Source organism: Epinephelus lanceolatus, chromosome 9 (assembly GCF_041903045.1).
Source record: "Epinephelus lanceolatus isolate andai-2023 chromosome 9, ASM4190304v1, whole genome shotgun sequence".
Classification (NCBI taxonomy): domain Eukaryota; kingdom Metazoa; phylum Chordata; class Actinopteri; order Perciformes; family Serranidae; genus Epinephelus; species Epinephelus lanceolatus.
This window is the reverse complement of record NC_135742.1, coordinates 33,979,043-34,101,023: the sequence shown is the minus strand read 5'-3', so window position 1 is coordinate 34,101,023 and position 121,981 is coordinate 33,979,043. Positions and strand designations below refer to the sequence as shown.

General features: G+C 40.6%; 5 protein-coding genes across 9 annotated transcripts; 2 read left to right on the top strand and 3 right to left on the bottom strand.

Moving 5' to 3' along the window:
- Window positions 1-1,639: 1,639 nt before the first annotated feature.
- Window positions 1,640-7,817, bottom strand: asphd2 (aspartate beta-hydroxylase domain containing 2). Of its 2 annotated transcripts, none has more exons than XM_033620417.2 (4): window positions 7,493-7,817; window positions 5,192-6,390; window positions 4,627-4,740; window positions 1,640-4,390 (listed from the first exon to the last, which is right to left on the bottom strand). In XM_033620417.2, exons 2-4 carry the CDS (start codon window positions 6,054-6,056, stop codon window positions 4,260-4,262), a joined length of 1,110 nt encoding a protein of 369 aa, XP_033476308.1. In that variant the 5' UTR covers window positions 6,057-6,390; window positions 7,493-7,817; the 3' UTR covers window positions 1,640-4,259. The 2 variants fall into 2 exon arrangements, with proteins under 2 accessions (XP_033476308.1, XP_033476309.1); XM_033620418.2 differs by having other exon boundaries at window positions 7,497-7,817.
- A 3,939-nt stretch (window positions 7,818-11,756) lies between these two features.
- Window positions 11,757-21,736, top strand: ggt5a (gamma-glutamyltransferase 5a). Of its 2 annotated transcripts, XM_033618959.2 has the most exons (12): window positions 11,757-12,046; window positions 12,427-12,554; window positions 12,650-12,745; window positions 15,807-15,993; window positions 16,100-16,260; window positions 16,502-16,648; window positions 16,903-17,033; window positions 18,978-19,162; window positions 19,446-19,537; window positions 20,364-20,470; window positions 20,653-20,763; window positions 20,848-21,736. In XM_033618959.2, exons 1-12 carry the CDS (start codon window positions 11,880-11,882, stop codon window positions 20,992-20,994), a joined length of 1,659 nt encoding a protein of 552 aa, XP_033474850.1. In that variant the 5' UTR covers window positions 11,757-11,879; the 3' UTR covers window positions 20,995-21,736. The 2 variants fall into 2 exon arrangements, with proteins under 2 accessions (XP_033474850.1, XP_033474852.1); XM_033618961.2 differs by lacking the exons at window positions 15,807-15,993; window positions 16,100-16,260 and having other exon boundaries at window positions 11,758-12,046.
- Window positions 21,737-23,104: 1,368 nt separating this feature from the next.
- lrrc75ba (leucine rich repeat containing 75Ba) lies at window positions 23,105-49,463 on the bottom strand. Of its 3 annotated transcripts, XM_078170890.1 has the most exons (6): window positions 49,360-49,463; window positions 49,135-49,247; window positions 40,134-40,863; window positions 36,363-36,491; window positions 34,391-34,503; window positions 23,105-25,451 (listed from the first exon to the last, which is right to left on the bottom strand). In XM_078170890.1, exons 3-6 carry the CDS (start codon window positions 40,413-40,415, stop codon window positions 24,845-24,847), a joined length of 1,131 nt encoding a protein of 376 aa, XP_078027016.1. In that variant the 5' UTR covers window positions 40,416-40,863; window positions 49,135-49,247; window positions 49,360-49,463; the 3' UTR covers window positions 23,105-24,844. The 3 variants fall into 3 exon arrangements, with proteins under 3 accessions (XP_078027016.1, XP_033475350.1, XP_033475351.1); XM_033619459.2 differs by having other exon boundaries at window positions 49,135-49,434; XM_033619460.2 differs by lacking the exons at window positions 49,135-49,247; window positions 49,360-49,463 and adding an exon at window positions 40,988-42,940.
- ggt1a (gamma-glutamyltransferase 1a) lies at window positions 45,818-53,454 on the top strand. Its single transcript, XM_033619458.2, has 12 exons — window positions 45,818-46,386; window positions 46,495-46,625; window positions 46,713-46,802; window positions 47,211-47,403; window positions 49,056-49,216; window positions 49,408-49,557; window positions 50,010-50,146; window positions 50,406-50,593; window positions 50,723-50,850; window positions 51,318-51,430; window positions 51,531-51,644; window positions 53,308-53,454. Exons 1-12 carry the CDS (start codon window positions 46,190-46,192, stop codon window positions 53,452-53,454), a joined length of 1,749 nt encoding a protein of 582 aa, XP_033475349.2. The 5' UTR covers window positions 45,818-46,189.
- A 3,159-nt stretch (window positions 53,455-56,613) lies between these two features.
- On the bottom strand, window positions 56,614-68,655 carry anapc5 (anaphase promoting complex subunit 5). Its single transcript, XM_033619457.2, has 17 exons — window positions 68,114-68,655; window positions 67,950-68,029; window positions 67,575-67,684; window positions 67,219-67,462; window positions 66,904-66,970; window positions 66,653-66,754; window positions 66,368-66,558; window positions 66,179-66,260; window positions 65,955-66,047; window positions 62,201-62,382; window positions 61,790-61,925; window positions 61,539-61,613; window positions 59,406-59,527; window positions 59,206-59,313; window positions 58,817-58,964; window positions 57,684-57,846; window positions 56,614-57,580 (listed from the first exon to the last, which is right to left on the bottom strand). Exons 1-17 carry the CDS (start codon window positions 68,309-68,311, stop codon window positions 57,360-57,362), a joined length of 2,322 nt encoding a protein of 773 aa, XP_033475348.1. The 5' UTR covers window positions 68,312-68,655; the 3' UTR covers window positions 56,614-57,359.
- Between the last annotated feature and the right edge of the window lie 53,326 nt (window positions 68,656-121,981).

Sequence of the window (121,981 nt, the reverse complement as noted above, 5' to 3'; positions counted from 1 at the left end):
ACGCACAACATCGGTACAACACCACAAATTGACATATTTTTTCCCTTCAACAACAAACACATGGTTGGGTTTAGGCAACAAAAGCACGTACTTAGGTTTAGGAAAAAGGAAAAAGATTTGCCTTCAGAAACTTACGGGACGTGAACACTGCTCTCTCGGGCGAAAGTCTGTGTTTGTTGGACCCATCCACCACCCCTCCTGCCCGCCCCAGTCAGACTTTCGCTGCTTTAACTTTGGTCCTTGTCCCGTTGTGTTCCCCCCTGATGCCACCGGGCACCGTTAAACTGTAACAGCAATCAGCCGGGTATCATGCCGACGTTAATGTATGCCTTTTTTCACTGGTTTCTAACGCTGCAAGTCAATGCCCAAGTGCCGGATTTCGATGACTTCAGAGTGAAACCCAGCTCTACACGCACAATCAATTCTGTAATTGATCAAATTACCATTAAATAATTGCCACACTAATCTTTTTAAGCTTCATCATTTGTTGTATGGCTGTTTTGTTTCATAACACTTCCCATGTGTTGTATGTACATTCACTAGTTGTACTGTGTGTCTGCATTTGCATGAAATTAAAGTCAAATGAAATTATTCACTTTGTCAGGGGCACTTAGGGCCCCATCAGCTACACCTAGAGGTCCCTGGACTCCACTACAGCTAATCATCCCACTGGCTTATAAAAGACACATTATTACATTCCTGCAGCCATGTGCATGTCTTATTATTAAATTCTAAATTGCTCAAAGGATAATCCCTGTGCATACACATGCTACATTATCCTGCTCTCTCTCTAAAACACACACTGAGCATTACACTGGTGTAATTAGCACACTGAGCAGTATTGCAGCAGTAACTACTATAGCCTACTTTAAAAATTCAAGAACTTTGAGACTGAAACAAAACAAGTCTGTATAAAACATGCTACTTATAAATACAAGCACTAAGGGCTTTCTAAATTAATTACATTGTAACTGGCATCAGCCTCACATTAGCATTTTCGCCGTCCACCAAAGCTACAGCAACACCTGTCCACCTTTGGAGAAACTCAAATGTGATCAGAAGAGGTGGCACCGATTTGTGTTGGCAATCTTTTTCCTCGACTGTAGAAGCAGATGTACGGCCAGATATCAACCCCTATATATATATTCTTTTTGAACCCATAAACATGACACTTAAGAGTAATGGAGACCCTACTGCTTTTATTTAAAATGATGTTATTATTGCCTCAGCATTTCAGTGCTTCTGGCTTCATATCCTCCATAGGCAGTGCAGGTCTGACGAGAAAGAACTGCTGAGGAAACAGAGCAACAGGCACATCATTGCATGCCTACGCCTCCCTGTGCCACGATTATAAAACTGCATCTGGCTGAAAAGAGGCAACACTGTCTATTTTGTCCCTTTGCTTTATGTTGCAGAGTGTACCCTCAATACCAGGGTGGCATTTCTGCAGAGGATTTCATCCCTCTCTACCACTGAGCTTCTGCAGTATGTTTTAATCAGTGTTTGAGATGTAGTGTAACAGTAGTAGTTCAACTGATGAAATGGCTGATTCAGCAGAATGGACTAAAGAGCATGCATACAGTGTGAGGTCTACCTTTTATGACAACTGTGCAAAAGTGACACCTCTGACAACAGCTGGTTAAATAAGATACTCGACCATTTATTAAATGTACAGAAATACTGTTCAAAATCCACACAAGAATGTGTTAAAGGACAAATCCTTAATCCTAATGTAAACAAAATGGTTGCCCCATCATATACTGTATATGTAAAGCAAATGCTTCGGGAATGATAGTTTTCATAAGTGGATTAACAGCACTCTTGATTTTAAACCTAATCATGGACAGCTCAATGTGAGTGTCGGTGTTGTCAGATGTTGTAAACAGCTTGTAAATCATTCTGTAAACATTACAATAGAATAGATGGGTATCTTGAATTGCGATGGACCTGTAAAGCTGCTGAAGATTAATTGTCACTACCTTTTGTGCACATATATCCATGAAGTGCTGTCGAAGAGTTAGGGATTGTGGCTTTCGTAATGGAAGCCATATGGTACGGCAAAAGTTACAGTGATTCAAAATAAATACGTCACAGAACAACAAAGATAGTACTTCATAAACATTTTACAGAATCTACAAATTGAATCTATCAAAATGATTTCATGGTTGGCCTTGTTGAGAAAGGAAAACGAGATGCAATCGCTGTAGCTGCAAATCAAGACAACACAATAGTTAAAGCGTTGAAGACACTCATCTCAAATCATCCCAGACCATTCACTTTTGTTTTGCTTTTTTTTAACCTCAACCCTATTTACAGAAATACAAACCTGATATCAAATACAACCAAATTACAAGAGTTTAGTAAATTTACCAAAAACGCTTCATCTTCAGTGTTACAGCACAGGCCGACTCACACGATTTGACCTAAAAATGTGCTTATCTAACCATGTCTTGTGAAAGCAGGATCGTTTTTTTTTTTTTTTCAAAGGGGAGCACAATAAACTACCACACCGGCAGGAGTCAGGACAGAGACATTAGCTGCGTCTGTAAACATTCATGTCATGATCAACATTGGACCTCAGTTATCATACATCTATCAAAACACATGTAGATAACAATCAGTCATTTCTCTAGTTAATGTTATCACGCTGAAAAAGCACTTTCTGCAGTTCATTCAGTTTAGATATCTATTAACGATTGCCTGTCTAGTCATAAAGCCCTATTTGTGCATCCTGTAAATAACTTAGCTAAAAGTGACATTTACAGAATGACACTGCATTTATTTATTTATCTATCGTTATTTGGTATTTATAAAGCCACAACTAGACAACTAGGCATTTTCATTATCTGGTTTGATGTGTTTATGACAAAGGTTTGACCAGCCTAAAATCATCCAGCACTGTAGCAATGATCCCGTAGCTCAGTAGCTCTCAACCAGGGGCCCGGGGACCCCGAGTGATGCTTGAGGGAGTTCCAGGGGGTCCCCAACAAAAATAGGGGAACAGTTTCTTTTTCGACTTAATTCAATATAGAAATGAGCCCAGTATGTGTAAGAATCACAAGAATGGTTTCACTTCCACCACAGTTATCACCTCAACTGTAGCTGACAACTGAAGAAATCGCCAGGAGAAGCTTGCCGAGGGTGCCTAATGTGCTAGGTCAGGCACTGCTTGACATGAAAAAGGTTGAGAACCACCGCCCTGGCTTTAGCCTCACTATAGCTGTGATTTCATATAAGTAAGCACTACAATCACTGGAAAATGTGTCACCGTTCTGCAAGCAAGAGATTTTCCACTCATTCATGAAAATTCAAACAGTCAAAAGTGTGTCCCACATTCGAAAGTGGGTGTTTTTGAAATGAGAAAAAAAAAGGTGCAAACTCACTGACAATCGTGTTTCATTTGGAATCAAAATTCATCTCAAGTGTGACTGGATGTGTTGAGTAATATAAAAAAAGTTGAATAATCACATTTCTTAGCCCTTGCTGACATGTATGTAGGTGTCACGGTAAATTTATGTGTCACAGTTAGCGTAAAGTGATACCAGCTGTACTTTACACAAAAGGTTTTGGGAAAAGTTTAGGGCCTAGCAAACTCAGTGACTCCAGGTCATGTATAGATAATAGAACAGGTTGACCTATGGACAACAAGAAGGTGACACATTGTTGATTGGCTCGCTAAGAGCCGTTCATCATATCTGTAATGTACTTTTCTTTCCACCGTTGAACTGTTTCAAGCACCCACCAAAATAAAGCTAATATGATGCTGTACAAAGAATCTTAGATAGATCATGTTGCTCCAAAACCGGCACAAATTTAGAGGGAAATGGAAATGTCAAAAGATACATTTGACGGGAACTTCTTGCTGGGCATATTTTGTCACTGTTCAGGAACATCATTCATCAATATGCAAATGCATTGACATTCAATGATTTAAAATAACAAATAATCTAAAATGTCCCTGTCATGGCGTTACTAAACGGCTGAATGAACAATCGTGCTCCTACTCAAAAACCAAGTAGGTACTTTCAAGTGTGTTAATACAACTACGCAGGCAGAAACATGAACATGATTGATAAAAGAGGCCCAATGTTTGGTCATCTGCTAAGAGGGGTTATGAGAGATACTGTATGAGACAGAGAATATGTACACAGTGAATGTGAGAGCTGGTCTGGAGGCAGAAAAAGAGTCGCTCCCCAATCCTACAGACACTTCCCTAAACGCCATCTGTCTCTTGGTCAGACATGGTTTCTCACTCACACCTATTTCCCCTCCTTGTCCTCTAAGCGGCCTGGAGTAAAAATGTAGTCCAAGGCTTGTCTCTCAGCAGCGGCCACGTTGGGATGCCAGAGGTCCACCATGAAGACCACCCTGGGGCCGTCCTCTGCGCCGCCTGCACACACACACACACACACACACACACACACACACACACAGACATATGGCAACAACAAAAAACCAAAAGCCCAATTTTGTCATGATCTTGCCGTGAAACTGTATTATATTAAAAAAGGCTCTCTGACTTTAGTGATATTGGATTATACCACTTTTAGGTCAATCCTCCGTCTTAAAGGAATGAATAAAAAAGGACAGGGTGCAATAAAAGATTCTGTTTTAATCCCGTCTTACCCTCGTGGAAGGCCCTGTGGAGGAAGGAGTCATCAAAAAGCAGACAGCTGCCCTCAGACCAGCACTGTGGCTCTCCACCAACAACAAGCTCACAGGAGGGGGGCACTCTGAGACCTGCCAGAGAAAAATAGCAAATCCATTCATGTGTCATTATGGGAAAGCAAAGCATTTTGTGTTGCCAACCAATCTCCTAGGTAACAGCTCCCGGACAAAATGCCCTCTTCCCAGAGTGTCCTGCATTATTACAATATTCTGTTTTAAAGCATCTTATGAAAGACCCTGTCTACACAACAATAAACATCACTATTTATAGCCATCTCTCGGGGTACAGTTGGAAATAGAATCAAAGCTCAGGTGCAGAGAAAACAATAAAATCATCACATATGCCACTAAATTTCAGCCATGTGCCATCCTGACCCAGGAGGATCCAGAACACCACAGCAGCTGATTCAAACATGCTTATTTTTTTAAATCATCTGCTGTCGTGTTGAGGCGAAAACACTCTGAGCCTCAGACATCACATGGCTGAATCAGTTTCAGCTCACTTAGCAGTTCGTTCTCTTACCCAGGTGGCAGCGCAGCCTGACATTTGTTGGACCATAATGCTCAGTGATCAGAGCTCCGGGCGTCAACACAGAGAAGCAGGCGTTTCCGAACACATTGTTGGCGATGAAGGTGCGCAGCTGACCCAGCACCCTCCAGGCCCGTGGACACCTCCTGACATTAAGAACCAATGGGGTGCCTTGGTTAACCAGGTAGTAGGTCCACCACTGCCCCCGAGGAGTGTTGTTGGCTTTCCACCCTGGTGGCAGTGAGGAGCCGCTGCGGGCCGGAGGTTGGTGGTAGATGCTCTCAAACTCAGCCAGAAGGGCGGGGAAGCTCTGCTCCAGCAGCTCCACGTCGTGTCTCTGTACTTCTCTGGAGAAGAAAGGGGCTGACGGTAGGTCTGGGAGGAAGAAGACCTCTGGCCTTTGGATGGTCGGTCGGCTGTTGAGGTATCGGCCTTGATCGCGGACTCCTTTATGCACCCTGCCCATACCTGACCAGGTGTAGCGCTTGGCGTAATCCTGCAGGCTGTGATAGAGCCTCTGGTTCAAACTCTCTCCGGCGCTGGTGCATCGGAAGCATTCTGATGACTGGCAGAAAGCGAAGCCGTTCTGCTCTTCTAGCATTGAACCATGCTTCCCTTTCCCCCTGCCACGGCAGTCTGAACTCATAAAGCCTCCCACCACCCCTCCAATCCGGCTGGGCCCAGCCAGATACCTCCCACGCAGAGGGCTGGAGCCATGCTCCCTGCCCACCCTGTAACAATACCACATAAACAGCAGCAGCACACACATGGCTATGGCAAAAGCACAGATCTCGCATTCCCTTATAGACTGCATCCCTCCAGCCACCATCTCCCTCACATTCTCTAACGACCACTCCATCTCGGCTCGCTTCTGGATTGCTGAATCTGACGGTGGGGGGAAAAGTGCTGATAAAAGATCAGTTAGCACGTCTTCTCTTGATTGAAAGGGGCCTTAAACCACACACAGGGCGTTAGTGAGTCTAGTGTCAAGCAGCTCTTATCGCCCCCCCTATGGTAAACAGTCTGCTGATTCGATCTGACACACTCGCTCTTCAGTCCTAACATTTCAGCACTGTGCAACGAGGGAAGGTTTCTCCTTGCATGGTGTCTGGCTGTGCGGTATTTGTGCTGCTCCCTCTCTGGTTCTCTCAGACAAATGCAGACAGACACCGCGCCTTAGGTAAATCTGTTCTCTGAAAAACAAAGACAGAAGGAGAGAAAGAGGGGTGAGGAGAGAGGAGGATACTGTCACTGACATCAGAGGGGGAAGCTGCGATTGACATGAATGCCCCAAACTCTATTTACTGTTCATGTGTTGGCATGCAGGATGAGTTAATGTGATGCAGGTTTCACAACAAATTGCTTTGTGTCTTCCTCCTCAAGAGTTTAAGCAAATTCCTATCCTGTATGCACCACAAAACACACCTGCTGAAACTCACCCACACGCTGTGGACTTCAAAATGACTGCACCCCATACACACACACACACACACACACACACACACACACAAACACTTTGACCACATTTTGGGATTCACACACTCCTGTACTGCACTGTATAAAACCATGAGTCATTGGCACATTGCTGCATTTAACACAGATCTCTCTCTTTTTATATTTTTTGCGCACCACGCACACACATGCGCGCGCACCAAACAGTGAATTATGTAAACTTAAACAGTGTTGATACCCACCCACATGTATAATTGGCATTCATAGGTTGCTCAGCAGGAGCTGCATAAATGGATCCTCGGGGGGAGGGAGGGGGCGAGATGTAGTCTGTGTAACCGTATAGGCCTTAGTATAAAAAAAAGGAGTGGATTACATGAGTATGATTATATAATGATAATGGACCAGCAGCCAAAACGCGAGGAGTGCAATGCGTCAACTGTGATCAGAACTCCACGATGCTCCCTCACCAAAAATGGTCGGGTAATCCTGCTCCAATAGATCCTCCCCTACATCCTGTCTGACAGCATCAAGACGCCCCCACATCCCCCACACACACACTCCCGCTGCTTTTAGGACAGACTGACCATCAAACCCAACCATAAAGCCACGTAAAGCACACACACTACACACACCCTGCCTTATCCCTCCACTGTTCCCATGTAATCTTAGAGCCACCAGTGCCAAGCTGCCACACAAACTGATGACCAACATACTGATGAGCAGTAACGTCCAACAAGCCGCGGAAAAAAAACAAGCAGATCGCAGTAACCCAGCTCATGTTCCCTCGCCTATGTCTACGTGGATGTTTGGTGCGTGGATTCGTGCACAGGTTTGCATCCATACCTACTCAACATTCATGACTGTGGCCAGTGGAGAGGAGAGGCGCACAGGTGTTTCTCCGGGCGAAGCTGCGCACCACTGCAGTGCACAAGGTAGACGGATATCAGTCGCCAACATTATAGGAAATATCTCCAAAATGCACAAAAGATGTCCTAACAGGAAGCGACAGCCATCGTACAGCGGAGAGAGACGAGAAAGCTATCCCACCGACGGTTTGAGTCCCTGTCTGTCTGTGATGGACAGCAGCGTCGGGGTAGGCTTCAGACAATATTGTTGTAAATACTGAAGCTCCACCAGGGAAGCCACCCAGCGGCAAGTGACCAGAGGAATGCGCGACAGCATTTCCGGTCGGACCTTTCAAAATAAACGCTTCAATTAGACGCGTGTTAAAAGCAGTCAGCAATAAGACCTGGCACTCCAACCCAGGGGTCAGAAGGGCCATTTTTAGCTTCTTCTTTTTTTTTTAAATCAGTCTGCAATACATATTTGTGCTTTATAATTACAGCCTATTAGGTCTAACTTAGCCTATCAATATTACTAATAGTTATAAATTAGCATTCATTAATATGTTTTGGCACAAGGTGGCTACTCTACAGGAGACTATTTGTGATTATTTTGTACCTAAACAGTGCAGCACATTTACTCAAGTACTGCAGTGAGGGAGACTCCACCACTACCTAGCCATGGCTATTTAGGTTCACTAGAATTAAGGAGAAGGGACCAGGTCATAGACGTATGATGCACACTTTAATTGATGGAATGTTGAAACTTTTTTTGTGTGTTTTTTGATGTCATAGGTTATATATTTTTACAATTGGAAAATGTAAGAATCACTTTAGGCCTACAGCAATGAAAAATTAAAATGTTAAAAAATAACTGTTATTCATATCCACATTTTTCTAAAAGCCACGTAGACCCACTGGAGAGGGGTTAAAGAGCTGCATGCGGCCCCACAGCCTCAGGTTGCCTATAGCACAACAACCTAGTCTCAGCAGCTATGCCTTCTGTTTCTTCTAAAGGACTGCTTCAGCAATTTAGCCGCCTTTAAGAGACAGATTAACAAAGAAAGTCAAGCTTGAAATATGCCACATCCTGCAATTCCCATCATGTAACATGGTAACATCTTTCATTTGACCTTCCCTGCAGCGATAAAGGTCCAGTGGGTAACAGTACTTTTATTGGTATATAATTACCTGAACCTGAGAATTGCTGTGTTTTCATTTCCTTCGAATGTTTATATTTACATACGATCAGGTTCTCTTCCACAGAGGCGAATGTTTTCACAGTAGCCCAGAAAGAACAAATAAAACACTGGCCATTCAAGTTTTCACACTTCAGCCTTTGCACAAGGAAGATGTTTCAGCTGGTTGCAATCTTCACTGCTAGATGCCACAAAATCCTACACTAGACCTTAAAATGTTCTCCATCTTTAAACCCAGTGCTCTCAGTTTATGACGCAGGTTTTCTTTCAAATACAGAGTGATTTTGTCAGACTTGATAAAGCTCCACCCAAGGCCACAGAGGACATTATAAGACTGTTGTCACATACTGAGTAATACTCCTCATGGCAAGTAAACTGACCTTTGAATGTGAGATTGGTAGTGTTCCAGTTTAGACTGATTGTGTCAACAGGACAATTTCTATGACACATAATTATGCTTATAGGTAATGGTGGAAGAAGAACTCAGATGTTTCACTTAGCCTAGGTAAAAATAGCAATACTGCAGTATTAAAAATATTCTGTTACAAGTGAAAATCCTGCATTCAAAATATTACTTAAGTAAAAGTGCAAAAGCATTCAAATCAAAATATTCTTAAAGTACCAAGTAAAAGTACTCATAATACAGAATGGTCCTTTTTGACATAATAATGGCCTATATTATATCACTTTACTATGATTATTGATGCATTAATGTGTAAATTACTTTTATGTTGCATCCAGTAAAGGTGGGGGTAATTTTATTTGCTTCATGTAGCCTACTGCTGTTGGGTGTTTTAATCCATAATAATACATTATAATTTATCAGTTGATTTATATTTTGTATTAATAATCTGAATCTGCAAAAACGACAGCTATCATATAAATTCAGAGCCGTAAAATGTACAATATTGCTTAACAAAATGCAGTTAAATAGAAGTATAAAGTAACATCACTTTGAAATATGTATGTAAAGTACAAGTACCTAAAATTTGTACTTACATGCAGTACTTGAGTAAATGTAGGCCTACTTAGTTACATTCCACTACTGTGCAAAGGCTTGCTGGAAACCTTTGCATCATCGCTTCCAGCTTCATCTGGACCAGCTCCAGAAAGCCTGAGTTCCAGGTTCATGTTCAGGGTTTGTTAAACCTGCTCTCTGGAGCTGGCTGCTGCTCTGTCTGCTTTGATTTGAAATATCCTGAGAAATTTTAAAACATTTTTTCTCCAATAGCTGCATATTAGAGTTTAAATGCTTGGTTGAGCCACTGATTCATAGGTTAATCAGTTGACATGAAAGATAATCAGAAACTATTTTGCTGAGTAATTTCCAAGCACTGCTTTAAAGGAAGAAAGCCTCTATAGCTTAAATATTTTCTTTGTCATGTAAGGTATTAAACTGACTGGACTGTAGGATAAAACAAGCAATTTGAATACAACCTGGACTCGGGGGATTTTTACCATTCTCTGCCAATTTCTAGAAAAAATAATTAATGGATTCATAAGAAAATTACTGGCAGATTTATTGACAATGAAAATAATCATTAGCACGGCAAAGCCTAGAGATTGTTTTCCCACTTCAGTCATCAATTATTTTACTTGAAGGCCACATTGGCCTATATCCGGTATTGCTCTGGTAATCTCAGGCTGACTTGACTCAATTGACAGCCTCCCTCTTCCGTATGCCTCATGGCTCGCCCATCGACTACAGTTTGATATAACTGCAGACAGCATTTCCCAAGATGCATTGCCACTTGGCTGGAATGCGCTCACAGCAGTGATAGCGCAGTAGTTTGATGGTGATAGTTTATGACAAAATACGACAACTTTTTCCAGAAGGATCTAACTGCAGACCTCACTCCCTACAGTCAGGGACCCTGCACTCCTCCCCTCGGCCCTCATACCTCTGGCCCCGGCATTAAAGGCTGCAGCTGAACCCTGTTTATCCAGAGCGTCAACACTCATAGAACAATAGCTTATCTGATGATAACCGTAGTGATGGTTTTATGCTGGCTATCAGTCTGACAGGCCCGGACAGGTCTGTGTAGCTTCTACTGAATGGCTTCTGGCAAATAATTACAAAGTTATGACACAGGGGATTTTGTTTGAACTGGTTGCATGAATGACTGACATTGTACTTAAAGTATGTACACCCCTTAGAGGACAGGAAAATTCAAAATAGGATATTTTCTTTGTGCAGCCCATTTCTCCAAGACATAACTGAACTCAATATAACATTTTCTCATACTTCTTCATAATTCAGCTCCTGAGAAATAGCCTTCGTCTTGTCTCAGCCCGATCTGAATTCAGCTTGAGATAATAGTCAGATCAAAGAGAAAAAGAAACAAAACCCTTGATACTCTGTAGCTGAGAACCCTTCCAGAAGCCTAGCACAGCAAAAGAACTCCCGCTGAGTTATTCTTTTGCTCCTTATCTCTTCTAAGGGGGAGAAAAACAGATCAGAACTGAGTTATTTACTTCCCATGAGATGAGGAAAAGCAAAACTTTAAGTCCAATCAAGTCATCACTGGTAGAGTTTAAAGGTTATCAGCACATTGTTCCACTGACCATGAGAGTTTATAGCTGCTGCCGCCGCTGCTGCAGGGCCCCTGTTCCAATAGCTTGTTTCACTGAGTTATCTGCAGCTTTGCTGATTAAATCACAGGCTCCTGTCAAATCTGGCACATGGAAACTATGTAAAAACATCACTTTTCTCAGCGAGGCAACTCAATTTCGAAACACTCTTTGCATAGAGACGAAGACCACCAGATTCATGGTGAAAAGGTGGGGGCTAATTTTCTGTTTTCATTTGGATCATTGTGCTTTAGAGGTTCCCAATTAGTAGAGCATATCTACATCTTAAACTTGCTATCTGTTATCCCGCTGTGTGAGTGGCACAGGGGCTGGTCTTTAAACACCAAATATGGATGCTTATAGCAGACAGGTTGTTTTGAGGTGAAACCAACTCAGACATGAGTCAAAAGTTCCAAGTTGGGCCGGAACTTTCTTCCCCTCCTCTCGCGCTCCAGGCGGGAGGTGGAGCCAGGCTGAGCCGAGCACGCCCCTTCTGATGGAGCGACCGGGCTCCCAGTCATCAAGTCAGTCAGTGAAGTTTATGTTCCAGAGGAGATAACCTGTAAAGGTCAGATGAAACTTTGATGATCCCCGCGGAAGCATTGGATAATACCAACCATGGCGAGGTCAAAGGCGAGAGTGTACACTTGTTGCGCACTGATGCTGCTCTGCGTGGTTGCCGTCATTGTGTGTATAGCTGTGCTCGTGAGGCGCAAGTGTCCAGGTGACACTTTCTCAAGCGCTGCAGTGGCCGCAGACTCTGGGAGGTGTTCGCAGATTGCACGGTGAGTGGCACTTTACACTTCTGTTATGATGGCAACACAAACATTTCCATTTGTCCTGGTCAGTTAGGCGCCTATGAGGAGCGGCATTACGCACAGCGCGCACTGGCTATCTTGATGAGGAGTAACTAAAACTATCTGCTAACTATATTCTATTCATACTATATTAAAGGCTTAAAGACCTCAGTAGCAATGTGACAACTTCAATTCTCAGAAATATGCCTGGCTGAACCAAATGTAAGACCATATATAGACTAACATGCTTTCCATAACACCAGTCTATGCAAAACACAGACACGCCATTTGCTTACCTGGCAGGTTGGCTATATGAGGCATAACGGAAATAGCATAGCATTGTGAGTGATGACTGTAAAATCTTTCAGAGACATACTTCAGAAAGGAGGCTCAGCGGTAGATGGCGCCATTGCTGCGCTGCTGTGCACCTCCGTCATCAACCCGCAGAGTATGGGCCTCGGAGGGGGGTCCATATTCACAGTGATGGACAGCTCTGGTAACAGCCACATTCATTCAGCCCTATAATAAATACAGCAGAAGTAACCAGTGTTACTCAGTGGAGACAAATGGTATTATCTCCTCTTTTTAAAGGCAAAGTGAAAATCATCAACTCCAGAGAGACTGTACCAGGGAAGTTTAAATCTGACCTGCTCAAGTCATGTCCCAAGACCTTCCAGTTTATGTCAGGTACTGCTCTGACATTTCACACCATCACAGACCTGCAAGTTTATTTTCCTGATTCTTTTGTTGGGAGCATTTCTTGTTTTTCTTGCTCAGACTGTTGTTGTGACAGGTATTAGGTTACTAGGTCTCTGCATTGTAATGCAAGAGGGAGCAGGGGGAAGCCCAGATATTCTGCTCCTTTTGAGAAATTCAGTGTGGTTCACATCTGGGGAACTTTTAGTTACCACATAAGGGCACACAGTTAAAATATTTATGGCAGGTCTAGGGCTGAATGTGCTGTCAGTCCTTTCTTGGACATGCAAATGTCTTTGTTTTTTGCTTCCTATGCAGTTGAGTGTGGTTGTATACATATTTGGGGCCCAACAGACCTGACATAGGAACTGGCCACCAGCTGAGCTCTCAGCCAAGACCCCACACACAGTGGAACAGGAGGCCTTCACTAGCCATTAATCATGATGCGACATGTTCTTGTAAGCCTGTATAAGAAGATAGGAAAGAACGATAAAGAACTGATACTATGAGAACATTATTAGGCAGCAGCAACCTTTGTTTACTGTGTAGCATTAAGCTATAAAACAATATTGTTTTACAAATGGATAACATTTGTATGGAGGAGCGTCCACAAATACATTTCTGTTAGACATTTAAAAGATGTGAATCACTATCATTCCAATATTTCGGATTTTCCCTACCTCAGGGGTGTCAGAAGTTCCCTGATTCTTAACTCAAGTATCTTAAGTAAATGTTCTGCATTCAAATCCTACTTAAGTAAACGTACAGAAGTATTATTAGTAAAAACTGCTTAAAGTGTGACAGCAACAATGCTAAAATTGTCTCTGTTAGTCGTAAGTGCTATATTGTAGGCAACTGGACTTGCTTGCATTTCTTGATCCCTCCCCAGACGACTTCACACCCATTCACCCCTGGTCCCACCTGATCCTAACGACTCACATGGTGGCCAGGTGGGTCAACGACTCACATTGTGACCTTAACGACTCTGAAACTAAGAGCTCACGCGACCCCTACGACTCTGCAAGGGTTCCCACCCACACAGCGTTTATAGCCTCCAACTTGTACCAGTCATTTAGAACTGAGGAAGCTTCTTGGATGAGAGGCGAAACGTCTTCAAGAAATGCAAGCAAGTCCAGTTGCCTACGATACAGCACTTACGATTAACATGACCTGGATGACTGAGAATCTTCACTGACAAGTCTCTGTTGGTGTATTTCTTGTTATATTACATTATTATGTTAAAAAGACAGTTCACCCCTAAATTAAAAACACATATATTACCTCTACCTGTGATGCTTTGTCAGTCTAGATTGTTTTGGTGTGAGTCACCGAGCGTTGAAAATATTGGCTGTAGAGATGTCTGCCTTAAATATATAATGGAACTAGTTGGTACTCGGTTTGTGGTGCTCAAAGTGCCTAAAGATACATAGAAAAAACAAAACAAAAAAACTCAACAGCAATGTCTCTCTCCAGAAATCATGATCTGGTTACACAGAATAACCCACAGACCTTGTTGGACAAACTTTTTTGTTTCTATCGAACTTTCTCTGCCAATCGTATCACCACGCAGAAAGAAGAGAACATCTACTCATGGACAAGAGGCTCATGTTTGTGACAACACAGGATGTAAACATTAATGGAGTCCTCTTTGGCTTAGCTGCAACGTTAGCTAGCTCAGTGGTGCGCAGTGAGCCAGCAGAAGATGCACGCTTCCTCCTGCACTGTGGTACGGTTGGTTGGTGTAGTTTGGTAGAAAGAAAATAGTTCCCAAATGAAACTGCTCACAACAAAGTCTGTGGATTATCTTGAGTAACTTGGTCATGATTGATGGAAAGAGACATTGCTGTCTAGTTAAGAAAAAAAAAAGTAGGGGTGGTATATACAGTCACTTTATTAGGTACACCTTGCTGGTATCAAATTGGACCCCCTTTTGCCTTCAGAACTGACTTAATTCTTCATAGCACAGATTCAACAAGGTGCTGGAAACATTCCTCAGAGATTTTCATCCATGTTGACATGATAGAATCACACAGTTGCTGGAGATTTGTCGGCTGCACGTCCGTGATACGAATCTCTCGTTCTACCGCATCCCAAAGGTGCTCTGTTAGATTGAGATCTGGTGATTGTGGAGGCCATTGGAGTACAGTGAACTCATTTTCATGTTCAAGAAACCAGTTTGAGATGATTTGAGCTTTGTGACATGGTGTTACATCACCCGGTGAGGTCTTCTGCTGCTGTAGCCCATCTGCTTCAAGGTTCAACATGTTGTTGGTTCAGAGATGGTCTTCTGTATACCTTTTATGTAATGAGTGGTTATTTGAGTTACTGTTGCCTTTCTATCATCTTGAACCAGTCTGGCCATTCTCCTCTGACCTCTGGCATCAACAAGACATTTTCACCCAGAGAACTGCTGCTCACTGGATATTTTCTCTTTCGCGCACCATCCTCTATAAACCCTAGAGATGGTTGTTTGTGAAAATCCCAGTAGATCCGCAGTTTCTGAAACACTCAGACCAGCCCGTCTGGCACCAACAACCATGCCATGTTCAAAGTCACATAAATCATCTTTCCTTGAGTTGCTGCTATGTGATTGGCTTAGCTATTTGCGTTAACGAGCAGTTGCACAGACAACTATGTTTTCATTAGTTATTAATCACCTGAAACTAAGAATCATTGTGTTTTCATTACCTTAGATTGAGCTGTTTATATGTACATATGGAGCAGGTCCTCTTTCACAGAGTCCGCCATGTTGTTCTAGTTGCCCAGAATGGACAAACCAAACACTGGCTTTGGGTAGGGCGGTTTTCATTTTCTTGTCGACCATTGTAATTCTCCCACTCCTTTGCACACGTGAAGTTTCAGTTAGTTGCAATTTGCAACCTCACCACTAGATGCCAATAAATCCTACATGAGACCTTTAGATGGATATAGTAAATTAGTATTACATCAGTTAATGACAAGCACCTCAAAATGGTACTTAAGCACAGAACTTGAGTAAATGTACATATTTATTTTCCTATCCATCCATCCATCCATCCATCCATCCATCCAGGTAGCCAGTGGATCGGGGTCCCAGGGGAAGTTCAGGGTTATGAAGTGGCACACAAGCTTTATGGGAAGTTAAAGTGGGCCACCCTCTTCGAGCCGACCATCAAACTGGCCAGAGGAGGATTTCCTGTTCCACAGGTCCAGGGTCGATACATCCCGTTCACTGATTCAAACATGACTCAGCCACTACGGTATGAAAGCCACCCAAACGGGACTCAAAAATGTGATAAACACACAATGAATATCTCACCTTTCTACATTTAAGTGATATTCTCTTTCTTTGTATTTGTCCTTCAGAAAGTTGTTTTCAGATAAGAATGGCAACTTGCTGAAGGCTGGTGATATTATTAAGTTTGAGAAACTGGCTGACACTTTGGAGACGATTGCAAAACATGGGCCGGGTGCTTTTTACACTGGAAGAATAGCAGAGGATTTAATCCGTGACATACAGGAGGCAGGTATTGTCAGACGGGTTTCATCATGCTCTCCTTTTTCAGCCATTTTCCATCTCTGCCACGATGGCACAATGATTTAATTACAAAAGAACAAATCAATTGGGTTTGTAAAGCACTGCAGTGATCACTCACAGACTCCAGTGTGAGCTGCCTGGATCCATTAAATGTCTTGATTATGTGGAGCTAACATGTACTTTGTTCAGTTCTGCTTAGCAGAGCCACTTGTTTCAATGTTTTTGTTCAGGAGGAACACTTACGGCACAGGACTTGGCATCGTATAATGTTACAGTGACTGATGCGTGGGCTTTTCCTTTGGGAGAGTACCAGATGTACATACCCCCACCCCCTGCAGGAGGCATCATCCTCAGCTTCATCCTTAACGTCATGAAAGGTTCCTGCCGCACACAGACTGCAGAGCTGCGGTTCACCCACACTTTGAAACCATATAATGAAGCTTGTTAGCTGTGTTCATGTGTTGAAAAGAAAAATGCCAAATGAATACTTTCCTTGGTTGTTGCTTACGAGTTATTTACCTAAATGAGGAGACTGAATGATGGTGTGAATATGAGTGTTTCATGTGAGGGAGAATCAAAGATACTGCAGTGGAATCCACTGGGAAAAGTAAACACTTGCTTTTATTTACAGGATATAACTTGAATCCAGCATCTCTGGTAGGACAACAAAAGACACTGGCCTATCACCGCCTTGTTGAAGCTTTTAAGTTTGCCAATGGATTAAAGAAACACATTCGAGATCCACGCTTCAGCTCAGAGGAAGTAAGTTATTTTTAAATAGTTAGGTCTATTTATGGCTTATAACCAGTGGTGCAAGAAGTATTTAGATTCTTCACTTAAGTAAAAGTAGCAATGCCTCAGTTTAGCAATTAAGTATTACTGTTTTGGAAAAAAGAAAGTTGCACTCTAACAGTGTGATTCCCAGAGTGCCGAACAGATAGGCATAGATTTCAGGGGGGACACAGGAAACACGCCCCCCTCAACAATTAGAACATGTGCCTTTGTCCGCCCAAATAAAAACATAAAAGTAGCTTTGACAAAATTAAGGACATTTACACCATACATTGATATGGAAAAGACACAATTTGCTGTATAAGAAAAATCACCAGAATGCAGGATATTAAGTGTTACATGTGCAAAATTTTCTGGCAGAGAACCCCCAAACCCAGTGTTTCAGAAGCATTATCAGGTAAATCTATGTAAAATATAAAAAGTAAATTTGATTGTTTTGCAGAATAGCTGCAGCTAGTCAATATAAAGCTGACTTTAACTACTTTATTTACTGTGAGAAGGTTTAATTTACAACAAAAGCACAATATTTTATTTGTTGACCGCATGTTTTTTGGAGTAAAAACCAAAATCTGCAAAGTAACAAGTAACTCAAGCTGTCAGATTATGAAGTACAATATTTCCCTCTGAAAAGTGGTGTAGTAGAAGTATAAAGTCACATAAAATGAGAAAAGGAAAGTATGAACACATTAAATTGTACTTAAATATCTTACTGGAGTTAATGTACTTAGCAACTGTCCATCATTTCTCATAATGGTCTCAGAACTGCTCAGTGTTTAATCCGCAGGCCTCCCACCCACTTTTAGGCCTATGTTTAAATCAACTGGTCGCGCTGTCAATCAGCTTATCAATGTTCCCCATGAGTACTCCAGTCTTGGGTTATTATGGTGATCTATTAAACACATGCATGAGGTTTGGTTGCATGCCACTGTCCAAAAGTGACGGAGGGTACAGGCTCTCTGTTAGGTCAGTGACAGCGTTTGACTTGAGCATAAGAAACTTTAAGCAAAGATTAGTTGTTGCATTTGATTAGATTTTTGACTGTGTTATTAGTTATGATGCTGTTAGCTAAGTACATGTCATTTAGCAGTTTAACTACCATTTGCAGCAGACCTAGTTGGGTGGCAGTTAAACTACATTCAAATCTAAATAGCATTTTTTTTGTCATACAATATGGCACAATGCCACAGCTCATTGGCAATGGTTGTCATTTAATGACAGTCACCTGCAATTTGACTAAAATAACCTCTGGTTTGCAACCAAAATGTCTGCGATCAAATACTGTGTGTTTCTGTAGAATTTAAGCATTTTCCTGATTCCACTCGAACAATTGCTCCCTATCCTCTCATCCTCGGGCTGCCTAGGCCAGGATTGGCCTGCCCTGGTTTCTAAATCAAACACACCTACACTTCACTTAGTGTCAGTTCAGTTGTGGCTCTGTGAAGTACCTTGTAGTTTGGTGAACTATAGTTTTAATGTAGTTTCCCCAAGAACCTCAAAAATGACTCTGTTTAGTTGGACTCCTGTTCTGTAAAGTGTTGTCATGTTTAACACATTTAGATGTCTAATAAATGCATTTTGTAACAGGATGTTTGTAGGCATAAATCTTGACTCCAGCTATTTATATCAGATATTTTTTTGTTTTCATATGAGCGTAGTTATTCTGAAAAGTAGAAGGTGCAATGTTTGATACAGGTAAAATATTTAAAAGGCAGATAAATAGATGTTAGGCAAAAACAGGGACTGGAAGGGTTAAAAATGGACTGCAGCTCCCTTTCAAATGTAGTTCTGACAGGTTTTTTTTCTTGTTCACTCTGCAAAACAACCAGAAGCCTGAAATATGATCATAACTTCACCTTTGAAGCAAGTGTTTTTTGTTATGTGTCTGTGTGTCTGACTGCTCTGTATCTCTCACAGATGGCCAGGAAATTCACAGAGGATAGCTTTGCCAAGCACATACAGAGCTTGATCAGCAGCGACAAGACTCACGATCCCCAGTATTACAACATCACCCCGTATCTGGACAGCATGGGCACCACGCATGTGTCTGTGCTGGCTGAGGATGGCTCTGCTGTGTCTGTCACCAGCACCATCAACCACATGTCAGTATTTGAAGGAGTTCTGTTTCACAGAGAGAAATCTGCCATCGAGCATTACTGTTGGTTTGAATGTGGAGGAGTAAGAAGATTTAAGAGATTAAGGAATGAGTGTTTTTGTAAAAGGAATTTGAAAATAAATCTCTCTTTTGTAAGACTCCAGTCATCACAGTCCAAAGGCTTTCTGGAACAGCACAGTTAGAGAAAGCTCAGTTTTTTTTGTAGTGCATCTGTGTTGCAATTTCCCTTCATGTCAACATCCAGCTCATTTAATTTGTTTTCTTCACAGATTTGGCTCTAAGGTCGTCTCTCCTAGGACTGGAGTCATCCTCAACAACCAGCTGTACGATTTCTGTGGAAGAGTCGATAACATCTTTCCTGGTAATCACATCAGCATGATGTATTTTGCACTGTCATTTAAATACAAGTCATACAGGTTTGTTTCTGTTTTCAGAAACAAGTAGCTCACTGTCATATGCTTGCATACAACCATAGATGTAGATTTCCTTTTGTTTTTGGGAGGTAGAGATCTGTGTGGATAATTCAGCTCCTGGTAAAAGCATCCCGAACAATGAGCACTGAAGGAGGAGGAGGAGGAGTTTCAGCTGGTTGCAATCCTTGACACTAGATGTCACTAAATCCCCCTAAATCTCACACACTGCTCCTTTAAGTTATAACCTGCCTCTCTGTTCAATAACATTTTTAAGTAAATAATATTCATTTCCATCAGCCTCAGCTGGTCTTTTGTACTTTACTGTGATAATAAGCAAATGTAAGCATGCTGACATGCTCAACTCAGATAATGAATAGATAACAATGTACCTGCTAAACATTAGCATATTAGCATCATTGTGAGTGTATTAGCTTGCTGATGTTAGGGTTCAGCTCAAAACACGCTTTACCAAAGTACAGGCACACAGAGCTGCTAGCATGCGGACTCTTGGCCCTTTAATATGAACCTAGAACTGCAGAAAAATAGACCCTTTGTTTAACAAAGAGAGTTTCTCCTTTGTCAGATGCCAGCTGCTGAACAAAGGTAAAGGGCTGAATAAATGCCCTCCGTCCTCTATGCACGCCTGTGATTCACATCATTCAAACACACTCCACTGATTGCATTTATAATAATTTCCTTCTTGTTCCTCTCACATTGATGAGTCTGTATTGAAGCCGTCTGTCCTGTCAGTCAAGGCTTTTGTTGTGTTGTCAGGGGAGCAGCCTCCATCCTCCATGGCCCCCGCTGTGCTCAAGTCTCAGTCGAAGACGCTGGTGATTGGATCGACTGGTGGGAGCATGATCACGACTGGGATCATCTCGGTATGTGTCTGGGGCAATCACACTAAGTGCCATTAAGATAAATTGCTGCGGACTAATGCCCCTCACTGTTGTCACAGCAAGCACTGTCCTCATGAGCGTCTTCACCATGTCCATAATCCATTCTGCACTCATCACTTTCCCATTTGGCAGATTGCAATGTATTGTTCTGTTTTCTCTCCCAGGCACTCATGAATCACCTTTGGTTTGGAAAAAGCCTCAAGGAGGCGATTGCTGCTCCGGTTGTTTTTGTCGACTCTCAAAATGCAGTGAAGTTTGAGCCCGGCTTTGATAAGGTGATACACACTAAATACACTAATTTACTAAAATAACTCATAATATTTGCTCCATCTGAGTCTCCCCTCCTCTTTGCCCTTCAGAATGTAATCGAGGCTCTGAAGGCTCTGGGGCACAAACATGAAAGTGCAAAATATTTCTTCAACGTGGTCAATGCTGTGGAGAAGAAGGACGGCTGCATCTGTGCTGTGTCTGATGCCAGGAAACTGGGCGAAGCAGCTGGTTACTGAGACTGCGAGCTGCTGATATTGGTTATTCAGGAGGGCCTGAAGGTTACAGAGACCTTTCACAGCCACAAAACCACAAAGGCTTCAACAGATGGTGTTAAATCATTGAACAAGTCACTGAACAACAGGCCTCTTCAGCTGAACACACAGTCTAACATGTAGCAGTTAAACACGTGGCATCTGAACAGAACGGACTGTAATGGTGACACTATGGATTTTACTGTGAAAGAAGAAACAACTGTGACTGTATCTGACCCCAGTGACTCCTCTGTTCGGCTTGTTTGGACAAATCTGTAGCAATTTATTGTTACTTTTTGAATCTTTCTCTTGTAAGACCATTTTTTACATCATACAAATGACTTGATAGTGCATTCATGTTATTATCTGAGACATAAAATATATAACAGGCTTTTTTTTATTAAGTTATTACTTGTTCATAGCTGGTATTTCTATTATTCACACTCTTAGTACCAAAGTTATTCTGTCACCTCCATTATATGCTGTATGCTGTAGCAATGTTTATGGAATATGCAGTGAATTAAATATGGATATTATGTATAATATTCAAATAAATATATTTTTTTTAACATGTTTCATGCTACAGTGCAAGGGCGTAGGGTTAGTTTCAACACTGATACACTTTATGCATTCTGGTGAATTTTTTATGCACCGATTTATGCCTTTTTGGCTTCAATTTTTGGTGAAAATGTATTTAAATTTGTCAAAAATAAAAGTTCTTGGCTACTTTTGTGTCTTTATATGGTTCTATCTATGAAATCAGTGATCACTGTGTTTAAACATCCAAAAACACCCGACAAATCTGTTTGTCAGGCTGCAGATTCCCTGTAAGAAATGTGTTAACTGCCCTTACGATGCATGCCCTTGAACGTAAGGGCAGTTAACACATTTCCCTGCAAGAAATGTGTTAACTGCCCTTACGTTGAAGGGCATGCATCACAAATTTGCTTAAGCCATTTTGTTTTTTGAAATATTACTTGAAAACATTTTGTAGAAATGCATAAATGTCATAATCGGTGCCATTTTTAAACGGCATTTACTGAGATCAACTCAATAGTACCTAGAAAATTGCACAAAATGGAGTTTTTACAATAAAGGTCACAGACAGGTGCAAAAATAAAATCGCACAAGAGTTAAATACACAAATAGCTCAAACAAAGTATAAAAGGACAGAAATCAATAAACCCTGGTGGCAATCTATGACAACAACAAATAACAGCAGGTGCTTTCTTTGGATGTGGCAAAGTGGCCCTCAGCCGCCTGTTCAAAATGGGGTCACTGCTACTGAAATCTGTAAATCCATCCCTTTGTGCCATAACACATTCTGAACAAGCTGCGTGACTTGTCTGTGCCGTTTTTCATAAATTATTTTTCAAATTTGTGCCGGAGCATGCAGCAGCTGGAGCACGATTATCAGATCAAATAGTGAGTCATACAAACAGGAGGGCAGTTTCCTGGGAGAAAGTTTGTGAAGAAATATGATGCACTTGAAGTCTCTGCTCAGAGACCTACATTGAATATGGTTTCATTTCACACAGTAAAGTCATATATATTTTGCTCTTTTACTCTAAATGGAGGGGAGGGGGAGATGAACCTTGAGGGTAAAAGGTAAGATAATGAGATCCTGGTGATTTTTAGGGGGTGGGCTCTGTTGCCCTGTCACATGGTATTTGGACCTCAGGGGGTGTGACAGTCACACTGTGCCCTGACCTTATAGGAGCCACCTGTTGCAAATGCCACATTACCATGTCTGGCAGCAGAAACAAAAGGTTGCCAGGAGAGGATCATGGGTAGGGCCTCATGCGATGACCACCCTGCCTTTCCCTGGCAAGCAGCGGCAGCTCAGGCGTTTCCCTGACAGCACACAGCAACACAGATGATCCGCTGGCTCAGAAACAAGCACAGTGTTTCCAGCGACCAATCCCAAACAGCACAGTCCGAGCCGATTTCTTTTATTGCCCTATTTGCGGACTAATCTGCATAAATAAATCCTGTTTATTTCTGTCAGCAGCTGCACGTTCTGCCTGTGGCCCAGACGTTGCAACAGTTCCTTTTATTGTGGAGATCTTCAAAATAAAACACATGCAGACACACCTTTAATTGAGATTGGTTCTTTTATTGGCAGTCAGTGTTTGGCATGAGACAAGTACACACAAGGCTACAAGGAAGAGTTTGACGTTGAGACAATAAACATAAACTACGAACCGAGTGGACATTGCTCTCCATCATTCAAATAACACATTCGACATGAAAGGGGTCCGCTCTGACTGTAATTTACATTTGCTGAACTGTTCCCTGTTTTACTGTGTCATCCAGTCAGCCGCGTCCCTTTTTTGTTTATTGTTCAGGCTTACAGCAGGAGGTCACTGCGCTCAGTTTCATAATTAGAGTCATTGTTATAATTACAGAGTCGGACAAAAGACGGAACACCAACACAAATAATTACAGCAGTAATCAGACATTTTACTGTTACAAACACATAGAACACACACTTAAACATTTATTATATATCTGGTGGTGCAGGTATGTTTTTCAGTGATCCCTCTAACAATCGTGAGCCATTTGGTCATCGTTTTACCGTAAAGAGGTATGCGTTCAGCTTTGTATATATCCCCTGTTATAAACAATGTACACAGATTATATGCTATGGAGAAACAGAAATATAAAAAAAACAGTAGTCCCCTTTAAAGTGCTTTCAGTCAGTCTTACTTAATCATTATGTGCTACTGTAGACAGACTCTAACCAATAGGTAACAGTCATGGCTGTGTCTCATAACAAACACAGGGCCACTGAAGGACTGTATCAATAAATGGAAAAGACAACATATTTGTAGAGACAAACGGCAGTAGGACGGGCAGTTTGGGCACTGCTCAGACTCGGTGGCCCACATTAACACTTGGCTGCGGTGTCATATATGCACTGAAACACTGTGGTGATGACTACAGCAGCTCAATAATCACAAAGAGGTGAATATCAGCATTTAGGCAAGTACAAAAAAACAATCAGTAACAGCTACCCATTGTTGAGTCCTACCTGTTGTCTTCTAAGATTGCTTTGTTCACCAAAAGTGCACAAAAATAGCCCATGGAAACACAAGAGAACCATGTTTTGTGTCCTCATTTACATCTACACAAGGGCTGCGTGGGTATTCACAAGTGGACATTTGGAAAGGGGGGGAAAACGCAAAAAGTCTTGACCTAGCAGTTTTGCCGGCGTCACGTGACGGGTCGTCGGCTGTATAGTCTGTTGAACTTGTGTCATAGCTTTTGTTGAGAGATTAACAGAGAACACACAATGTGGAGCTAGGCCCTGCCTGCCAGAGATAGTCCCAGTCCTGGTGGAGAACCCAGAGGGACCCTCTGTTTCCAAACTAACTCGACTTCAGCTACCGCCGGGATGCTGCTCCTCCATCCAACCAACTGATCTAAATCTCCTTGGGATTGGCTCCTCAGCTGCCACTATCAGAGAGAGAGAGAGATAGAGTGATAGAGGGAGAGAGAGAAAGACAGAGAGAGAGAGCACCGGTTCATTAACTCTTCCAGCCCCCCTCCAATGAAACCGCACCTCGTTCCCAAGAGCGCCATCCACCAACACAGTAAGTCCGCCGTCATGACCGTCGCTTCACTGTCATCTTGTGTGGGTTAACTCAGAGATGGTTAGGAATAGCTTGGTAGCCGTGTCGGGAAGAGAGGTTCACAATGTGGGCACTGGTCTCCCCCGTGCCTCAGAGGGTGACTAGGCTCGTGGTGTGAGGGCGAGAGGGCGAAGGAGGTAACAGAGTGCTGTGGGACGTTTCAACCACAGTTGAAAGAGCCTCAGAGGGGAAAGACCCCATCACCTCTCACAGTAGTGAAGGGTGAAGTCTTTGGAAAGCTGCTTCTCGCCCAAACTCCACGGCTCCAGCTCGAATTTGTTCCCCATGTCGTCCTCATCGTCCTCCCCCTCTTCCTCATCCTCCTCTTCCTCCTCGTAGTGGCTGGGCTCCTCGATGGAAGTCTCCAGGTGATAGCAGTAGGGCTGACCCTCCGTGTACTCGTAGATAGTTGGTAAGCTGCTCTTCAGGCTGCAGCGCCGACGCAACGCGACCAGCAGCGGCTGAGGCATGGTAAATATATCCACGTTGTTGCCCAGGTCAATCCAGGCCAGGTTGGAGAACATCTTGGGGTCTTTGAGCATCTCAGTGAGGTCTTTGAGTATTGCCAGGGTGAGGCGGTTACCGTTGAGAGCCAGGGTGCTGAGTTTGGGCAGCGAGGCAAGAAGAGGCAGGAGAATCTTCAGGTTCTCGTCATGGAGTTCGGTGAAGCTGATGTCCACAGCCACCACGCTGTCTCTGTTGTTCTGGAGGTAGAAGGCGACTTGACGGACATCACGGGTGGACAGGGGGATGCCGGACAGGTCGACAGAGTCACTGGACAGCTTTTTCTGTAGAGTTGTCTTGAGACTGTTGAAGACAATAAAGACAAAGTGGATTTACTTAGATGTCTCATGAAACACACACACACACACACACACACCAGTTTAGGTTTCAGCTGGAAGGTGAAAGGATGGTACTTGGGAACAAGGCCCTGGTTTTATGTTGTGTTTCCTGTGTTGTATAAAGGAGGGGGTGACTGGGCCGGCATGGAGCGGAAGGCTGACACAGAGACTCCAGCATGGGGATTTAGTAGTGTAAACAGAGGAGCCAAAACATCCGAGCGAGCCAGCAGCTTGAGCTTAAAGCTCTGACGGCCAGGAGCTCCTTACAGCACAGGGCCAGAACAGATTACTACTTAAAAGATAAACTATGGTGTGTTTTAGGAAAAGATAAAACTTTGAATAGAAGATATCTGGCCACTATATTTATAAGACAGGAAGAAGATTAATATTTTGAGTATGATTTGTTACAATGATGTTATTATCTCCTCCAAAGACGTCACATTTTCTCTCATGCTTCTTTTTTAGTAAGCGAGATGTCTCCAAAACCTGTGGACAGATCTTCTTGACATTTGGTAAAAAGTTAAGAGAAAGTTGTTAGGCTTGAGTGGATCTCAAGTGCAAATCCAAGAATTATTACTTAGTTGGGGCATTTTTGAACAGTTTCACTATTTTTTCATGAACTACTTGAGTGAAATAATTTGTCCATGACTGCTGGTAACACTTTAATATCAGGCTACAAAACATATGCTTACATAATCCATGATAATCATCATTAGTAAATGACCTAATCACTATGACTTTATGTGATTAGTGAGCTGGAATCCAGTTACATGATTAGCCTCTCTGAAAGCAAAAGGGATGGAACGTTCATTTTTAAAAGATTTACTGCTTTAATTGAAAGAAGTGGAGTGTAGTAAGGTAGACAGTGGTGCACTAAAACCAAAAACATTCAGCAGGTGCCAGATAATTGGACAGACATATTTAAGTCAAATGTTTAATGAAGTGAAAAAGAAAAACTGGAATCAGATTAGGGCTTGTCGGCATTACTTATGATAGTTTCTGTTAGTGAGTGGGTCATGCAGCACCATGCAGATGTTTGCATCTGTCTACCAGTTTGATATTTTTATAAGAATAAGTCCTGCTTTCAGAGAGTCTTATCAACTGCATGGGTCTGAGATGAGCTTTTCTATGCGACTGTATTCCAGCTAATTCTGAGGCATATGAATGAATGAATGATTTAAAGGTATATGATGCAGAATTGTAGGTTAGTGTTTGTGAACATGCTTGCCAGCAAAAGTGAATGCCAAACCAAGATTCACTCTTGTTTTGAAACAAGCTTTGTCCGCTTAGTATTTCGCCACTATAAGTTTTTACAAAAGTCCTGACCTCACCTGCGATGTTTGACCAGGAACGTCCCAAACACAGCAAAATAAGAGGAAAACAAGAAAAGCCAGGCAGAGGGGAGAATCTCTGCAGAAAAACACACTGCCACACACCTCTAGTGGGTCATAAGTGATGATTCAGAGGGCTTACTTTTGTATGAGCCTATACTTTGTTGTTTTGTTTGTTTTGTTTTTGTTTTGTTTACTTTTAAAAGTCAATAACTGATGATCCAGTCACTCATTGTGACGTCTTCTTTTGTTAACGTCATCATCATGACTCATGCATTGGTGAAATATTAGTTAAGCGTATGTTTTGTTATTAAAAGGTGTTACCTTGTAGTTTATCAGTGTGAATATTAATTAATAAAATAACACAATTAGTGGATTGTGTAACTGTGGCTGAGGTGTGCGCTCTCTGGCAGCTTTCTAGTTTGTATACATAGTCTGCATACATAAGACTACACAGAGGAGTCACAAGTTAATCTAGTGATTTTTAGGTGTTTGACACAGTATATTGAGGTGATTTATAAAGTGGATGACACTTACTTAAGGAGACATTATTAAATTTGTGAGTCGGGAGTAATATGTGCAGGATATCTGTGTGTTTCGGTGCATGAACTCACAGCACAAGCCTCTGAAAATCTTAAAGCCCTTTCAGGATATTGTTTAGTACAAGCAGGATTTGAGGCCAGATGTTAAAACAAAGGATACTTTTCTGCAGCATTGCTTTACACTGCAGCTGAAAATATTTGTGCATTATTGCCCTTTTGTTTCCAGTCAGTCTCATTCACCAGTGCCCCCCCTCCCCCGAGGATGCGGTGTGTTTTACTTGAGCCGTTACTGAAGTGGCCTGTAACGCTGATTCGGTGTCAGAGCGAATTACAACATCCTCCAGCGCCCGGTGACTTACTGTGACACCCACTGCAGTACCTGTCACTTGTCATGCTTTAAAGTGTTTTTTAGTCCCCGCTGAAAATGGATGTGCCCTGAGTGGCATTTACTGCTTTATTTCATAAGCAGGTGATGGGTTGATGAGCACTGGAGTGTTTGTATTATCTGCAAAACATACACACACACACACACACACACACACACACACACACACACACACACACAAAAAAAGTATGAAACCCACTCATAAAGCAAGGCTAGAGGGAGTTTAATCAGCTGTTGGGCACAAAATCTATGAGATAAAGACATTTATCAAGGCTGTTGTATCTTTATCAAAGTCTTGTCCTCCCTTCCTCTATTGTCTGGCCTTTTATACGACAGAACCCTCATCTTCACCAGAGGCACAAAAGTCCTAATGGCCGTGGCCTGGCGGAGACTGCCCTGCAGGTGTGAAAAGGTTTTTGATCACACAACTCCTTCCTTGTCAGACAGATTCATCCCTTTTGAGCTCCACCAGAAAACAAGGGTGTCACGGATAACCTCCAGCAGACGTCTTTTTGGCGTCTTTACATTCACAGGAACACTAACAGCAGGGTTCAATTTAAATGGCTGAACTAGGTAAGCGATTAAAAGAGAGTAAGTTATTCAAAGGTGTGGTGGTCTCAACTGTAAATCGAATCACACTCAATATAATTGTTAGAAGATGTCCTAAGCAAAAAGTATAGACAAAATAATCCCTCAGTGCATCACATGAACTGTTGAACTGAAGCCAGCAATAAAACTAACGGCAACATTTAGTAACAGTGGATGATACCAATATACATGCACAATCAAGTAATCTAATAAATATCCATCCATTATTCAGTAACTCGTCAATTAAATTAACATGGTATAATGACCTATTAAGTATTCTCCCTTCAACAGTGAGGAAGCACAGTGTGTCTTTTGCCTCCATGTGTGGCTCATCAGTCTCTGTGTGTTATTGATTTAGTATAATGAGGCAGCATTTGAATTCAGTCAGTGTAAATGGCATTGCTCTTGTTTGACCAACACATCAAACAAGTCACTACAACAGCCTTCTTTCACCTTAAAAACATTTCTCGCCTCCGCCCCTCACTCTCTCGCAATGCTGCTGAAGCCCTGATCCACGCCTTCATTACATCCCGCCTTGACTACTGCAATAGCATCCTTTATGGCACAACCTCCAAACTCCTCAATAAACTCCAATATATCCAAAACTCTGCCGCCCGCCTCCTCACTCACACCCGCTCCCGCGACCACATCACCCCTGTCCTTCAGAACCTCCACTGGCTCCCTGTTCCACAACGCATCTACTTCAAACTCCTCCTACTCACCCATAAAGCTCTCCACAACCAGGCCCCCTCTTACCTCACAGACTTGCTCCACCCTTACACCCCTTCCTGCAGCCTCCGCTCTTCCAGTGCCAACCTTCTCACCGTCCCCAAGACCAAACACAGAACCTGGGGGGACAGAGCCTTCTCCGTTGCTGCCCTCACCCTCTGGAACTCCCTCCCAAAACACATCCGTGACTGCACTGACCTCCTATCATTCAAATCACTACTCAAAACTCACCTGTTCCGTTCTGCTTTTAATGTTTAGCTACTTTTATTCATTTACTTATTTACTTGTTTTTTCACTCCCATTACTATTCCTCTTTGTCTTCGATGTCTTTGCTGAAAATTTATTTGATGTGTTTGAACTGTCTCTGTAAAGTGACACTGAGAACTTTGAAAAGCGCTTTTTAAATAAAATGTATTATTATTATTATTATTCATCAACGTAAATCTTCGGGTTATCTGACGCTAATTGAGATGACTTGAAATGTTATTCAGAAAAATAAGAAAATAATGCTTTTTTAAACAGTTAAATTGCACATGCTAACAAGTGGGTGGGTAATCACAGCTGTCATAAAAATCCCATTTTATTTCAACTTTAAATAAGTATTTTCCAGGAGTTTATTGGCTCCTCGCCCCCCCCCCCCCCCCCCCCCGGGCTGTTATCCCACTGCTCATATCGTTTTGTTTTCTGCAGAGTCATTTACGTTAAAGCTTTGCTCTATTATTCATATCAGCCCCTCTGATGGCGGAAGCTCAACTGCACAAGAGAGAGACACGAGATGAGCAGTCTAATCACATCTGCTCGCTGACATTTCATTTATATTTTCAATTCATTTTCAGATGGATTATATACGTTAGACTTTACAGAGGAGCTTGCGAGAGTCACGCACGCATGCACGCACGCGCGCGCGCGCACACACACACACACACACAGACACACACACACACACACACACACACCACTGCATTGTCCTTCATGGTGCAGGAAATCCAACCTCACAGCTCACAGTCCATATCAATAAAGGCAGTTCCTGCACATAAATTTCACCTCCATATCTTTTTGTTTGATGGATGTTTCAGTCAAAATCCAAACCTGAGGAGCTGCTCTAACCGCTTTGTCCTTTCTGCATTGTATTCCATAGCTGTAGCTTTCAGGGGGGATACAGAGGACACATTCCCCCTCAATATTTAGAATGTGCATTTGTTCCCCTCAATAAAAATGTTAAAGTAGCAGAGGGCTTTTATTTTGACAATATCTAAGAAATTTACATCATAAATTGATGCAGAAAAAACAAAAAAATGCTCTCACTCAAAATTTTCAGGTGGAGGACCCCCAAAACCCCATTTCAATGCTGAAACAAGGCCTACACCCTTATCTTATCCTGTATTTTCCTGAAGCTGAGGCACTTAGTAAAAAATGACAGGCCCTCAAGGAAGCTTTAACATGCATAGTATGCTACAATGCACAACATGTTCATTAGTGAATATGACAACAGGTGAATAATTCAATTTAATGATGAAGATATGCGGCCACTGAATGGCAGTTTTGGTTGTTTAGTTTCTGAGGTAACAAAAAGTAATTACGAGGTCAAGAAAGTCTGATGGAGCAGGAAGATAGTAGTGTGAAAATTGAGGAGAAAGAGAGTCACAAAGTGTCGGCAATTTTTACGCTCACGTCAAATTACCCGTAGGTGAGAGCGCCTCGGCAGCTTTTTTGGGTCACCGCTTCCATCAAGCTTATTATCGAGCTCTTTCATTAAATTTGGCAAAAAAAGAAAACATTTCGAGTAAAATTCAAATAAACTAGTTAGATAGATTAACAGGATTAGTGAGATTCAGACATTAATTCAGTGTGGCATTTCAGTCAGAAAAGTGTGTACAGTATTTAGAACGACCGGCGTGCACTGCTAATGCTGGATAATGAAGGGATGAACGATCCGGTGGCATTAAAACGGACTGAGCTGTTACTGTTTCCTCTGAGTACAGAGAAACCTCTCAAGAGGTTAGATGGTTGCATTTTTGCACAGATGAGGGCAGTTTGCCTGCAGCTGAGCAAAGATGGAAGTTCGAGGGAAGTAAAAATCCACCCTAAAACAATTTCACTGACATGCATCTCTTCTAAATGTTTAATCTACACTAGATAAAGGAATAGTTCAACATTTTATGAAATACTCTTAATTTTTTTTTTTTTTTTTTTACAGAGTTAGATGAGAACATTGATACCACTCTCCACACATCTGTGTGATAAGTCTGAAGCTACTTCCAGGGGACTGTTAGCTTAGCTTAGCATAAAGACTGGACAGGCTACAGTGGGACATGGCTAGCCTAGCTCTGTCCAAAAGTAGAAAAACATTTGTACAGCTTAAAACAAGATGTAATGTGTTGTTTAGTTGACTTTAGATGTGCTGGTAGGCAGATTTGTTCTCCTTAAACAGAGCTAAGCTAGCTGTTCCCCCTTGTTTCCAGTATTTATGATAAGTTAAGCTAACTGGCTGCTGGCTGTAGCTTCATACAGTGCAGACATGAGAGCAGCATTGATCTCCTCTAACTGTCAAAAAGAAAATGAGTAAGTATTTTATAAAATGTCAAACTGTTTCTTTAAAGGGACAGTTCACCCAAAAATCAATAATACATATTTTGCCTCTTGCCTGTAGTGCTAGTTGTCAAGACAGTTTTGGTGTAAGTTGCAGAGTGTTGAAGATATTGGCCGTAGAAATGTCTGTTTTCTAGGTGGCACTTAGTCTCGCCACCAGACAATCAGAGATCTCTGCCTTCTGATAGTCTGGGGACACTCCTTTCTAAAGTGTGTTTAACACACCGGAGAAAACGGCCGGCAACAAGGCAATGCCTCTTGCATTTTTTAAAAGGACACACCCTGCCGGAAATGTGCGCTCCCCCTTTTCTCGTCCGCAAGGAAACAAACACACAGAGAGCTTGAAAATGGATGCCAAAAGATTTAACTCCGTTTTATCAAATCTGTGCTCAGTCCACAAGATTGTGGAAATGAAGGACTTACAGCGACTTTGTTTAAAACTTTTAATACAGTTGGACTATGTTTACGAGCACAAGAGTTCAGCGAGCCACCGAAGGACCGCCCTGCGGATTTACTATTGGTTCTGCAACGTAGGGAGTTTTTTTAAACTGAAATCGTATCCGCCCATCTAAACACAAAATCAAGGAGAAAGTCAACAGTCTTTAGTTAAGCAAACAACTAAAGGCTGACTTGTGAGTCTAGATGGCACTCAGCTTGTGGAGCTCAAAGCACCATAAACAATACATTTGAAAAATTCAACAACAATGTCTCTTTTCAGAAATCATGACCTGGTTACTCAGAATAATCCACAGATTTGTTGTGAGCAGTTTCATGTAGGAACTGTTTTTTCTCTGCTGATCCAAACCTGCCAACTATATCACCGCGTAGAAGGAAGTGTGCATCTACTCATGGGTGAGAGGCTCTTGCTTGTGACGTGCATGTATGTATGTAACATTAATGGCGTCCTCCTCTGCTGAGATGTAAAATTAGCTAGCTCAGTGGTACTAGGTGAGCTAGCAGTAGATGCACTCCTCCTTCTGTGCGGTGATAGGTTGGTGGGTGTAGTTCAGTAAAAAGAAAATTAGCTCCTATGTGAAACTGCTCACAGCAGGTCTGTGGATTATCTTGAGTAACCAGGTCATGATTTCTGGAAAGAGACATTGCTGTTGAGTTTTTCAAATATATTCTTTTGGCGTTTTGAGTAACACAAGCTGAGTGCCATCTAGTTCCATTGTTTTCTTTTTTTTTAAGACTATTTTTTTTTGGCTTTTTGCCTTTATTTGACAGGACAGATTATAAGAGTGAAAGTGGGGAGAGAGAGAGAGAGAGAGAGGGTGAATTGGACCCGCGGCCACTATGGCCAGGACACTGCCTTTGTAAATAGGATGCACGTTCGACCTGCTGAGCTACAGGGCACCCCTAGTTCCAATATTTTCAAGAGAAGGCAGACATCACTACAGCTGATATCTCTAATACTCAGCAACTCACACCAAAACAATTTAGACTGATACATAGCGCTACAGGTAAGAGGGAAAATATGTATTTTTGACTTTGGGGTGAACTGTCCCTTTAACACAAACAACCTCTGAACCCTCCTAACCCCACAGGACCACACTAGGCTACAGTACAACACGCCACGAACTGAGCTGCTCTCTTTAATAACAATAAAAGGAAAACTAACTGTGCACCCAGGGAATATTTGTGTTAGACTTTATACACGGGAAAAAGTATCTTCTTAAAATTGAGTTTCATACAGCCTGGCCCTGTCTCGTCTCTTTCTAGCTGTGACAGGTGTTTGTTCGTGAACACAACAGCAGGCAAAGCTGTCAGAGCTCACAGCATCTCCTGTATTAATATTCTGTTTTAGGGTGGATTTTTGTTTTAATGATTCATGTTGCTCCTGCTGTCTCAGCCAGTGTCAGACCATCTTCCTCTCTGCAGGTTTACTGAGCCAACAACATGACTAAGTAAAAAAAAAAAAAAAGCCTCTTCAGCTAGGAATTTAGCAATCGTATGTATCTGCAAAATTTCAGAGATGCTGTCAGTGTCAGTTAAATCCTGTGTCTTTCCTCTTCTGGGCTGAATTAAAACGTCCACAAGCACAACAGAGCCCTGCTTGTGCAGCTCCAAAGGGAAGTATCTGATCCTGCCAGACCCCTGTGAATATATCTTCGCTTTCCTCTGATTCTGCGTGTTGATACCGCTGACTGACTTATAATGAACCTGTCTCATCCCACTGTGCTCCCATTGTCTGCCTCTCAATCCTGAGATTATTTTCACCCACGAAAAATGAATGCATTATTTGTGGCGTCTCGCCGGCTGTAGAATAAGCAATTACGTGAGAAAGAATTATGATATTGTTCATGAATAGGATTATTAAGCCAAACACCTGGGCACACAAAAAACTATTTGTATACAAGATAATTCCCTATTCATCATTTGCACATCAAAGGAAATTCACTCCTTCATACAGACAAGTATAATTACATTACAACACAACCCTCGCAGCTTTTATTCAGCAAAGGATAGATAGATTTGTTGCTGTGCCACTTCTGAAGAGAAAAAGGCCAGTGGCGATGCACATCCACTGCACGGACCCTAGCACTTAAAAAGAAAGATGATTGACAGCTGTGGTTACCATGGCATTCCCATCAGGTCAGCCCGTGGCCAGGTCCGTCCTAGCTCAATGTCAGCTACAAAGATGGAAATCTCTCCAGCTCGAAACGGAGTCGAGCCCTGCTCTCTGTTGTGTGGGACTGCAGATTTATTACAGACTGGATGTCTGGACAGAAGGGCTTACCAGGCCTGGGATTTCCGTCTGGACATGCTCTGCCTCAGCCACTTTGAGTGCGGGGTCAGGTGGTAGATCAGCTGTCTGCAAATCTTATCAGAAGACTTTATGGTGTCTGCATCCTGTAGAAAAGAGCAGAGAGAGTCATAATGGCACGCAGAACAAAGAGTAACAGTGGTGACACAGCAGCTTTCAATGTGAGATTTTCTGCTCACACTATCTGCACTTTAAGTTTCTTCTATTTCCTAAAACGTACCAACTTGTAACAGTAGGATCTTTCACATGAACAGAAAAAATAATGTTTTGTTATTATTCGTGATGCCTTGAGCTACTCCTGAACAAAACACAATTTAGCTGCCTTGCTGGAGCAAGAAAATCTAATCACATGCAGGGTGCATCAGTGGGGAAAACACAGGAAGTGCACAGGAGAGGTGAAATTCAACACAGCCACTGGTAAACACTGGTCCTTTCAGTTCATTAGCCATGTTGTGGCTGATGGTGGCCATTGGCTACATCAAAGTAATGAAATTTTCACAGTTGGAGTTTGAGACACACTGAGTTATGAATCTCTTCATGTGCAGAAAAACAGACAATTTTTTTACTGAAAGGTTCTGTATGCGTCATTCAGAGCATTAATATAGCAGCAAACCACTATTTGCTCTGTAAAGTTACAGTGATATAATGGTGTCCTGAGCAGAGGATGCTATCTGATGCTATCTGTGTGTGTTGCGATCCAAGTGTCTTCAGTCTTTGTTGTGGTAGATGGGCCGGCTGCGCATGCATGTGAGTCCCTAGCCCTTTTAACACAGAGATCTCACAGCAGGGCCACAAAGAAGACCCTGCATTGCACCGGCTTTGCTTTTTTGTACAGAACCAAACAATGCTGTTACAATGCCGCCCCAGTATGTGATTTTCAGCTTCTACTGTGACATGTAACATTTGCTTTGGGCAGTGATTTTTAAATAATAACAATGGCATAACTTGGCAATAACAATCATTTACCATCCCTGTTATATGGTGGCTGATCTCATCCTCCCGGACCTCACTGTCTTCCCAGTATACGGACATTTTTGGTTGCTGTTCTTTTTTGAGTTAGCTGCTAAATGGTACTACCTGCTTTTTAAATCTCTCAGTGGTGGGTCACACACAACAAAAAATGTCAAAACGTCACACCCATTCTTGCCTGCTTTCCCTGTTACACAGATATTGATTTGACACTGTTACTACCTCCACTGTCGAGTGGGGGTAGTAACAACGAGACAAACTATGTCCCCCCATTCTATACACAGGCCGTGTAAGAGGGGCTCCTATTAGTATGTTAGTTAGTATGACAATGCACTTTGCACTGTGCTCATACAGCGGCTACCACTGATATGACAATGTCGTCAAAGAAGCTTAACGCCCACTCTCCTGTTTACTCTCAGGTTAACAATGATAGCTCCGTCAGTACTGTTGCCATTATTAGTGCTGTTTATGGGGTTAGCACCGTTAGCTGCTAGCTGCAGGCTCAGCCACCTCCACGTTAAGTGCAGTATGCAGACAATCCCTCTGCAGACTCTGAATCATAGATATGCTTTTAATGTTGCATACAGCTCCTTTAATGCGCTAGTTCAACTGAGTCCTTGACGTTTTTCAATTTTGCAGATATTAATAACAAACTGCATTGAACAAAATAGCAGAAATAAAATTAAACAACCATAAATATCTAGGATTCATACTAAACAGCTGTTCCTATTTCTAGCTGCTAATAGGTAACACGTGTCTGCAGGAAATCTTTCAAGCATCCGTCTGTAGAAATCTAAGTCGATAATATCCTCAGATTGGATTTTTATTGATCTTGAGAACTCATTACTTTTCAAAAGGGAAACCATCGGAGGAGTATTTTTAGGAGAATGCTTTGTTTCGCAGAATCCCAACATCGAGCTGGATCTTTGTGGATACTCTGTGAGTGTTACAGAAAGGAAGAACAGAGTAAACTGACCTTCTTAGGACACTGCATCTCTCGAGCCAGGCTGAGCAGCAGCTCGTGTGAGATCGGGTCTACCAGGTTGAGGAAGGCAGCGTTTTTGTACAAGATGTCGTTGAGCGAGGTGCCTTCCAGACCAAGGTCCTACCGAAGCAGAGCAACATGAGAGGCATCACAATCACAGCAAGATGAAATTATGAAAAAAGAAAAACATCCTGCAATAATTATAATCAGATGTCTAAAAGTGTGACTTTGGACCTGAGGAAAAAAATGCATTAGTGATGGAAACAGGACCCCACTGTGTCAAGGGCAATGTGACTCGAGATGGAAAGATAAAAGAAGTGTTTTGTTTTAAATATTCATTAAAGGAGACAGGAGCTTTTTCATCTACAATAGGAAAGTGAGATCAAGAGGGAGTCACAGGGAATGCAGCGTTTTGGCATATATAATAACACCATGGCATCCAGCCACACATATCCCAACATGTCATAGCACATACTGTTTGCACAAATATGACAACTCCTGACTCTGATCAGATGTGAAAACCTTGCACATGTTGCTTAACCTTGCAGATGTTGCTTATTTGTAATGCATTTTATCCAAGCTTTAAGAAATATGCATACTCCGCTGTGAGAGGAGAGTATTCTGCTATCCTTGAGCTTTCAATACCCTCTTTAAAAATCTCAAAAATGCCTTTAATCCCCTGGTTGTGTGTTATTTAAACACATATGTGTCTTTCTAACGACATTTAAGGTATTTTTCTTGGTTTATAATTTCTTACATCTCATAAAAATATGTCTGCTGCGCTTTTAAATGTGAGATTTTGAGCAAACGTGATTTAAAAGTTTGCGCAGCACATAAATACATTTGCAGAGAGGTCAGAACTGACAGCTGTCATGGCAGCTTACTCATGAATATGACAAATCCAGAAGGATGTGCAGTAGAAACAAATCAAACCAACTGAAAGAAGGAGATTTCAGATGACCTTTTGAGTGTGGCGAGACAAGCAACAGTCAGCAGTGCAGCTGTGTGTACTGAACTGTACAATCTGCCTTCATCAACACGTCCATCCTCAAGGTCCTAACGAGGCAAGCCATGACAGTCTTGTACAGCCTATGCAACTTTAATGAGAGAAGCAAGCCTTTGAGAGACGCTACAGTGGGCACACACCTGCACACATTTCTTTTTTCTCCAACACGAATCAGCATTGATTGTAATAGACAGTTTGAGTGGGAGGCTGGCAGCTTCACATTACTGGCTCCCCTTTTAACAAGGGCAACGGTAAACACAGACTGAACCCAAGGCGGGGGGGAGAAGCTGCTTCTGCCCTTCTGAGAAACAAGGTATAAAAATATCTCCCTTCTGAGTTTAGACACGATCAATTGTCATGTGCGAGCGCGGCGTGAAGCCACAAATCTTTCCCATATCTGCGACAGAGCTCAGATCTCTCTCATATCTGGAGCAGAGCTCGCTGTTACACACCAATTAAATCTGCCACGAACTTCTTTTGAATTCAGAGAACAGAATCTCTCAGATATCTGCCTGCAATGCTGCAAGGAAAGATAAAGTACGGCTTATTTAATAAAAGTGGAGTTCATTTAGAAGGAGCGAGCCCACGTCCCCTGTGACGTGGCTGTCATGGAGCCTAGGCTGGCCAGTTTATCTCCTCGGCTTGATTAAGGAGGTTCCACTCTCTCCTGTGTCAAGGCTTCAGAGTAATTAATGCTGGATTGGCCGACAGCTAAAAGACAGAGGGGGGCCTGAGGGCTAGCAAACAAATGAGAATGCCAAGGCTGATGTCACATCTTCCATGCACCTACACATTCTTTTGCACACCTTTTCATAGGTGTAGAATTTGGGAGGGATGCCGGAGACACAATCCCCTCATTTGTCTCCCCCAATAAAAGACAATAAAGACAATTACACCATAAATTGATGCAAAAAAAAAAAAAAGCACCAGAATACAGGAAATGAAGTGTTTGATACTCAAAAGTTTCTGGCAGAGGAACCCCAAGCCCAGAATCATATGTGGCCCCCCAGTGTTGCAATGAAACCTACGTCCTTGCCTGTCTTAATGCTACATATCTCACAGCGGGTGAGAAAAGGCTTTGAAAACAAAGTCTGATTAAAATCCAACATCTTGGGGCGTCAGTGGCTTAGTGGTAGAGCAGGCGCCCCATGTACAAGGTTGTTGCCGCAGCAGCCTGGGTTCGACTCCAGCCTGTGGCCCTTTGCTGCATGTCACTCCCTCTCTCTCTCCCCCTTTCACATTTGTCTGTCTTATCCATTAAAGGCTAAAAATGCCCCCCCAAAAAATCTTAAAAAAAACAAAACAAAACAAAAAAAAACAAACAAAACAATCCAACATCTTGACTCAGTTTAATCAAGCTGGACATTGTGTAACATAATTTAGGTCACGACAACAACTACTTGAAACAGTACTGTCACTCTCAACTATTTATTGCAAATACACTGCAACAAAAGCTTTAAACAAACAATAAAACAGCTGTGTTTTCAGCTTTGGGATTTAGAGATTTTCATCAGCCAAAACGGGAATAAAACATTAGTAATCCTATGAAAATCACAAAAAATGTCAAGGTTTTAACGTGACTACACCAACATCAACAACAAAGACTACAAAAGCAATGTCAGTGGCCTAGATTTTCATTTCTGTGACCTTTTTTTATTAGAGTTAATAAAACCTTTTGGAGAAGAATAATATTTTGTATTATGGAACACAGGACTCCAGGGCCTACGATGGTGCTGCTGGAGCACAGGCCATTATAGACAGAGAGAGAGAGAGAGAGAGGGAGAGACATTAGGAGTGGAGAGGGATGGAGAGGGCAGGTCACCCTAATGGGAGCGTTAGAACAGCCTCAGGAGAGGTGAGACTCTGGCCATGGCGGAGGAAACAATGACAGATGCAGGGAGGATGGTGGAGGAGGGGATAATGAGGCTGTATTTGTGTTTGTGGAAACTGTATCCACACAAGCGCGTAGGTTTTGTTTTTGCATATGAAACAGGGGTTTGGATTTCACAAGACAAATTGTGAGTATCACACACTTAATTTCCTGCATTCTGATGATTTTTTATGCACAAACAACAAAATGTCCTAAAATTTACTCAAGATGTACTCTGCTACTTTCATGGTTTTATTGCGGGGTACACATGCACATTCTAAATATTGAGGGGGATGTGTCCCCTGCACCCCACTTGAAATCTACACCCATGCATCCATATATATCCAGATGCCATGAAAAGAAAACACAATTTGGGAAAATGCAATGAAAATGTGACCATGTCCTCATTTACAGTATTAAATCAGATGTCAACACCGAGCACGTTTACCCACAGTGAGAGTGAACGCTGGGGTGAGTCACACACTGTCTGCCACTGAAATAATGTGTCACAGGTACAACGCTCTGCCAGTGGCCTACTTTCTATAAAAAAACAAATGCATCTGGAAGTGGCCGTGCATGAACCACAGAAGGAAAGAGAGAGGTGAGGAGAGTTGGGGTCAGAGGTCAGAGGCCAGGATTAGGGGTGCAGAGCAGAGCCTGCAGGAGGGGGATTAAAGCACCTGTGGCTCTACAAGATACAGGTGCAGTGCACATCAACCTGCAGCCAGACGGCTCCTGCTTGCTCTCCATCTGTTGCTCTGGGGATGTATGGCTGCATGAGCATCAAAGCAGGCTCACAGCAGCAGTGCACGTAATGTATGGAGACTGAGTAAACAAGTCTGACTTCCCTGCGCTCAGGCCGGGCTACGTGCAGTTTCTTTCTTACCTTCCTCAGTAATTTGAGCACGTCGGTCGCCTGCTCTATCCTGCGGTCACGGAGCAGCTTCTGTATCTCTTTGATCCACGCCACTCGCCTCATGTACGGGCTGTGGTTGGTCCTCCGCAGCATCCCAGGCAGTTTGTCCGATTTCAGCATCAGTGCAAACAGAAAGTCCCCGCCGCCTCGGCTGCTCCTGTCGCTCTCTCCGGTGCTATCCAGAAGCTTGCGTCGCTTTTTGGAGAAATTCTCATTGTCCAGGCTACTCTGCCGGCTCAGTCTGGAACCCATGGTGTTGTTGTGTGTGTTTTTTTTTTTCTACAAATGCGTTTGTTGCAGCTCAGACAATATTACCAAGAGGACGAACCCATGATCAGTCTTTCAGATGCTCCTCAGTGGATGGTAGAAAAATAGCGCCGTGTTGTCTGGCGCTGCGTAGCTGCCTGGCTGTCAGCAGGTTGAGGATCCGGTGCAGATCCCTCGACTGTCCAATTTATCACTACTCTCTGATTGCACCCGTCACACGTTGCTATTTTGATTTTCTTCCCCCTCCACCACCGTAGGCTACGTGCGCCTGGCTCGGATGATGAGGATGCTCCGGCTGCTTCATCCTCCGGCCGTCTCTGCTTTACGCTGCTGTTTAGGTTGGAGCAACGTGGAGCGTCCGACCAATCGCAGCATCTGGTGCCCGCTACGCGTCTCTTCTCCCAGGCTTGAAATTCCCCTCTGCTACAAGCAGCTGCAAGGGATAATAAAAGAAAGGATGTTGTTGTTGTTTTAGGCAATCATAAAACCAGTGCATAATCTGATAAATCATGTCTGAGTCCTCCACATAACTAGAAATGAAAACACTCAAGTTTCACCTTGTGTTTGAGCTCTTGAGGGGGAGCCTATAGTTTCGTATCCTTCACAAGAACTTTAAGTTTTTCAGTTTTCTCTCCTGTTGCCCAAGCATGTTCTCTGCCACTGGCCCTGTATAAATATGAATTTTTCTGTTGGCAACCCTGTTGTCAGTCAGCCATTGCACGAGCTGTCAAATCCCGTTTGCACCTGTCACAACTCTGTTAAGTCTTCGTCATTCTTTGAACAGCATCCATCTTCCAGAGTGTGTTTCTGTCATATGAATCACGATCTTGGTCCAGGGGACCTAAAGGGTCAATGATGGGGGACACAGGCCCAGGGGCCCAAAGTGGAAGGAGAGGGGCCCTGGCCTTCACCTGGAAAATGTCCCTGAAATGAACACGTACTGAACAGGGAGAGATTTACAATGACCAAAAAGAGACACATAACTACAAAACAGGGCAAGACAATCACAAAGAGAGACAAACCACAAAAACAGAGGCATGAAAACACAAAAAGATGCATAGCAGCTACAAAGAGATGCAAAAACTACACAAAAAGAACCTAAAAAACAAAACAGTGTGTGTGTCTTTGGGGCGTTTTGCACATCTGTGCCCAGGGGCCCACTGTCTGACAGTTCGCCCTTGCTCTTAGGTGTATGCTACTACACAAGAGACAGCTTTCACTTAAGATACTGCACAGCAACCTCCACACCTGCACCTTAGGGACACTACTGTGATTGTGATGTAGTGTGTTTCTATTTATAGGGTCCCATCATTGTGGCATTAAGGACTTTGATCCTGATTTGACCTTATTTTCAGATATGATTCAGGCGCACCCTTGTTTAGTGGAGCAAGACAGTTGATGCTCTCTAATAAATATTTCCTCTGGCTGCTCAATATCCTCCCTAGACTTGGCTGGCTGCATATTTTCCTAGAGGTTGTAATTATCTGGCGCCCTTAATTTAATGTATCAGTCCCCTGCTACTAATTTGTTTTGTCAGAGCTTTGACTCTCCAAGCAATGCTGATGGAATAACTCATTTTTACAACACATGCTAATAGGGCTGGGCAGTGTACCAATATTATATCGTGACAAGAGACAAGATGTCGTCTTAAATTTGGGATATTGTAACATTGTAAATGTTGTCTGTTCCTGCCTTTAAAGGCTGCATTACAGTGAAGTGATGCAATTTCCTGAACATACCAGACTGTTCTAGCTCTTCTTTTATTTGCCTTCACCCATTTAGTCATAATATCCACGTCACTGCTCTCATCTCATTGTGTTAATATTTTGTGACGGCTGCACCAACAGTCAACCCTACAATATCGTCGCAATTCAATAATAGTGTGTGACAGTATTTGATTTTCTCAATATCACCCAGCCCTATCAGTGCTAACAGTCTTTCCGGCTCTTGTATCATTGTTACATTTTGAAATGTGTACATCAGGACATTTCTTCATTTGTGACATTTTTCTTTCATATTGGTGATATGAAAATATGATATTTTATCCAAAGAATCTTACATTACCATCAATGCACAATTAAAGCACTGTGAGAATTAAATGTTAAACCCTGGATAATGTTATAATAGAGTACTACAATCACTGGATTTAGCAATGTTCCCAACCTAATGGGTCAGAGCGGTCTAAGTTCAGTTTTTCAAAATTCCTCTGGTCTAAGACAGTCCAAAAATACTAGTAAATATTAAAAACTCTCTCCTGAACCCAAAAAACTAGAGCTCTAAAACTCACATTTTATGTTTCAGAGCTGAAAACACTACAATAAAATAAAGCTCATTTAGGTATTAAAAAAAAGAAAACAAACATTCTGTGGGTCCACAAACACAGCCTCTTTTCTTTGTCTATGGAGCAGCTCCAGTCTTTATACCTGATGACATCACAATTTTGAGACTTACTTCTTTGTTTTCTGGCTTTGAGAGAGAGCAGCTCATGTTCACAAATAGTTATCACAAGGAGCATGACTCAGTTTGTAATAAAGTCTTAACACAGAAAAAAAACACCCTCCTCATGTCATCAGGGTTATCTTAGGCTTGAGACTCAAGCTTTTAAACAAAAAACCTGCATCACAAACTGGGGGTGTCAGGTTTGAAGAATGTGGACATTTGGGAGGCAGGGAGGGTTTTATGAAAGACATTACTGAGTTGCATTATGGGAATGTATGATCCAGCCTTTTGGAGCTTGACCCAAACCAGGGACTCAGGTCAGAATATCTGCACTTTCAGTTTTGACTTTTCTTTTCAAAATATGTCTCTCTAGAGTCCCCCAACTTTAGAATATTCATTTTACAGGACAGGAAAGAAAAAAACACTTTCATGCTTTACTTATATGTTCTTCTATACTTTGCTTTTTTACCCTTAACTACTGGATAATTTTACATATTTGTGCTTCTTACAATAAGTTGATGTATTTTATTTTATTTTTTATTTTTTGTGCCAAGGTTAGTCAGCTGGCTAATTTTCAAGCAGCAAAACATTCATTATATTGGAGTGCCCCCATACTGTGCTTTAGTTGTTAAATCCCTGACCATGAACTCAGTGGTGCAAAGGTAGTGGTATCTTGTGAAGCCAGAAAACTTAATGCATCCATTGGTAGCAACCATATCTGCATAGCTTGTTGGGAGGAGGCTTAAATAATGTTCAAAATTTTGGCAAGTGAACAACTGGCTCATCAGATAATTAGAAGACTAATATTAACTGTAAAATAAGAAACCAAAGTATAGTTATCGGTGAGTTATCGATTCCTTAACTCTCCATATTGACATACTTCAACAGCACAACTGAATTCCTGAAATTCAGTTACAGCTTTTAGTTTTGGTGTGCCACCGCAAGATTTTTAGCGGCTTCATCTGGTCATCGCTTTCCAAAATTTTTTTTGGGCACCCCTGCATGAACTGCAACATCATTGATTCGAGCCTAGTCAGGGAACTTTGTTGCATCCCTCTCCTTCGTTTGCTGTCAACTCTTGACTAGCACATAACAGAGCCCAAAAAATACCTTTAAAAAACATTTTTCCAAAAAATTATGATCTGATTATGAATGCATGTACAATGCTCACTGAAAGGGGTCACAAGCAAAACAAGTTTTGGGAACCTCTGGGATAGAAGACATGTACTGATCTGTTGTTTTTTTTTTCTCCTTCCAATTAGAGAGAGAAAAGAAGCTGCATTTCCAACTTATAGTTGCAGCAAACACAACAGAGTCCATCAATGACTCCCTATCATTAAAGGACTGCAGCCATCCATAAAAACACATGACATCACCTCCTCTCCCACTGTGGCCATCTCTGTGCTATAAGTGTTTCCACCTGTCACCAAGGAACAACAGTACTGCGTGATTTGATTTGCTGCTGCGTATATGGGCACAGACAAGCCTTCCCCTTTATTGCGTGAAAACAGCTGGAGGGAGACCTGGTGGATAGGACTGTATCCCTCTCAGCAGAGTCAAAATGAAACCTATATGCCTCCAGCTGAGGGATAAAAATATGAACAAGCTCCAGCTGATATTTCATAAAACAAAGCCCGTGCAGTGACAGTGACTTGTGCACAAAGGCTGAAGGAAGGCTTTCGAGATCTGCAACAAACAGATATGTAATTGTCGTCTTCCGCTATAAATCAGCTCTGTCCATTCAATAAACTCCCGTCCTTGGGGCGGCTCTGAACCTGGGAGATCCAGAACAGGATAGTAGTGATTCGATTTAGACACAATCACAGCTGCAGCAGCAGCCCACAGGCTCCTTTGACAGTGCTTTATCAGTGTGGCCCAGCAACAGGAGTGCACGCTGGATTAGCTGAGGTACCACAGAAGGGTATTTGCTGCTGAGAAGCTCCCGTCACCGACGCTGCCGGCTTGCACCTGCGCTCCTGGGCGAAAGTCTCAGGCATCTCAATCGCTCCGAGGATACCCGCAGAATAAGCCAAATAGACTGTGACACGGCTCCTGAGCATGGCAACGCTGCCAGCTGAGCCAATCACACAGGGCCCTGAGTCAGGGATGAATGCTGCCTGCATCTGTAAACAGATCACTCTCACATTCACTTTGGCAGGCCCGCCAGATTGGTATCAGGGTGAAATGGAAGGTTATAGAGGACTAGAAAGACAAACTCAAGAGTTTCACTCCAGAGTGAGGAAATGGAGGCATCCATCATTTGAAAAAGCGACGCCTCGTTTAAATATAAATAATAAAAATAGTCGATTAAATCACAAATTCAGATTTTTGTGAAGAACTGAATGTGCAAGAATTCCAAATCGTATTGCTTCTTTGATAATGTTCCCAAGTGCTAAAACATACAGTAGTTACAGAGGTAAGCTTTCATGATCTTTGCCCTCCCACCATGGGTGGATTATGAGACAGTAGGCCCCTGGGCATAGACATGCAAAGGGCCCCACCACCTCTCCTACATAGGAGCAAGACACACAGACTTCGCGGTAGTTTTGTGTCTCTTTGTAGTCATAACATGTCTCCTTGTATTAGTTTTGTGTCTCTTTGAGGTAATTTAAATCTTTTTGTTATCATTTTTTGTCTCCTTGTGGTAGTTTTTTGTCTTCTTGTAGTTGTTTAAGTCTCTTTGAGGTAATTTTGTGTCTTTTTTGGTTGTTTTATGTCTCTTTGCAGTTCCTTTGCATCTCTTATCAGTCTTTTTGTGTCTCTTTGGGGTCTTTTTGTGTCTCTTTGTGGTCCCTTTGAGTCTTTTTCTGGTCAATGTTAATTTTCAGCGACATTTTGCAAGTGAAGGAAAGAGGGCCCCCTGACACTAGTGCCCGGTAGGCCACTTCAGTAATTAATCCAGGCCTCCCACCTCCATCTTCCACTATGTACATTTCTCACTCCATGTGTCTATTTTTCTGTCTGTCACTTTCAAAAACACATACAAGCACATGCTTATTATCCAGTGTGACATCTCATAACCAATGATGACATGTCACGCTCCACCGACAATGACTGAATATGGTCACAGTAAACACCTTGTCATTACGGCTGACATGCTCTCAGAGCCAGCCGAGTTCCCTTCTTCTCTCTTTTTGTCCAACATTTGTCATTAGTCTGTGCACTACACTAAAGGTAAGTGAACCTCCTGCTCTATAACATGATATGCCTTTTTCCACATTGTTATTCATGGAAAGGTTTGGATACCACTCTGAAAATGACAGGTGATGTCTGGGGGAGAGGACACTTGTTTCTGAGCTGAAGGATTCTGACTATGAGGTATGTTGATTTTCCTGGGCAGGAAAATGGTTGGGAAGTCCCTGATTGCTGGTCTGGTGGTCCTTCTGGTGGCTGCAGTGAGCCTGTTCCTTGGGGTGTTCATGGGCTTGGGGAAGAAAAACCCTCCTCCCCCCTCGGATTACTTCTACTCAAAGGCTGCTGTGGCTGCTGATGCTGGAAAGTGTTCAGAAGTGGGGAGGTAAGAAAGCTCTGATACTGTCAGACTTTTGTTTTCAGAATGTGACATATGGCCCTGCTGTGCATAAGTGAGTGCCAGCTTCTACTAAGTGTATTCTTTTGTTTTCAGGGACATTCTGAAGAAAAATGGTTCGGCTGTGGACGCCTCTATCGCTGCCTTGCTGTGTGTCGGTCTTTTGAATGCTCACAGCATGGGCATCGGAGGAGGGCTCTTCTTTGTCATCTATGATGCCTCCACAGGTGAGTCTGCATCATTAGTTACACCCTCTCAGTAAAATTTAACTGAGCAAAAACACAATCAGCAATGTGTCCTCATTTGCTCGACAGGGAAGGTGGAAACCATCGATGCGAGGGAGACGGCGCCCATGAATGCCACCGAAGACATGTTTGGCAACAACACCAAGCTCTCTCGTACAGGTACTAGCCTCGAGATGTTGGAGTATTATCCAGGCACAGAGGAGAGAAAGTGCAGTACCGATCTGACTATTGTGCTCTGTAAAGCTGTTGCAGCTTTTGTGACTTGAATCAAATGTTGTATCAGAGCTAGAGTTAGATTTAGTGAGGATAAATATTCTAGTCTCAAATCTATCCATCCAGCACCGCTTGAATGTTCTGTCATCCTTCACAACCTTGCTATATCTTCCCTTGCTCCTGCTGCTGGTTACATAAAAATGAAATAGCCTTCTGAATCTGTATGTTGAGCACGGTGTATCTATGGATGTGTTCTGTAGTCTCTCAGTATGCTGGTCCTCCAGTCAGACAGTGGGCAGAAAAAAATGAGCTTATGAAATTCAAAACAGTGGTACTGCTGTTTCTACAAAACAGGTGGATTGTCCATAGCCATTCCTGGGGAGATCCGCGGGTACGAGATGGCACACAAGAGGCATGGCAGGCTGCCATGGAAGGACCTGTTTGAGCCCAGCATTGCCTTGGCTCGAGACGGCTTTCCTATAGGAAAAGCTTTGGCTCATGCCATCTTCAAGAGCAAAGATTCCATTCAAGGAGACGCCAACATGTGGTGAGGATAAAGACATAAAGGCAGGAAATAGCAGCTGAGCTTAACACTGGCAACAGTGGCCTCACTTACTCTGCTGCTTTTTATAATGATATGGCTTGAATATAGTACAATACTTTGTGCTGACGACTTAATAGGAATAGTTTGATATTTTGGGAAATACACTTCTTCTCTTTCTTGCCAAGAGTTTGATGAGAAGAATGATACCACTCTCAGGTCAATATTGAGCGAAAGCCAGGAAATGTTAGCTTAGCTTAGCTTAGCATAAAGACTGAAGACGGGGGATTGAGCCAGCTGATTGGCCAAATTCCTTCTTTGGTCATCTCTTTGTCCAACATTTTTTACCTATCTATGCAAAAATACACTAAAGTTGATTGCACTTTCTATGTGCTAAAACTATTCATCAGCACTTCCTGAAGTCTCAATTTGACCAAATTGCATTTATTTTTATCCCTACCCTTCATTTTCCAGAGCTACTTTGCCCCTCAGAACAGAGTTACAAGGGGCAGTGGTTGAAATCTTACCCTGTGAAATGGGACAACCTTTCAAGACCTGATATGTTATCAGTAACTGAAGATGGTGTTTAAGTAATCAGCCATGACTTTTGCAATAATGGTATTAGCAGGCTAGCTCCAGAGACATCGGCATACTACTGTACTTGCAATTTTTATGTCATGCTTGTTATAAAGAAAAGGACCGTAATACATTCAAACAACATTAAACTAAAATAATCCGATGGTTATTTTTAAACCTTCATTAACCAGGAAAATACATTCGTAGAGTTTGTTGTTGCTTGTGCAGACATCTTGCTGATACTAACACTTGGTTAGAATTGTGCCTCTGAAAAACCTTCGTTTTGGAGGGCCATGTAACCCTTAAACTTCACTCCACCCCTCTGTCGCAACAACAACTGGGTAACCCTCGACGTGAATGCGCAAAACAGTGGTAAGGTCAAATTGGTAGAGGCAAGGGCTGTATTTGGACTGAGCCTTCGTGTGTTTTAGAAGTGCTGGTAGATGCATATTTTAATTTTACTTTAGACAGAAGCAAGCCAGCCATTTCCCTATTTCCAGTCTTTATGCTATACTAGGCTAAACCTCTACTTGCTATGGCTTCTATAGATGGAGGATGACTCTAGATTGGGATTATTCATCATTTATATATATTTATAGGTTATTTATTGAAATGACAATTAAGCCAAAAAGGTTTTCTTGCTTAGCGGTTTGCTTTCACGTTGTGCATACCAACTGCACATGCAATATTGTGTTTCTCTTCTTGTTCCAACACACTTACATAATTAATCTTGATGTCTCTTCTATAATGATGGTCTATGGGGAAAATGCTTTTTGGGCCACAGTGGATGTTTTAGGTGCAGTACTGCGAGTGTGCACCAGCATAAATTGCAAGGTTGACTGGTGATGCTGTATCCACAACCTAATACATTCATAGTAGCTTCATGTTTAATGGACAGACATGAATCAATCCTCTCATCTAAGTCTCTGCAAGAGAACTATAGAGCGTAGTTTCTAAAATGCGCAACTTTTCTTTTAAAGCCACACTATGTGTAGAATTAGTCTGTTTTCATGAGTTTCATAGGACCTAAACACTTCTACAATTTGAATTGTTTTTCTTCCTTTTCTTTTATCATCTTCCAGTGAGGTGTTTTGTGATTCTCAAAAAAACATACTCAAGGAAAACGATATTGTTAAATTTCCAAAGCTGGCCGACACGTACCAAAGAATAGCAGAAGAGGGGCCTGATGTGTTTTATAATGGGTCAATGGCACGGAGCATCGTCGAGGACATCCAGGCGGCAGGTCTTACATGGTTTTCTTGTTCACTGTTGTCCTTAGAGATATAAAGGTTTATAAATAGTTTCAGTTCTGTAATGTGCAATTTTGTTCTAAGTGTAAAAGGCTTGAAGGAAATACCTCAATTCTTGGCAATTTTTAAATCTGACCTGATTCCTCATTCGAAATTCACTCTGGCACTTCTGTGCTTGTTCAAGGTGGCATCATCACCCTGGATGATTTGTTGGAGTACCAGCCTGTATTGAACGAGAACCCTCTGAAGCTGAACGTGGGGGAATACACCATGCATGTCCCAGACGCCCCCTCCAGTGGCCCTGTGCTGGCACTCATACTCAACATAGTGGATGGTGAGGAGCCTGGCCAAGTGCTTGTGCAGCCATGTAGAAGAAAGGATGTCAGGTTTCCCCGGGTCGTCCCTGGAATGTTTTCTCCGCCTGTTTTGGAAGCAGAAAACAGAGCTGCGACTCAGTTCTGCTTGCCAAATTTAATTCACCGTCAACACCCCATCTGTTCAGGCAGAGAATCTTTAGTCATGCTTTAAATAAAAAGTGGCATCATTAATTTCAAATGAGATAAGATTTAATGTGTTCATATATGACTGCAGGAACACAGCCCTACATTCATATAGCTGAAAGGGTTCTGTGTTATGATTTGAACTGAGGGTTCACAGCTTAATGACCTGCCACCGACTGAAATGGGTTTTTAGCTCGATGATGGAGAAGACTCATTACCTGATTAGGACGAGAAAATGTGATTCTTCATGTACTGCAGACATGTTTTTCCTGTGGATATTTTGCAGGCTACAACTTTTCAGACACAAGTGTCTCTACAGCAGAGAAAAAGACTCTGACATACCATCGAATCGTAGAGGCTTTTCGTTTTGCTTATGCCAAGAGGAGCAGACTCGGGGACCCACGTTATCTCAATATTACCGATGTAAGCTTTCATGTTATGAATATTACATGTCAGACCTTTATTTTGGGGCATTTCTAGCTTCACTGAACTCAGTGTGATCACAGCCATCTCCTGCTGGACACTGTGCAGTTCTATAGGAGTAGATTGGGTGTGAAGTGTGCAGCATGTACATTTATTAAGACAGTAACTTCTGTACTATAACAAAGGCCAGAACAAGTGTTCTGCTATTGTTTATGAGAGGAACTTCTGCTCTGCGACTGACTTGTTTTGCTCTCCTCAGCTCATCCTAAACATGACCTCAGACTACTTTGCTGATGGCATAAGGAGTAAAATTACAGACGACACCACCCACCCGGACAGCTACTACGAGCCAGACTATTTTGTCCCAGACAACCACGGGACGGCTCACCTGTCGGTCATAGCTGAGGATGGAAGTGCTGTGGCGGCCACCAGCACCATTAATCTATAGTAAGAAGTCAAGCTTCCAGAAAATATAGACTTTTTGTCAGAATAAAATGCATTTTGTGACAAACAGTTTTGATGTTTATAACTTTGTGACTTTGTATCACTCATTAAAAAGCTGTTTTATTTCCCCAGCTTTGGTTCCAAAGTCATGTCTCGATCAACCGGAATCATTTTCAATGATGAAATGGACGACTTCAGCTCTCCGTACATGACCAATGGGTTTGGAATCCCTCCTTCACCAAACAATTTCATCCAACCAGGTGTGGCTGGCCTGAGTCATCACACTTGTATTACTACAACCCCTAGTTTGGGTTATGACTTTTCGACACACGTCTGTGTTGATGGATAGCAGTGTTTTTCTAAATTAAGTCACCTGTTTCCACTATCTCAAAGAGGATGACCCTTTCTGTAGTGAGGAGGATGCAGAGGTGATGCTTTCACCAGCCTTTCACTTGTTCCTGCATTAGTCATTGTCAGGAACTCTGATAGCTTTAACTCCCCAAGCAGCATCATTCTGCTCCATTTCAAAGCAATAAGCTAATTGCAAACCTCCCACTGTGGCTCACTGCTGTTCTTTGGTTTGTTTGCAGTCATTTTAAATAAGTGTCAAATTAATGTGGCAGTTTTTAGCTGTTAAAATGTGGCGTGTGGTCCATTAAACCCCAAGGTAAAAAGTAAACATTTGTCTATTAGGCAGTCGTAGCCACATTCTGTTTATTTGTTGCAGGCAAGAGGCCGCTGTCTTCCATGTGTCCCACTATCATCTTTGACAAAGAAAACAGAGTGAAAATGGTTGTAGGAGCATCCGGGGGCACAAAAATCACCACAGCCACTGCCTTAGTGAGTCTGACTCATTCACATGCATCACCTCTGCCCTGCAGACACACACAGTCAGTTCTTTAAAACTTCAAGTCTGTCCTTTTTTCTCTGGCTGAACCAGGTCATCCTGAACTCCTTGTTTTTCAACTATGACCTAAAGAAAGCTGTGACAGAGCCACGAGTTCACAATCAGCTCAACCCAAATATGACAGTAGTGGAGCAGGGCTTTGAAAAGGTGAGTCACACATGGAGACGTATGATGCAGAACAACATATGAGATATATGATAAAGCTAAACAGCTGTTGGAGAGTCATTACATACTCATTAGACTACAAACATACAGTATTTTATAAAGCATACTGTGTGTTTTTTTGATGGATTTTCTACCCACAGGCAATACTTCATTTATCTAAATTAGGGTCAGTGTGAAAATCAGCTTGTGAAGACTTGAAACTTGGGATTATAATAACACTTATTTATTTGCCTTTAGTCTCTGAGAATGCATTCAAGCATCTAGATGCACCAACAAAGAACTTGCATGCATGCATTATGTTTTTAATCATCTGCGGTCCATTCCATTACTTTCACTTAACATAGCTTACATTTTATTCACTACTCGGCTACAGTCAGGTTAGGAATGGCAACTTGTAGAAAGCTACGGTCACATGGCATGTAGTGGCTCCTCGTGAAGGTCACTGGAGTTACATTCTGTTATCGATGCTAGTGCTGTTAGCTGAGGTTAGTGATTTCAGTGGATAACTTGGCAGTATAATGTGATAGTAAGATGAAAAAGACATTTTGTTTTATGTGCGCATCCCTCAACTATATGCTGGCTCCATAAATTTGCACTCAGTAGTCAAAACTTTGAGAACTCCTGGTCCACAGCTCTGCGAGCAGCTCCATTTAGGCCTACCTGCTTAAGCTAAATGCTAAACTTAATATACTAACCTGCTTATGCTATACTGGTATAATGCGGTTCACCTTCTAAGTTTAGTGTTAGCATGCTTATATTTGCTAAGTACAACTGAGGCTGATGGGAATAGAATTTGTTTTGCAGGTATTAAGTCATTAACCATAGTTTGAGCAGTTTGAATTAAGACCTTATGTTGGCGCTAGATGAAAAGTAAAGGGATCATTTGTGTTATTGTAATTAATCCTGGGGGGGACTTGAATGTGTGTACCAAATGTCATGGCAATCCATCAAATGTTTGTTGAGATATTTCACTAAAAAACATGTTATTAGGACCCAACCTTTAGGAAATGCTGCTTATGGTTAAAAATAAACGGCAAGAATATTAAATAAAAAAGTGTTTACTTTGATAGATTACCATCTCAACCAAGTTTCAAATTCATGCAAGTTCAAGTAAGTCCACAGCCTTGTGGCATGCATTAAAAACAATGACAAATGTTAATGATACACAATGCTTAATAACTGCACTGAAGGATGCAAAACCTTTTAATCTATTCCTTTAAATGTTTAGTGTGTAGGATTTAGGGGGATATATTGGCAGAATGAGATTCAATATTTGCAGCGGTGTTTATGGAATTGCTGTGTTTCTGTAAGTTTAGAATGAGCCATTTTTATCCAAATACAGAGTGGGTCCTCTTTCAGAGAGTTCGCTATTTGTTTCTACAGTAGCCCAGAACAGATAAACCAAACACTGGCTCTTCATAGGACCATTTGCATTTTTGTGACAGCCACCATAGTTCTCCTACATGCTTGGCACACAGGAGGAGTTTCAGTTAGGTGCAATCTGCAACCTCACCACTAGATGCCACTAAATCCTACACACTAGACCTTTAAGAAGTCTATTACCTTTATTGCCCTTTGTCAACACCCTAACCTTCTGCACAAGACTCTATATGTTTGTGTTTGTGTAATGATCATACCATGGCAGAGTGTTCTGGAGGGTCTGGTCCAGAAGAACCATGTAACACAGCTGCTGCCGACTCCAGACTCTGTGGTCCAAGCGGTGGTGCGGCAGGGAGAGCGTCTCTGTGCGGAGTCCGACCCCAGGAAAGGAGGCTATCCAGCAGGATACTGACTGCGACTTCGGGGCCTTCCCTGCTCCTCTGAGTCTGGACAGTCTCCTCAAAGACACTTGGACAGAGCCACAATACAAAAGGTGCCTGCACTGAAGACTCGAGCAGTGTTTAAGCTATGGAGACACAGCTGCCAAATACTTTTACTCAAACATGGAAAATGACTCCAAAACCTCTTTTACTCAAACTCAATTATTCAGCATTACTTTCCTTTTTTGGCATCATTTTTGAGTTTTGAAGTAAAATAAGAGGTTGCACCTAGTTTGACTCCTGTATCTTCACTACTGGATACTGGTGATGTTTTGGGGGAAACCCATCATCATCATCTACTTTATATAGTAAATAATTCTAAGCATGACACAATGTCCAACATATTAAAAAATGACCAGGTAAATATGAATTACTAGGCAAATAATAAGAAACAGTCTTGGCAGTGGCGCCCCAAGGGGTGGGGGCATGGTCCCTCTGGTACAATTGCTGGCCCTCTCACTGCCGCCCCCCCCCCCCGGCAAAAATAATTGGAGGCCAAAATTACTGTTTTTAAGAGGCTGTGGCATATTGTTTTTTAAGCTAGCACAAAGGTAGTGGTACCTTGTGAAATAGGTGAACATAAGGCATCTATTGATACCAACAATGTTGACAAACTTGTCAGGAAAGGGGCTAATTAAGGCTTCAAAATTGGGCTAAATTTTGGCGAGGGAAGAACTAGCAAGGCCATTTTGAAAGGGGTCCCTTGAACTCTCACCTCAAGATGTCTGAATGAAAATGGGTTCTATGTGTACCCATGGGTCTCCCCTAAATTTGAGAAGGCTTGTTCCCAGTAAATGTTTTGCTCCTTACACTCAATGTACTCCACTGTGTATTTGTAATTTTTTAAAAGACAACCAGCCTACTGGAAGAACAATGAACATGTATAGATACGTACCACATGAAAACAGGATTGTCGTCGATCTCAAATGTTAACTGTACCTATATTAATCTATGCACATCAGATAATTAGTAACTTTAACTGTAAAACACAAAACCAAAGTACATCAATATGCGATTTTCTAACTCTTCATATTGACATAGTTTTCAACTAGCCTATATACTACAACAGCATAATCGAATTCCTGAAATTCAGTTATGAATTTTGGTTTTGGTGTGCCACCCCCAAATTTTCAGGGGCCCAATCTAGCCACCCTGATAAAATATTTCTGAGGCACCCCTGGGTCTTAGGTTTCAAAACATTTTTAGGTAAGAATCTGAGTGGTTGTAGGTTGTCCATGTAGTACTTTCATTTATTTATTGTCTACGGAAAAAGCTATTGTGAATAACTGGACATTATGTCTGAGAAGGGGGGGGGTTGGGGGTGGGGTTGTCAAGTAAAACTGGTGAAAAACTATCAATTCAAAACTAATTAAAAAAAAAAAAAAAAAATTAAAAAAAGACATAAGGACACCTCAGGTTGTTAGCCTGTTTTATGAAAATGTCTCCCGAAATCTTCTCCTAGTGTAAGTTGATCCTGAAACGAGCATTATTTCGAGGAAACTGACCGTGTTGTTTTCTACCGTGACTCTATAGTGAAGCTATTACTTCTGAATTGTAAATGTTTAATATCGAGTAGAGGTTAATTGAATGTATAGTGTATTCTGAAAAATACATTTGCAGATATATTTTTCTAAACATGCATTGTTCTTATGCCATGTTTGTTGCCATGCTTGTTATTAAACATTTTGAACAAAGATGTTATATTTTACCATACGCACCCTCTGGGTATTTCTGTGCTTTCTGTAACTGGAACATTAGGCAAGAAATCACTCTACTGTATTTTATCTTTTCTTTTAGTTCAGATTTTGTTCTTCAGTGTTTATACTGAGCATCATGTATTGTGGTAAGTAAATTTAATCCAGGGAACATACAGTATAAACAGAAAAGCAGCTGGCACAGTGAATGTTTGGCATTTTTGCTTGGTTAATGGCTTGACAGATTATCAGTTATAAAAATTTGTCGCCGATTAATTTTGTCAATCGACTAACCCTATCAATCAACTCAGTTTCAACACTAGAACGAACACAGTAAACAAAGTTTCTTTCAGGACTGTGTTTCAGTTACGGTCAAAGGAGGTAAACAAAAATGTGTGCAGGACTCAGGACCCCTGAAGTAACCATGACCCTGTTTTACTTTCACTGTCCAGTGAGTTTCAATCAGCACTCAGTAAATGTCTTCATCCATGTGTGCTCTTTGAGAAAACGAAAAAAAAAACAGCAAGAATGAGACTGTGTCCTCGCCTTTAGGTGAAAACTTCAATCTCAGAAAAGTCAGATTTTTTTTAACTTATAACTTTGTTTAATCTTAAAAAATCTGCCTTTTTGTCTGTTCAGGTTTGAAAGAAATTGAATATCTCACAGCTGTGAATTCCTCTGCTGCATTAAAAGCACTTTGCAACCAGCAGCAGCAAATTTAAATAGGAGGCTTTCTGCTATAAATGGTTTGGTGCAACTAGATGGATAACAATGAGTGGATCAAATTCTACTGCAGCAAATTATACAGGCAACTCTTCGGGGAAAAGCACAAACTGCGCGCCGTGCACTATGTTAACACACACTCCTTTTATAGTGTGTCCTCAAGAGCATTAGTTCAACCTTAACTGACCCCGTGAACTAGCCCACATACTCCATGCATTGGTAGCTGTACATGTAACTACAGGCACCATCTGGCCTCTTGCCTGAAGTAACATCAAAACAAGCAACAGCGAAAAGGCCTCACTTGTGAGGCACGGTGTGTCGCACAATTCTGCAAGATATTTACATAGAAGACATGACTGCTTTTACCACGCACCACTGTGATCTATCAGTGTATGCAGTAAGCAACATGAAGCCAAACACTGCACTTTAACTCATCAACAGGAACTTTCAGGGGGCCGGCACAGATGGCAAACGAGTCAGAGAGGAAAAAAAATTCCTGTCAACAAGTCCTGAGGGCTCCAATCACACACCCCACCTTACAAGTGCTTGTGCACAAGGAGAAACATAACAATCTCAACCTGAGATATCAAGCTGTGGCCAACTTTAAATACTGCTGAAACCATAACTTAACTGTAATGCAGAGATATTCCGACTGCAGATACATTACCCTTATAATTATTCTCATACTTGTCAGACTGAACGAAAACTAAAGAAGATGAAACAAGTCGTTTATTTTCTTGAAAGAATGCAGTGAGTAATGGATTACAGGCCCGTCAGGACACCTAAATGTAATGTTATCAGCCAAAAATCGTTCTCACAAATCATGTTAGACGTAAGTGGAATACAGATACAGTATCTGGCGTCATGCCATCGTGGGTCTATTACATTATAAATGTGATCACGATTTCCTCCTCTGGATTCCAGCTTCATCTGTATTCTTCTGGCAAAATATGAATCATCCAGGCCACTGGAACACATTCATCTTGTAGCTAACTGTGATATTACCCTCATTCATCAAAAAGCGGTGGGTAAATCTGCGCGGCTGTGACAGCTCCTGATAAACTTTTGACATTTCTACCACAGGAAGTCATGTTATGTCTTTCTGACAAACCTGGACTGTTGCTGTGTAAATAACACGTGATGTTTATCATCAGGCCATCATTCAAATCAGTATCTGACCGTAAGTGATAACAACCGATCTATTCTTGGTCTACCGGTAACTCAGCCTTCTTTATCACTACTGACACGGTCCTCTTTAATAATTACCCAGGCATTGCGTGCAAAGAGTTTCACAATTGCCCAAATATTTACAAATAAAAGGCTTTAGCGCTGACAGAGCAGGACAGATCTTCATCACCATCTAGTGGTGAGCAGCAGTGACTCAACTCAGCAGTTTGAGGAGGTGTTGTGTCTTTTTCAGTGGCCAAAATAACTACAGTTTGTTGTTGGAAAGGAAGTAGTTACAGTCGCATGGAGACCGGTGGTGCTGGTGATTGCAGCTCTTGGTCCAGCAGTCGGAAGAGCATGGCACTTTTGTTGCACTGTGAGGTTTGTCCCAGCGAGCGGTGGAGCAGAGCCTGCAGGTAGTGGACATCCCGCAGCCGCTCCTTACAGTTCAGCTTGGAGAAATAGGCTGCTGCCTCATTTAGTGTGTCAACAGCCAAAGCTGCCAAATGCAAATCTGCAAGGAGACAATAAACAGCGGTGTGTGAATAAAGGCTGTGCAGCCACACAACACAGTGAGATAGGGATGAGTATGAGGCAGAAGGGGCCAAGGCTGTTACCTGCTTGCCCTTGTCCGTTTGGCTTGAACCCAGCCACCGCCATCTGACAGCGGGCCGTCAGCAGCAGGGCTCGGCCCTTGTCCATGACTGATCCGTGGGCCAGGACAGGCTCAATGGCTTCATGCAGAACACTTATAGCACGCTCAGGAACTCCCAACATCAGCTGCAGAGAGGAGAGAAAAACTAGAATTACCGCTCGGAAGTTGTATGCCTCCGAGAACTAGTGAAGCTGCGCTTATAGTTTACATCCATTACTGTGGAAACATGGATGCTTCACACATATCTTCCACAAAAAAGAAACAATTTAACTATGCAGGCTGCTTACTTACTTATGGTCAATGAACAACTATCAATGACTAATGACCAAACTGACAAAACCTGTAAGTCTAGAAAGTCGGGGAGGCAAAACAGTCCACATCTGAAACGCTCCCAGTGTGGTATGACACGGTGTGGCAGGCAAAACAAAAAGGCATCGTGCAGCCATGGCAGCCGGAATGCGGCACAGCTGGGCACTGAGGAGTTGTGCCTCCCAGCTCCCTTACAGTCAAGATGGTGGCAAAGATAACAAATATAGGGATTTATCGAGCTCATATCACACATAACTTACCGGCTTTGGGGTTAATCTGCAAATGCTCCTGTTCAAAATGAGACCAAACTTTTCTATGGATGTCAGTTTTTGAGTAATGACGAGGCCAAAATGTCAGACGATAAGGCTTGTTGCTTTTAGCCAGGCCAATTTCCGGAAAACTTGCGGTTCCTACTGGTCGGCTAGGAGTGGTGAGGAGCCAGCAGTCAATGACGGTGAAAAACAGTCAAAAACTGTGACTTACTGCAACCACAGGAGGTCCTTGAGCATAGAGTCATAAATGTGCACACAAGATATCAGGCTGATTGGTCCAGTAGTATTCAAGATTACCGATGGACAGATGGATACACACATTCGCATGCACATGCCAAATGCACGATTCCCCCAGGCTAACAGCTGGCAGGGAGATAATAAAGAAATCATGTGGGTTGTGCTGCTTTTATTTTGCATATACATCAGTGATACTGGAATAAAGGGCTTTGGTGTTTTGCATGTGCAGGAGCTGTAACAGTGTTTGAGTGAAGTCTGTTCTCCTGTTGTGGCTAACCTGAGTGAAGGCCAGGTGAAGGATAGTCTCTGAGGCCAGGGACTGTAGGTGGTGCTGTCTAGCTAGAGCCAAGGCCTGCAGGAGGAGAGGAAGAGCTGTGGAGAAGCCAGACGACTCCCAGTGGAGTTCAGCGGTAGAAAGCATAACTCTGTATGAGAAATAAACAGGCAGTGATGCAGACAAGAAAAAAGTGTAGCTCAGACTGATCCCCAGACGTCATACATTAAATATTCATGGTAGCCCTAAAATAGCTGAGTCATTTCAATTCCACAAATACAAAAATAAGGTACGCTAAGTAAGGCGTGTTCACTCCCCTCTGCACTCCAGGAAACAAGTAATTGTGGCATCTGAAAATGCATTATTAAGATATAACAGAAGTGTCTACATACTTGATGACCACCTCCGTACATTTAGTCTTCTCACAGTGCGCCTGCAGCCGCTGTAAGATGCTGTAAGCCTCAGTGCTCCGGTTGAGAGCCTTCAGAACTTGAGCTTTCCTGTGAGCAAACACATGGTTATAACGCCGACACAAATAACACATATATGAGATGGTTAAGATTAGAACTGACGATATGTATCTTTATGTTACCTGTAGAGACCTTCTGTTTGGTTTAAAGCAGAGATTGCTGTGACTAGCGGCTCTGCCAAATGGTATTTCCCTTTATTCATATATCTGTCAAACTGGATTTTTAGATCGCACAGCATCCAGAGCTGAAGTAGGTAAACAAAAAAGCAATGAACATTATTTTGTATATCATACCATACATCAGAAAATAAAGCAGGAAAATCTCCCCCTCAGCACTACAAGACAAAAATGCAAGAACTTACAATAACTAGACTTCTTGGCTACTTTTTTCCATTTTACTACACTAAAATATTATGCTACAGAAATATGTACAAGGTATATGCAGGAATCCTGAGGTTAATTTCAATACCTTTTTAAGACTTTTTTAAGACCGTCCAAAAAAACCTTAAGACCTCATCGCCACTTCAAGCTGTTGTTAGCAGCAACGCATCTTTAACTTACTAAACAGTTGTAGTCTGCAATTAAATCTATGGAGCACAAAAATACAGCAGAACTCAGATAAGATAAGATGGATTTTTTATTGTCTTTTGCTCCTCTGTTTGGCGCCTGGATGTGCGCCGTCGCGTGATGTCACACAGGTACGCGCACGGCCTCGAGTGGCAGTCCGAGTGTGCCTACACATTGTTGTTTGTAATAGGAAAATAAATTATACAGCCATGGATACTTTTTGTCAAAGCTTGAAAGCCAAGAAAATTTAATATTTCGCGATTAAGACTTTTTAAATACTTTTTAAGGCCCTTAATTTTCCGACATTTGATTGATCAACTTTTAATACTTTTTAAGATCCCGCGGACACTCTGATGTAATTCATGTGAGAAAAGCAAGTAAAAATAGAAATTACTACAAAACAAAAGCTAAAAACCAATCGTAATTGCAATAACTATTCTCTAGGTTGATAACTTAGAAGCTGCTGTGGCACCTACTGGCCTGTCAGCCACAGAGAGACAGTCAAATATCAACTAAAGCAAGACAGCTGTATCAAGTGAAAGCTAGCTGATCTACCAGCCAAGGCTAGAACTTAAGTAGTAACAGTATTTAGTTTGTTATTCTACATAGCTAAACAAGGAAGTCACTAAATCCAATCATAAAGGAAAAAAATCCCCAGCTAAACTCCTGTTAACGACTTTAGCTTAGCTTAGTAGCAGCAACTGCCACCTAAGTTTTTGGCTAGAGTGAAACTGATGTGATTTAGTGTGATTTAGCTACCTTTAGCTCACATAGTTAAATATACTTAAGTTGTGATTTAAGTCATTATATCGATTTTAACATAATTTTTAACGCCACCACTAAAATGCAAATATATTTAATCCCTGTGAACCGTGGAGTGTAATCAAATTCGTTAAAATGAACGAGGATGCGTAAATACACATATTTTGGTGAATACTGCCCAAAAATTTCAAACTCTTATCTCTTAGCTTCCCTTTCTGCAGTTAATGCTCTCTGCCTTTGTGTGGCAGCACTGCATTATACAGTATGATTGACAGAGCACACCATGGCCAGGGATGCTTGATATTAGCAATTTTGTTGCTAGATTTAGCAACTTTTTTTCCCCCTAAAACACACCTAAGAACAAATTTAGCTACTATTAAATTTCATTTGAAAACTTTTTGCAACCTCTGAAAATCGTTTAAATGCACACATTTATTCCAATATACTGCAGATAACCATAATTGTTCAGAATATAATTCACCTTGTTTGAGCTGATAGCTGTAATTGTTTAATAATTATACACGTCACTGGTATAATGCCCTGTTGTTCTTATTGTTATAATGTTAGCTAGCTACATATACACATATACGGTCAACTATGTCAGTTGTTATTATGTGGTTTTATTGTAGGTTTTAATATGTAACAAGAAAAATATGAATAAAAAACCCTATATCTTGTTTTGTGTTTAAAAATAAAATATCTGATCATAAAAAAGAACAAAAACAAATTTCAAATAATATTTTTCACTAAGATGGCCAGTTAATTTAAGTAATGTCATTGAGTATTCATGACAATGTCATTACATAATGACACAGCTGTACGCAGTGACATCATCATGCAATGAAATCAAAACATCATTTAGCAACTTTTAGCAACAAAAACACCTGCCTGTAGCAGTTTCTCCTGAAATTACATGGCAACACTGACCTTGGCATGCTGTGTGTGAGGAGGAAACTGTTCTCTCAGATGCTGGAGAATCTCTGAAACTGCACAGTACAGGCCCTGCAACAGAGCCAACCATACGGGGGACAAAGTGTTAAGTGCTGAACTCTGCCCAGGAGCTGGAGAGAGGACCTGATCAATTTTTATTACGTTCCCGCAATGCTGGGTCTACTGACTAATGGATATGCAGCAGCGGGGGAGAAAGCAGACAGACGGGATCAAATCAAATGTGTTACCTGCTCAGCGTGCAGCTCGGCCAGGTGGCACAGAGCCACAGCGAACGCCTCTGTATTGTTCTGCTGGACCCCAAAGTTGACTGGCTCCAGACTGCTCATGTTGAGAAGCAGCTGGGCCTGCTGCAGAGCCATGGTGCTGCACGGGACACAGGCACATAAGGAGAAAAAGTGCTGGTCATGCAGACACCTCTGAATCATGTATTTTTACACCTGAACTTGTGGTTTTTATATTTATGCTCATGACAAGTTTGCCTTGTACATTAGATGTCCAAAATGTCAATGCATGCAAAAGAACATGAGACATTTTCACCATGTTTTACAGAGTTGATTTAATGTGAGTGAAGTCCACTGTCAGTGACAGTGAACACAACTGACAACTGTGTGTCAGGGTGGCGAGCAGAAGAGACTGACCTCTTGCCGTACATCCTCCATATGGACGTAGTCTGAGCCAGGCTGATCTCTATCAGCTCCGACAGACTGTGTTTCCAGTGCAGGATGTCCGTGTCCTTAAGTGCATCCATCAGTTTGTGGGCTGTCTTACCCTGTGTCGCCCCCTGCTGGACCAAAGACTGAATGCCCAGAGATGCCAAGTACTGCAGCAGGGAGGATAATCAGTCAGCGTGGTGAATAACACATGCCAAAGATAAAATATGAAGAAATCACAGTAAGCCATGTACAGGGACTGGTGAATGATGAATTATATGTTGTTTTAATGTATGTGTTTTAATATCCAATCCTTTTAAGTTTTCTTTGTATTCCTGTATGTTATTTTATGAAGGGAACAGTTCAAGACAAAATTAAAGACACAATTTCTAATGAGAGGTACTAAATTGCAGCTAACATGTTAATCTAATGCCTACTGTGTGACAGCTGTACATGCTGTATAATGACACCAAGAACATCTGTTACAGTATTTCATGATTGCTTTCACTCTGTTTTTACAACAGCGTTTCAATGTGCAAAACTCCTCATGCAAAGATCCAAATTCAAATACTGAATTGTTAATTTCTCACCTTTAAACAGAAAATGCGGTCCTTACGAACAAAATAAAAAACAATAAATCTCATGATTAGACCTCAAAAAGCAGTGGCCTCATATTAAGATAATGCTTATTACTATTTGTACACTTCACTGAATCAATGCATCAGGTATTTTCAGGCATTTCCGTTTTTTTTGTTTTGTTTGTTTGTTGTTTTTTTTAACTCTCCAGACGGGAATTGCAACATGCCTGGTAACTAAGAGGAAAAATAAATGCAATTTATTTCCTTATTGATTACTGTCAAAATGTTGAGATAATTGTTTGCTACAATAGAGCACATTGTGAAGTGTTAGATTTACTGTTGTAAAAAACTTAGACTCTTGACTCACTGTCTATACTTGCAGTGATATGGTATATTCAGTGAACAAAATTAAGGTTTTAAAAGTCTTTCTTACCCTACATTATTTCAAATACTGACTTGTACTTTAATTGCGCTTTTTACGTCATTACTATTTGTATAATCTTAAAGGAATACTTCACTTCTATGGAGCTGTTTCTTTATTATTCAATCAAACAGAGTAGGTTTTGCAATCAAAAAAAGATTTGAGAGCAAAAGTATCAATATTGCAATCAAAAAATGTTTTATTGCAAGTAAAAAAAATGATTGATTAAAAAATGCAAATACAAAAGTTTTGTTTGCGAGTCATTCCTTTTTTGTTTGCAAGTCAAAAAGCCTTGCGAATACAAAGTTGAAGCTGGTGGGCGGGGCCTAAACTGAAAGCTGTAAGACACGTCTCTATTGGCCAGTCTCAATCGGAATGACAGCTTGCAAAGCATTTTTTTTTCTTCTTCTCTCAGTTGGCGGATTGCAAACAATTCAAAGGTGCATACCGCCACCTACTGTACAAGAGTGTGCAACATCATGTCATTTAGCCTGTTTCTTAAATTCTACTCATCAGCCTAGTATGCTTGCAAAGCAATGTGGGAGTTCTGTAGTTCAATTCTGAAACCGAAGTTTTTCGGCCTCCAGTTTCCCAAAAAAATTCTTCTACACGAGTGGTGTGATAAAAAAAAATATGATATCCACACGAAACTGCAAAACCCGTTACCAAGTGATGTAATACACGTCAAAGCAGTAGGTGGCGATGCCCACTCAATTGTGACATTATTGTATGCATATGATATTGATTTTGTATCTACAGATACCATACAAATACCCCCCATTCAATTTAAAGCAGAACTGATTTGAGTAAAGGCACGAGAGCAAATCTGAGTATATAAACAGTTGGTTCTTCAGTTGGCAGATACACCTAGAGTAAAGCTACTGAAGACCAGCAAAACCACAGTTTGTTTTCATTTATTCTTTCAGATGGGTAAATGTCACCTAAGCACCTTCAGATTTTATCAGTAGTGTACCCTTAATAGATGACTTGTTGATATGGTTTGTACTGTGCTTTGTCATATTGTTTGAACTGTAACGTGAGGTAACTGCATATGAGTGGATGCAACCGTCACTAATGCTAGCGTAGTTCCTAATAATAGCAAGAATGTTTTATTTAAACTGGTGCATGTAGATTGCTTTTGTTTAGCCAGGGAAGAACTATTCGACGGTGTAACAGTCACTACCATTCCGGGGTGTAGCAGTAATGCTGACTGTCGAACGTTTGCAGTGGGAGAGAGGGAATCGTGGGTGTAGCCCGCTCTGTATGTATGGAGCCACGTCAAACCCACCAATAGAAACTCTTCTCTCATCCATCAGCGTAGGCCCCGCCCATTAAGTGCAGTTGAACTTGCAAGCAAAAACTTTAACTCGCAAGCAAAGAGTACTGATCTGCAAGCAAAAGTTTTTAACTCGCAAGCAAAAGTTTTTAACTCGCAAGCAAAACTTTTTAACTTGCAAGCAAAAAGTACTGATTTACAAGCAAAATGATGATGATACGTTTTTACTTACAAACTTGATTTTTGATTGCAGTTCAAGAAATATGCTCTCAAAACAGTTTTCTATGATTGCAATGATTTGATGAATTGAAGTACAAGGGGGGCTGCATTTAACAACAACAAAACTATGAAAACAACAAACGTTTACCAACTCTCATAACTGCTGCAGTATAATCCAAGTCTCATTTATCAAGTTGTTTGCTCGGTACTTTCCAAACAGACAGATGTTTCCAACAGGGAACTGAACTAATACTGACACTCATCTATGCTCTCTAAGCATAGACTCCATTGACTCCATCTAAGCCAGACTCCATTGACAAAAACAGTAATTTTACCTTGCTGAACATGGGAGCTGCTGGTCTATCACTGCCTTGATCAGTAGTATGTCTGTGTTATTGTGTGACTTTGCTGAATGTGAATGAGCTCTTTAAAACACGAAAGTCACACAATATCACAAACAAACTAACTAATCGAGGCAGCAGTAGAACAGCAACTCCTTTGTTCAGTGAAGGGAAAAATTATTCCTTTTGTCAATGGAGTCTGGCTTATAAGAGAGCATAGATATGTTTTACTTTCAGTTTAGTTTTAAATAGTAATGGTTTTGCAAAAATGCATGTGTTTGGGAGGTACTGAGCATGTGACTGAATAAATGAGACTCGGATTATACTGCACGAGTTATGGGAAAGCTGGAAACGGATGTTCTGCTATAGTTTTGCTGTTGTTGTTAAACATAAATCCCTTTCACTTCAAATCACAAGAATTTTCTCCATTTTTGGATTCTTCATTCACCAGAGGCATGCCAGAATAACAAGGTTTTCTCACGGATTCAACATAAGATAGGGTGAGTAACTGATCATTTGGGGGGGTGAAGTATTCCAGGAAGGAAACTGCCACTGCAGACTTGTTTTGGTGAAAATATTAATATTAATGTTGGACATCTTTTCCTTTTCTTTTTCTTTTTTAAAATGCAACAATGTTTAAAATTTAGTTATGAATATATATAATCCTGAGATGCCCTGGTAAATTTGTGGTGCAGTGTATTTCCTAATTTGTTACGAGTGTTTTCATTTTGTTTACTATGTGAGGTTTTGAGGCCAAAATTAGGATTAAAGCATTCTGTGTTATGAGTTTGGCAGACTTAAAACTGTTGTGAAATGTGAGCCAAGGCAATTTAAAAATAATGCTAATAATAAACACACAGCCACTCTAATATAGGCATTCTTATTCAGGAGCTTATGTTGCACTCACTGGCAGGCAGAAATGGGCAGCCATTTTCACTGAATCCTCAGTTAACACAGTGCTGTCAGATCCCTTCATCTGTTCCAGTGTGTACAGCCAACTCTGATGTAGGAAACAAAGAGACAGGGAGAACTAAGGCACACTCATATTACATTCAAACATTATTAGCCATCAATTACGGTACAACAGTGACATGAAGTAAAATACTAATAACAGTAGAAAACGTATTTTACCAGACAGTGCTGCAAGCACACATGATCATTGGACTCCTGGGCAATGCGGATAGCTTCCTGTAGAGCCAGATCAGCCTGCTGACTGAAGGAGAAGAAAAGAACAGCTTTTTAAGTCATTTTTCATTTTTACAGACACTTTTTTTGTAGGGACCTGTCACCAACTGAGACTCCACCAGTTCTTGTACTCACTAGTGGCCGAAGCGACAGTGCAGGCTTGCCAGGTTGAGAGCAGCGTAGCGGAGACTTCGGCCATAGCCTTCATCCCCGTTACTCTTTCCCTCATTTCCAGACAAGATGAGGCGGTCAAAATAATGCAAGAGACTGTGCGCAGACAGGAAGATATCCTGGACTCTCATGTTGTTCAGGTAGTTTACATAATGCTGAGGAGAGAGTAAAAAAAAATCACAGCTAATGAAGAAGGCGTCATTGTAGACTTGTTAGTATAGCAGGTTAAGTCAAGTAGACGGAGCTCACCGCCTCAGCAAAATCTGGGTTAAACTTCAGCATGTTGTTGAGCTCTTCCTGTAGTGCAGCAGGCTTTAGAGCTTTATTCTCATCATTCTTCAGAAGATAGGCCTGCAGAAAGAGGTTTTCAAAAACTGTAAGAGCCCTGAAGTGCTACAACAGCACATCTATGTTTGACACAAGATGTGGATGGTGACATTTTTAAAATATTGTGTCAGATCTGCTGGTTTGAACATTTGAGTCTGGCTTTAAACACTGACCTGTCTTGCAAGAAAATATTCAGCTTGTTTCTGTGACAGTGGACCTCTGCTTGGAGTGTTGTCATTTCTAGAGAAGAGCCAAAATAACACATGAGATCTGCTTTTAACAATCGTCCTGGTTGCAATAACATCAAGCTGTAGGGGGTTATGGTTTAAACTTGTGGCATACACACAGTGAATACATTTCGCAAGGTAGTAGGTGCAGACAACCAAAACATAACGTGAAAACTTTCAAGTCCAGGTTGAAACACTTCCTGAAAGTAAAATATGTTACAGAAAATCAAATTATTTTATCCAGGAATTTGCATCACTAACCGAAGCTCTGACTCATGCAGTGGGGTGTCCAACTCCTCTCTGTCTATTCTGTCCCCTACAGTATCCTCAGTGCTGGTGAGGTCCATGTCGGAGTCGTCAGCGACCAGCGCTGGCAAACCCACCTGCCCATCCGTGGGCTTGGCATAGTGACTGTGGTAGTAGTGCTGCAGGGACTTGTACAGCTTGTAGACCTGACTGAAAGACAGCTTGTTGTAGGCCAGGAGCATGTGTCTCATAAAAAGACCTAAAAAACAAGGGAGATATAACTTAACCATAGTCATCTTAATAAGAATAACACAGATATTCAAGACTTCTAATCATACTTTCATAGATGACAAATCATGTGTACTACTCACCCACAACACTGGTTTTATAAGCCTCAGAGTCAAAAGCAGTGAATGGAGTGGGAAGAGTGGAAAAGAAATACTCCATGTCTTTCAGCTCTCCGTCTGCCATTTCATGCAGCCTTTGAAGAAAAAAAACAGCCTCAGCCACTACACATGCCAATATTTTAACATTATTGTTTTATTGTATTGTCTGAACCTTGGTTATTAGATGTCTTGGCCAAATGCAACGTTACAATAATGTTTTTCTGAATTTAGGAGACCGAGAAAGCACCAGCAATAAAGTAGTAGTAACCATAACATTGATTTCTAACAGAGCAGCAGTGTTGCATGCGACTGGATGATTAAATAAAGTCACAGAGGTTCAGACTAACAGAAGCAGCATACCTGAGTTTGACAGCATACGCAGTCTGGGGGCAGCACTCCTCCACAGTCTTCAGGAACTGTCCAAGAGTCAGGTCTGGACCCTGATACATGACACAAAGGACACAACTATGACACGCCTGCTACAACACAGCAGTATGCAAGATAACTACATGAATAAAACTAACCTGCTGTAAGGGTAGTATGAGTTTGTTCAGTCGTCTTCTCTCTGGCAGCGAGATTTTGGACGCAGTCATGTCGTACAGCAGCGCCAGGACGGAGATTTTATACGGAGTCACCCAGTCTTTGATACCGAACACGTTAGCATGGACCACTCCGTTCGTCATCATGGGGTTAAAATACAAACTTTCATGCACGCTCGCCATTTTGACAGGTTGTGTTAAGCTTCGGCGAAGAAACAACACTATTTTGAGGCACACTGTGTCAACATTAAGCGGAAAGTAAAATCAGAGACAGCCAGCAGCCGGGAAAACACCAGCGACAGCTAACCGCGAGCTAACATTAGCTAGCGTAAGTTTATTTAACGTCAGCTACACGTACCGTGAAGACGCCAAAAATACATTAAATACTGGTCTCGGATACGTTGTAGATAAGATATCTTACTGACAGTGAACGCTCACTTCAATCTTCTCAGGTAATTTGGTTTATTTTGAACATGTTGACAGAAGTTGCCTCTTTGCTTTCAAACCGCCCTCCTTCTGTCCCCTGAATACTACGTCATCAAGAGGCTGTGTTTCTTTTTCTATTAAACTTTATTTAAACGTGTCAAGCATCCTGGGACAACAACCGCAAAGACTTGAAGACATTTGCTTGAATATCAAAGCTCTTGGCTGTTGAGGATTGCAATGTGCACAGTGTTTGCAATGTTTCTGTAAAGGAAGAAGTTACATACTTGCATACAATGAGATTTATAGCTGAATGGTAGAGTCTTACTCACTAAGGCTGAAGGAACATCCAGGCTCACATATGCAGCTCTCTCTTTACATTTGGTCAATAAAATCAGTAAAGCTGTTGACCAGATGCTTTTTAGTTTTTATCTGGAAGAATTGTTCACATTGAATTTAAAAAAAAAAAATTAAAAAAAAATGTTGTGAATAATTATGAATCTGAAGGGCTTAATTTCCTGGATTTTACAACCCCTAATTATAGTTTCAAAATTAAATGGGCTAAACATTTCCTAAAAAATCCTATTTCAATCTGGAACTTCATTCCTCATACATCTTCTGTCGTTTTGGTGGACTGAATTTTATCTTCAGCTGTAACTATTTCATCTTTTTCATGAGCAGGTCCTTCTAGCTTGGGCTTTAGTCTATGAACAAAACCTTTCACCACACAGGTGTCTTATATGGAATAATAGAGACATTTTGTTAAAGAAAAAAATGACTTTTCTCGTTGGGTTCAGAATCAGGTTCTGCTGGTGAGTCAGTTGCCTAATGGGGAGGACCTATTGTTCATGTACAGGGAATTCTTATCTACGTTTCATTTTCTAGGAACCTCTAAGGAATTCGCTATATTTTCAGTGCCATTCCAACAGGCACTGTAATGCTTCTTAGAAATGTTATCAGACCTACACCCAGATCTCCTGGGTGTATGATAGCCTATGGTATTCCCCTGGCTCCTTTCCTCAGTGCAGCTGACTCCCCAGTAGGAAAAATCTGTTTCTCACCATGAACTCATGAACATAAAAATTAATAATAATAGAGCCATACGTGCCCTATTTAAACAAGATGTTGTCTCTATCCCATGTGTCGTGGCATATTGGCATCAGTTTGTAAATGATATTGGAAGAAGGTTTGGATGCTTCCTCATAAATACCTAATTGTGAATAAGGATAAGGAGATGTCCCTCAAAATTATTCATAAATATTACCCTGCCAATCACTACATGCAGAAATACAAAAAAAGACATAAACACAAACTGCTCTTTCTGTATTAAACATACATTTAGACATTTTCTGGCGTTGTTCTCACACCAAGAAATTCTGGACGGACTTTTGCAGATTTATCATGGACCATATCTTTGAAGACTTTATATTATTATGGTAAAATGTGATGTTTGGTTTCCTCAAACAGGTGTACCCAAAAAATGAAAACAAAACTTTTTTTATAATTAACTTGGTAATGATTCTGGCAATGTACTTTATCCATAAATGTAAGTTAAGCCATAATGAACCTCATTGTTTTTTTGTTGTTGTTGTTTTCCTGAAGGATGTTGAACACTACATGAAACTGCTCTTTGAGTCAACCAATAAAAAGGCTATTAAGACACTTGACATCTGTATATATTACAATATCTTTGTGCAGTATGGTATCCCCCTGGCTCTCTGTTATTGTTATGTTTGTATACTCTGAACTGTATACTGAGTCTTTTTTACACTGTGTTGTTTAAATAAAGAATGGTAAAAAAAGAAATAATAATAATTATACTACTAATAAGTCTAATAATAATAATAATGATAATAATCATAAAACTACAGGCGACATTTATTGGGTACCAAGCAGATTGCAAGCATTTAGATGCTTGTTTCGTTTTAAATTTACATGATGTCATTTAAAATTATTCATTGTATTCATCACTATATGCTGATGCTCTGTTGAGATATTTAAATCTCCTTTCAGAAACATTTGATGTAGCATATGACCTTGCGTGAAAACGTGTCACATGATGACATCAGTATTGAATTTTTATGTTGTTCACGATCTAAAATGCATTTCCTGTCTAGAAGTGTAAAAACTGTAATAACTGGAAAATGCAAAGGTTCAGACCACATGCAGGATGGCAAAAGCAGAATTTGAACGCTTGACAACCATCTTACCACTCATACTGAGCAAACCAGATCACCTCTGTGTACGTACAAGCATGAAAAATACCCAGGAACACCACTCAGAGGTTTTGATAGGATGAATTATGAACTGAAGATCCGTCTACTTCATTTTGAATATACACCTTTTGTATTTTTTACATTGAATATTTGAGATTTGTCACAGGAGATTTGTGTTTGGAAATTGATAGAGGTGCACAGAATAAGGTATGTCAGCTTTTAAAGTTGGATATATGCAGTGCCTTCCTCTCTCCCTCCAGCCATCACTTCCCACGATGGCACACGTCACATGTCAGTGAATGGGCCAATTTGTCCAAACCAAACCAACCAAGTGTCTTCACCTATCCACTGTGGTGATCACTGACTGTGTATCCACTGCAGCATGACAGCAGCAGTGTCCAGCTTTAGAGAGGCAGGGATCCCAGCAGCAGGAACAGTCATCACTCTCCTCATTTTGACAGTCATTGGGGTTCCTGTGAGGGAAGCTTCTCTTTTGTTGGTTGTAGAATCACTGCTGTAAGTTTAACCTGTGCTGTGCAGGGATTGCTCCACCTGACATCAAACAGCACAGTGAGACGAAGCACATAGCTATTCCCTGCTCTGCGATTTATGTCTTTCGGTGTTATAACACTGCTGTCAAAATCCGGGAAGACTGCATTGGCATTACACTTGTTGAGCATTTGTCAAGAAAAGGACTGGACTTACATGAGGACAGGACATGTGAAGGTGAAGCTTTAGTTGGTCACTGTGTTTTTTTGCTACAGTATTAAAGCTAACATCAGCAAATAGTAGCTCATTTAACCCAATACATGGCCAGATGAACAACCTACAACCATTTACATTGCACTCTGAGTTTAGATAGAAGAGTTTGACACTGATAGTGCGAAGCCCCAGCAGGTCCAGGCCCGTACTAGTAGGAGCCAAGGGGCTGAGACCCTGGGCGGCAGGAAGTTGACAGAAAGTCAACTGCTCCAAGACAGCAGCTGCAGACCAAGCATCAAGTTGACCCTAAGCCTCAGCTCAGCATAAACAGGGTCTGAGCATCAGCAGCACCAACACAGCTGACTAAGAAAAGTCCAGTTGTTCTTTCATTTTGTTACTATTTCATTTATGTGCTGTTACATTTTAAGCATTTTGACTTCAGAAACATAGCGTTTATGGGAGCCCATTGACAATGACCTGTTAACTGCATTTATTTGAAATCAAATTTGTCTCATTTAGTTTGGTATCAAGCATATCAGCAACATAAACAGGGTTGACTTTAAAAAAATCCTGAGTGCCAAATGGACTGTAGCTCTTTGATTTGTCATTTAATTTGTCACATATTTTGCATTTTGATTTTGTCAGTGTTGAAAAAGCCTTTAGGCAATTATTTGTTTAATAGATGTATTTGGAAACCAATTTGTATTTTGTGTTGTGCATTAGCAGCACAATTAGGTCTACTTGGAAATTAATTCTTAAGTGACAAAATGACTTTTAATACTATCTCTTTGATTTGTTAGTATTTCATTATTTGCTGTCACATATTTGCACTTTGTTTTTGAATATCAATTTGAATGAGCCTGTGAGTAGTGCTTTTTATATTGGATTCATTTTCAATTAAAATGACTAGTATTTTTGAATTTTTAATGACAGTGGCCTGGATAGACACTTGTCTTTGAAATGAATCTTTGTCTCTAAATAAATATGAGAAAAAAGTGAACACATTTCCATTAGTTCGCAGTAAGCATGATATGATTTGCTGTTTTATGTTGTGACACATTTCACAAGTTAGAGATTGAAATGACTCTTCTTTCTTTAACTAGAATTTTGTGAACACACATTTACTTACACTGGGATGACAAAGTTGTGTAAATATTTGTTTATGTCACTTGAGCTGATCACATGAGGTAAGATTACAATTCTGAGGCTGTTATATGTCAGGAAACACAAGGAAAATCTTAGTGGAATTAAAATAAAATACGATGCAAAGGGTTCCATCCTCTGGTTAGATTTTAATAAAATAAACAAAAACAAAAAAAACTCATAAACATTTAGTATATTTTTGGGTTAAGTGTGGCGTCTTTCTGATTTCACATGCACATGCATTATTTGACAAAACAGTACCTCAAGGTTCATTTATAAGCTGTTTGAGAACTTTTTAAACATATCACATGGTTTCCATCAGCAGACTGATTTAGCTCAGGTCTAACTGAACTGTGTGCAAGATTCTGAGCACCTCATTTCTGTGTCAGAGTGACCAGCAGTGGCTTCAAGTTTTCACACAGAGGCATGAGACAAAGGTAAAATGCAAAGCACCCACTGCAGCATTTATTGTCTTCCATACAAACATCATGAGACACACCAACACCATCTTACACTAAAAAGTAGCTGCATTATATGACCTACCTATTGCACGTAATTAGGTGGACAAAACCACTTACAATGTATAACATGTAATGTATACAATATAAGAATATTTACACAACACAACACCATACCAACAGAATACAAAGAATTAATATTTACATGAATACAAATTCCTATTTATAAATCAATAAAACATAGACTCAAAACCCCTGGAGCTCTTAAGCAGGTGCTTTGGCCTGCCACACCCTTTACAATACAACAACATGTCCTCAAGTGTGACTACTACTGATGGAGGTTTCTTTATAACACAGGCAGGATGGCCAGTCCCCCTGTGCTTCCTCAACTACCCCCTGGATCCATCCCAGCAAAGAAAGTTACCACATGTTTAACTGCATAAAGAATGAAAATCAATACATGTGTGTGAATATTGTCATATGTCCATCATCCCACGTAGATCACAATGAACCCTTTTTGGTAATGGAAACTTCCAGTCTCCATTACATCCTGTCTCACTTTGTCTCATCTACACACACCATGGACACATTTCTGAAGTGAGTCAGTAGTTTTATTGACAAATGAAAATAAAAAGTGAAAAATAAATGATGATTGACCATGGAGCTCAGACTGGTGCTGGTGGAGGTGGATAAAGTTTTTATGACCCTCTTAAAGAACTCTTGACACAGCCCGCCCTCTCGCTGCTGGTCTCCACAACAACCTCTGAACAACAACAAAGAAGCAGGATGTTAGTTTGATCCTGACATTCTATCATAAGTGTTAATTGCCCTCCAGTGGTCACACAGTGCAATTTGGTCTGCTTTGAAAATGTTATTTTAATAGCACACAGCGGGATACACTCACAATATCAAAGTTTAAGATGCTTTTCTACCTACCTTGACACTTGATTGTTGCCAGAACAGCATTACTGTTTAATAATGGATGTACACTGCATTCACAATAACTACACCTCTGTACTTTATACAACTTTTAAACACAAGTTTTCACCGAAAAGTGATAAATGCCATTGTGTCAACCTTGAAGCTGGGGGGTCAGTGTCATGCGTGTTCATCCTTCATCATATTCATTGTTGTTTTGGCTGCTAGAGGGCAGAAGGTTCCCACTATTTAAAGACACGCTTGCCAACTGGGTCATTGCTGTTATTCAGCAACATTTCTGTCCCCATGATTATGTTCTTATATTTTCTTTGAAATGTGTAAAATATTACGTGGCTTAAATCATAGCTTAACGTCTTCTTTATCATATCAGCACAGAATAATACACATTGAAAATACTTTTTTAAAACTTTGCTGACCCTTTTTTTGGTACATGTGCTTGATTTCTTCATGCCCTCAGTACATGGTAATCAACCTCTAAAAGAACAAGTCATAAAATTATAAAGTATTTAAACTATTCTTTATTTTATAGGCCATGTTAAAATTATAGTGCACCCAATAATGAAAATTCAGCCATTATCTACTCACCCTCATGCCGAGGAGATCCAAGGGGGGAGTGGGTAGCAACACAACTGCACACCTAATGGCTGACGGCACCCAAGATTAGAACTTCCAAGAACACAGAAGCGAAACCACAAAATATCTCCATACTGCGTAGTGATCCAAGTGTCCTGAAGCCCCGACATAAAAAGTTGTTTGGAAAAATGTCATTTAGCCTTTAGTTTTTAGCCTCATTGTCTAACTGCCTCTCTGTACACTGCGCTGACATGTGTCCGCTTGCACGAGACCGTGAGACATGTGCACCACCTTCATGTGTGTTCACATGCTTTCCCTGGTCTCGGGCACAAGCGCACACGTGAGCGCAGTCCACAGAGAGGCAGTTAGAGCTACAGGCTACAATGAGGCTAAAAACAGAGTTCAAATGACGTTTTTTCCAAACGACTTTTTATGTCGGGGCTTCAGGACACTTGGATCAGTACGGACGAGCAGTATGGAGATATTTTGTGGTTTCAATTCTGTGTTCTTGGACGTTTTAATCTTGGGCACCGTCAGCCATTAGGTGTGCAGTGTGCTGCTACCCACTCCCCCCTCGGATCTCCGCAAGTGATGTGAGGACTCTAAAACTTCACCAGAGCCTCCCTCGGCATGAGGGTGAGTAGATAATGGCTGAATTTTCATTTTTGGGTGCACTATGCCTTTAAACTCTCTCTGATTATAGACATATAGATCTAAGAAAGAACTATAATTAATATTATTAGTCTCTTGCCTTCCAAAAAAATAAAAACAAACAAACAAAAAAGACTACGATTTAGACCATTTTCCGGAAGCTACCTAATTTTGGGGGAGGGAACTCAAAGAAGTACATTAAGGTGAGCATAAACTTTTACTCATGTCCCCCCACCCATGTTTCATGATGTTAATCTGTTTGTCACATTTTAAAGTTCCACCCTGTTAGGCTAAATTATGAAGAAAGTTGGTCCAATCAAAGATATTTAAAAACATACTTGATACAATGATAAAGGTATTGTTTATGTGTAGAGGGTTTGTATGTAAATCTGGATTACTCATAGAGCTGTGGCTAATTTAGCAAACATTTTCCACCCTATTAGGTCAGGAGACAACTATAAACTAGTTCACCCATAAGGATTATTATCCTGAGTGCCTGAGATTGGCCAGTATGTTTTCCTGACAGTTAAACATGTCACAATTCCTATATAATGCAAAATACATACATTTTTTAAAGATGAAATATTGCTGCATAACCCAACTAACCCAACTGTTAACTCTGCCCATGTCAGTGTAGACACTGTAGCATATGATCAGTAAATAGTTCAGATGAATACAACTATTTTAAAATTGACAAATGCATAGTTACATGTTGTGACTACTGGATAATAGTGTCTCTTTTGTCAGATGGCTGATGGTCCTGGGGACACTGGAGTAGGTCCTCAGTCAGAGAGAGCTCTGTCTGTCTGTCACAGCCTCCAGCGATATGTTGGTCACCTGGTGGTGAATGAAGCTCAGCTCCTGGATCAGCCTTCAGCAAAGAAAGTGGACACACTGGTAAGTGAGTCCATCTCACATGAAGTGAAAGATTTACATCCTTATTTTGTTACAGAGCCAATATTTATTGTCCCTAAATCCCATTGTCTTTTAAACAGCTGTGGATTTCTGGGATGTCGGGACACTATTAGCTACTATAAAAGTCATAGAGAGATTTCTTTTTAGCCTCTGTCTACACACATTACTGCTGCCTCCACTACAACTTGTTTCTTATACTACTACTGCAGCGACAACTACTAGCTGCGTAACTGCTATTACTTCTCCTTGTACTTTTCTTGTTTACTCTGATCGTCTCTCCCCTGTTCTCCTCCTCTTATCCTGATGATTGCTGTAACTCTAGAGAGTCTGAGAAGAATCCCAAGTGCCTCTGTGGAAAGAAACCTCCTAAAAAGCTTCATGAAGACCTTTCTGTTGAGGTAAGAATGTGATGTTTAAATTATCTTGCTTTACTAACCGTAACACTGGCCGTCTGGATAACCGGTAACACGAAGCTAGTTATCAATTAGTTTCCTGTCCAGACACCAGAATGTTAATGTGACAGAGGTGGGGTGTTAATTAAGAGCGACATCATCAGAACCATGAATGAAGTTCATCGTATGATACGATAGAAAATGATGATACTAATTACCTGCTGAAATGTTCTGTTTGTAAAACCGCAAAAAAGCCATATTCATCTGAATGAAATGTAAACAATAGCCTATAATCTTACAACGGAAAAAGAGGATGCAGAAACACTAGAAATAATTTTCAAATATAAAAGTAGACTTACATGTAGGTATTATTATGACTAAAATATAGCGTAAGTATTTTTTGCTATTTAGTTAGATAATGAAGAAACTCTAAATATGTCACATAAAACACTAAAACGTGACACCAGACTGTTTCTGTGATTGAAGTAAAGAGTGGAAAAGTAATTAATGACTGACGAGGTCTGTCTGAGGATCCAATTAACACTGTGTGGATTTTTTTTTTAAATAAAAGACGATCTTTTGTTTATATTTCCAGTTCTAATTGCACAAGTGTCTCATGTTATTCTGAGCTACAGCGATGGAATCAGTGTAAAATCAACCACGCTGTCAGCAATCACTCCAGGGATATAATAAATTTCACACAATAAAATGCAGCTAAAATTATCATCATGTGTTTAGAAACATCTCTCTGTTTGTTTGAGGCGCAGTTAGAAAACCAAGGTGGAAACGGAGAGCCTTGAACCAAAAGAAAAGACTCTATTTACTCTATTTTATCTGAGCTGAGTGGTCAGAGGTCAAGATGGTGACATTGTGATCTGATCATATAAATTAAACCTGCTCCAGCTGAGGTTAACAGTTCAACATAAGGTAATTTATTCTAGTAAAAAAAAAAATCATCCAGCTTCATAGTACTGAAAACCCAGGGTTAACACTGACATTACCTCACTAACCACTAGCCATTCACACATTTGCATTGGCCACTGTATTTTGAAGCCCCTCCACAGCAAGCAGCATCAGAAAAACACAATTTTTTTGAATGTGAAACTGCTCACTCTGAAAGTCTGGATCAGAAATAGGGTGAGCACACATTAAGTTATCAGAGAAAAAAGGTGAGCACACATTGCAATGGCTGGATGAATGACCTATCTGCGATGTGCCAATCAGCGTAGAAGAAACACTGATGTTTAAAGGGTTTTCACCGGAGAGGAGGGGACCTTTGTGAATAATGCCGTTCCTGGTAAAAACCTCCTGAACAATGAATCCTGGAGGAAATTTTATCAGGAGAATTTTAAACTAGTGAAAATCTGCAGTCCTCACCACTAGATGCCACTAAATCTCCCTAAATCTTACACACTGTTCCTTCAAGTTAAAAGCTTTGTCAGCTTAAGTCACGATCATGTCTGCTAGCTTGTTTCAGCATTTGGAAAAACTGACGTAACCAAGTTTAAAGGTATTTAAAGTTTTACATAAAAACACGCTTGAATTCGCAATACCTGTGACCACACGCATTGTCCATTTTTGCCAAGTGGCATAAACAGTTAATCAGCTGTCCTTTGGCTCACAACTAGTCTGTTCACAAAATCTTGGGCAGGTCTGTGAATTCATTTGGAAGTTATGCGCCTTTTTGCCATTCCTCCCCCACTCCTTTTTAGCCAACTGGCATGAACACAAACAGACACTTTCACACACACACGCCAAATATCAGCCTCTTAAGGCAAAAACTGTGGCAATCAAAGGGTGGGGAAATTTTTGTGGGCGACCTTTGAAATGAAAAGCAACCATTCTGAAGAAAAATAAAAACATTAAGCACAAAGACAACATTAAATTCTCTGAAACCTGAAACTGCAGTGAGTAAGATAATAAGTCCTGTACTGTTTAGCGATGGCTGGTTAGCCCAGAATATAATAGATGAGATCATCATTCACATTTTTCATCTGTTCACAACTCGCCTAACTCTTGCCTAGTTTGCATTGGACAGTGTGTCTATAAATTCTCTCGCATTACTTGAACAATGCTGATCTTCTAATTATCCCCAAACATCATTTTAAGGAAAGAATTCATTCAAGGAAACACTTCTGATAACAACAAGATATATGTGCACATGGTACAGTACATACAGCTGACAAAATAAAATGTTATGCACGGTTTTGCACTTCAACACTTTGTTGTTGCTTACTCATTTGCATACAAAGTTTAATTTTCTAAGGAAAATGTGAGATTTCTTACTTTGCATAGGGCACGTGTTATTATTACACACATCACAGAAATACACTAATCTCACTATTTGAAGGACTAATCAGAGATGAGTCAAACAGGAATAAAATAAGGTGGTTAAATCCACTCCTGTCATAGAAATACAAATCCTTTGTATACATTTGAACTGTCTGTTTCAATAATGTGTTTGTTATTGGTTTAAGGTTGGGGAGAGGAAGCTTCATTATTGGACGAGCTGGGAATGTGAACAGGTTGTGTGGGGGAGAGCAGACGACTCTTATGACGGTACAACAGGCAGCTTTATCCAGAAGATGGCAGTATTGAACTAGCAGCTCTTACAGCCCGGTTCAAAATCTGATCTCAGGCTTGAGAGGGACAAGAGACAGTGCTAACAACATGCCCCTCCACCCCCACTATCACCCACCCACCTCTCTCTCACTCTCTGGCTGTCTATGTAACTCTGTCTCTTCCTCTCTTCCGGTGAGGTGAAGTCAGTAGATAGTGCACAATGACACCTGTCAGAACTGATATTTTTGAAAAGCTTAAATAAATTGACTGTAAATGCCTCTGTCAATATATGAGTCACTGTAAGCTAACATTACCAACTGTATGACTGCACAGTTTGGGGGATTTGATATTCAAAGGATCAGCACAAACAAACTTCTGTCTTGTGTCTCATGCGCCTGAGAATCTGTCATGAGTTTCTGGGTTTCATAAGCAATGGCTGACGAGAGAGTTTTACTTTGAGTTGGATGTAAATCCATCCATCCATCCATCTACCATTATATCATCACAGAGTTTCATTGAACTAGACCCATAATGACTCCGAACATTAAGGTGTGACATCCAAATGTTTATTCACAACATTGCACAAAATGATTTGCTGTCAACAACAATATGCTATGACTGAAAATGTCTTTTCAAATTGTACTAACCATCAAAGGAACAAAAATTTTTTATTCAAACACAGATTTAAGTCACCCACAGAGCAATAGTTTGAAACACCCACACCCCCCACCCCCCACCCCACACACACCCCAATCTATTTTCATTACTGGCCATCACTTCACTAGGTGTTACTTGGAGGCAGGGTACTGTTCATTCCCATGAAAGTTGCTCAGTGGCACATGAAGCCAAAAAAGTTCGACTTTCTGGGTATAAAATTATCAGGATCTTCCGCATTGTTGGGCCCACAGAGCAAGTCCACCAGAGACCAACAAACCTTCAGTTTAGCCCTCTGCTAACTTGAATGGAGATGAATTTAGGCTAATCATGTGGCTCTTGGTTGGATGGATCAAATTCTGATGGTGAAACAGATCATTTCACAAGGGCTGTGACACTGAAAAAAATGTACTCATTGATTTACAGATGTCTCTTTCACAATGTAATTCTATGTGAACAAGTACTCTGGGCCCAGTGGCATCACGTGACAGACCTGGAAGTTGCAGTTCCATAGTTTGGCCACTGTGTCAAATAAAAAAAGTTTCAAAAAATAGTTGAGATGGTAGGCTAATTGGTTTGATTACCAGTTGGCACATCGTCAGTCCCAAATACTCTCCATGAGTGATTTCTCTGAATTTTCTTTTCAGGAATAGTTTGACCTTTTGGAAAAAAATGCTTATGCCTTGTGGAGAGTTAATTGAGAAGCTTGATATCACTCTCACTCAGATATGGAGCTACCACCAACAACCGGTTAGCTTAGCTGGACTGGAAATGGGGAAACAGCTAACTATATCTACCAACACCTAAAGGTCACTTATTAGCACACTATATCTCACTGGTTTAATACATGCAGCAGAAGAGTAAATTTGTCACATTGAACTTTAGAGGGTCTGGTAGGCAGATTATGTCACCTGCGGACAGAACCAGGCTAACTGTTTCCCCCAGTTTCCAGTGTTAATGTTTACTTTTAACACCATAGTTCCCTCCAGGCTCACACAAAGCTCACAGAGCTGGGATTAAGCACCTCACTGTGCATGTGGATCCTTGACTTCCTGATAGGCACACCCCAGGTGGTGAGGGTAGGCAGACACACATCTCTTCTACTCTCATCCTTAACTCCGGCGCACCCCAGGGCTGCGTTTTGAGTCCCCTGGTGTATTCCCTGTACACATATGACTGTGTAGACATTTCAGACTCACCATTATCATCAGGTTTACTGAGGACACAGCTGTGGTGGACCTGATCACAGGTAACAATGAAAAGGCCTACTTGAAAGGAGTAGAGTACCTGAACCCCTGGTGTCAAGACAGCAACTTACTCCTGAACATCAGCAAAACTAAGGAGATGACAGTGGACTTTGAGAAGAAGCAGTGAAGGAACTACGCCCCCCTTAATATCAGTAAGTCCTGTTTAAAAACTTAAGGGCAGACAACTTCAAGTACCTTGATGTCCACATCACTGAAAGCCTAACCGGGGTGCTGCATACTGACTCAGTGATGAGAAAGTCAGGATGTATCACCTCCAATTTATGGAAATTCCAGATATTCCCTCATATGCTGAGGAATTTCTTCTCCTGCATCATCAAGAGCATCCTTACAATGAACATCACTGCCTGGTATGAAAACGGCACCGAACAGGACCCCAAGGCCCTACAAAGAGTGGTTTGTTCAGCTGAACACACTATAGAAGCTGCTCTGCCCTGCCAAAGGATATTTATACCAGACGCTGCAAAAATAAAGGCCAGGAGAATCATTCAAGATCCCTTACACCCAGATAACAGTCTGTTCTCCTTGCTGAGGTCGAGAGGAGGGTACTGGTTACATCAGGCCAGCACTGAGAGACTCAGGAAGAACCTCTACCCTCAAGCCAAAAAGGTCCTATATGAAGACCCCCCCTTCCCCCTAGCATGCTGAGCCAGTGAGATTAAACATTTCCATATAGCTATTATGTAAGACGTGCCTTCAGTGCCAAACAGCCTATGCCGTGTAGCTATGGATCAGCTTTTAAAAGTACATTCCATTAAAGAAGCTATGTTGAGAAATTGAGAGGATAAAGGTAGTTTCTTATTTCCTCTAATAATGGCTGGAACCTGTAAAACTCAGTTATCATTCAGGTGTCAGAGTTACATATCATCTTACTTACATAACCAAGCTTATGACCAGCTTCTGCACTGCTTTTCTCTCTATATTAATGTCACAGCTGTCTCTAAATAAGTTCAGCTTGCAACTTCTTTGTTATCTAAATTACAGCCATGCACTGTATTTTCCATTTGCACCAAATCTCTTCCCTTCATTTTTCTGCGGATGCTAATAGAAAAGTCAGTGAGACCGCTGTGCCCCCAGCCAATCTTGCACTTCCTAGGAACCTTGGATCATGGCCTTATTAATTAACATATTGAACTGCTCCAGTTTTTGAAAGGTCATTTTCTCTGCCCTTCGCAATTCGAGGATTTCGCATAACATAGTCTCACATCAAGTCAGTGATGTCCTTACAGTATTTCTTTTTTTTTTTTTACATGGCAGAATGCGTTTTCTTCTTTACAAGTACTTGTGTTATCTCAGTCTGAGCATGCTTTCATGTTCTGACACCTTTTAATCATCATGATATCAAAACAGGATGATTGCATTTTTCTCCCGCCTCTCTGCCGTTTTTGTCTGACTCCTAAGCGTGTGGAATAGATTACCAGCGATAAACTTATTGTGCCTCGTGTGAGAAATGACAGACCTCTGTGTACACTGACCCTGACTCAGCTTCCTGCTGCTTACTCAGTGTCTCTAAATGGATTAAGTTGTCAGTTGGACAGCCCATCTGAGATTTTTAATATCCAGCCTGAGGTATATCAAGCAACCGTCTGCCAAATGGTATCAGAGGGATTTACTTTGGTTTTATTGCAACTTTCTCTCTCTCTCTCCTCCTTTTCTCATCTAAGATATGGTCATGCCCTCTATGATTCCTTGAGGGTGTTTCACTTGTACATTAATAACACATTGAGGAGGGCGAATAAAAATATATTCCTTGAACTCCAGAGACAATATTACGTTTTATAACTGCAATTTACAGCATATGTGAGGTAGAGAAATTAAGATTACTTCTACATTTATTGATTGCCTCATTTGGTCTTTTTTGCATATGTCTAAACTTATGCCTTGGCAGGTTTCCATGGTCATTGTGTTGTTTCCACTCAGCCAAAATAACCTCGATAAGAATGACAAAGAAACATGGCAGACTGTTGAGGAGTTAATGGATTTGGGAAGAGACACAAAACTTACCAGAAGCTTATTGACCTCAAATGAAAGGACACACAGCTCATTGGAGCGTAAGTGACACCCACCTCTCCACGTATGCAGCAAACGCCCATTTCGCCCTCTTTGCAGGGATTCAATCACTTTGAATGGACCTTCACTTTCCCTGTCCATGGTGCTGAAGCACTGTCCATAGTGCTGAAATTTTAAAGAGTTTAGTATAGAATGAAGTCCGTGACTGCATTTGGGCCTATTTCATCACATCAGGTATCCACAGAGAGAAACATGTCAGTTGTTTGTGTGTGTTCATGGATTTCCTTCTCTGGGAAATGTGTTTGGTTTGTTGAGCCTGTTTATTTGTGCTTGTTTGTGTATCTGTGTGTGTGTGTGTGAGTATGTGTGTGTGAGTGGGTGTTTTTAGACCACAAAAATATTTTGAAACTGTTGCTGCTGGTCGTGACAGAGCTATAAAGCAAAAGGCCCGAATACAATATAGTTATAAAGTTTTCAATTTCCACTGCAGACATTATATAGTTATTTGGTTTTAAGCTGAGAAAATGGTTTGCCTGAAAAGAAAGCAAAGGAACATTGTCTTGTACAAGTGCCATCACCACGGAGAAGGTCTGAGTTTTATAGTGTTTTGAGTGTTAAAGGGGAACTACGTCTATTTTCAAAATTCATACATGTTACTCCTATGGTCTAAAACAGTGGTTTCCAAGTGGTGGTCGCGGTCCAAAAGTGGGTCGCGGGTCCATTCTAAATGGACTGTAAGTGATTTGCAAACTTGTCGAGTTTGTAAAAAACACACTTTATTTTGAAGTACAGTGCATTTCTGGCACTGTACTTTCATTTTGAAGTGGTGATTACTCATGTAGAGTGAGTGACTAATGGACAGTTACTGGACAGAGACAGCAAACTAGCTCGACGACATGGCCAAATGCAATGATGATGAATGTATTAAACTGAGTAGAGCTTGAACAAATGACTAAGAAGAAATCTGGACTCTGTGGCTGGACCAGTTGGGAGCCACTGGTCTAAAACAGTCCAAAATACTAGTAAACATGAACAACTCTCTCCCATTGTATTGTTGCACGTTTAAAAACAAATATGACATCGCATTGTGTCAGTCATGTTTGCACACTGACTCCAAAACATTTGTTAAATTTCTGGAACAGGTTCAATTTCCTGAGTTTTTTTGCATCCGTCAAAAGAAATGTGGCATAGACTGCTGGACACATACATTCGCAACAAGAGAGAGAGTAATGCTCTGATAGCTTTCAGCAGGTCAGATAGTAATATTCAGGTGTGTGATGATGATGATGAGGAGGAGGATGTGCACCGCACACAGAGGGAGAGTGACAGTGTGGAGACCGAGAGGGAGGACAGCTCAGCCCCTTCAGCCATAGTGCTGAATGTAAGACATGAAGGGGGAGTGGCGACAGCCAGGGAAGTAATGAGAAGCAAGGGGGCAAAGCGTCTTTCAATTTTGTCTCGTATTGCAATTTTTTTCAATAATAGAACAATAAAACACGTCAGAGTCAGTGTGCAAGGTTTCTGTGCGTAGCTTGTATTTTTAATGATGGATTTAAAAAAAAACCCATAAGAAACAGATCTGGTGTGCCAAGGCCTTTAGGTCTCTGGTTTCTGGCTTTGAGAGGGAGCAGTTCATGTTCATAAATATTAATTGAACTTTCCTAGGCCATGTAAATAACATACTGGGATTCTTGTGTTCTCCTTTAAGTGTAAACTAATTTTAATTATTACATAAAAGGATAAATGGATTTCCATTGGGTCATTGCCGCAGATTTAAAAAGCAGTTGCTGGATTCCAGAGGATCCCCAATGAAATAATGACTACAATCTTGAAGCCCCTGTAACTTTGGCTTCTTATGTTGAGTATTTCTCTGTAACATTAAATATTCTTGACTAAATAAACAACAACTGCATTTTTGAGGATTGTTTTTTAACTTGTAACTGGCCATGGAGAGCACAGAGAAAAAAAGGAATACAAATCATTCTTATAAAACAAAACAAAACCACTTGGTCGAAATGTAAGGTCCCATTACTCACAGCAAGACACTGAATGACAATGTAAGTAATTAGTTAATGTATATTTTGGAGATCTTGTTCTCCATAATTTTATGATTTGTATGCTCCCCTGTGATTTACAACATCAAAGAAAGACACATTTTATGTCTGCGTATACACAAGCTGCTGTGTATTAAATAAAAAAGCAGATTGTTAATTCTTTGGAGCAATGAAAATATTATAAATCTTCAGTCAAACTTAGTTTGAGTAGTCTAATATATTGAAGCCAGTTTTCGCCACTGTGATGAAAAAAAGATCCTGTAAGTCATTATACATGTGATGAGACTCTAAGGACTTAGAATCCAAAATAATGAGAAACTTTCTTAAATCTTTCTTAATGACATTGTATCTATTTTTCATTATTTTTCAGATATTAAATCATTATTATTTTGAGCAAGTTTCTCATTATAATGACTTTATTTTTTCATCACAGTGGTGGAAATGGACTACCATACTAATGCACACCAGGTCGACAGTTGTAGGAAAATGAAAAGATGTTGAATGAAAATGTTGCTTGAGAAAAATGAACACACAGTGGGTTAAGGACAGGTGAGGGATGTTGGTTTTCTTACACTGCACCAATTATATCCTTTCACTTACAATACAATACAGTTAGATGAAGTGACATGAAGCACATGTCTACAGTAGCTGTTGGAGAAGCATTAGATATAGCGGGGTAGCTGTAGAAGGGACTGGAACAACAAGCAACACTGCAGGCAAATCAGTGGAAGCTTCTTCAGCTCCACAGAACACAGCTATTTGCAGCAGTCTAGTTTGTTTTAATCCACTGTGAATTTTTCTCGCATGAAATATCTCAAGGACACCTTTATCAGCTCCCACGCACAGATCTGCACTCTCCTTGTCTCGCAACGCTCAAGGTAATTTATTTAATACATTGCAAAATCATTTATCATTTTTAAGGAGTGACAAGAACAAGGCAGCAGCAGCAAAGTCTACATGATTCTCCACGTATAAAAGAACTTTGAGTCTGATTAGTATCTCCACTCTTGCAGTTTTTAAAGGCATTGGGGGGAAAATAAACATCAGGGATTCTCGCTATGCAGCCATGGCAACTCAGGCATTCATGGTAATCTCTCTCAGGAATGTGTATGACTGTTTTCAAAGTGACTGAGGCTTTGTTGAGCCTCTCACAGTTGGAGGTTAACTCAATCTTTATTTGGAGCTGACAGGATCACATTTATAACATGTATACATTTTATATTTAAACACGAAAGTTCTTCTACCATTTTCCAATTGTATTATTTGCATGAGACAAAATATAATCCTTTAAAGCTTGTTTTACTAAAATCTATCATCTCTGAAATGTCCCTTCAGAGGAAATATGTAAGGATGATCTTCACGTCTGCTAAAAATGTTGGCAAAAATGCCCCTAAATCAATTTTTCAAGCTATCAACGCTCATGCTGCTCCCATTGTCCTTATGTCAGGATGACATACCGTCTCACCTGTCCAATTTCAAGTTGACCCATCGGATATCATTATGGGTGGCCCGACAACCGTGAAACTGTCAAAGAATAATTGATGCCCTGGAATGGGTGTTACTGAAGCTATACATCATCTGATCTCTACCAGCTTACCTTCTTTTTATGATAGAACATTACAGAATATAATAAAGCGGCAGCATCTGATTTAAGCCTGTCTGCAGATATGCCTGCTTGTAAATTAAGCTGTTAAATAAGAATTAAATTCAAGAGTGATTGCGCATGGCATGTTAGCATATTTCCTATGTAGAAGCCAATCAGGATCTTTTGTTAAAGCACAACAGTTTTTACTAAGCACACTGGCTCTTTAGGTAAATTGCAGACACAATCACAACTTATAAGTAGCTGTTGATGGTTCTAAATGTCATCCGCTGTTGCAGTCCTCTGGTACAGGGTGTTATTCTGCTGCACCAGCATCCCTGGGACTGCCATTAAATGGAGCCGAGCCATTGGAAATTATCTCCTCTTTCTGCTGATGAACTAATTGTACTCGTATGCTGTAATAACATCATTAAAATGTAATACACTTGGGATCATTACTTCACATTTGATATAGTTTACGTGTTGCAGGACAAGGGAAGAAAACAAGCACTTCAGTTACAACAATGTTTATGTCTGTGATGAAATCCACTTTTCAAATCAGGAAACTCTCTCAGTGGAATAAGAGACTATAAAGGGAGGTGTGTTTTTCTTCTTTGTCGTTAGAAATTGTCCTCCACGGGCGCACTAAATAATCAGATTAAATAGAGGGAGAAAACTCAAGTATCACATCGTAGAACTACAGATAAGCATTAATCTGAAGTTCATGCAGAAAAAGAGAGGCACATCCAGCTGCTACAAGTGAATGATACAGTGCTGTCATCTCAGCCTTTGATGAAAGATCTTTCATTTTCTTGGCCACTAATGGGAATTCTCACAGTGTCAGTGAAGTCCTCATTTCAATTCCTGTTTTTAATTCATCATATAATTTCCTCTGGGCTGGGATAATGACATGTTTGCCACAATATTCATCCAGTTTTAGGGATTTCATATTTAAATTGCAGCAATTTATCTTAGTTTGTTCAGGGAGATGAAGCTGACTATTTTAGGAAACAAAGGCTAACATTGCTCACCTACTTACCCTAACAACACACACTGCAACAGACACACACGCTGCCACTGACAGATAAATATAATGTGGCTTCAGTCTGGTTTTTAGCAACATGTTTGCTTGGGGGAGAAAACAGTCTCAATAAAACAGAGTAAAGTTTATTTTCTCTGGCCAGATGTCCTGCCATTAAGGGACATTCGTGACTTACAAGGCCTTCGACCAAAGCTCAGTTGGTTTACATGGATCAGATCGTGGTTGTAATAAAGTCCCTGGATTTTTATAATGTAGCTTTAGCGACTGTAGCAGTGGGGAAGGATCCTTGCCAAGCCTAATGAATTTAGATGTGAAAAGACTTTGGTATTGACTTTACATAATTAGTCAAGATGCAATAACACAGCAACCTTGGAGCAGCGCACCTGGATAACAAGCGATCAAACAGCCCCATCCATCCACACTTGACTGTTGAAACGGGCTGCTACCTTGAAGCTCAGGCCCATTAGTTCTTTCAGACATTGTTATGTACTCCCGCTTTGATACTTAGCAAGTGTGCGTGTGCAATAAGTGTGTGCACGTATACCATACTATCGACATGGGTCTCTTTACTGACACCAGTCATCATGTTAATTTGAATTGATTTAAAACTGGATGGTAATTAACACTATGGATTTTTTTAAAAGTGGATTTTTTACAGTGATTTTTCTATACCAATGAACTGTCACATTTAAGTCACTTAAGTTTATATTCGTACTTCCCATCATTTGGAGTGGGATCAATTTCAACAGTCTCTCCATAAGGTACTTTATCATCACCCATCATTTATATCCATTAATCCATTGCTTAGCTAAGGCATCCCTTTATTCAATACTTCTAGCTAATATTTCAACCACTTTGTCCAATACTTCTAGTTATTTTATTCAAAATAGTATGGGAAACCAGGGTTGGTTGGCACACAGTAATTTTCTAGTCCTGTGAAGGTCACAGCAACAGTTACATCAAAATGGTTGCTTCCTTCACATTTACATTACTAATCTACTATGTTAAAATATCTTAAAGTCAATAATTAACTTTTTTGGTGAGGGTAACATTTCACCTTTATAGTATCAAAAGTAAAAAAGGGGTCTATAAAACATGCAAGTTTCATATTATTATAAGTCACCTCAATGCACCACCTGACCTGGCATCCAGAGAACCTTTAATTAAGGGCAGGTGTGCTGTGGCTTCCAAATAAGAATAAAAGTAGCTGCCCACAGAGATATGATAAAGTCACTGTGTATTTGGTTAGTCTTAGTTTTATTGTTTGATGAAGTCATTTAATATCCCATTGATTTGAACTGTGTTTTTGTAAAGGCCTGATTATTTGGGGAATGCTCATTTGGGGATTTTTGTTTTCGTTTTTAACGTGACAGTCAAGACAGTCACTTTAAAGCATCATCCTGCAACTCTCCATACATCCTGCAAATCAGTCAACTCTTAATCCAACCGAAGCACCCTGGATCATCAAACATTGAGTGTATTAAACCAAAGACAGTGAGTTTATCATATCTCCCATTATGGCGTTTGTGGGCGGCTATTTTTGAAGTCATTAGGAAGGCTCAAAAAATGTATTACAAAACTGTGTTAGATAGAGACACTGGAAATCTGTTACGTCTACTTAATAAACAGGAATCAGCAACATTTTGATATGGTTAACATGAATTCATCATAAAGTCAAATGTGAGCAGGGTTGGTTGGCACATGTGCCAACCAGTTGTATAAGTAACAGCTGTAACTGTAATTGTATTTTGAGAGATTAAAAACAATGTTTATTTTGTTAGTTAATCAATATTATTTTGAATGGTCAATGGCAAAAGTAATTTGTCATTCCTAGAATATAATTAGTAACATAATAATAATAATAATACTTAGTTTAGTTTAGTTTAGTTTAGTTGAAATCAAAAATCAAATCAAATCAAGTTTATTTATAGCACATTTAAAAACAACCACAGTGGACCAAAGTGCTGTACAAAGAATGACACACAAATATAGCAATATAAAATGTGCACAAATATAAAACAGAATAAAACGGGTAAGTGCAATTACAAATATGAAAAGATTATAAAATGCTAAAAGTTTAGTTTAGTTTAGTTTATTAATTTGCACATACATGTATAGACAAGAAAATTGTATAACATATTTCAACATATTATGCCAGAGAAATGCAGGAGAGAGTGAAATGTGTGTCAACCAACCCTGGTCTTCCCTATTTATTTCAACCATTTATCCATTACTAACTATTTCTACTGTCTGTGTTAACTACAGCTACTTATCCAGTACTGTTGGCTTAATTTCAAGTGTTTATTCATTTATTCATTACTCAGCTAGCTATAGCCATTTCTCTCTTACTTTTAGCTAACACCAACTAGACTTCCCTGCTTGTTTGCCAATATCAGGCATGCATGCTTAATCACAACATGCTGTGTTCAGGTGGAACAGCAAACTCAAGTGAGTTTGTGTATATTTAAATCACTCTGTTTTACAAATTGAGCTATTCCATAATCTTTCCTCCAAGTCGCTGAGGCACAAATACACCTGGCTGGGAATCACTGCTTTAAAATATATGAGGGCCCATGCTCTCCTCTGTCTTCAACTACTATTCACTGCACATGTAAAAGCCATCTTGCAGCAAAGGTCTCACCAATTACTGTTGAAGTCATTTGTGCTCACAATTTATAGATTTATACCAGAGGTTAAAACAACATTTTTCTCACCGCCCCTGTATTTATTTTGAAGGAATAAATGTATGCACACTGAAATGACCAATGCATTACAAATTTTCAAAGAGCCAAAACATAAAGGCTCATTTGAATCAAATACAATTTGAGTGCAATTTATTTAGAGGCCCTTATCAGAGAAATTATGCTGTTTTTCTGTTTAGGGAATCCAGGTGCAATCACTGAAGGGGGTGGAAGTGAATCTGTTTCTTAATTTATTTATGTAAACTTGGCCTCCCTCCATCTGCAGCAGATGATTTCATTTGTCTGAGCAGAGTGCCTGATATAATAGGATTACAATCTGGCTGTTGGAAAATTGTCTATGGACCTCTGTGTTTCTGAAGGTTTGAGCAGGTCTATTAGCCCGTGATGGCATCTTCATGTTTTCTATTCTTAGGCTTCATCTGGCATCAAATTAAACATTATATCATGTAAATGAAGCTTTTAGCATAATATTTGCCTCCTGAGCCAGGGATGATTCTGATTGGTGAAGTAATTATTTATCAGTTATTGACTGGGATTATCCACTGTTTGGTCATTTGAAGTTGAAGCATTAAGGTGTTACAGGCTCCTTAGCTGCTATATGCTTCACTATATTCACCAACTAGTTGCTTATTTTGTCTGCTGTTCAGTGCTGCATAGTTAGCATTGGTTAATCAGAGCTTTTTTCATGGCTCCTACACTTTAGGCAGGTTAGATATAGGACTTTTTAATATTTTATTAATGCCAGTCAGAATGAAATTTAAGACCAATTTTGCAATAGCAAAAACTGAATGGGGGCAAAAAAAACATGAACCCACATCAGTTACATAAGGTTAGGGTCAATGTTGCCCAAATGATTATTGTAACATAAAACATAATTGTTTTGTCCTGTGGTGCAGACTAGGGTAGAGCAGAACTGGCAAATACCTGGTGTTTGTTGATGAGTATCTTGGCGATTTTGTGTTTCTCACTCCTCATGTTGGATTCCACTGCCTTGATTCTTATCATGCCAAGCTCGAAAAACTTTTCACATAAACACACTGAGCTTTGTGAGCATTGCCTTGTATCAGTTTCAGCCATGCCACAAAATCTTTGTTACGTAGCCAGTTTTTGTTGAATTTGCACTTTCCCATCTCGTCCAGGGTAAAGTGACAGTTGGCCAGTAGACAGTGGATCCTCTGCTCTGAGCATCCCAGGCAGAAACAAAATATGAGAGTTGTTGGTTCTTCTATCCTGATCTATAGGATGCCAATCAAAGAGGCCTTCAATAAATGATAAAACAAATAGAATTGCTACAAAACATCCACGTTTGGTACCCACAAAGGTGCTGGAAACACAGAAACGACCTGTCCACCTGTTGTCATCCCACCTCATCAAATACTGTTGCTTTGTAAGTAGACCAGCAGGTCAAAATATGATGCATTAGGTAACCCCCTTCATCACTTTTGAACGCTCAGGTCCAGCGTGTCAGTTTACACTTTTTATGTGCATTGTGTCTTTTAAAAATACACTTTTATGTATTTATTTTTTACAGGAAATGTAGAATTCCTATTTGTTAGATGCATCAAATCACTTTGTTTTTAGCTTTATGTCCTTGCATGTCGTATGGTTTAGAAAAAAAAACACACACACTTTGGCTTAAAATAAGTACTTACTAATGTCATGTAGTGTCATGTGACATACATCATGTGACATATGTCTCGTGTTAATATGTGTAGCATGCTGTCGGCAGCTTGCTATACACAACTGTGAGCGTGCTACACATACTAGCACACCATGTTATTATCAAAATAACTCTATTGACTTTTGGCTTTGGGAAACAAACAGTGGCCTGGTGTGTTTCATACCTCTGTGAAGAGTGCCTCTAGCAGTCTGTATCTAACAACAACATCCGACCAAAGTAGCGCTATTTGACAAGTTTGGTTGTTGCCTGCTGTGTCAACAACTGTCACCACCTGGTGCGTATCATGCCGCTGGGAAAGATTCCTTACTGCATTGGTATCTGACACCGATATCACTGACAAAACAATGGTGTTTGATGATTTGGGAGTGATAACAGGCTGGGTCTGCAGCTAGGCAGGCATCCCGAAAGGTGATATGTACATGATACGTATGAAAAGTGCAAATGTAGCATGTTTGATGTTTGCAGAATCCTACAATGGTAACTTTTTCGTCTGGGGACTGGAAAAAAATGCTCTGTAGAGCTCTGATTGGAACTGCAGAGTTGCGGTTGGTCATTACATGCAACCCCTTTCACATTACACATATGATCCATTAAAAAAAAAGAAAAGAAAGACCCCAAAATACTTCTCACATTCTTTAAAATGTATTGCACCATAGTATAATTAATAACTGCAAATAAAATCATGGTGAATGCTAGACTTATAATATTTCCAGAAACACTGAGTTTAAAAAGAGACATGATAACTTCACGTAAGTTTCCTCTTGGGAGATGTTCCACTGGACTCTCTACCTTGTTACTTAACTGTCAGTGCGTCAAAGGAATTTTGACTTTTAAAAGGAATGGCCATGTTTTTTCCCCCCCAGTTCCTCACTATCCCACTGATGATTAATGATTAAGAATTCTCTCTACTTGTAACCTGTTTCCATGTGTGTCCTTGCATTCACCCACAAAAACGCCACAAGTGCACCACCACTGTATGCGTTGCACTTTTATTCTCCATACTTGTTCCGCACAGCTACCATACACCATTACCAGTGAGGCCAACATGGAAATAAAGCTCTGTAGAGGCTCATCAGAGACTCATGTCTCCAAGGCATATTCAGATTAAAGTATCCTTGGAGACATTTGGCAGTTTCAGGAATGTCCTCATGGTGAGATTAAGGACCGCATTTTTTTTCTACACCAGGGACACAGTCACAGAGGGCACCACATGCTGCAGTATGAAGACTATCTCATAATTTATTATTCAAAATATGATGTTCAAAAGTTTTAAACTGTTTTAGGTGCTCTATATTTTTAAAATAACTAAGGAAAGCTGTTGTAATGTCTTATATTTCTTACTATTTTAAGTTTATTTATTGAAAAATGTCACACATTTGTGCTGGTGTCTGCTGTGGCCGGAGGCAGTATGTTTTCTGTTTCTCCGTCTATCTCATGTTTGTGAATGCAATATCTCAAGAATACAGGAAAGCAGAATTTCTTCAAATTTGAGACAAACTTCCACTTGGACTTAACTTGAACAGATCAGATTTTGGTAATCTACGGTCAATGGTCAAAGTAAGTGTGACCTCCCTTCCATTTCATTCTTGTGAACGCAAAGCTTTGCGGAAAGTCTTACAATTTGGCACAAACATCCACTCAAGGATGAAGTGATTAGACTTTTGTGCTTAAACGTCAAGGTCACTGTGACCTCACAAAACAGGTTTTTGGCCATAACTAAAGAATTTATATGCTAATTATGATAAGATTTCATACAAATGTCTAATAGGACAAAATTATGAAGTGAAGACATTTATATTCAAAAGTCCAAAGGTGAGCTACACCGTAACATCATTAAGTTCTGCAAAATCACTTGTCCGGCCATTTTTCAATGTCATAACTCAGGAACAGAAGGAGAGACATTCGGTCAGATACTGAGTTGGTGACATTAATCTTGGGTGCCCACCTTGAAACTGTGATTGTATAGATCTTGTGTGATGCTGGGTTGAAAATGAGTGTGAAACATCTACGTTTTAGAATTTGTAGCTTCTTTTCATCAACATCCATATCTGAAGCATTTACAACTCTTACATGAGTTTGGACAGACATGGATGTAAACTGTAACTGCAACCTGACTTGTTTGCGGGGGCATACAACTGCAAGGTGCAAACTGTAGTTTATTACAATATCATCACATCCTATATGTAACTATTGTGTGTAGTATGACTAATAAAAAGTAAGAATTCGTATTCATTCAGAAAGCCTTATGTGCTTGTCAATGTCTATGTCAGTGAAATGGCTTTGGGTGCTTAGTCCTCTTGATTTGTTTTTTAAGCATTTCAAAAAAAGCTAAGCAATTCTGAATGTAATGCCTCAGCTTTTTTTGTCTGCAGTACACTCAACATAGCACAATGCCACATAATCCTTGAGCAAACACACAAGTCAGAGAATATCTAGAGGGATCTGGCATATACCTTTATGTTAAAATTAAGCACTGTTGTCATCTTACAAGCAGTACACTGCACAGGGCTGCGCATGAGTGAGTGCAGTGCACTGAGTACCAAAGGAGACAGGAATCTGCATTTTATTCCCCAGGCTACCCACTCTGAAACACAGGCTCAGATACTCAAACAGGGTAAGACCTGGGGAGCAACGAGGGTGAAAATATCTTGCAGGCAGAAGATATGACATGATAGATGCGCTAGGAACAGAAATGAGGTGCAAATGGAGGAAAACAGCTTGTAAGCGCTCGTCTCTAAATAGACTGCGGGGCTCATTTTCTATTTTCTGTGTCGTTGCCATCTGAACTTACAACGCACCATGAAAAGTTTGTACTGTTTCATCTCAGCAGACACAAATCCTGGATGACACGGCAAATCCATCCATCAGTGATTAGCGCCAGTGACGCAAAGAGACGGCAATTTGTTCTTTGACTTTAGGCCCGACCACCTACACACAAGCTTAGCATGGCTCCTCTCTCTCTCGTCTGGTGTTTCTAAGAGCCCACTGAGAGCTCCCCAAGCACTACTTCATCTAGTAGGATGTCAAACATAATGTTGACAGTTAATGTGGTCATTTGGTGCATGGCTGGCAGTGATGGCTTTTCAATTAATACAGCCCAAATGGCAAAAATGCTCAATTAGCTTTAATGTATTCTACTCTCTGATGAATGCTGTGTAAGTGGATGAGGGAGAAGTAATTTATCTGCTGCGTTTTACCTATAATGACTAAACCTAAAGTTGCTATGTTCAGCAGTGCTTGAGGACCAACTTTTCTTTTTCCCTTTCGCATCAACCTAAGCCTCGGACATAATACAGACTGTTGTCTGAAAGACTTACTGTTCCCCCTCTGGGCAGTGGAACGGACAACAGAAACAGAAAGCTAGACATGTTGGCACAGCCGAAAAGTGAAACTCCAGCTGCAGCATAAAAACTCTTTATATCCGCACAGACAAGAGGAACAGATGTAGATATACCAGTAAATATCAAACACTGACAGCCTTCAGAAGCCATGTGAGACTGCAGGCCCCCAGAGTGATGACTACAATTGGATGGCACATGCTGCTTGTGTTGAGTTCTCTGTTGCTGTTGTTCTTCATTCTTTCATCATGTCAGTCCTTAATGTGTGTGTAGTAAACAACAAAGATTTTTATATGAAAATGTCACTGACTATAGTTGTTTTGCTGTTTCATACAGATTGACATGTTTTTTCCCAAGAAGTCCTCATACAACAGTTCATATAGCCCACAAATCAGTGCCCCGTGAGTGACGTTACATACTTAACATAAAATTACACACTTATCTTATGTAGGTTAGGCTTATGAAAAGAAACATGGAAATGACATACCTTAAAATGACTCACAGTTCACTCATACTGCACACGGTTCCAAATTACCATCTCACGGGGAAAGTCCTGTGTTTTGTGACCCATCTACCACCCCAACTTGCCTCCTTAAAGAGACCACTTCCTTATATACTTCTGTCAGTGCTTGGCTTGGGCGGTAACTATTCTTTTTTTTACCCCCAAACGGCGAGTTTGAGATATAGCACAAGTTCTCTTAGCTTTTTAGTCTAATAAATGCACAACATAAACTCACAAAATGACAAGAAAGTGAATATTCTTACACTTATTTTCCTTATTAAACAGAGAAATACAACCATACAATTTGTGAATGAGGGTTTCTCTGTTTTGCTAAACTAACATTAAGCTTAATTGGCTTGTAAACTCATTGTAAAACTCATTTTAGTCACACTCAACAGAAACAAAATAAAACTTACCAAAACCATCTTTGTTAGTCTTGTTAGTCATCTAGTTAATTCGTCCACTGTTCCAACAATCACCAACTCTGGTTTGGTTGAAATAAACCTTTAATTTATTGAGTTAGATGTGAAAACATGCTGTCTTCCGCATTCTCTTCCTACAGTTGCTGGCTGGCTGTTTACAGTCCTGTAACATTATCCCCACCATTCTGAGTTGCGTTGTCTGTCAGCTCAGCTGCCTGTTCCACTAGTAAAGATTGACCTCTGCTCTGATGGCACGTGATGTGCACTATACAATCCGTTTAATAAAGACAGAAGCATCTGTATTTTTTGACGGAATGAAAAATCATACCTTCATAATTTCCAAATACCCTAATATACTGTCATGCTGTGATACTATCCAAGGCTAGCTAGCGCATTGTTCAGGTTATCGCAGCCTTTCCAAATATGTGGGTAATACACAAATTACTGGCTCATTATTGCGTGAGGTATGTACGAATTTTGGTGCATTACTTTGGTAGGAAAATGTATGAACAGTGCATGAGAACAGCCTGGTTTTTCCTCTCTGAATATGCCATCCTCAGGTCTGGCCATAACATAGCAACCACCAAGTGTGGTGTCTATAAAACTCAAGCTGGGTAATCCTCAAACTGCCTCTGAGACCAGTCTTCAAGTCTGCCAATCTGAGTTGGATTAGACAGTGCTAACAGGATTGCCTTGGAAACATGATATTAATTTTAGTCCTCAAAAACAGGACAGCTACACTTCATGTACTGCTGCTCCGGGGCGATGCACTGCAGATGTCGAGTTGACTTTCCCCCTCTCTAAAGTGCCGACCAAATAGAGTTCTTCTCGGAAGAAGAATAATTCAATAAAATCAGAGAGACTCTCCTTGAGCATTAGTTCCAGATGTTTGGCCTCAGACGTTTGGATTCACACTGACAGACTGGGTGTGTGTGAGTGTCTGTGTGCATGCATTTGTGTGCCAGTCCATGAGATTTATCTGCTGGTGCAGCTGAGCGAAAGCCAACAGCAGGTGTGAGATTATGGTTCGCTCTTATTTTGAGGTGAGCAGATGTGGTGCTATTAAAGCCTTACCAGATACAAAAGCGGCTCTTTTGTATCATTCTTATCATCCATCTAATCACGTCTAGGACTCCAACATGGAACAAGGCAGCTGGGATGACGGCTTTGTTAAGACAAATCTTTAAAAAGTTATGACTCACATGCATGATGGCATTTAAGGAAATTCTTATGAAGGACGTTTTAAAGACAACGGCTGAATATTTAAATACTAAAATATTTAAATACTTAAAGGGAAACACTCATGATTTAATATAAGCAAGATATAATGCCTGATGAGGTGTCTATTTTCAAGAATTAGTGGTTGACATGGCGGAGAACAGTTTACGCCTCCACGTTGGCCATTAATTGCCTCACAAAGGCCATTAATTCTTGATAATGGACACCTCGAAGGACACTATCCTGCTTACACCAAGGTCATGCTTTTTGCAAACAAAATCTAAAGTTTTTTTATAGGGGATAACTCGGTCTCCTTGGCAACACCTGAGGGTTTACACAAGAGATGAAAGAGAGTTTGTTCCCAAGACTACGCCCCCATAATATTTAATTAAATAACCGACGAGGTCATGTTTCAAGCTTCACAAAGTACAATGCTGAGACACACCTTCAAATACCTACTAGGTCAGGTTACCTGACACTGTTTTTATCTGCGCTATGCGTAAAGTTGTTTTATATATGTTTTGTACTCATGGAAGGGACCTGAATGGGTACCAGGGAACCTGTCATCAGTGGTGTAGTGGAGGTATACTCAGGTATATGGGCTATACCCACTTCTTTTTATATCCAGTTACAGTATACACACCTATCAGCTAAAAAGCCATTGTAATATATAGGAGAGTATGCCCACTTCCTCATCAGTAACCTACCTATCTACCAGGTAGTACACCCACCTCATCAATTACCACTACACCACTGCCTGTCATGTACTCTGTCAGGTGACCTGGCCTGGTTATAACATCACCACTTTCACCAAGAAGGGATGACCCAAAAGGCATGCAATAAAGGTCATGTATGACCACTTCCTTCTTGAACTTGCGTGTTAAATATTATAGCTGTATTACAAAGTGTGCAGGTTTTACAGCCCAAACACAGATTTTACAGGTATCAAATTAACTTTGGGTCCAAGTCTGAATTTTGAGTGGTACTGATACTGTTGTAGTTATGTAACTGGTAAAACACTAGAGTGTAGTGTCTTAAATGTGAAGCATTTCATCTTTGCTCATTTCCAACTACCATGCTGCCACAGCTAGCTGAACAATGGCTGACAGAGGTGGGAATGTTGTAACACCTTTCAAAAAGTATTACAACTAACCCCGATGACATCTCAACACGTTTGCTCTATTGATCTTACTTTCTCCTGAATGCCAGGAGAGCTGTTGAGAAAAACTGATAGTGGTGTGCCTGCACACTTCTTAAATCTGCATCGGATGAGGTGAGGCAGGGAAAGACAGTAAGGTCTGTCCCCAGAGAATACTTTATCTGCCATGTGACATTGAGCAGATACTGCAAGAAATTACAAAACCAAAAAGAAAGGGGATCAACACAGCTGCTCTGTGGGGGCGATCACAGCAGTCATAAAGTCTTAAATGTGCAGCAAGAGGAGGTCTTGACATGTTACCTGACTGCAGCAGACTTGTAAATTGGTCTAACTTTATATCAGGTACTAAACTCTGACAGGCACAGTAAGTAAGAGACCCTAGTAAAAATTGGTTAATAGGGTAGGCATGCATTTGTGTTTGTATTTATTGTAGTCATGTAATGTTTGATTTTTTATTCTTACTGTACTTTTACAACTCACCCCAGGATTGGTTACAAGTTATTCTGGTCATGGGGCAGGTTGTAATGATGAAACTTGTTGTATTTTATATAAATTAATGAGTTCTCTGATATAGTTTGAGAAGTTGGAAACAATTGAAGTTGATAATTGAGAGTACCTCATGTCAACATTTGAGTGCTCTAACACAAAGATTCAGCCAGTTACAGCGGCTGAGACAAAAAGTGTTACAACCATGCCTGGTCTTCCCTAAATGTGCCTTCGGGTTATGTGTCTTGGTTTGCTATGTTTACAAAAATTATACATTTAGAGAAGATTTGGCTAAATATGCTAACCAACCAAAATTAGCATACAGTAAATTTTGGTGGAGAAGTTTTAAGCATGGACTGCATTCATAAATTTATTATGGCAGACTTTTAATGGGAGTGGACATTAGGCCTGTAGTATATTAGCCACTTGGGTGTACTGTGAATTTGCTGCCTTTTTTCCACGAGACACATGTTTACAAATTAGAAAGCATATAGCTTTATAGTAAATGTAACATGAGCTTAAAACATAGGATGATATGTTAGTAAACCTGTATTATTATATACCTGGATTAACTGATATTTTCATTTATGGCAGTGCAGTACAGTCGTCTATTTGCACTTCAGACATAGAAAGTTCCTGTGTCTTGTGCGGCCCTCAATCACCTGCTGGCTCACTAAAATGGCACTCAGTTATCAAAATTCTGAGTACCCCTGATCCATAGATTTTGGTTTCAAAATGCTGTAAAATGATCAGTTTAGCCATGAAGTGCCTCAAAAATTTCTTCGAGGGGAGTTCCGCCAGGAAGGTGTTAATTGGAAAATGGTTAACTGGGGGAACCACTTTTTGATTACATCCCTTGCTTACTCTGTATACTTGTTGTGTGGTGCTGGGCAGGTAGTGTACAGTAAAGTTGCAGGCCATATAACCAAACAATAAGTCTTAAAGGGGAACTATGCCCATTCTCAAAATTAATACATGCTATTCCTATGGTCTAAGACAATCAAGAAATATTAGTAAACATGAACAACTCTCTCCCATATCCAAAAGCTAGGATGCTAAAACTCAAATGTATGATGTCATAGGGTATAAAGGCTGGAGCTGCTACGCAGACAATGAATAGGGGTGTCTAAATCACCAGTTTCCTCAAGCTATGATATTATATAAATTCTTTAGAAAACAATACAATATTTACCAATATAACAAAGACTGCCACGATACGGTTTTGAATTGATGCGATTCAGGGGCCCACGATCGATATGAGACGATATTATATGCCCATCTAACACAATTTGTTACACAAGAAGCTGCCATCCCTGTCTTTCCTAAAACATCAGGTCTATCTGGCTTAAAGCCCTGAAGGCAAATTTCTCCCAACAGCCATAAAACAACAAGATCATTTAATAACAAAATATCAAATTCAGCTCAGTAATAACTGTCAACCTTCAAAGACAAAGCAATTGTTTTTTGCTAATCAACCATTATTAGCTTAAGCATGTTTGCATTGCATAAATTTTTTTCCCCGCTAATCATAGCTTAACAAATTACATGTAACATTATTTTTCATACTCACAGTTGGCTTAAATCACTGCATGTGATGTGTGTCTGTCAAGGCCCGAACATAATCGGGCGGAACGGACTCTGCGGATGTCCGCAAGCCCTGTGCGCACAAAGCTCAGATTTTACGATCCCGCGGTCTCCGCTCCGCGCACCAGTGACTGCTGGGCATGTATTTTTAACATCGCGGGGATTTTTCACGGACATTTTTACAGGAAACTACAACGCGGAAGTGCGCTCAACTATGAAAGCCCGAATGACTGGAGTCTTATAGTACGCCCGAGTATGTTCACTTAGTCAAGGATAAAATACCAGTGTAAGCCAATCAGACGCAGCGACAAGCACAGAGAGAGAGAGAGAGAGAGGGAAAAAACACATGACTTGTCGACTCCTCCCGGGGGGTGTCGACTTGTGCCACTGATGTCGACAGGTCGACAAATCGATTTTTCTGTTAATGCCCTAGTCTGCATACATGTTTTTTTCAGCCGAACATTGTTGAACCAGAGCAGCTAATGTTGCCATAGTGAGAAGTTAGCAGAATGAGATGCCTGGCTAGGCACCTAATGTGACGTCAGGTCTTATTTCGTAACGGCATTGTTTACACAGCTATGTGCTCTCTCTGTTGATCAGTGTTTTCTCCGAAATCCACAATATTTCCACTCTGCTGATTCATTCCAAAGTAAAAAACACTGTCCTCATTGTCTTTCTCTTCACAGCTCGCCATCTGCCTGCCGCTGTTTGAAAGTGACACAGATTTTCAAAATAAAAGTACATCCTAAAGATGATGATATAGATCGATGTTTTCACTTTGCATCGATGACACTGGATCGTTGAATTGATATATCAATCCAGATTGATGTATGAATGATGAAAGACGTTCTAGTTGACACGGAAAGCACCCTGGGGAATGTTTTGAGTATGGGCACATTTTCTGTTTCAGAACTGAGACCACTACAACAGAATAAAGCTCATTTGGGTGTAAGACAGAAAACAAACATTCTGTGGGTTGGGGTTCAACAAAATCAGGCTCCCATTCATTATCTATGGAACAGCTCCTGACTCGTACTTACAAGTTTCAGACTTACTTCTCCAGTTTCTTCTTTGAGAGAGTAACTCTTCTTTGAGAGAGTAACTCATGTTCACAGGCCATGGAAATAACATCTGAAAATAATAATTTAGGTGCTGTTCCCCTTTAAGAAGCTAAAATGTTTCACAGAGCTGAGGGGAACTGCAAAGTCAAGTGAAAATTCTCTGTAGGCTTGTCACCATATGTGACTCATTTCACATATACCTAGCCATATTTCATCCTATCAGGATTTGGTTTCTGAAGTTTCCTTACTGCCTAAACTTTTACAACACAGGTACCTTTTAGTAAATAAACTAGCTCCTATGAAGAATATTTGAGAAATACTTTCCACAGCAAAGTGGAGTTGTAAATCGTTATTCTTGTGACTAGGGAGGGACTGTCGCTTCACTTTCTGCTGCTATAAGCTCTATTCATTTGTCCCCTAAGTTTCCTACCAGTAGCTGTGGAAGAGGCCGATTGGTGCTTCCTCTCAGACAGATTTCCTCTCTGCCACTCAGGCACTGAGCAGCTCGCAGAGGTCTGGGCTCAATGTTCTGGTCATTAGTTCAAGACCATTGACTTGATAATCTCACCTGGGAAGGACAGGTAATGGTTCCTATCGGCGCAATTATGGCTACTCACACAAACAGCTATTCGTACTTGTCATGTACATACCTGCTCAATTTCTCTGACCTCGGGAGCTAAGTGGTGCAGCCTGACATCTGGCACAGACCTGAGGGCACAGTCACAAAACACTGTCAGGCTTCTTCCAGCATTTTCTAAAGTTTAAGACAGCCTTCCACACAGCTCGAGTCATACATGTTTTAAACAGCACTTCTGGGCTAAATGTTTGCTTCCTGTTTTTAGCCCTGCGGTTCAGCTTAAAGGGACAGTTCACCCCCAAATAAAAAAAATAGGCCTACACTTTTATTCTTACATGTAGAGCTACTTATCAATCTAGATTTTTTTGGTGGTGGTGATGGTGACTTTCTGAGTTCTGTAGATGTTGGCCGTAGAGATGTCTGCCTTCTCTTTAATGAAATGAAACTGGATGGCTCTCGGCTTGTGGTGCTCAAAGTGCCAAAAAGATACATTTGGAAAACTCAACAGCAATGTCTCCTTCCAGAGATCATGACACAGTTACTCAAGATAATCCACAGACCTTGTTGTGCGCAGTTTCATCAGCTGTATCACTGGGCAGAAGGAAGACTGCAGCTCCTCAAGTGGTATCTAATAAGTCAGTGTGTGACATTTAAACATAATCTTGTTTCTTCTCAGTGTTCAACACCTTTTATTCTGTGTCTCACCACTGACAACAAGAGGTGGACATGGTAAATTGAAGTGCTTATGATAACACAGTAATATTAATGTTTGAAGATGTTATTGAAGTTACTCTGACAGCAAACTATTTACATGGCCATCAGATGTCCATTAACTATGGTCTGACTCATGGCTCTGTCTTATGATGTATCCACACCAGAAAGCGGATAATAGTTCATTACTGCTGTGAAATGTTTGTGTTATCACATAATTTGGGTCCTTTTATGGTGGGTATGTTGGCTTTAATGCAAGAGGCAAAAGTACACTTACAGGCCTATTTAAAAAATGTTTTATGTATGTATTTTTAAATGACATCCTCTGAATTATCTCAGAGGAACTTTTGTGGATCATGAAAACCCAGCAGAGAACTGAAAGTCTTTTGTTATAGTTTTTAAAGGTTTGCAATGTCTTGTAAATAAAAAGAAGCTTGCACTAAGATCCACACATAACATTTATGTTTCCTCCTTTTCCTAGGATTATATAAAGGAGACACAAATACAGAACTTGCATAACCCCTCAGCACTGACTTGAAGAATGTAATGTCCACAGAATCTGTGCTAACACACAAAAAATAAAATGTTCAAGTTTGAAGTGTCCTGTAAGTCTATGTTTGCACATGAACACACATGATTTCCTGTCTTCCTGCAAGTTGCCACATCTGTGCTCGCCACACTTTCTTTTTATTTGTTTATTTTTTTCCCCCCTGAAAAAATACAATTACAAAGACATCAGGATAGTATTGTGACATTTCACAGGTAAGTGTTAGTCTTTTTCTCAACCCAGCAAAAGGTCACGTCCAGTGATAAAAGAAATCAGCATAGTGTAAGGCATTATTCTTGTCTGAAATACATCAAAACAAAGGGGAAATACTGGAGAGAAAAGGAATCTGTCTTGTCACTCGAGGCTGGAATTTAAAAAAAGGGAAACACTCTGCCATTTCCACTTGAGACAGTTTAAGTGCTGGGGATGTTAAATTACATACTCAAGCACTGTAATACCTACCGCACCATTTAAGTAGATTAAGGTAGATTAAATGTATTATTGTCTTAAAAATGCTTTAATTTCATATTTTCTGCAGGACAGTAATCCAAAGATTAGAGAACAGATCCCTTTGTTGAGTTTTTAGGACACAAGCAGGTAAAAGATTACAGTTTAAGGTAATTTAACCAGTGACACTGTAAAACTGACCTCCCTATCCTCCCAGACAAGGTGCCGTATGCTTTTCCAACATGACTGAACCTTTAGAGCTCCAAAATTGACTCCTGCTCAGTTCAGTGCCCTACATTTCTCGCCTTTCAAATGGAATGTTTCGGATTTGATTGATTTCCAACTTGATCTATCTTTGCACCTGTACTCAACCACCTCCATCAACTTGGCAGAAATGCAACTAGAGAGCTATTGATTTTCGTAGCCCTGAAACCACTTAGAAGAGGATATACGCTTTGCTCTCACTGTACCAAAATAATTTTATCTCTCCAAAATGGTTTCCTATATTCTCAATTTCACAAACCAATTTAATTCAGGGGAACATTACTGTGGGGGGGAAATTGAACATGGACTGGCTGCGCCTGAGTCAATGAAACTTTAAGATATAGAGCCAACATTTACAGTGTGTAGAGGCACTGTACAACCCACTGTGATCAGTGACACTTCTAATGTATAGCTGGTATTATAGGTTTCAATGGGTATTTATAAAAGAACTCAAAGTAAAGGATGGCTGGGTTCACATAGAAAGATTGCTGCTTTTATAAATACAATTTTAAGTTGGAAAACTCCACTGGTGTTAATAATCAGAGGCTAAAATATGTACTGACCATGCAGTATCCTTTAAAATCAGAAAGATTACATCACAGGTTGTGGACACGGCAGTTTTCATAAATCAGATCATCTATCAGCAAAGATTTAAGTATCCATGTTTCCTTAAACAGCCCAATGACCATGGCTCTTGCAGCATATTAGACGTTGCTGCACTGAAACTGGGGGAAAAAAGCCTTGCTCCTACATGACAGGGTGTCAGCCACAGCTCTACTCTTTGTGTCAAAGTCACCTTTCGTGTCACCGCTTCATGGAAAGCTGCCCAATGATGAGCTGCCAGGTATTAAGCATTTTTAATCTCACTTAATCTCCCACGAGTTTCAACCAACCTTCCACTTTCAAGGAGTTAAAACTTTATGATTTGTGATTCGCGTTTACGATTCTCATCTTTCCTTCCTTCCCTTCCTTTCCCTGTCCCTGAGGTGACATCAAGTGCGCATTTCTCTTTACTATATATAGACTTACTGCAACATATAAAAGCAAATGACTTGGCCTACATGGAAACCATCACGTTCTTGATTACTGAATCTTGCATCTTGTGCAACCAGGGTTGTAATCACTTATCTAACATCTGCACCCAACCCTACATAGGGGGTCTGAGGGGAATTCCCCCCTAAGAGAATTTTTTTAGAAACTCAACAGCTAAACTGACCATGTTAGAGCATTTTGAAGTAAACATCTTAGATCAGGGGTTCTCAAAGTTTTGATGACTTAGTGCCAATTTAGGGAGCCAGCATACGACAGGGGGCCACACAATGAAAGTGCACACTCAGACTTTTCCTGACATTTTCATGATATAATATACTCGACTTTTTTGAATATGACTTTGTTGGTAATATGGTATACTATGATTTTTTATGACACACTATACTGTGACATTTTTATGATGTACTATACCATAAGGTTGTCAGTCTTTCACATGTCAAGGAAACCTGAAATGATACACATTACTTCACAGACCCCCATTTGATAAGATTTCACTTCAGGGTCCTCTGTCTGGAAAGGTTTTTGTTGTTAGAGGTGATTAAGCCAGAATTCGGTAGTTGTCAACTATAGTTTAGGAGATAACTGTGGAGGAAGTGAATCCTGTAATCACACTGAGATCACTACTACAGTTAAATAAATCGTGAAAAAACTATTCCTAATTTTTCTGGGAACTCTGTGGAACTCCCTTAAGCCTAGTTCACATTACACGATTTTCACCCCGATTTTGACGCTGCAGAGGATCTTGAGAGCTGCCTTGGGTTGGATAGTCTGCCATGACGAGTCCTCATGCGTGAACAAGCCTACGAGCAAGTTGGTCCCTCGTCTGGGACTGGGACTGGATATCTGGCATTCTAGAAAACTGGAGAAGTCTGACACGACTGACAAGGAGCATCAGCCAATGAGAGGCGGGATACATCCCATGTCAGCACGCAGGAGGACGGAAGAAATGTGAGGAGGACAAGCCCGCAACAACAACAACGGCGGCGTCCACAGGAACACTGGGACGAATATCCACGACTTAACGATGTGTCGTCTCCAAGTTAAAAAACGTAGTTTGGTGACGTCACCGCGTTATCTGGGGCTCTGTTGGCGAGGGCTCGGTGGAGAAATCTTGTGGTGTGCACACACAGGTCGTAACGCAGTTGGCGAGACTCCCGATGACAGAAACACATGTCACCAGGTATGAACACTTAAAAGATTACAATAGTCTCCATGACGCAAAATCTGGGGGGAAATTGTGTAATGTGAACTGGCCCCTAGGGGTCCCCAGACCCATGGTTGAGACTCACTCTACTATACCATGATTTTTTAATTACTTTTTATGCCTCTGCATGGCAATAGCTGCGGCCAGAGGCATTATGTTTTCGGGTTGTCCATCCATCCTCTTGTGATCACGATACCTCAAGAACACCTTGGGGAAATTTCTTCAAATTTCACAAAAACATTCACTGGATTCATGAATGAACTGCTTAATCTTGGAGGTAAAAGGTCACTGTGACCTCACAAAGCATGTTTTTTGGCCATAACTCTCATAAATTTTACACAAATGTCTTACAGGATACAATGATGACATTTTATATCCAAAAGGTCATAGGTCAACTTCACTGTGACATCATAATGTGCTGGACAAACAATTTTCTGGCCATTAGTCGACGTTATATCTCAGGAACAGAAGGGAAGACATTTGGTCGGATACTGAATTGTTGACACTTATCTTGAAACTGTGCTGATTGTATAGATCCTCTGTGCTGCCGGGGGGGAAGGTGTGTGAGGCATCCATGTATTCACAAACATGGATGTAAACTGTAGGTGCAACTTGAGTGGTGTGCAGAGGTGCACAACCATGTGGCAATAATTCTATTTTTTTTGTGGCATACTAACACTTTACAAAAACTATAACAATTGACAGTGATAAAGCCTACATAACAGTCACGTTACATTTTAGTCTGCGTACATTGATTGTATGCATAGTAGTTGAGCAACAGCTTCTCCTGGGGTACCGCAGCACTTGAGCAAACCACATGCAGAATTGTAGTTATAAAGTGGCGCAGGAATGATTCCTAAAGGGTCTCAAAGTCAATGGGTTTTTGGTTAGATGCCTGAAGTAAGGTCTGTGGTTAACACAGGCTTGAGACTTTCACGTTTTGTTCTACGACATAAAATACATCTGTAAATACCCCACTTGAAAATTCTGAAGCCTTTCCCTGTCTTTAAAAGGTGTTGCCAACAAGTGGCTAAATAAGAATACAGGGCGTCATCATGTCAAGCTCTGATCACAGCTTTGCAGTTTGTTTATAGCCTAATGTTAGCTTTTTACTTCTTCTGATTGCATATATGCTTAAAAATCATAAAAGTGGTGTTTACTTGTGAAGATTATTTTGCTTAACAAAACATGGAAGTATAAACTTTTGTTTTCCACGGAGCTTGTTTTCTGCAATAATCCAAAATCCAATGGAAAATCCCGTAGGCGTTTTGTTGAGGGAACCAGGGTGATGCTTACTTCTCTGCTGGCCTATAAATGAACATTCCGAGCACATTGAAATACTGAGGAAGATGTGTTTCCCCCAGTATATATTGTAATTATGGCCTAGCATGCAACACTTGGGCTCTCGCTGAAAGAAATATCAAAATGGATTAACAGTAAATTAGATTGAAAATAATCCCATCTTTAATAAAAATAATCCCATCTTTTTTCATCACTGGGTGTTTTGTGTGATGCCCCATGACCATAAGACTCGAGGACAGAGCTGTAGTCGCAGAAGCCAAACTCTGCACATAAACAGCTGATTTAATTTTACAGAGCTGCATTTAGTCTACACTAGACTGATCCTGTTATCCCCTGCACTAAACAGTGCTGTATATTCAAGGCCATGTACAACACACATAAAATGTATAGAGGACACACGCGCACACAGCTGCCCACAAACCTGAGGGGTCCTTAAACAACTGGAGATGGTGGTCTGTGAAGCCTGTAAATCAAATCATTTGTTCATTTTCATTCCAAACGATATTACTTCAAGGGGATATAATTAAGTAAATGGATTCTAAAAGAAATGAAATTGTTCGACAAAAACAGACTTGCTGGCTTCAGCTCAGAGAGCGCAGCTTGTTTTTCTGCAGAGCAATGCTGATCCACCATTTCTTCCTTCAGTCTCCATCCCCTTTTCTTCATCTGTCTCTCCTTTGTCTTTTACCTTTTACCCCTATAACATACACCCAGTGAGAGGCCACACAAGCCTGCGTGGCACCGGTGGAGATTTATGTATACTGCCCATAGGTCAAGTCAGTCTCAGTTGCAATTGAGAAAGTGGATAGGACACTGGCAGGGGAGCACAGCTTGACGCCGTTCTTTAGATGAGTGAAAAATGTCACAGAAAAGGTGACATATCCAACACAGGTTATGACGGTGGAGATGGCTTTGCATAGTAACTCAATATAACCTTAGGGTATTCCAAACTTTTTCATGCTTATAAGGGGGACAAAGCAATGGCAGAAAACACAAATAGATTTTTTTTTTTTCATATTTCCCACAAATTAACTGAAGTATTTCCAATGTCATAGTCAGTAAACAAAAATAACCAAAATAGATTTTTACGTTCCTTGTTTTGTTTGTGCTGGATAATGTGGAGGAAAATTGGTGCAATGTTCCTCTGCTCTGAAGTACGAAGAGCTATTTGAATTCCTGCTGTGCATAATTATGATGGATGTGCATAGGTCTGGGTGGCAGTGGAGGCGGTGAATCTGTGTGTGTGTGTGTGTGTGTGTGTGTGTGTGTGTGTGTAGTAGATGTCCACAGAGCCTGGTAGCTGATGAGCTGTTACTCAGGGCAGACAAATGCAGAGATTGTGTGGGTGATCTCTGGAGCTGACAGGTGTGAGAGGTTCTGTGCGTCTTGTGTAGGAACATTTTTAATAGATACAAGATAATATAACGTGCCAGCACTCAAAGAGAACTGACAATTTAGATTTTCGTCCTCTGACAGAGAAGAATGCATTTTTCTTCATTCATGCCTCTTACCAGTGTGGGCATGCACAGCTGTGAAATGTTATTATGTTCTTTTTTTGTGCACGGTGCCTCCCTGCAAGACACTGATGTGCTGCTGTATGTGTCTAAATAGTGTCATCTTGTTTGTAAGAAGCATCCCTTCAACTTAAAAGCACCAGTGTGTATGATTTAGGGGAATCTATTGGCAGAAATGGAATAATATTCATAATTGTGTGTTCCTTCGTTTATAGCTTAGAACATGGCCGTAGCCATGGAGCCAACTATTTGGGGTCCAAATCTGATGGGGGGTCTCGGCCCCTCCAACTCATTCTCTATTATATTACTTTTCATACACATGTAAAGCTATAAAGTATAAATTATGAATATGCAATAAATGAAAGCTACCACTGTCTACATAAATTACACATGCTGTGCAACATAAATGATTGACACTTCACTCAGATTTTCAATTGGCTGTCTGACAAATATAACATAATAAAGACATTAACATTAGTGAAATATGCCTGTCAGCTGTGTTCTGCTGGGGTATGGCAAAACTAGTTGGACAAACCACACGCAAAACTGCAGTACAATTTAATACTAGTAATAATCATATCATATCATATCATATCATATCATATCATATCATATCATATATCTACAGAACAGAGCTGGGCTTTGAAGCCAATTTACCATAGTGGCCAACTGTGTAATTACAGCTTCCACATCACATGATGGCGTGGGGCCCAAAAAGACTTTTCCATATAGGAAGACTTTATGGGATCTTTATTTATTTATGTTTTTTGAGGTATATCAACTTCCAATTAAGAATGCATTTTTAGTACGAGTGCTCCTACCTAAAAGTTGTAAAATTCACTTATAACTGAATTCAGAGTTATTTTCCAACTGTCTTTTATGTGCAAGAACCCGAGACTGAGCAGCTGGGAGGCAGGGTTAAGGGGAAACCTAGTGCGCTTGCTCTATGGGCCCCATAACGTCAAAGATCTGGACAATTTAACAACCAAAAGTCGAGCCAGTTTTCTTTATACATCCATGGGAACATGTGCTCTTCCTCAGAGCCCGCCATGTTGCACCAAGGCAGTAATTCAAATAAGCTCAAATTGTCCCCACCCCCATATGTCGATAAAAATATGAATACATATATAATTTTTTTCCTATGCTACAACAAACAACGATGCAGCATTGTTCAAAATAACTATTAGCAAATGTAATCACAACCATAAATAAAGTAAATAAATAAACTGCTGACACATTCTGACCATATTCCACTGGCTAGCTTTGCCTAAAATTAATACCTGTTAATGCTCCCATCAGCTGTTAATAGGAAACTTACTGTAACGCCATACCAAAAAATATTTTCAGTCACTTCACTTCAGTCAGGACATGAGAAGGTGGTGCCAATGTCAGTGTGTTATTTTGTGCTGCAACTGTAATTGTGGTAATGAATAATATTTTGCTAAACAGTGTCAGTAATTGGAGTGGAAACAAATATTCTAGGTGAAAACTGGCTATTTGTGAGTGCTAATCAATTCACCGTCACTAATGTTGGACACTCAGCGACCAACAATCAGCGATCAACAGACGTAATCAACTGATGTTATATTTGTCAGATAGCCCATGTGAAGTCTGAGTAAAGTGTCAATCATTTATGTTGTCCACACCGTCAGAGTACTCACTTAATGGCTGCAGCCATGTTTCTACAGTAGCCCAGAATGGACAAACCAAACACTAGCACTGGAGAGTGCCTTTTGCATTTTCACGTTGAAGTCGAGGCCACTGTAGGTTCTCTACACACTTGGAAAGGAAAAGGTGAGCAGAGGGGTGTCAGTTGATTGCAGCCTTCAATCTAACCACTAGATGTCACTAAATCCTGCACACTGCACCTTTAAGATTCCCCTGCATAAAGTACTTTAAATAAAAAAATTGATTTTGTACTGAAGTTTAGTGTGAAAGTTCAGTTAAACAGTCAACTTTTTAGCTACACACCAGCAGGGAAAACCAACCAGTATGGGGGAAGCACATTGTTTTAACAGCCACCTGAGCAAACATCAAAGCATTTCACAGTTATTGGGTTTGGTGTGGACACACAGTGGTAATCCTTGAGATTTAGCAACATCTTTGATGCTGATTTCTGTGGTGTTTATGCACTGCACATCCAGAGATCTCTTGTTGAGTTTGCTTTTCTGTAGATGGCACTCTTTAATTCATCTGTTCAGCCAGGGTGACTGTTGCTGCCCATGCTAACTACCCAGGTCTTCAAGTGGGTACGAGTCACTCACCAAAGCATTTACTAATGACACATGCATAAAACATTATCACTTATTATATTAGGCCTTTATCGGTTAATTATTTACGACATGTTTATATGCAGTAAAACGTTCACAACATGTCACTGATTATTACATTTTAATCTTTCAATGACATGAGAAAACAAGTCCAAGGCCAAATCACAGTTCAAATGCTTCATCTCACTTAATCCCTCATTAGTGCATGTTGGTCCCAGGTGTGGTGATGCCTAAACCAAACCCCAGTCACAAGCTGTGTCCCAAATCCACACCACATACTACCTCTAATCATGTGGTGTGTGCTCACACTGGAAACGTGTCAAAATTAAGTTTGTCCAAACCAGCCAGGATGCATCCTAAAAAACTGATTTTTTAATGTGCTGGTGATGGACACTGTTTTCCACAATGCAATGCACAAAGGCAATGGAGGAGATTCTCGCAGGCTGAAAAGAAATGTAGATGATTGTGAAACAGCTCTGTGAATGCCCCAGAAATCATAATATAATTATCACATCCTTTGAAAAGAATAAGTTTGTTTGGTTTGTGGTGGTTTTCTGAAGTTGTAGTTTGATTGGCATGCATCTGCAAATATATTTATGCTATCCAGTTAGTATGAGACAGTTCAATAGTAGTAGTCTGTTTGTATACTATCAGCAAAAACAGCATCCTAAGACAATTAGTGTGTGGTATGGAATTGGGACAGACTGACAGTATCAGCAGCACAGAAACATGTAAAACAGATGTGTCTCTTTGTTACTCACAGAAGAACAAGACCAACATATGGCTCCACCACATTCTTCTTATTCCGCCCACATTTATATAAAGCTCTTTTTGGAAATCACTGCTTGTTTTTCTTTCTTTTTTTAAAATTCAGTTAGAGAATTGGCTTGGTAAATAGAGATGTTCAGTTCATTTGCCAAGTGTTAAGTAAATCAGTATCTCACAATTAAAAACCCACATGGAGAAAAGTGTTTGTTTCTGTTTTAATTTGCCATTATATGTGTTTTTTAGTGGCAGGGTAAGTATCCAGATCTTTTATATAAAATAAGCTGTATGCAACATTCAGAACATATCTATGATTCAAAGTCTGAGCTGGGACTGTCTGCACATGGTTCTCAACATGGAGGTGGATGACCCAGCAGCTAGGCTAGCAGCTAATGGTGCTAATAGCATGAACAGTGCTAACAACGGCAACAGGGGAAACTGGCTGAATGAGTGCACCACATTTGCAGCAACACTGTCAATCAGCGGTACCCCCCCTTAACTGCTGTATGAGCATAGTGCAGAGTGGCAGAGATTAGCTAGCCAGTGGCATCCACACACATATTTGCTGTGTATCAAATTGCGTACTTCTGTACTTACACTTTGAGTGCATAAGTGCGTTCACACTGAGAAGTATGGAAAAATACAGTGCATTATGAGTATGAGTGCACTCATAACGGTCAAGAAGTTGATTGTGGAACTATGGACACTTCTCACCCTCGGTGGTCGCCATCTCGGCTAGGTAGCAGAAGGGGAGGGACTTTCAAACTGGAAATGGCGTCTGAGGACTGTGCGACCGGGAACATCACTACATTGTACAAATACATGTGTTTTTTGCCCTAAGCACCACTATACTGTTGTCAGGTATAAGCAAGCAGTATGTTTATTGAGTTAATTTAGCAGTCTGTAATGATTTGGTACCGGGGACAATAACACAAATGCAAATGCTAGCTAACTAGCTAATTTGTGGTCGTCATTTCCGGTGAGTGCAACTTTATTACCTGCTCAGGACACCATTACTCTATTATATCTTTACATAGCAGCAAACAGCAAATATAGGTTTGCGGCTATATTAATGTCCTGAATGTGGTACAGAACCTTTAATTCACAGTAGCAATGCAGTTACATAAACATTAAAGCCCTGCATGAAAAACATGACTCAATAAGTAAAAGTGTGTAAGTATAATTCACAAAATGTACTTAACAAAAGTATTCATTAATTCCAAAATATGTCTGTTGTGTTTGACATATTATATTAAATTTCTCTCTGTAGCCTACATATGTGTGCAAGAACAAAAGTGTGTGTTCCTGTGTCAGACAGTGTGTATGGGCCGGGGATCTCACTCTCAATGTAATTTATCTTTTTGCGGCACTGATGCACCAGTCAACAGTCTCCAGCTCCCTGTAATACGGGGGATATTTGTGGTTTCTGTGAGGCAAACAATTTAATAAATCAGTTCATTGCAGTACACACGGTGCCCCTCGGCTTTACACACAAACAACACGCTCCGGCATCTAAAGACTCCAAAAGACGGATGAGAAAACAACTATTAAACAGTCTCTTTAAGGAAGGCTAATTTCTACCTCCACAGTACATCACGATCTTTGTATTCCTGGGACGGTGCTGAAGAAATATGAAGCAATAGCTATAACGGCTAGACTTAACACCAATTAAAAGAATCATTTCCAGCTGCATTTGCTCGTTTACAATCCTTTTTGTATAATTCAAATGGTTCTAAATGAATTGTTCAACTCTTGTCAACATAATAGAGAAACAGGAGATTAGCTGTAGATTAATTTAGTGAGTGAATTAATAAAAACAGGAGAATGGGGAGGAAACAGCCTCGTATGCTCAAATGAAATAAAGATAGGCCTATATTGTGATTCTGGCTACACATAGTGTTTAACATATTCATTGCAGGAACACATTTACAATAGAACAATAGTTGTGTGCTTCCTTACACTTTTATATTACAAGAATAGTGATGTAAATACAATACATTTTATTTGCTGAATACAGTTCTTATTGCTTTATTTCCAAATGCTTTTATTCTGAACTTTGTTATGCAGGCAGTTAGATAGTGTTAACATGTGACACTGTCTGAAATGAATTTCTGACAGAGCTCTGAAATGTGCTATGAATACACAAAGAACTTTAAAATGGCTCTGGTTTCAAAGCTTAAAATGATACTGATTAAAGAGACACGAGTGGTGTGCACCCAGCTCAGATCTCTCTAATGGATTTCCCTCCTGCCAGGTGTTTGTGTTCAACCTAAAAAGATTACTCACGAGTGAAACCCTGCCAGTTACAAAGAGCCTTTTCGTGCTGAAGCTCCTCTGACCGTTGCTCATCAATACAAGCTCTAACAGCAACACATCTTCCTCTTACTTAACCAGGTTCGGTATTCTAATTCATTCCTGATTAGATATCCAAGCTCGCTGATTAAACATGATCCGCAGTGATCCTTCCAGTAGCCTTTCTTAAAGTTCTTGATTAGATCTGCCGTGATAGATTCCCAGCCATGTGAAAAAAATAGGGAAAAAATACTGGATTTCCGCAAGTCATGAATTGCCTTCTGCCAGGGAGATGTAAATCAGTGTAGCAAGCTAAAATTGATGGAGCATCCTCTGGTTTTATTCCTGGCCCCTGAGATCACCCCTAATGCCCCAGCCGGTGCTTACGGACACTAAAAGATGGATTACAGGCAAAAATGAGAGGTGCGAAACAAAGAAATACAACATCAGAGCTATCAATCATTGTGGTCCGATGCTGCTTTCTGTGGCTCTTGGTTTGTTACATAAACTGTAATTATGGACACAGCTGAATATGAGGCCTGAATCTGTTTTGATCCCCATTGACAGTGCTTATGTTGAGTTAATTGAGCTCATATCCCAGGATACATGATGAGAGGCTGTAACATTAGCCGTTTCCTGCATGCAGCTCATTGGGATGCAAGGGCAGTGCTGGCAGAGTAAACTGCACCTTGGCAGAGATGCTGAGCAGTGGTGGTGCTGCTGCTGCAGGGACATGACAGCTACAGTCTTCCCAGCCATAAATCCCCCCACACTCCGCAGGGCACACAGCCACACCTGTGTATTAAGTTGAAAGACAGCTAAATTCAATCTGCCCCGTCGTGCCATGTCAGTGGGTGAACTTGGTCGGGTGTAAGACATTTGTGCTGTTTCATCAACAGCCCATTATTTATTATAGGTGGCTTCGTTTTTTTTTTCCAGGATGCTCAGGAGAAGAGGGGGTTGGGAGTCACTCAGTCTCCACAGAGTGTGAACCCAATTATGCCACCTCCTTCACTTGTCCCAGTCAAAATCAAAGCGGTTTGCTCAGAGCCACATCCCAAGCTTTTCTAACTCTGTCAGTCACAGATATAAGCATGTAATATCCTGAATAGAGTGTGATGACTGTTGAGGTTCTCTCCCCTTTTTTTTCAAAATAAAATAATCAATCACTGACTAATTTATGGAGTGCACTTAATTGTTCATGGCGCCTGTTGATATCAACCACTTGCTGCCGCAGATGAGGACAGGAGGTAAACAGCTTCATTCAGCAGCAGCTTGCTCCTCTCGCTCTGCTTTCCCAGCTCAGTGTGATATGACTTTGATTGTCTACTTTGCAATTTACCCAGCAACTGCCAGCTCTCTGTCTTCGCCACATCTCATACAGACCTTTTCTTAGATCTCAATGGATTGCCTAGCAACCTTTTTCCTCAGTACAAATACCAATCTGTGCACTCAGCAGCTCATGGTGACCAGCATAATTATTATGCAAGGGAGACTAACCAGAGACGTAACACCTTAGGAAGAAATCCCTAAAGACATATACCACACTAATTAAACTTTTAATGGAAACATAATGGTTGATACAGGTATATTTCAAAGAATGATTATCTGTGTTAGCTCCACTGTGCCTTGCATGAATTATGGGAGCGACCTCAGGTTATTCCTTTCACTAAAGCAGCGGGTTCAAGGTGTGCTACAGGTGGCTTCCCTTTTCTTATGACTAAACAAATAAATGATATGGAAACAGAGCCTCTCCCACCTACAGCGCAGGACCCAGCACATTTGGCGCCCTAGGCAACAAGGATATGGTATGTGTGAATTTATTTATTTATTTGCTATTGTGCCTTAGATGGCTTTTGATGAATACACTAAGGTAAACTGCATTGCCAGGGTTATCTGTATGTGAGTATCAAGGCCACTGGTAAAGAATGTATTCAGCAGAAATCCTTGAAGCGAGCCCACCCAATTGCCTGTCATCTAAACTGCAGCTTAATGTGGAACTAGATTAATACATGTATGGGATGGGGCTTGATGTAGAATTTCCATATTATATAGCACATACTGCTGCTGTAATCCTGAAGCGAGCATGTGTCAGGTAAAGTGAGTGGCATACAGCCTTTCATGCGAGCCACACAGCACAATACCAGCTTAACTAAGGCTCTATTTAACATAATTGATTTATATTTTCAACACTGAATGTGGCATTGAGGGAGATGGATTCTGAAGCTATTTAAATAGCAGCAATTGACTATGCATTATCCTGGCTTTCAGGTCTCAGCTACCAGAGCAGAGACAGTGGCTGAAACAGCTTGTGATTTTTAAACGTCATTTCATTGTTAATTTTTTTCTTTTTTTAAAAAAAGGAAGCTGTGCATTGCGTTTCTCCACTGCTACCAAATGTGCTTTCACTCAAGCATCATCCTGCATTAACCTTGTTTTTAGTGCGTCAATGTGTCTTTTCCCAATTGTGCCGTGTTGAGCACCATTGTGTACAGGAAATCTGCGGAAATCAAGGAAAAGCCTTTGCTGCTTATTGGATTTAGATATTAAACCTTCATCCAATAATGCTGACATCCTCATGCGAATTGCTTATTATTAAGTTGTATTTTTTCATTAGGATTTTGTTTCTGCATAACCAGATGACAATGGGTAAGGGACTCTACAAAAATGATTGGCAGGGTATTATAATTTTCATTTTAGTTGGAGGTCGGGCAGTCTGACTTTTTTGTTAGAGCGGGGGTGACTTGTTATTTTTTTTTTTTTTTACCAGTTTTTTATTATGACTTTTCATGCTTTATTTCAATGTTCCTTGAAATATAGTTAATAGTTACATACATTTTTACATCAAAAAACATCTTTCATTTCTGCAATGGTTTGTAAAGGTCTGCTAAATCCAGCCTGGTCATCAGAAGAAAATGTTGGCATTGTACATTTATGCAAACCATGAGTATGTTACATTTGTGTATGCGTATCATATCAAGGTTTCTAAAGCAATGTAGCAAATGAGCTTACTTTATTATCAGGAGATGGAGGGAGTGGTGGATAGTGTATCACCCAGGCAGGACAACTGCCAAGCTGCAGACCTTCGCAAATCATTGTTCAAGACCAACAGACAACAAAACTGGCTGTCTGAGGCTGAGCAGGGATAGTACCAAGAAAAGTGTCTGTTTTTTGCTGCCACATTGCTGCTTTTCCAATGGGGACTGAGCCCCACTGTGCAGGATTTAAGGGGATATATTGGCATAACTATGTTTCCATTAGTTTATAATCACCTGACAATAATAATTGTTGTGTTTTTATCACTTTATAATAAACCTTTTATATCTACATACAGAGTAGACCCTCTTCCATGGTTTCCCCAGTGTTGTTTCTACAGTAGCCCAAAATGGACAAACCAATCACTGGCTCTAGATAGGGCCATCTGGGTTTTCACATCAGCCACCATAATTCTCCACACTTGGCACACAGAAGTTTTAGTTGGTTGCAATGTTGCAACCTTACTGCCAGATGCCACTAAATCCTATAGACTACCCAAAACATGATTTTCTCTAATCGTAACCAATTGTTTTTGTGCGTAACCCTAACCATGTTAGCCACAGCATTGTTTAAATGTTACATTTCAGTGAATCATAATGATGTGCAAATACAAAGTATCCATGGTTTGCAGAAACGCCAATATTTTTTTCTGGCAATTGGGTTGCTTTGCCACAAAGGATAACAATTTTGTCTCTGTATCAGGGTTTTATTAATGTGTACGATGGTAGTCCAAAATAAAAGTCTCATTAAGACCTTCAGGTTTAAATTGGGGTAGACGTTTACAAACTGTACTAATTTAAGTTCATTTTATTATTTTGTTATGTTGTGGGAGGGTGTTGCAGTTTTTTTCTGAATCAAGATTTATGGTTCAAAGAAAACATTAATATCTTTTATACAAAGTGAAACATAAAGTTCATCCCCCCTCATCACCCCAATCATATTGTACAGTCTGGAAACAATGAGACTGCTGGGTAGATTACTGTGTTATACAAGCATATGGTGTCTCTTCCCATGACACTGCAAAATAATGGCCTTGTCGATAGTCTTATCTTGTAAAATGGAGGAGTAGGTAGTTGATGTGAATGTGGGAGTCCAAGAACTTTTCACTTCAAAAGCATCCCTGATTAAAGCGACTTTAAAACCAGACAAACAGAGTTATGAGTCATAGGGAGAGTTAAAAAGTGGTCACACCTTTGACTCTGAAATGCATCAGGAAAGCAGTCGATTGCCTTGTGATTCAAGAGACAGTTTAAAAATAAACTAGCAGCACCAGTGTCATAGTGAGCTTGTGAGATGGTAAAGGTAATCTCAAAGTGTGGGCATAGCAGCAGTGTAACTCCCCGGGGAAATCAAGAGCTTTCACAGCTGCCCTGCCCGCCAGCAGTTGCAACACAACTCTAAAATGACACGGCGATCGGACGAAGACAGACAGAAACTTGAGCTCGACCTTAAATCGAAATACTTCAAATACACCCCAAACTCGTGGGTGAGACAAAGCTGCATGTTTCCAGATAAATACACCTCTGCCTGAAGTGCAGCTGAACATGAAAGCGTGTATAGCTTTTGCCCTGCAAGTTTGATATGAACCGTGCATCTGTTAAGAGTTTTGAAAAGTAAATATTCCCACTTGTTTTGTGTTATGCCAACTGCTCTGCATTCATGAGAGGAATATAGGTTAGACTATGCTAAGAGCAAAAACATCTGGCCCAATTTTATTGGATTTTAGATAATTTAAGCAAACGAGTATACAGAGTTACTGTATTTGAATCACACGGTGAAAGAAGTGCAGAAAGTACATAAAATGAAGGAGCTATCGTGACTTTTTACACGTCTTCTACCCTTTGCTTTATTGTGCTTTTATGAGTCTTGTAAATGTAGAGAGCTCTCTCGATGACGTCCCGAATCCCAGAGAAATAACATCACTGGATGAAATCAATGGAACAGAATGAGGGATGAGAGGATTTTAAGCCCACATAATATAAAGTGTTACATTGTCTGGCTTACTCTGACAGCTCCGGAGAGGGAGAAAATAGCTTGTGTCTGCTTTCCAAAAAAGTGCCAACAGATTGTCAGAGAGTCCAATATGTTGTCCAAATAGATAAAATGTCAAGTGAATAACAAACCAAAAAAACATCTCTTGCCTTTACCTTGACACTTTTCATTTCTGGAAATTAAGCTTGCGATAGAGCTGGATATGAATAACAGTCAGTCAGCCTCCATAAGGAGCACAGAGCTTGTTGTTGCTTCACTGTGCAGGCTCGGTCAAAAAAATTGGCTTTCCCTGGTGACCCTCTGGCATGAGTGTGCATGCACAAAAACATGATCAGTTATGGATTGTTGTATTTCAGGCAATTTCAGTAGATTCTTTATTACTTCAGATGACAGCATGTCTTGATTAGAGCTTTTTTTCCCACATCCCCAAATCAGCTTGCGACTGGTAAAATCATTGAGCAGCCCTCCTGGTTTAGGCAAACTCCAGAATGAAAATATCTTGTACTTCGATTCTGCTTCTATGAGTCACACAGTTGATTTAAGACGTGCAGTGGGTGATAATTTTATTCCTGGTATGTGGGTAAAGTTGTAGAGACACAACTGCTCCAGAAGTGGTTATCGATTGAAGTATCATGAGTCATCAGCCTGTTAGTGTAAATGCATGTGAACACATAAGTCTGAATGCCACTCTGTAGCATCTGCCGCTCCTCCCTGTCCTGATTCTCTCGCTCTTCTAATAACGCTCTTCTGAACACTTGAAGCGAGTGCAGTATATGCAATCTATCAGTGTCGTTAAACTGTTCTGTGAGTGTGACTACAGAGCAGTAAATCCTCCGGCAGCGTGACTCTGTCATGTGTCAGGATGTGTTGTCATAAGCAGATATATCTTCTGCACTGCCTGTTTTTTTTTTGTTTTTTTCTCTTTTTACAGAGGAGCACCAGGCGGAGCATTTGCAAAATGTCTGTTATTGAGGAATCATTGAAAATCTGACATACAAGTGTTCAGTTGTACACAATCAATCCGTCATTCATTTGTGATTATGATGTCGGATGACTGATTTTATACAATCAGCTTTTAAAATATTCAGATTACAGCTTATGCATGACTGGAGATGGGCACACTTTCTATAATGATTTTGGAATATGACAGAATATTGTACATCCCTGGGCATATTACGTCCCATTGAACAAAAAACAAATCAAAACAAGGAAATACAAGGAAAATATCATTTTCTGTAAAAAATAAAAACCCATAATAAGCAAGTGTATAATAAATATGTCATTTTCTAAGAACAATCTAACTTATGTCACATGTTTAAAAGCCTTTTGTTTATCAAATCAATATTGTAAAAATCCACTCAGCGACATACAATTGACCGCTCGCTAAACCCTGCCCCCTGTGGTTACCGTTGCTGCGCCTGTCAAGCTCTCTGTTCTCGCTCAGCATGATGAAACCAGGAACAATCTACCAGTGGAAATTCTTGGTAATTTTTGAATCAATGGGTTCTAGATTTCACACAGTGGTACACAAAAGAAGCTTCTCATTTCAAGCTGCTGACTATCAATTTTCCCAGCTGAAATGACAACTCTGGCTGGCAGATTATATCACCTGTAGCTAGCTAGCCAATTAAGCTTCAAAATAAAACGTTTGCTCCATTAATTGACTGACAATGCAGTCTCCAGCTGACTTTTTGTGAAGCAAAATAGCATATTAAATATTAATTTGATGGCTGCATGATATTAAAGACTGAGGCTAAAGCTGCATGTCCCAGGCAAAAATCCAGTGTCTTTACCAGCTGAGAATCAATGTAAAAGAGATAGAAAAAATCAAACAGCGTTGTTCTGGTATTGCAGAGTAGAACTAGTTGGTCCTAGTCTCAGCTACAGGCCTATTACACATTAGGCAGCATGATGACAGTCTGATCTTACTTTTGTCTTTTTTTATTTCTTATACCTTGTTTGGCTGCTTAGTATACACACCTGGACAAACAAGACAGAGGCTACATTTAGGCCCATGCTTTATTGTCTGTATATTTGAATATGTTTCACTTTTAATGTTGCAAGAGAATGTTGCTTTCAGATGAGTGTGTTAGCTGAACATATTGCTATCTCTTGTAGTTTTGCAGGGGTTGCAATGTCCCCAAATCC

What these genes read in the sequence shown, in the direction of transcription:
- ggt5a (XM_033618959.2), top strand. Translation starts at nt 11,880, where the DNA reads ATGGCGAGGTCAAAGGCGAGAGTGTACACTTGTTGCGCACTGATGCTG. An exon ending in CACAGTGATGGACAGCTCTG is followed by an intron (nt 12,555 to 12,649) that starts GTAACAGCCACA and finishes CTCTTTTTAAAG; the next exon opens with GCAAAGTGAAAATCATCAAC. An exon ending in GACCTTCCAGTTTATGTCAG is followed by an intron (nt 12,746 to 15,806) that starts GTACTGCTCTGA and finishes CCATCCATCCAG; the next exon opens with GTAGCCAGTGGATCGGGGTC.
- ggt1a (XM_033619458.2), top strand. Translation starts at nt 46,190, where the DNA reads ATGTTGATTTTCCTGGGCAGGAAAATGGTTGGGAAGTCCCTGATTGCT. An exon ending in CACCAAGCTCTCTCGTACAG is followed by an intron (nt 46,803 to 47,210) that starts GTACTAGCCTCG and finishes TCTACAAAACAG; the next exon opens with GTGGATTGTCCATAGCCATT. An exon ending in AAACAATTTCATCCAACCAG is followed by an intron (nt 50,851 to 51,317) that starts GTGTGGCTGGCC and finishes TATTTGTTGCAG; the next exon opens with GCAAGAGGCCGCTGTCTTCC.
- lrrc75ba (XM_078170890.1), bottom strand. Translation starts at nt 40,415, where the DNA reads ATGGGTTCCAGACTGAGCCGGCAGAGTAGCCTGGACAATGAGAATTTC. An exon ending in AGATGCAGTGTCCTAAGAAG is followed by an intron (nt 34,504 to 36,362) that starts GTCAGTTTACTC and finishes TCTTTTCTACAG; the next exon opens with GATGCAGACACCATAAAGTC. An exon ending in AGACGGAAATCCCAGGCCTG is followed by an intron (nt 25,452 to 34,390) that starts GTAAGCCCTTCT and finishes TGTCTTCAACAG; the next exon opens with TCTCAAGACAACTCTACAGA.
- anapc5 (XM_033619457.2), bottom strand. Translation starts at nt 68,311, where the DNA reads ATGGCGAGCGTGCATGAAAGTTTGTATTTTAACCCCATGATGACGAAC. An exon ending in CTGCCCATTTCTGCCTGCCA is followed by an intron (nt 62,383 to 65,954) that starts GTGAGTGCAACA and finishes TCCCTGCTGCAG; the next exon opens with TACTTGGCATCTCTGGGCAT. An exon ending in TTCACCTGGCCTTCACTCAG is followed by an intron (nt 57,847 to 58,816) that starts GTTAGCCACAAC and finishes TCCTCTCTGCAG; the next exon opens with CTGATGTTGGGAGTTCCTGA.
- asphd2 (XM_033620417.2), bottom strand. Translation starts at nt 6,056, where the DNA reads ATGGAGTGGTCGTTAGAGAATGTGAGGGAGATGGTGGCTGGAGGGATG. An exon ending in CAGGCTGCGCTGCCACCTGG is followed by an intron (nt 4,741 to 5,191) that starts GTAAGAGAACGA and finishes TTTCTCTGGCAG; the next exon opens with GTCTCAGAGTGCCCCCCTCC. An exon ending in CCACAGGGCCTTCCACGAGG is followed by an intron (nt 4,391 to 4,626) that starts GTAAGACGGGAT and finishes GTGTGTGTGCAG; the next exon opens with GCGGCGCAGAGGACGGCCCC.